Here is a 144,179-nt window from a genome sequence, read left to right on the forward strand (position 1 = left end):
GGGGACACACGGGGAACAATCCACAAACATAACACGAACACAGAGGGGAAACACGGGGAACAACTCACAAACATAACACGAACACAGAGGGGAAACACGGGGAACAACTCACAAACACAACACCAACACAGAGGGGGAAACACAGGGAACAACCCACAAACACAACACGAACACAGAGGGGAAACACGGGGAACAACCCACACACATAACACGAACACAGAGGGGAAACACGGGGAACAACCCACCAACATAACACGAACACAGAGGAGAAACACGGGGAACAACCCACACACATAACACGAACAGAGGAGAAACACGGGGAACAACCCACAAACATAACACGAACACAGAGGAGAAACACGGGGAACAACTCACAAACATAACACGAACACAGAGGGGAAACACGGGGAACAACCAACACACATAACACGAACACAGAGGAGAAACACGGGGAACAACCCACAAACATAACACGAACACAGAGGGGAAACACGGGGAACAACTCACAAACATAACACGAACACAGAGGGGAAACACGGGGAACAACTCACAAACACAACACCAACACAGAGGGGGAAACACAGGGAACAACCCACAAACACAACACGAACACAGAGGGGAAACACGGGGAACAACCCACACACATAACACGAACACAGAGGGGAAACACGGGGAACAACCCACAAACATAACACGAACACAGAGGAGAAACACGGGGAACAACCCACACACATAACACGAACACAGAGGAGAAACACGGGGAACAACCCACAAACATAACACGAACACAGAGGAGAAACACGGGGAACAACTCACAAACATAACACGAACACAGAGGGGAAACACGGGGAACAACCCACAAACATAACACGAACACAGAGGGGAAACACGAGAAACAACTCACAAACATAACACGAACACAGAGGGGAAACACGGGGAACAACCCACAAACACAACACGAACATAGAGGGGAAACACGGGGAACAACCCACAAACAGAACACGAACACAGAGGGGAAACACGGGGAACAACCCACAAACATAACACGAACACAGAGCGGAAACACGGGGAACAACCCACAAACATAACACGAACACAGAGGGGAAACACGAGAAACAACTCACAAACATAACACGAACACAGAGGGGAAACACGGGGAACAACCCACAAACATAACACGAACACAGAGCGGAAACACGGGGAACAACCCACAAACAGAACACGAACACAGAGGGGAAACACGGGGAACAACCCACAAACATAACACGAACACAGAGGGGAAACACGGGGAACAACTCACAAACATAACACGAACACAGAGGGGAAACACGGGGAACAACTCACAAACATAAGACGAACACAGAGGGGAAACACGGGGAACAACCCACAAACATAACACGAACACAGAGGGGAAACACGGGGAACAACCCACAAACATAACACGAACACAGAGGGGAAACACGGGGAACAACTCACAAACAGAACACGAACACAGAGGGGAAACACGGGGAACAACTCACAAACATAACACGAACACAGAGGAGAAACACGGGGAACAACCCACAAACATAACACGAACACAGAGGAGAAACACGGGGAACAACTCACAAACATAACACGAACACAGAGGGGAAACACGGGGAACGACCCACACACATAACACGAACACAGAGGGGAAACACGGGGAACAACCCACAAACATAACACGAACACAGAGGAGAAACACGGGGAACAACCCACAAACATAACACGAACACAGAGGAGAAACACGGGGAACTACTCACAAACATAACACGAACACAGAGGGGAAACACGGGGAACAACCCACAAACATAACAAGAACACAGAGGGGAAACAAGGGGAACAACCCACAAACATAACACGAACACAAGAGGGGAAACACGGGGAACAACCCACAAACACAACACGAACACAGAGGGGAAACACGGGGAACAACCCACAAACACAACACGAACACAGAGGGGAAACACGGGGAACAACCCACAAACAGAACACGAACACAGAGGGGAAACAAAGGGGACAACCCACAAACACAACACGAACACAGAAGGGAAACACGGGGAACAACCCACAAACATAACACGAACACAGAGGGGAAACACGGGGAACAACTCACAAACATAACACGAACACAGAGGGGAAACACGGGGAACAACCCACAAACATAACACGAACACAGAGCGGAAACACGGGGAACAACCCACAAACATAACACGAACACAGAGGGGAAACACGGGGAACAACCTACAAACACAACACGAACACAGAGGAATTAAATGGGAAATGTGGGAACGCAAAAAACAGCACAACAGAGGACAGGTCCTCACGACACGAAGAAAGCAGCCACCATGACAGTACAAGCAACGTACCAACGGCTAACAGGGGGTGAGGTAGAGAGAGAACGAGAGAGAGAGAGGGAACGAGAGAATGAGAGAGAGAGATTGCGAGAGAGAGAGAGAGAGAGGGAGAGAGGGGAGAGGGACAGACAGACACAGAGACACAGAGAGAGATAGATAGACAGAGAGAGACAGATAGAGACAGAGTGACAGAGAGAGACAGGTAGAGACAGAGAGAGATAGAGATAGAGAGAGAGATACAGAGAGAGAGAGAGAGAGAGAGAGAGAGAGAGAGGGAGAGAGAGAGAGAGAGAGAGAGAGAGAGAGAGAGACAGATACACACAGAGAGAGAGAGAGAGAGAGAGACAGATAGAGACAGATAGAGACAGAGAGACAGAGACAGAGAGAGACAGACAGATAGAGACAGACAGAGACAGACACACACAGACAGAAAGAGAAAGACAGAGAGAAGAAATTAACGATAAAGGAATGTAAGGAATCGAATCTAAAGACAAGAAAACTTGTCCAATGAGAGGGAGAGGAGCAAAGAGGGCAGAGGGGAGAGGCAGGGAAGGAGAGAACACAGAGCATGAAATGTCGGGGTAAGAAAAAAAAAAGAGAAAGGTGAGGGGAGGTGGGGGGGGGAGGGTTAGATTTTGCCAGAGAACAGATAGAAGCGTATGGAGTGACATGATCCATGTTCAGGTGGAAATCTCAATCTAATAAACAGGGACATGTTAGCTTAAGGATTGTCTTATTTGAATGTGCACCACACGGGGATTGTGTGTGATAATATTGTTGTGGGCCGGAGTCGGTGGCGAGGACGACCGCAAGACGGAGCAGTAGGGCCATCTCCCACCGAACACCCGGAATCGAAGGTCATCACCTCGGATAACTCCGGAGTCAACGGGTCGCTTGAAGGACCGTGGTCGCCAATATTTAGACGGCGTGAGGTAGGGTCCCCTTGTCTAATTCCAATTTACCGAAGAACCCACACCGTCTAACTACCGGGGAAGCCACACCCTCGGCCGACTTTGTCCGAACCGAGTAGCTGTCACCGACTCGGATCCGGCGTAACCGAGCGGAAGTTAGCAAAGCCGCGCCGGACCAAATGAACAATTTCCGGCCCAATCGGCCTCCCGAATTCTCAAGCCTGAACCATGCTTGGCCAATGATAGAAACGACAGGCAACGAGCTGGAACATTTAACAGGGGTATATTTAGAATAGGGAGGGAAACACAGAGCAGACTTATCATGAATATACAGACAATGTACAATGAGCAATAAACACTTATACAACCCCCCCCCCCCGCGGATCGAGGGAATCGCTTTGAGCTAACTCGCCTCAGGATTGGATGAGGGGTTGTCAGGCGATCAGTGGCCTCACCTTATTGGTCGGGCTGAACACTCCATCTGGCTAAGGCGGAGTCGGTCCTGAGGTGATGAGCCTCCTGATTGGTTAGGTGGGGGAAAATGGTGGCCATCCGTGATTGGAGATCCGGTGGAAGGGGGAAAGGACCACTCTCCCCCATGCGTGTTTGAGAACCCAGACGGAACAACCAAGGGAGCACCCTATTCTCCATCCACCCTTGTAATGGGGAGGGGCATTCTCGGGTCAGCTGTCGGGCCGGCCGCTGTCGATTGGACGAGCTCACGGTGGGCAGAGGGAACCTCACCCCTGTATGTGACATGTTGCACGTGGGCGAAGGATGGTGATGGTGCGAAAAATGAAGGATTGATTGAAGATGTTAAAAACCTGACGATAAAAGAAACCCGCAGCGCACACATGAAATTAACCCATGAGACAGAAGGACGGGACGCTAACTATAAACACATACTTATCGAAATAACTGAACTGCGGGGACTCTGGCTGTTGTGTGCAAGAGGCTTCCAAATCCGTAACAATATTTTATTATGGGAAGGATTAATGGAAGAAACTGTTTGTGTAACCCCTTGTAATGTCCCCACAGTAGGTATTGGGGCTCTGCCAGACAGCGGAGACACAGAGGGGCGGAGCTTGTATCACCTCTGATGGATTACCTTTCATTTCCCCAGGAGAGGAGGAATTAAAATGGTACGAGTTCGATACGTCAGAAAGGATCGTGAGTTCTGAGGAGAGCTCTGAGGGATCGTCCTGCTTCCCTGTGCCTGTTCGTCTGACTGTTCCCTCTCTGGTCCTGACAATCTCCTCATCGCCTGCTTGTCTACCAGCAGCTGAAGCCACCCAGTTTTTGTTCTCTTTCCCCATCTGTGATTAAATCTGTTGTGCGGCGCCATCGGTTTTATTTACATTGAATGTAATTTTTGATTCATTAATTCCATGTTGCATTCCCTTTCTTCCCCATCACAACCCACCATCGTATGCCTTTCATCAGATTAACCTTCCCCTGGTTATATTTCTCAGGAATGAACCCGTTTGTTTTCACAAAAGCTTTAAGTTTCTCGGGTTTCTCCTCAGCTATCGCGTGCGCAAACATTCCATGAATTGAACGCCGTCTGAGGAAGTAAAAAGCCAGTTCAACACATCCGTTCAGCGTTGATGTAAATCGACTTGGACACGACAATGTTATACTTAATGACAGGGTTTATTTAAAGGATATTTTAGAACTGCACAAATCTTTGAGGCAGGTGCCATGGCCCAGTGTTTGAGATTCTCTGAGTCTGATAAGCATTTGTAATGGCTATTTTTTAAGATTTTCTAGATTTTCAGTTCCTTTGTATCCTTTGACAAGGTACACAACACAGGATGCCTCACTGGAGTCTATAAAATTAGTATCATTCGCTAAAAGTATAACTGTAAATATCCAAGTGCATTCAAAACGCGCAGAAATCATCATCATCATCATCTTTTTGTTACAAACAGACGCAATTTATCGGCAATCAAGGTTGAGGTCACAGAAGCACTAAAATAATTTTTAACTCAACGGTTTGGCACTGACAATGAGTGTTTGGGAACTTTGGCTCCTTTTCTCAAATTTCAAAAGGATTCAAACCTCGAGACAGTCCACAAACTTATGTGTCCAGATTTAGATCTTATGGCTTTGGGCATGGAGCACAACGATTTCACAGAGTCAGGGCAATTCTCTAACCAAACCCTGTCAAAAATAATCAGCCACCTTTTAGCTGCAGGTGGACACGACGATACTTTGGCCAGAGTTTATGCCAGAATTTTAGCAGCAAAGCCACATTCAGCAGATGTGGAGAGACTTATCAGCTCCAGCAATGCACTGAAAAGCAGACACCGCTCAAGAATGTCATTAGAGACAGAGAATTATTGGTTCACGAAAAAATATTTTCACGAAAAAAATAATTGACCACTATATTCGTTGTTGTTGTGTGTCTGTCTGTCTGTTTGTCTGTCCTGTCCTCCATGGGTTTTGATCGGATCCTGACAAAATTTTGGTGAGAGGTTTATATCATGATCCAGTTGTGTTTTCCTGAAAATGGGCATGGTGTGCCCATTATGGGCGGCGCCACGCCCAAAAAACATGTGTTTTTAGGGGGTAGCCGATTTCAATTTGCATCTTCTCCGAGGGGCTTTGTCGAATCTGAGAGGGGTTTCGGTATTTTGTTAGCCCAATGGCACCTGCATAGCCCCACGGAGCTTGATTTTTCATTTTCTTCCCAAGGTCAGGGTCACAAGGTCACGAACTTAAAAAATTTTCTTCTCCGAGGGCTTTGTCGAATCTGGCAGAGGTTTCGGTATTTGGTTAGCCCAATGGCACCTGCATAGTCCCACAGAGTTCGATTTTTCATTTTAGTCCCAAGGTCAAGGTCACAAGATCACGAACTTAGAAAATTTCGAATTTTGACATAAAAATCATACGACCACCCAAACTTTGAGAGCCAGCATGACAATATTTTTTATGCATAATCTTGAGGTCATTCCCCACCTAAAGTCTTGAAACCATTTTGCTCTATCTTGAAAACCTTGCCCGTGGTGCCCCCTTCAAGTTTGTTTTTACGCTGATTTCAAAGTCAGGATAATCCGAGGAGTGTGAAATGCCATATTGCCTATATGACGTTATATTGTTCCTGGAATGTTCCAGAGGAAGTTTTGCACCAAAGGTCATAATCCTTGACCTTTGACCTTTAAAGGTCACAGAGATCAAATTTTCAAAGTTGCGGGAATTGAACCGGGTTTTCGACCTGCTTCGACGAACTAACTCAAATAAATATAGCACTTATCCTGTTTCCTTATTTTAATGTCCACAACATTGTTTTATGACCTTTAAAGGTCATGCAAAGGTCAAATTTTGAAAGTTGTTGAACGAAACCGGGTTTTCGACATTTTGCAGCTAATAACCTGTCACTCGTACCACATCATGTTGATCATTTTCATAACTTGGTCAAACATGATCACATTGTCTCATCCTTGACTTCTGAAACAATCTACATCGTCAAATACCGCTCGTGAACCATCGTCGTCTTCAGACTTGTTATTTATACGTCCATTACAATATGCCTGCAATTGACTTGTGGGATCCACGGCCTGCTGTTCTCACATGGCTTTCCACAAAGGCATGTCGAACAAGAGAAGTAACCAAAGCAAAGGAACAAAATTACTTTCAAGGTGTATTCTCTGAAGCGCAGAAAATAAATGCTGATGACAGTCTTGATGCAGAATCAGATACAGCTGAACCGTCATTGAAAAAAAGATGTTTTTAGATTACATGCAAGATAAAACTTTGCAAATCTTGCATTTATGAAAGTTTGACTGTTTTAGCCACCTTTTACCATGTACTGTTTGACACAAAATGTAAATCAAAGTACAATTCAGCATGTGTAAGACTAAAAATATATATCTAGTCATACAAACACAGTGTTTTCAGTTGTAACCTTCTAAGAATTTGACAAATTTTAAAACAAAGTACTAATCAGCATATATTTGTGGATGTAAAATTAAAAATGTACTTCTTGCCATATAAACAGTAAATAAAGGTACTTTTGCTTTTCAGTATCATGGTCATGCATTGACTTCTTGTTTCTTTATATGACATTGGAGTTTTTAGATCCTAAGTCTCTAAGTCTTACTCACGTTGTTGTTCTTGTGGACTTTTTTGTTTCACAGCCTACAGTTTTCATCGAAACTTCCTTAAACTTGGGAAATACATGTAAAAATGTCGTTGGCGCAGTCAGTAACCATCTCCGATTTTGAAAATTCCTCTGAGAAAAAAGTTATGACATCAAAATATCTCTGCAAATGGAAATCGCCGAAAAAATTATCTCAAACTAAGCAAGCTTTTTGAATTATGTTTGTAGTAATCGAACAAGGCATGAGCAGAGATGAATTACCACACATATGATACATCACTATGATGTCATATCAATTTTTATGACGTCATTCCCATTTTTTGACATTTTTTGTTTCACAACCCAGAGTTTTCATCGGATCTTGGTGAAACTTGCCATGTATATGCAGAAAGCCCACGTACAGGCAGTAACCATCTCCGATTTTGGAAATTCTTCCTTGAAAAAAAGTTAACGTCATAATATCGCCGCTAATGGAAATTGCCGACACCATTATCTCCGAAACTAGTTTGTTTCACAGCATTCAGTTTTCATCGGAACTTCCTGAAACATGGCACATATAGTGTTGCGGAAATGGCCCTGAGTGAATTATTAAATATAGGATTAGCTCACACCCCCCATTAAATGCATGTTTTGCCAGGTTGTTCGGTAAATGAACGCCACATGTGTGTCGAAAGGTGCAATAGGCTGTTTATTGTTCGTACATTGGTGGTGGGCCGAGAGGTTCTTCTTCTTCCTTCCTCTCTCTGGACAATAGTCCCCACCCAGCGCTCTGAGAGGGGGAGTGGCCGAGAGAAGGAAGTGAAACTGAAGGGAGGAGTCATTTGGCTTCGAGGCGAGTGTGCGCCGGGAAAAGGTGGTGAAACTGGGAGCGCCGAGGTGGCGCCGATCGCCTGTACAGGGGACGGCTGTGTCTGTTTTCTTGAGGAGCGAGCCGAAAGAAAGGCAGGGATGGGACTGCATGAGGTCTGTCTGCCATTACATCGGCTGGATGAGAAACGACGAGTGGGAGTCGGCGATCGACTTTTATGAGGAGGACATCGACAGGTTCATCTGAAGTCCAGTGACGGAGCCTCTGCTTGTCCATACTCACGGCACGGCCCGACACGTCTTGGAACCCCATGGACCCAGCCTGCGGAGCCCAACACCTCGATTTGGCCTGATCTGGTGAACAGGCCAGGACTTGTATGCTGGACCTTGTGAAAAGCCAGCTGGAGCATACCACCGGGGATCTTTCGCTCTGGTGCAGTCTACCTCGCGGGGTCTGAACGTGCCGAGGCTGCGTGCGTGAGGGCTGCGACACATGGACGAGCGCCATTTTGCCACGTGACGTGTTTGAGCTTGGGTGCTCGAATCCGTGGACATTGGCTTATCATGAGCCACATTCGGGCCTTTGACACTTTCCTCTCGTCCATGAAACATCACCAAGTACTCTGTGTCTTGTCTGCATGCTGTTTTAGGTTTATCTTGTAAGTGTCCCCTTTGAAACCCGTAATCCGTAGCTCCCAAGTTAAGAGCGGATAATAGATTAATTACAACATTGTTGTAATGCTTTGCTTGTGTTGTGTTTCCCCGATGTGTCCCCAATAAATCTAGCTGATTCGTATGAAGTTGCCGCTTTGAATGAATTCGTGCCCCGCCGAGGAACGATCCGCTCGATTTGGATATAAAAACCAAAATGGTTACAGACTGGCAGAATTCGCTCGGTATCTGACAAAACCAGTCTGTAACCAGGGGCTATTTCCCCAACTGGTAAGGTCCAGGGGTACGTTGGGATCGCGATTAGAGACGCGTGACCCGAGGCCTGTGCCGAACCAGCCAGCGTGAAAACCCTGGAGACGGCGGTGGTTTGGGCGGCGCCGAATCTGTAACATTTGGCTGTCGAGAGTCGGGTGCGAAAACCCAAACTGGTTACGGACAGTGATTGACGCACTCGTCCGAATCCCGCCTCCGCCGAATCCTCAAAAATATATAAAAATACCCTGCGCAGACAGTAACCATCTCCGATTTTGGAAATTCTTCCTTGGAAAAAAAGTTGACGTCATAATATCGCCGCTAATGGAAATCGCCGAAACCATTATCTCCAAAACTGGGCAAGCCGTTTGAATTTTGTTTGCGGGAATCAAGCCGGGCATGAGCACAGATAATTCATCACAAACCTGATACATCACAATGACGTCATATTCGTTTTTATGACGTCATCATTAAGAGGACGAGGATCTTAGCTCATTCGAGCTTGTTATGATAAATTTTACTCCTGCACAAAATTGGATTTAGAACTGCACAAATTTATTTAGAACTGCACAAGTAGGGGTCTATGCACATTAAAATAAACCTTGCTTAATGATGACACATATATATATATATATATATATATATATATATATATATATATATATATATATATATATATATATATATATATATATATATATATATATATACATATATATATATATATACACACACACACACACACACACACCAGAGGATACACACTTGTATCTCCCATATGAGAGCTTACGTGTAGACCATTGTGATCGCCGAACCCTGGCCTGATGCAAGTTATGTTGTGGTAACATGTACATACATACACAAACAATACATAAAAGCAACAAACACGAAGATTTACCTTCAAACAGAGTTCTTTGAAAGATGAATTTCAGTGGGAAATTGGTGAAATTCAATCCATCTATCTATAATTCCAGCAATCTCTGTGTGTCTGTCTGTCTGTGAGCGCTGTTTCTCGACAACCACTGTTCTGATCTAATTGAAACTTGCCAGGTATATTGCTGGGTACCTGAGTATGTGCCTTTTCAAGGTTTGAGATTAATCGGACAAGTGGTTCCCAAGTTATGGCCATTTATTCACCAAACCAATGACAGGACACATTGCTGCGTCGGCATGGCCGATGGGGAAAGGGCGCCATTTCGTTACCAATGACAGGACACGTTGCTGCGTAGGCGTGGCTGTTGGGGAAGAGATCCTCAGTCACCAATGACAGGACACGGTGCTTGGCGTTTTGCACCCACAGTATCTACCTTCTTTCTATAATTCCAGCAATCTCTATTTGTATGCCTTTTCAAGGTTTGAAATTAATCGGACAAGTGGTTCCCAAGTTATGGCCATTTATTCACCAAACCAATGACAGGACACATTGCTGCGTCGGCGTGGCCGATGGGGAAAGGGCGCCATTTCTTTACCAATGACAGGACACGTTGCTGCGTAGGCGTGGCTGTTGGGGAAGAGATCCTCAGTCACCAATGACAGGACACGGTGCTTGGCGTTTTGCACCCACAGTATCTACCTTCTTTCTATAATTCCAGCAATCTCTATTTGTATGCCTTTTCAAGGTTTGAAATTAATCGGACAAGTGGTTCCCAAGTTATAGCCAAGTTCGATTGCATTCCCCATTACGGGTTACAACGTACGGACTTCCGGATAGTGATGACTCACTGTATTCTAATAATTTCTCGATTTCTTATGCGCATTTATAGATAAACACAATGCCCCCAATCCAGTTGTCGTTTTGAGAGAGTGAATGAACGGCCTGTGTAGTTGTTTGAAAGTTTTTTTTTCCACGTGTGGGCACGCGAGAGCGAAATAACGGCCTGTGTCCTTGTTATTTCTCGCACGCGGTTTGAAAGTATATTTTATTTTATATTTTTTGCAAGTACGGCCACGCACCGACGGGCACGCACGTGTAATAATGCCAGTGTGTGTGTGTGTGTGTGTGTGTGTGTGTGTGTGTGTGTGTGTGTGTGTGTGTGTGTGTGTGTGTGTGTGTGTGTGTGTGTGTGTGTGTGTGTGTGTGTGTGTGTCTCCTCCATAACTCCAAAACCATGAAACCAAGCAGCCTGAAACTTTGCATGCACACTGACGGAACTCCCAGGAAGTGCATGAGTGAAGGTTGGATCGCACATGTGCAGAGAGGAGTGAGATAATTTATTTTACTCTGCCTGCCTGGGAGTCAAACAAAATTGAAAATCAATCCAAATAGGAAACTTCCTTTTTAAGGACTTCATAAAGGACATAAACAAATTACTCATGCAACGTGTTCGATCGGGTGGTGGAAAAGACACCACGTCACGGCGGAAAGCTTCCGGAATCAATTTATTTATCCTACTTTTACAATCTTTATGAGGCATGAAACTTCTCGATGGTTTTTGTAAACAATCTTTAAAAACTGCACAGGGCACAGTCTTCGACGAACTCTCTCATTTGTTTTTATGCCTCTGCTGACGGTCACCAGTGACATTATTTTTGGGTTGTCCGTCCGTCTGTCCGTATATTCCTCCATGCGAATTTTGTTTTCTCTGCAACCACTTATCCGATTGACACAAAATTTTCACCAAAGGTGTGACAACTTCTGTAGAATGTTGTGATAATTATGATGTCATAGGTCACTTGGTGGGGCAGCCATCTTGGAAAAAAGGAAAACTTTGGACCTCTATCTCTGAAACCGCTCCTTGGAAAAAACTGAAACATGGCACACGTGATGTAATTCCCACGTGAAACAAGTGAGTTTTACCCTCGCCAGAGGAGGGTATTGCATTTGGGTCTGTTTGTCCGCACAGAACTTTCGTGTTCTCTACAACCACTTGATGGATTAAGACAAAATTTTCACCAAAGTGGTGACGATCATGGAGAATGTTTTACTGATAATTATGATGTCATAAGTCATGGGGTGTGGCAGCAATGTTTGGAAAATGAAAAATTTTGGACCTCTGCATCTCTGAAACCACACCAAGGAAAAAATTGAAATTTGGCAGATGATGTCATCTCATGTTAAAAATGATGATTTGATTTCATTTCCCATGACATAATTGTGCATAATAAATGCTTAATTTGTGTCTCTATTCCATTTGGGTCAAAAGTTGTGAAAATTTTTCTTTTTCGATAATTCATTAGGCATGTCAAAATCCAAGATGGCAGCCAAACAGACCCCAAGACCAAACCAATTTTCTTGTTAACATCTAAAAATGAAAACGAGACACCTTAAGGATTCTAAAAAATTATGTTTGCATAAGTACTCACGGGGTGCGTGTGGGGCCGATTTCGCTGCCCTACTTCTGGAGTTTGGTTCAACTTGAACATAAAACGTCCATAATTAATGCTTGGGTAATACATTAGCTCGGTGTGATCGGGTGACACACAAACTTGGTGTGGCGAGGATGGAGGAACAGACATTCAGGTACAGTAGGTTTTAACTTTTAACCTCAGCGGCGTACAAGTGATCACGTTTTATTTTGTCCTGGTGGCTGTTTCTGTGGCGGTTGATTCTCTTCATATGAACGAGGTTTGCTTCAGAATCGTGAGAAGTTCCTCTTTGTGAGTTTCAAAGCTGATAACACATGATGGCCGAGCCGTTTGCCACATAAACATGTTTTCTAAATGGCAGAGCCAATTTTTTTTACCCATGACATGAAGATTGGCAGCTTTCTAAAAATAATAATGTTTATGTACATCTTGAAACGTCTATCATGCAATGTTGCTTTTTAAAAATTACTTGTTGAAATTGCCCCAAAACAAGGGTCAAAGTGACTCAACGTTTTTGGGTTGTATGCAGTACAGACTGGAGTCGATAACCACACGGACTCCAATCTGCCAATTCCCGAAAAATTGCCAATATCGGCCAAGTGTGTGTGTGTGTGTGTGTGTGTGTGTGTGTGTGTGTGTGTGTGTGTGTGTGTGTGTGTGTGTGTGTGTGTGTGTGTGTGTGTGTGTGTGTGTGTGTGTGTGTGTGTGTGTGTGTGTGTGTGTGTGTGTGGCTTGATGAACAAAACACACACACACACAAACATTTTATCTCTGCTCACTCCCCTCTCCCTCTGTCCGATCCTCACTCCACCCCCTCCAAATACAGCACAGCACTCTCCTCCCACATCTCCCTATCCCTCTCCTTCCCTCTCCACATCACTCTCTCCACACATACACCAGCAAATATCATCCATCGCTTCACGTTTTTTTTGTGTGTGCACTGTCGAGGATCATATGAGAGCGAACACAGAACGTACAACAATGGGAGCAGGAGACAAGCGCGGCAGGAGAGGGAAGGAAAAACAGTGTGGAACAGAGACATGAGGACATCTGTGGAAGGGAGTGGGATGGGGCAAGGTACACAGGGTAAACAAGATTGACACCACAGGGACTTTCAGGAAGCAAAGCAGGGGATTTGAAAGAGGTGCGTTTGGTGTGGATGAGTGGGGGTAGAAAAGATCGTGGTTTTGGATGGGGTAAGATAAGAGATGGTGGTGAACAACTGTTTTGAAGACCTGGAGGGAAGGGTGGAATTGAAGAGAGTGTGGGCGTTTGCTCCAGAGGTGGGATATAAAGAGGAATGAAAGAGTGAAGGTGAGCAATGATTCTTGATGTTGGTAGTTTTACCAGAAGGGGGTTGCTGGAGGACCTTGAGCGCCCTGCAGAAATACGCAGAGAGGGGGGGGGGGAATCTCAAATTGAGCAGGGAGTGTGGGGCTGGAGAGGAGACGATAGAAGATAGAAAGACCATGGACCTGCTTGCGGTGAGAGAGTGAGAGGCCCAAAGATTCAGTCTCATCTGGGGAAAAATGAATGATCCGAAATGCCTTGGTTTTCACAGCGTGAATCCGAGAAACGTGAGAGGCGGGAGCACCAACCCAGCGGGGAGCGCAGTCCTCCATCAAGCTGCAGATGAAAGCTTTGTATGTGGTCAGGACCTCAGGGAAACCAAGGAATAACTTTGCTCAAAGGAGGATGCCCAGTTGGTGAGTGGCTTTGGAGGCCAGCTTGGAAATGTGGCTTTCCCAGGAAAGATCATGACAGACAGTGAGACCCAGAAGCTTGAATTAAAGGACTTCTTCAAGAGGATTGTTGAGAAAGGAGATGGGAGGGAGAGGGGGAGGGGGGATTCCAGACAAGCCTTTCGGAGAGACACAGTGAGAGTGTGAGATCTGTTAGGATTGAAAGATTTGTTCCACGTGTTGAGGAACGCTGCCTTGAGGAACTCCGCCTGGACAGGAATATGGGAAGAGAGAACTCCATTCAGGGCCACACGTTGGCTGTGACAGGAGAGGAAGTCTGCGAGTGAGGCGGGGGGGTGGGTGGGTTCTGGACAAGCCTTTCGGAGAGACAGAGTGAGAGTGTGAGATTTGTTCCATGTGTTGGACCAGCTTGTGATTTTATCCAGATCTGCAAAGTGTGAAGAGGCGGCTGCTTGCTGATATGAGGGGTGACAGATGGCACGGCAGAGGGTGGAGTCATCAGCAAAGAAATAAAGAGGATTTTTGCAGAGTCAGAGAGATCATTGATGAAAACCAGAAAAAGAACAGAGCCCAGAACACTGCCTTGAGGAACTCCAGCCTAGACAGGAATAGGGTAAGAGAGAACTCCATTCAGGGCCACACGTTGGCTGTGACAGGAGAGGAAGTCTGCGAGCCATGAGTGGAGATGTCCTTGGATACCACAGGAAAATACTAAGACAGGGAATATGAAGAAAGGGGGCAGAGAGATGGGGGGAGAGGGTGGGAGTGAGGGGGAGAGAGAAGAGGAAGGTGGGGGGAGAGGGTGGGAGTGAGGGGAGAGAGAAGAGGAAGGTGGGGGGAAGGGTGGGAGTGAGGGGGAGAGAGACGAGGAAGGTGGGGGGAAGAGGGAGGGGAGGTGGGGGAGGAGGGGAGAGGAGGGAGGTGGGGGGAAGGAGGGAGGTGGGGGGAGGAGGGAAGTGGTGGGGAGGAGGGAAGTGGGGGGGGAGGGGGGAGGAGGGAGGTGTGGGGAGGAGGGAGGTTGGGGGGAGGAAGGAGGAGCGGGCAGGAGGAAACATGAAGAGAGAGAGAGACAGGTGAGAGACAGCAAATAAGACCAAGGCTTACCTTGCCGTGTTTAACCCCCCGGGGATCTTTGACTGGTCGAGGGTTAAACATGACCATCACCGCCGCGCCTCCACACAAAGCGCCATTTCCTGTGTGTTTTGTATTTTACGGCGATGGCCCCGCTTCACACAGGAGCAGCTAAGGTTTCATTGGCTTGTACTGTGACCTCCTGAATCAAATAATATGGACAACCGACTGAAGAACAACACAATGATTGTGGAATCATGGGAACAGGAGGGCAGAATGCAGTCATTGTTGCTGTGTTTGCTTCTGGGTCTGGAATAACTGAAGAGTTGAGGGTTGGATGCTGGAGTGAAATGAAAAACCAAGGAAAGAGAAACATGGAAAGGGACCTTCCTTCAGGAATAGCAATGAGAAGAGAAATTTCAAATAATGACAGTAAACGTTTGAAGGACAGGATTTGAATGAGATCTTTATTGAAGTTTTTCTCATTCAATCTGCATGTGGGTTTAGTAAGATGGTCGGAGTGAAGGATGAATGGAAAAAATGAACCAGATTTCTGATTGACCAAGTCTTTGAGTCGATGAGGTGGAAGAGTCTCTGCTGACAGTTAAGGCTGGAGATGATTCAGAAGAATGTTAGAACTCGATGCAGATGATGGCAGCACCTAAATTGAGGGAGAAAAAAAAGTGAGACAATGTTGGAGTGTTCAGTGATGCACACGGATGATGTACAGTGATGATGTTATGCATGATGTGGAGTGTTGAAGTCACGAATGATGTACAGTAATGAAGTCACTGATTATGTACATTGTACAGTGATGAAGTCACGCACGATGTACAATGATGAAGTCACTGATGATGTACAGCAATGAAGACAAGCAGTGAACAGCAAGGGTTCATATCTGCAGTTCCCTTCATGATTGGCATTGATTGTTCAAATAAGGGTTTGTTTCACGTGTTCCACGGGTTCGGACCTCACCTGCTTGATATATTCATTCAAATTATTAAATTCTGCACACTCGGAATTATTAAGTTCTCATCATGATATTTTGAACAAGGACAAACATGGACACAAAAAGGATCCAGGTGATGAAATAAGTCTATCGAGTGTTTATCGTACCTTAATTCTGGAGACTTTTCATTTGAAAAATCTTGAATCGGCCAACTGTCAGAGCCTGGTGTTTCTTTCTACATTTCTGGAGAGCTCATGTGGTGGAGTCATGAGAGAGTTACTCCCAAACATGGCATCCTCCTCTCCAGCGGGCATGACTGTGACTTCTTCCTCTGCGCACACACAACAAGAGGAAGTCAAAACCACTCAAGAGCATTATCATCATAATCTCCATCATTATCCTGCCTTCCAACACAGTCCTGGAATGAATATCTCTGAATCTATCTCGATCTCTCTGTGCTTCTCCTTCTCCCTCGTTTTGTATATTTCAGTTCACGTTTTATTTCACTTTTCCCTCCATGCTGGAGTGGCTCATGGTGGTTTTGTATGCACTTCTATGTCCAGAGCTCAACTCTTCAAAAATCATCTGATTGAAGGTCATTGAACAATTTTTGGTTGTTAACACATTTGCCACTGACGGCGAAATCGGTGAAATGGCCACGCCCCTTTTTAAGCGAAGTACTACCACCCGCCATTACTGTATCTCCATAAACATTGGACCTAGAAGGTTGTGTGACCACTCAAAGAGTTTGGAATGACCACATTATGGGGGGTCATAGTAATACATTTCCATGTCCATAAGTCAATGGTTTTCAAGATATTTGCCAAAAACTGATTTCAGCATGGTATGCACTACAGTTCTGACCATTTGTTATATTACCTGTTGTAATTTTGCACATTGTCCATATTTTAGAGTTTAATTATGTGGAATTCTACACTTTTTGCCTTTACTACAGCCACAAAACACCACACATTTTATGTTCATTCCTCTGCAAGTGCACGTCTTGGTACTCATACATGATGTTGGACATTTGCATGGAGGGGGCAAGTCATCGGGCCTGCACGGTACTGGCAGTATCACAGGTGTATTTCCAACATCTGTTGCTTTATAACCATGCTGGCATGGATCTGGTTTGGTGACCGCAGGATTTGGAGCTTGTAACCACATCTTACACTGCAGATATGCTCGCTTTATGTGTTCTCGTCGTGTTGAAGAACAGCACACAAGCTGGTTGAAGTCGAGCTCTTTCTTGGAGTTGTGGTACTGCTACCAACGATACTCATCGAATGTGGAACAGTCGGTCTTCTTTAATCCAGACACAAGGAATTTTTCAGCATTACTTATCATCTGTGGTGACAGTTCCTCTACACCAAATCCTTCCAGTCGGGAGAGATCCATGGATGCTTTCATGCCAGACAGTTTTGGACCCACCTTGCTGGTACTGTCACACCCGCGAAGTGCATGAATGGCTGGGAGACGCGACACCAAATTGTTGTCCAGTTGATCAACTAACAGGTGGACTGGTACAGTTTTCTTGTTTTTCCGGTTACCAAGCTTTACAAACAGCTTTTGTAGTTGCCAGGTTTTCTTGAAGTGGAAGATGAGGTTGACAAAGACATCTGTGTCAGGTGAGTCAACCAAGACTAATTGAACCCCGTGTTTCACAACACCATCATTAATATGGAACATGATTCTGTCATCGGCTTCTTCTTGGTTGCTTGAGAGCTCTGCGATCTGTGTTTCAGTGCCAGCTAACAGTTTGAAAATGACTCTGGTATCTCACCAGTGCCTTTGACCATGTGTGACTTCTCAATGACTTGGCAGGGCAGCACATCAGCCAACTTTCTCTTTCCAAGTGGTTCTGAGCAGCTTTTCATCTGAATGTCCTCAGAATCACGATCTCTCGGTTGGTTCTGAAATATGACGAGAACAGTGTCATGACGAATCTTTTCCTGAAACAGTGTTCTCTTTATGTTCAAAACTGTCCATTGCGCCTTGGACAACATGCCATTCAGAGATTTTTTATGACACGGGACATCTGTTGGGTTGGGTATCCTCCACCATCTTTTGGGCCACTGAAGTGTTAATACTCTGCATTGAATCATAGCTGATGGCGAAGTTCATCCTATTCATGATGTCAACAAGCTGTCTTGATGTTGACAGGTTATGGACAGTTTGTGTCAAACTACAGTGAAATGGAATATTACTTCTTCCAGAACTCAACCAATAATGAATAAACTAAAAGAGTGTGTCAAACGTCAGGAGCCATTCATCTGTGTTGGTGTTGCTGGTGTTTGGGAACATGAACTTCATGAATTGCATCCACTGTTGGGGGCGATGTGATCTGTAGTGGTTCATTGAAAGTTGAGCATCCTCACTCGTGCAGTTTGTTGCCTCCAGACCAAAGTCATAATTTTTGCATTCATGCAGTTGCTCCAGTGCACACTTCTGTGGGCCATACTTCACAGAAGATCTCAAAGTCTCGATGATGTTACCCTGCAGGAGGGAGCCAGAATAAACCATCTGTGATTTTCGTCAGTCATCAGGATAAGTGAAGCAGATCATGTCCCTGAAGCACTTGATTAGAAGAACCTTTGTCCGTCTGTTATCGGTTTGCTGATCTGTCTCCAAGTTAGCATTGACGAGGTCACAAATGTGGCTCACACTGTTGCTGCTAGTTTTGAAAGAGACTATCAAACAGAAGTTTGCAGTTTAAGTCAATTGTAGCTGCCTCATTTGATCACTGGATATTTTCAAACAATGCATCAATTTGTCTGTTGTACTTTAGCAAGTATTGTCAAAAACAATTCCCATGATAGAAGACATCTGCAGCAAACACATCACCAGCTGTATCCAGAAAAGCACATCTTGTCTTAACTTCATCCTTATAAAAGTTCAAAGCATCTGGAAACAATGCTGCTCTGTCAGACTCTGAGATGCGATACAACACCCGATTCCTATCACCACAACTCTCTCTTGCTCTGTCACATATAACGCACTTCCTTTCAACGTCTTTGCAACTGGAACGAGTACTCTTCTTTCGTCTTTTGAGGGCCTTATAACTGTCACTGCTTTCTCCCTCTTCAACCTCTTCAACAAGTTCTGGCTCACTTTTCGTTTTGGCTGATCTTTTCGACTTCAGAATGTAAGTGGAATAACAGGCTTTCGGCTTCATATGGTACTTGAATGTGTTGCTGTCTGCGTTTATTCTTGAGATGACTAAAGAATCATCCAATTGTTCTGCTGCCATCCGGATTTTGGCACGCCCATCATCAGTTCCTGAAAAATAATATGAATGAAATATCACCAAAATAATAGGCTCCATCTACCTGTGTTCCAAAGGTACCAAACATTTGATTTTTACAAGCATGGTGTTGTATACACACACATAAGTACACACTTTTTCATCCATAGACATTGTGAGGTGAGGGAAGTATTGTTCATCAGTTGGCCAAATAGGGTTCTGATGCTATTACATCTGAAATTTACCTGTTAACGTTTTTTTCCTGAAGCAGTGTTGCCAATAACGCATGAAGTCCCATCAAAAACCCTTCGGCTGCTGACCTTGAAACCACTAAAGTTTCCTGTAAAAAATATTTTTTTGCGTAATTAATTGTCGATGACGCAGTTTTTCTTCAAAAACTTTGTTCAGATGATTTTAATGTGCATAATTCAACTATAATGAAATCATACCATGTTATAGTAACAGCAAGCAGGGATCCAAGGTAGAATTACTTGCCATCAGAGAACTTTTTAACACTTGAACACCGAGCGCCTCCAACAACAAAGGAATAATTTGGTGAATTGTAATCTTTTTAATGCCGATTATTGCCCACATAGAATCTTCAGGAGACAAGTTATTGAACAAAAGAAGAAGGAACAATTATGAATAATTGAAGTCCGTACCATGCTGAAATCAGTTTTTGGCAAATATCTAAAAAACCATTGACTTTTGGACATGGAAATGTATTACTGACCCCCCATAATGTGGCCATTCCGAACATTTTGAGTGGTCGCACAACCTTCTAGGTCCAACGGTTCTGGAGCGACAGTGATGGTGGGTGGTGGTACTTCTCTTAAAAAGGGGCATGGCCATTTCACGTATTTCGCCGTCAGTGGCAAATGTGTTACCAACGAAAAATTGTTCAATGACCTTCAATTAGATGATTTTTGAAGAGTTTACCTCTGGACATACAAGTGCATACAAAACCACCAGAAGCTACGAGAGTACCACTTTCACATCTTCATTTTCTTCATCACCAACTCCCACTGTGTCACCTTTCAAGAGAATTGAGGAAATTTGGTCCATCGTTCCTGTGCTTCATTTGGAGCCCACAAATCTCAACTTCCTGTTCAAATTAAAGGAACAAAACCTCATCTGATGATATAGAAGAGAACAAATATGGACTGCTTCATGGAAGGAAGCTCGAGTCAACCGTCGCTGATTGGAAGTGGGAATGTAAACATTTGATTTTTCAAACAATTATTTTTATTGAACATTGAGGTGTTCACAATGATTTCTTTATGGACACATTAACATTCACACGAGACTTCCACCAGTTGGAAGATTTGTTTGGAGCTTGTCTGCTTCGAGTGAAGGAAAATATTCATTTGTTCTCGACACTTCAGAAGCAAAGATCAAATGGGACACGATGGACGTGAAGAACATGTAATTTAGACAAACTTTGGAATAATTTGTAATGGAAGGTAAAAAATTCTTGTTAACTCACGTTCCAACCGGTAAGATGGTTTCTTGTACGAGGGAGGTGGAGGAGGGAACGGGCGTCTCTTCTGAGGGGTCTTTGGAAAAACAGAAAAAAATAAGAAAGATTAAACACATTGATATGTTCATCAGTTTGATAACTTGTTCAGGATATGGCACAGAAGGAAATGCACTGATTGAATCGGTAACCAGTGAAAAGGTGAATTGGTGATCTCATCCAATCAAGGGGAGTTAAAATTCTTGTGTACGATCCTGCATGAGGATGACTGTGTCAATGAGTTAACTTTCCCACCAAAAATCTAATTACAAACATATCCACAATCAAGGATATTCTTCTTCATCAAAGGAAGTATTTACAGCAACGTCGATAAAAACGATGATGTACAGTAATGAAATATAACATGATGTACAGTCATGAAATCTTACATGATGTACAGTAAGAAAGTCACACATGATGTCATGAATTCACACATGTCAAGTAGTGACCAACAAGGGTTAATATCTGCGTTCCCTTCATGATTGGCGTTGATTACATGAATCAGGGAGGGACCTCACCTGCTTAATGTATTCATTCAAATTATTAAATTCTCCACACTCGGAATTGGTAAGTTCTCATCATGATGTTTCAACAAAGAAGTGACAGATTGACAACCATGGACACAAAAAGGATCCAGTTGATGAAAAAAGTCAATCGAGTGTTTGTCGTACCTTAGTTCTGGAGACTGCTCATTTGAAATAGCTTGAATCAGCCATCTGCATGAGCCTGGCGAATCTTTTTGCATTCCTGGACACCTTATATGGCCGAGTGATGAGTGAGTCACTCCCAAACATGGCATCCTCCTCTCCAGCAGGCATAACTATGACTTCTTCCTCTGCACACACATCAACAAAAGGAAGTCAAAACCACTCAAGAGCATTGTCATCAGAATCTCCATCATTATCCTGCCTTCCAACACGGTCGTGGAATGAATATCTATTAATCTCTCTCTATCTCTCTGTGCTTCTCCCTCTCCCTCGTTTTGTATATTTCAGTTCACGTTTTATTTCACTTTTCCCTCCACTTTCACATCTTCATTTTCTTCATCACCAACTCCCACTGTGTCACCTTACAAGAGAATTGAGACAATTTGTTCCATCGTTCCTGTGCTTTATATAAAGCCCACAAATCCCCACTTACTGTTCAAATTAAATGAACAAAACCTCATCTGATGACATAGAAGAGAACAAAGATGGATTGCTTCATGGAAGGGAGCTCGAGTCACCCGTCGCTCATTGAAAGTGGGATTGTAAAAATTTGATTTTGGAAACAATTTTATTGAACATCCAGGTGTTCACAATGACTTATTTATGGATACATTGACGTTAACATCAGACTTCCACCAATTGGAAGATTTGTTTGGTGTTTGTCTGGCTTTGGGTGAAGCTAAATATTCAATTGTTCTCAACACTTCTGAAGCACAGATCAAATGAGACACGATGGACGTGAAGCACATGAAATGTTGATAAAGTTTGGAATAATTTGTAATGGAAGGAAAGATTCTTGGTAACTTACGTTCCAACCGGTAAGATGGTTTCTTGTACGAGGGTGGTGGAGGAGGGAACGGGCGTCTCTTCTGAGGGGTCTTTGGAAAAACAATAAAAATGTGAAAGATTAAACACAATGAAATGTTCATCAGTTTGATAACTTGTTCAGGATATGGCACAGAAGGAAATGCACTGATTGAATAGGTAACCAGTGAAAAGGTGAATTAGTTTATCTCATCTAATCAAGGGGAGTTAAAATTATTGTGATCGATCCTGCGTGGGGAAGACTGGAGCAATAAGTTAACTTTTCCACCAAAAATATAATCACAATTATCTCCACAATTTATGATGTTCTTCTTCATCAAAAGAAGAATTTATAGCAACTTCAATAAAACATGAAATGCCAAAATTTATTTCAACTTAAGGTTTTCATCTTGGGGTTTGCTGTATTTCTCCCCACAATGTTTCCCCAACATCTCCAAAGTGCTGATGGATGCTTACCTGTTGAAGGTCCTGAATGTGGTGTGGCCCTTCAACACCATGCTGCTTCTGCTGCTGTTTCAGCTTTCGATCAGAGTGAGGCCTCTGTTTCCGCTGGAACCCTTGAACAACTTGCTGTGTCAGCTGTTGCTTGTCATTCCACGTCTCAGTCCACTCATCGGAAGTCTCATCCCATTTTTCCTGTTGATGCAATTTACACTCAGCAATTTTTTGCACATGTTCTGCCTCCTCTTTAGTCTCATCGGATTTCTGAAAGGGTTTCTCGAGTTCTTGATTCCTTACCGTCTCGTTTTCCTGTTCATCTTGTCTATTCTTTTCTTGTTCGAGTAGTTTCTGTTTTTCCTGTTCCACTCTTTGCTGTTCTTCCTCTCTTCGTCTCTGCTTTTCCTCTTCTTCTCTTCGTCTCTCCTTTTCCTCTTCTTGTCGATTTGCTTTCCTGAACTCACTTTTCCACACCTTGTGTTCGCGTGTGCGCACCATATTTTCTCTCTTATTAATCTCCTGCTCCAGCTGATGTGCCTCTTTTTCTCGACGGAACAAGTCTTCCTCTTTTATTTTTTTTCCCTCTAATAATCGCAGTTGCTTCCTCTGCTCCTCCTCTTCTCGCAGGTACATCACTCTCTCCAATTCCTCAACCTCCTTTTCTCGTTCTCTCATCTCTTCCTCTTGATGACATGTCTCAACCTCTCGATGTTTTATTTCCCGTTCTTTTGATCTGTTCCTTTTTTCAAACTGTGCCCATTTTCCACGCTCCGTTCCCTCATGTTGAGCAATCCTGTTCTCCAAGTCATTGACCACGTGCTCACTCTTTCGCACCTCTTTCTCTTTTTGTTCGATCTCAAGACATCTCCGTGTATGTTCTTGATACACGGATTCCCTCCGTCGTACAAATTCCGTGAGTTCTCTCTGATCTTCTTCCTCTATTCTCCTCCACTCTGAAGCGTTTTTTTTATTTTGCTCTTCATGTTGTTTTGTAATTTGCTCCTCCTCATCTTTTTTCCTCAATTCCTCTTCCTTGTTTTTCCTCTGCTGTTCTTCCACGATTTCTTTCTCTTTTTTCCATTCCTTTTCCTCACATGTTTGTTGCATAACTTTTTCCTGAATCTCTTGCTCTCTGAGCTGAACTATCAGCTCTCTTTCTTTTAGTTCTTCTTCTTTTCGGTGCAATTTTTCACCCCTTTCCTGAAGTTTCTCTTTCTCTCTCTGCCACAACTTCATTCTTTCATCCTCCTGTTCCTTCACATTCTGCATGTCCACTGCTTCATTTTTTGGAACCTCCTCAAGCAACGGCTGCTCTTTCTTTCCCATGTTCTTTAGTTGTTTGCGGCCACATCGAAAACTGCAAGAAACAAAGATAATACTTGTCACTTCGATCTAAAATAAAGTGCATTATCTATTATATAATGTTAAGTGTGGTGTGGTGTCTGTCCATATGTTTGAATGGTCACACGTTCGGCTGTCTCCCGTATCTGGCAGCCGCTTCCCACGCTGCGTATTAAAAGCTCCGCATGCAGGCAAAGCTCAACATTGAACCAGAAGAAATGCATGATACCAAACGAGATACCTTTTAAATGTATAAATACAACATGGAATCGCAGTTTGTTTTACAGTGCATGAAGATATGACCTGGGCTGAGAGCATGGCTTTGAGGTTCGCACACTCGCCTCTAAACTTCCTGGCCTGGGTTAAAATCCCGACCCAGCTATAAACTGTCATCCCGGTGTTTCACAGACTGGGTGAATCATCAATGTAAGTGCCGTTCCTCTGATGGACGTGAAACTGGTTGTCCCGTCAACCGACATCACTCGGTGGAGGTTGAAGAACCTCCATGTGTTCTTCGCTAATGAAGTGTGGGCGAGCATTTCGTAGCAGTATGGCCAAATTTCAAATTCCTGCCCAAACTACTGATGGGAAGGCAAATCTGCTTTGGTGGTTGCACCAATGCTCTGGGTGACAGAGCAGGAAGATTATCACAAAGTTGAATAAACCATGTTCACGTTGTTAATAACAGTAGCCTTTCCTGAAAGTCTTTGAACAAGGCTGTAATGTTCATCATTTCATTAAATATCGAGAACGGCACCTTGTGGAGTGCATACCTTCACCAGGCTGAACAGTTTACGTTTTGTATCCCACTGAAAGGTCGGATCTGAATCTGGATCTTTACCAAAATCTAATCGTCTTGTTCTTGTCACCTATAACCAACTCATCCACGTAGGTTTGTCATAATCCATCCATAACTTTTTGAGATATCGTGCTATATTTCATTTTTCCCCATCACTCAATGGTGAAGAATCACTCAAAAAATTCACGGATCCAGATCTTCACTAAAATCTAATAACTTCATCCTCGTCAGACACCCATCCCGTCCACGAAAGTTTGTCCGAATCCATCCATAACTTTGTGAGATATCCTGTTCACAGAAAAACAGATAAACAAACAGACAGGGGTGAAAGCACAACAACTGCCCACCTTTCGTGGCGGAGGTAAAAATGTGCACATTTAACATTGTGACCTAAAAATAATGCTTCAAAATAAACTTCAAAGAGAACCAGAATGAGCTTCTGAAAACAAAAACTGCCAGGTTGGCAACCATTGTGCAGGTTTGATTGGCTGAATGGTGTCTTCCTGTGTTGAAGTTCCTTGGAAATGAAGTCATTAATTATCCATTGTGAACCAGGTTGGTGTCTGTCTGTGCGTTTGTCTGTCTCCCATTGAAGGCGGTCGCTTCCTGTTCTGTTTTTAAAAAGCTCAACATTCACTTTTGAAATGATGGAAAAACAGAAATGAATAATCTTTAATTCAAATTTTATTTCGCAACCAGGATATTTTGCCCTCTTTTGAGATAAACTGCACCTCCGTCGCCTGATGTTGCATCCCCATTCCGTGGAGGGCCGTTTCAGTAACTGAGAGCTTTGGCTTTGAGACACAGCGGGGGGGGGGGGGAGGGGGCGATACCGGAGAGGAGACGGTAGTAGACAGAAAGACCTCCGACCTGCCTCTGGTGAGAGATCCAAAGACTCAGCCTCATCACGGGAGACATCAATGATCTTGAAAGCCTTCATTTCCACAGCGTGAAGTTAAGCGAGGTGTGAGGCAGGAGCACGACCCCAAAGAGGGGAGCAGTACTCCAGAAGACTGCGGATGAAAGCTTTGTATGTAGTGAGGAGCTCAGGTGTGCCAAAGAAGAACTTTGCACAATGAAGGATGCCCAGTTGGTGAGTGGCTTTGGAAGCCAGCTTGGAGATATGGCTTTCCCAGGAAAGATCATGGCAGATAGTGAGACTCAAAACTTTGAAGGAAAGGACTTCTTCAAGAGGATTGTTCAGATAATTGTTCAAGAGGATGGGGGGGGGGTTCCAGATGCTTCTTTCGGAGAGGCAAAGAGATTTGTCAGGATTGAAAGACATGTTCCACGTCTTGGACGAGCTTCTGATTTTATCCAGATCAGCAGAGAGTGAAGAGGCTGCTGCTTGCCAATATGAGGGATAGAGAAGAGGAAGTATTTAATGTCTGAAGCGATGATGGATTCTATAACGTTGCTGATGATAGAGAGAAGGCTGATTTGTCTATCATTGCAGGAATCTGTTTTTCCACCTTTTCTGCACAGCGGTGATGTTTGCTGATTTACAAGCAGATGGCAGATGACCTTGAGCAAAAGAGAGGGTGAATAGAACAGAGAGAGGGTGAGCAAGAGGAGCAGAGCAGGTGTTTAGGATACGTGGGCTGATGCCGTCTGGACCAGTTGCAGAATCAGAGTCGAGGTTTCACCGCAAAATCTCCACCTTGTCATGAGAAAAGGACACAAAGCCCAAGAACAGGTGGGTGCGACTGGGTAAGGTGGGTACAGAAAGTGATGGGTTTGCAACACAAGATTTAGAAGCAAACACCGAGTTTCAGCATTCAGCCTTTCAACGCTGAGTGTGAGCTGTGCAGGCATTTGAAGTGAGAAAGGGGATGGAGGGGGAACATCCATCAGAAACAGACTTGACAAGACGCAACCAGGATTTGGAGGAGGGAGACAGGTTTGAGAGTTCTCAAGGTGAGAAAGATTAACCCACGTGACTGATGGATTTGGACGAAATTTGCTGGAGAGCTTGGGTATGTTACATGGACAAAATGGTTAGAATTTGGTGAAGATCTGAATCCGGATCCGGCCTATCAGTGGGATACAAGACGTAAACGAATCAGCCTTGCGGAGGTATGCGCTCCACCAAGTGCCTGCATAGTTTTCTCTGTTAATCTCACTTATTCACATTTCATCTGCATTTTTTTATCTTTATCACTTTGGAATAGTTCGGGAAGACTATACATTAAGTTTGATTCCAAAGCATCAAGATATAAGCTCAGGTGGCATCAAAATGTGGAAACTTGGGAGGGAGAATACTTTTGCAGGCTACTGCATAATCGGAGCCATGCAAGCATAGTCCAGACCCCTCGATACCTTAAAACCCCTTGACCCCTTTATACTCTCAAAGACCCCAAAGATCCCCAAGAACCTTTAGAACTCGAAGACCCGTTAAAATCATTAAGATCCTTCAGACCCCTCATGACCATCAAGTCCCCCCCCCAAAAAAACAACTTTCAGACCCTGAAGACCCCCAAAACCCTTAAGATCCCCGCCCCCACCCAAGTACGGCCCTTTAAACCCCTTCACCCTTTTGTGCCCTTGAGACCCCACAGACCATTTGGACCTTCACACCCATTATGGATGAGGGAATTATCAAATTGATGAAAACATCACTTGTGTTCCTTACCAGTGAATGTGGGCCTTTTTTTTGTGCCTCTTCTGTCGATTGAACCAGGACGATGGGTCAAATGATGAGACCATGACAAATGCCAAGATGCCAATTGCGACGACGACCACGTCACGAACTTTGGAGAACATTGTTTCCTCCACTGCGTTTTTCTGGAAAATCTACGGACATGGAAAACAGGGCAGGGAGAGGAGGTTTATTAGCCCGTCCGTCACGCAGCGGAAGACGGAGTTTTGCAATCGTGTGTCTCTGTGTGTGTGTGTGTGTGTGTGTGTGTGTGTGTGTGTGTGTGTGTGTGTGTGTGTGTGTGTGTGTGTGTGTGTGTGTGTGTGTGTGTGTGTGTGTGTGTGTGTCTCCATAACTCCAAAACCATGAAACTGAGTAGTCTGAAACTTTGCATGCACACTTACGGAACTCCCAGGAAGTGCATGAGTGAAAGTTGGATCGCACATGCGCAGAGAGGAGTGAGATAATTGATTTTACTCTGCCTGCCTGGGAGTCAAACAACATTGAAAATCAATCCAAACAGGAAACTGTCCGGTGTGTGTGTGTCCGGTCCGTAACTTTTTCACCATTTGAAATTTTATCAAGTTTTCAACAAAGCTTTACTGGTAGAATATGGATTAAACTTTGATAATCATGTTAAAAGTTCGAATTCACCAAAAATCATCAATTTCCATGCAATTCACCTGAAGTTTTAATTTACCGTTTGAGCTTTGTCATGAAATTTTCAGTAGAGTTTTCTTATGAGAATATGGAGAACAGATATTAATAATTTGGTTAATAGGTCAAAGTTCAGCATCACGTAAAATCGTCAAGTTTCACACAATTGACCTGAAATTTAAAGAATTACCATATTTGGTCATGAAGTGCTTCACCAATCAAAGGCTTGAAGCAGAATGAAATGTTTTTTTTTCAGATCAAAAGGTCAAAATCGTCCAAATTGGGGAATCTTTTTTACGTCCACCACTGAAGGTGAAACGAAGTGATATTTTCGAGATGTTTTCACCATCACCATCACCATCACCATCACCATCATCACCATCCTGTTTTTAACCCAATGCAGGATGAAGGTGACATTGAACTCACACTTGGTGTTTTGGTTTGATGACCACGTTTGCCAAGCACAGTTTAACAAGAGGGTTTGGGAAGCAATTTGTGATTTGTTCAGAATGCTCGCGATAACTCGTCTCGTCTTTGCTGGAAACACCGTGGGATCTTTCACGTCCACGAACGTGTAAAATATACCGTGAAGATTCCTCCATCGACACGACCAGGAAGGAGCTTTTGCCTTGAAGGGACAAATTCCAACTTTGCCGAATGGGGAAAGTTATCCCTAAACCTGCAGTTTCCAACCAAAGATAAACTCTCTTTATATTCCTCATCACATCCTCATGGCAATGAGGTATCACAACCATTAAAAGGACAGACAAGGAAGATTAAATATGGGATTTAAACAGTGCACCAACACACACTGACCTACTGTTTTTTTAAAGGCTGCTCCAGGAATGTTAGATTTCCACAAAAAAGTGCCACTGGACAAGACAGCCAACTTGATTAGGTCTCGGAAGGGATGGGACGTGAAGCTGGCTGTCCCGTTATGAGAGAATATCCTGACTGTGATGTACAAGGATGACAGTTTTTAATTGTCAGATCCGATGACAGTGGAATCAAACTCACAGAAGACAACAAAAAATGTCCTTAACAGTTTCCCTGGAAAACCATAAATTTTTCCCATTTATCAAACTTGAATAAGTCCCAACTTGTGTCATTTTCTTTGTACCTTTCCTGTGGGGATGTTCCAATCTCCACGTACGTGCTGAGGTGATCTGGAGGTTTCACTACTGAGGACCAGCAAGACCATGATGATAACCCACGTCATCTCTGGTGGCTGGTGCACGTCAAGCCTCGAACTGGGGAACTGGCAATTTAACGATTTATTCCACATTGTTCAACTGTGACGTCATCATGCACTGTGACGTCATCATGCACTGTGACCACACTCTCCACATTGGGGGAACTGACAATTTAACGATTTATTCCACATTATTCGACTGTGATGTCATCATGCACTGTGACGTCATCATGCACTGTGACCACACTCTCCACATTGGGGGAACTGGAGATTTAAAGATTTATTTTTAATTGTTCAACTGTGACATCACCACATTCTCCACATGACATTATTTTCTGGTTCTTAAATTAACTTCCACACAAACCATCACAACTACCATCATCACCCTCAACACCACTTCCATGATATCACCATCCCTCCTCCCACCAGAGATTAGTCCCTGTCCTTCACTTTTCCCAATCCCACGGTTAATTCCCAACGGATCACCACCTTTCACTCCAATACAAGTTCACATGACGGATCCTCGGAATGAAAAAGGTTCAAATATCGAACAAACCGTTTCAAATGGATCACCTCGTCATCATCGGACCATTTAACTTGGACCACACGTGGTAATCAATGTCAATTGTTCCTCCCAACTTGCCGACTCGACGATACAAGACTCCATTTGTATTTTCCCTCCTTTATCCGGACTCCGTGTGGAATCCCGAGCGGGCACGAACAACTTACTCGTGTTACAAACTCTCAATACAACACCCGTTCCCTTTCACATCAAACCACAAAAACTACCGATAAACGAACTCCTTTGGTGTTGTGAACCTTCCCGACTCCGTCATCCCTCACAATCCCCATTACCTGCTGCGGAGGTGGCGATGTCTCACCAACGACGATCAACACCAAGATCGCCATGACAACCCACATCTCTGCTGTGTCCTCTTGGTCGATGCTCGATGCGCCGAATGACGTTTCCACAACACGTCTCGACCTGATGTGTTCCCGGATGTTGGAATTATCATTGTGACGTCACACATGACGACGGTTGGGTGTTTGACGAGGGCGAATTGATCGGATCTCGACACAGAAAGGAGAATTTATTTTAATTTTTAACTGATTCTTCACCATTGAGAGATGTGGTAAAAACGATATATGGCATGGTATCCCAAAAAGCTATATGGGCGGAATATGACCAGTGACGTCACGACTAATATTGAGATAAAGGAAGGTTAAAAATATCGGAAGTGACGTAACATGTGGGAGGAGTCTGGGGGTCTTGGTTGGGAGGGTGAAGGTGGTTGAGTGATGAGTTGTCGGCCCAGATTTGTTCCCTCGTTCTCTCCTGGTTGTTTTATCCTTCGTTGTTGTTTAATCCTTGAAAATCTCCATGACGACATTGACGTCGGAAATTGACGTTTCTCTCCGTTTTATTATTCTGGTGGTTTGAGGCGATTATGGGGAAACGAACAGAGACGATTCCTCTCAGATCAATGGTGAACAAACATCACCCGAGCAGGTGAGAGTCATCACTGAGGGTTACATGGGGTGAATGTTTGAAGGTGGCGGGATGAGGGATCTCCTTTAGAGGGGGGAGGGGAGGGGAGGGTTACATTTTGCCAGAGAACAGATAGAATCGTATGGAGTGACATGATCCATGTTCGGGTGCCAATCTCAATATAATAATCAGGGACATGTTAGCTTAAGGATTGTCTTGTTTGAATGTGCACCACACAGGGATTGTGTGTGGTAATATTGTTGTGGGCCTGAGTCGATGGCGAGGACGACCGCGAGACGGAGCAGGAGGACCGTTTCCCACTGAACACCTGGAATTTTTTTAAATTTATCCGGGGTCGTCACCCCGGATAACTCCAGAGTCAACTGGTCCCTTGAAGGACCGTGGTCGCCAATATTTTGACGGCGCGAGGTGGGGTCCACTTGTCTAATTCCAATTTTCCTCAGTATCCACACCATCTAACTCCCGGGTAAGCCACACCCTCAGCCGACTTTGTCCGAACCGAGTCGCTGTCACCGACTCGGATCTGGCAGAACCGAGCGGAAGTTACCAAAGCCGCGCCGGACCAAATGAACAATTTCCGGCCCAATCGGCCTCCCTAATTCTCAAGCCCCAACCATGCTTGGCCAATGATAGAAACGACAGGCAACGAGCTGGAACATTTAACAGGGGTTTATTTGGAATAGGGAGGGAAACACCGAGCAGACTTATCACGAATAGACAGGCAATGTACAATGAGCAATCAACACCAATACAATTCGACTTATAGGACGGCGCCACCACAGATACACACACACCAAAATAAAATGGACCCCTCCGGGTCTTTATTCGGTCGAGGTCGAGGGAACCGCTCTGAGGTAACTCGCCTCAGGATTGGACGAGGGGTTGTCGGGCGATCAGTGGCATCACCTTATTGGTCGGGCCGAACACTCCATCTGGCTCAGGCAGAGTCGACCTTGAGGTGATGAGCCTCCTGATTGGTTCGGTGGGGGGAAATGGTGGCCATCCGTGATTGGAGGTCTGGTGGAAGGGGGAAACGACCACCCTCCCCCATGCGTGTCTGAGAACCCAGACGGAACAACCAGGGGAGCACCCTATTCTCCATCCACCCTTGTAATGGGGAGGGGCGTTCTCGGGTTGGCTGTCGGGCCGGCCGCTGTCGATTGGACGAGCTCACGGTCGGCGGAGGGAACCTCACCCCTGTATGTGACACTTGCACTGGGTGATGGTGCGAAAAACGAAGGATTGATTGAAGATGTAAACAACCTGACTATAAAAGAAACTCGCAGTGCACACATGAAATTAACCCATAAGACAGAAGGATGGGACCCCAACTATAAACACATACTTATCGAAATAACTGCAATGCGGGGACTCTGGCTGTTGTGTGCAAGAGGCTTCCAAATCCGTAACAATATGTTATTAAGGGAAGAAACTGTTTGTGTAACCCCTTGTAATGTCCCCCCAGATGGTATTGGGGCTCTGCCAGGCAACGGAGACACAGAGGGGCGGAGCTTGTATCACCTCTGATGGATCACCTTTCGTTGCCCCAGGAGAGGAGGAATCAAAATGGTACGAGTTCGATAAGTCAGAAAGGATCGTGAGTTCTGAGGAGAGCTCTGAGGGGTCGTCCTGCTTCTCTGTTCTTGTTCGTCTGTCTGTTGCCTCTATGGTCCTGACAATCTCCTCATCGCCTGCTTGTCTCCCAGCAGCTAAAGCCACCCAGTTTTTGTTCTCTTTCCCCATCTGTGATTAAATCTGTTGTGTGGCGCCATCGGTTTTATTTACATTGAATGTAATTATTTATTCATTAATTCCATGTTGCATTCCCTTTCTTCCCCATCACAACCCACCATCGTATGCCTTTCATCAGATTAACATTCCCCTGGTTATTTTTCTCAGGAATGAACCGTTTGTTTTCATAAAAGATTTAAGGTTCTCGGGTTTCTCCTCAGCTCTCGCGTGCGCAACCCCTCCATGAATTGAACGCCGTCCGAGGAAGTAAAAAGCCAGTTCAACACATCCGTTCAGCGTTGATGTGAATCGACTTGGACACGACAATGTTATACTTAATGACGGTTTATTTTAAGGATATTTTAGAACTGCACAAATCTTTGAGGCGGGTGCCATGGCCCAGTGTTTGAGATTCTCTGAGTCTGAGAAGCATTTGTAATGGCGATTTTTTTCACATTTTATAGATTTTAAGTTCCTTTGTTTCCTTTGACAAGGTACACAACACAGGATGCCTCACTGGAGTCAATAAAATTAGTATCATTAGCCAAAAGTATAACTGTAAATATCCAAGTGCATTCAAAACGCGCAGAAATCATCATCATCATCTTTTTGTTACAGACAGAAGCAATTTATCGGCAATCAAGGTTGAGGTCACAGAAGCACTAAAATAATTTTTAACTCAACGGTTTGGCACTGACAATGAGTGTTTGGGAACTTTGGCTCCTTTTCTCAAATTTCAAAAGGATTCAAACCTCGAGGCAGTCCACAAACTTATGTGTCCAGATTTAGATCTTTTGGCTTTGGGCATGGAGCACAACGATTTCACAGAGTCGGGGCCATTCTCTAACCGAACCCTGTCCAAAATAATCAGCCACCTTTTAGCTGCAGGTGGGCACGACGATACTGTTGTGGATCTCACTACTCCGGCGTGCGGGCGACCGCTTTTAGCTAATTGCGGCCGCACGCCCACCGACTATGGCAATCCAGTCGCAGCATTCGGATCAACGCCGAAATCCAGCTACGGGTGTGTTTTTACCCACACCACAACCTTGTCAATGCTCTGCCCGAGCTGCAGAGTCGATCGCCGAATTGTCGATTTACCTAATTATTCGCGCGGACAGACTACCGAGAGGTTGTACCTCAACGGAACTTGCTCGGAAACGATCCGCTTAAGCAGCTCGCTCCGTTTGCGATTGCCGAGCGGTGTATTATCGCCAAGCCCAGTTGGATTTGATTATCTTATCGGCAATTAAAAACCAGCTATTGTTCCGAACACAATTACGGCAGCTCAATGGAGGAAGGGACGCAACGAGCAGGTGAATATTCAAAGAATGACATTTATTTATACGTGCAGGCACGTGTGCAGTCAATGAAGCAATGGGGGTAAGGGACAGGACACGAGCAAAACGACCTGCAGCCGATCTATTTACTACGTACATGCACTTAACAACAATTCCACTTCGTGGACAAGGCGCCACAGACTTCCATGCAAAACCCAGAAAGAAAAGAACAGGGAGAACAGGGCCCGTCGGCCTTTAATGTTCCGCGGAGCTGTGAAGACCGAAGGAGCTCCGCGAGACCGTGCAGGCTTGGCTGGACTCCAGGCTCCAAACTCCGTACTGAACTCAACTCCAAACTCCAGACTGCCGACTCCACTCAACCCCGACCTCAACTCCACTGCTCGGCATCTCGGTTCGGCCTTTTATCGGGTTCGGTGGGGTGGGGGGGGGGGGTGGTGTTTGGTCTTTCACCTCCGACATTTCACCCCCCCCTGGCTCCGCCCCTTTTGTCATTTTGATCCGATCTTGCCGTGGAACGCGGATGTGGGAGAAATCACCGGCTTTCGCTCCATCGAGGAAGCCGTCGTGTTTGTTGGAGGAGGTGCCGCTCGTTCGTGGATGCCGTTTCTGGCGGAAAGATGGCGGCGTTTGTGGAGACGAAGGTTAGGAGATGTTGTTCGTTTGTTGGGGAAAAGATGGCGGCGTTTGTGGAGATGCTGGTGAGATGTTGGCGGTTGTGGGGAAGGTGGTGAGATGTTGGCAGTTGTGGGGAAGGTGGTGAGATGTTGGCAGTTGTGGCAAAGTGGTGAGATGTTGGCAGTTATGGCGAAGGTGCTGAGGAGATGTTGTGTAAAACGATAGGAAAGAATAACACTACCTGAAAGGTGCACAGCCCGGCACACGAATACTTCCCGTTAGACATCGGTGGGGAATTCTAACCTGGACACACACTTATCGACATAACTGATCTTTGGGGAACCTGAATAGTGTTCTGTGAATTTCCACAACCGTAACAATACTTTGGCCAGAGTTTATGTCAGAATTTTAGCAGCAAAGCCACATTCAGCAGATGTGGAGAGACTTATCAGCTCCAGCAATGCACTGAAAAGCATAGACCGCTCAAGAATGTCATGAGACACAGAGAATTATTATTGACACGTCCATTACAATATGCCTGCAATTGACTTGTGGGATCCATGGCCTGCTGTTCTCACCTGGCTTTCCACAAAGGCATGTCGAACAAGAGAAGTAACCAAAGCAAAGGAACAAAATTACTTTCAAGGTGTATTCTCTGAAGCGCAGAAAATAAATGCTGATGACAGTCTTGATGCAGAATCAGATACAGCTGAACCGCCATTGAAAAAAAGATGTTTTTAGATTATCTGTAAGATACAACTTTGCAAATCTTCCATTTATGAAAGTTTTACTGTTTTAGCCATCTTTGACCATGTACTGTTTGATACAAAATGTAGATCAAAGTACAATTCAGCATGTGTAAGACTAAAAATATATATCGAGTCATACAAACAGTGTTTTCAGTTTTAACCTTCTTAGTATTTGACAAGAAATTTAAAACAAAGTACAAATCCGCATACATTGTACATGTAAAACTAAAAATATACTTCTTGTCATATAAACAGTAAATAAAGGTACTTTTGCTTTTCCGCATCATGGTCATGCATTGACTTCTTGTTTGTTTATATGACATTGGAGTTTTTATTATTAATTTAAGCACTGCACAAATTGATTTAGAACTGCACAAGTTGGGGTCGACTGCACGTTAAAATAAACCCTGCTTAATGACGACACACATATATATACACACACACACACACACACACACACACACACACACACACACACACACACACACACACACACACACACACACACACACACACACACACACACACACACACACACACACTTGTATCTCCCATATGAGAGCTTACGTGTAGACCATTGTGATCGCCGAACCCTGGCCTGATGCAAGTTATGTTTTGGTAACATAGACATACATACACATACAATACATAAAAGCAACAAACACAAAGATTTACCTTCAAACAGAGTTCTTTGAAAGAGGAATTCCAATGGGAAATTGGTGAAATTCAATCCATCCATCAAAAATTGCAGCAATCTCTGTGTGTCTATCTGTCTTTGATTGCTGTTTCTCGCCAACCACTGGTCTGATGTAATTGAAACTTGCCAGGTATATTGCTGGGGACCTGAGTATGTGCCGTTTCAAGGTTTGATATGAATCGGACAAGTGGTTCCCAAGTTATGGCCATTTATTTACCAAACCAATGACAGGACACGTTGGCAGACTACGACCGCAGACCAAAGGGCCAAGAGCAAAGACGACGACGACGACTCTACTCTCCTTCTTTTACGATAGCTCGCCACCTTTTTCTTCTCCTTTCTCTGCCCCCTCGCCGCCCCCCCCCCACCCGTGGGTCGAGGGAACCGCTCTGAAGTAACTCGCCTCCGGATTGGACGAGGGGTTGTCGTCCAGATCCAGATACCAGAGGAAGAGGGGTTTTTGCACGTACGGCCACGCACTTGTAATAATGTCAGTGTGTGTGTGTGTGTGTGTGTGTGTGTCTCCATAACTCCAAAACCATGAAACTGAGTAGTCTGAAACTTTGCATGCACACTTACGGAACTCCCAGGAAGTGCATGAGTGAAAGTTGGATCGCACATGCGTAGAGAGGAGTGAGATAATTTATTTTACTCTGCCTGCCTGGGAGTCAAACAACATTGAAAATCAATCCAAACAGGAAACTTCATTTTTAAAGACTTCATAAAGGACATAAACAACAGACACAAATTACTCATGCAACGTGTTCGATCGGGTGGTGGAAAAGACACCACGTAACGGCGGGAAGCTTCCGGAATCAATTTATTTATCGTACTTTTACAATCTTTATGAGGCATGAAACTTCGAGATGTTTTTTGGAAACGATCTTTAAAAACTGCACAGGGCACAGTCTTCGATGAACTCTCTCATTTGTTTTTATGCCTCTGCTAACGAAGTCACCGGTGGCATTATTTTGGGTTGTCCGTCCGTATATTCCTCCATGCAAGTTTTGTTTTCTCTGCAACCACTTATCCGATTGACACAAATTTTTCACCATTGGTGTGACTACTCCTGTAGAATGTTTTGATAATTATGATGTCATCGGTCACTTGGTGGGGCAACCATCTTGGAACAAAGGAAAAGCTTTGGAGCTCTATCTCTGAAACCGCTCCTTGGAAAAAACTGAAGCGTGGCACACGTGAAGTAATTCCCACGTGAAACAAGTGAGTTTTACCCTCGCCAGAGGAGGGTATTGCATTTGGGTCTGTTTGTCCGCACAGAACTTTCGTGTTCTCCACAACCACTTGTTGGATGAAGACAAAATTTTCCCCAGAGTGGTGACGATTCATGTAGAATGTTTTCATGATAATTATGATGTCATAAGTCATGGGGTGTGGCAGCTATGTTTGGAAAATGAAAAAGTTTGGACCTCTGCATCTCTGAAACCACACCAAGGAAAAAAAATGAAATTTGGCCACAATGAAACCACACCAAGGAAATCAAATGATGATTTGATTTCATTTCCCATGACATAATTGTACAGAATAAATGCTTAATTTGTGTTTCTATTCCATTCGGGTGAAAAGTTCTGAAAATTTCTGCTTTTCGATGATTGGGCATGTCATAATCCAAGATGGCAGCCAAACAGACCCAAAGACCAAACAAATTTTTTTGTTAACATCTAAAAATGTTAACGAGACACCTTAAAGATTCTAAAAAAGTATGTTTGCATAAGCACTCAGGGGGTGCGTGTGGGGCCGATTTAGCTGCCCCACTTATGGAGTTTGGTTCAACTTGAACATATGACGTCAACAATTATTAATGCTTGGGTAATACATTACCAAGGTATGATCAGGTGACACACAAACTTGGTGTGGCGAGGATGGAGGAACGTACAGGTACAGTGGGTTTTAACTTTTAACCTCAGCAGCGTAAAAGTGATCGCGTTCTCTTTTGTCCTGGTGGCTGTTTCTGTGGCAGTTGGTTATCTTCATATGAACGAGGTTTGCTTCAGAATCGTTAGAAGTTCCTCTTTGTGAGTTTCAAAGCTGATAACACATGATGGCCGAGCCGTTTGCCACATTAATATGTTTTCTAAATGGCAGAGCCAATTTTTTTTACCCATCACATGAAGATTGGCAGCTTTCTAAAAATAATAATGTTTATGAACATCTTGAAACGTCTATCATGCAACGTTGCTTTTAAAAATTACTTGTTGAAATTCCCCCAAAACAAGGGTCAAAGCTACTCAACGTTTTTGCGTTATAAGCAGTACAGACTGGAGTCCATAACCACACCGACTCCAATCTGCCAATTCCCGAAAAACATTTTATCTCTGCAAACTCCCCTCTCCCTCTGTCCGATCCTCACTCCACCCCTCCAAATACAGCACAGCACTCTCCTCCCACATTTCTCTATCCCTCTCCTTCTCTCTCCACATCACTCTCTCCACACATACACCAGCAAATATCATCCATCGCTTCACGTTTTTTTGTGTGTGCATTGTCGAGGATCATATGAGAGCTAAAACAGAATGTACAACAATGGGAGCAGGAGACAAGCGGGGCAAGAGGGGGAAGGAAAAACAGTGTGGAACAGAGACATGAGGAAATCTGTGGAAGGGAGTGGGATGGGGCAAGGTACACAGAGAAAACAAGATGGACACCACAGGGACTTTCAGGTCCTTACACGACAGGGACGTTCAGGAAGCAAAGCAGGGAATTTGAAGGAGGTGGGGTAGGTGTGGATGAATGGGGGTAGAAACGATCATGGTTTTGGATGGGGTAAGATAAGAGATGGTGGTGAACAGCTGTTTTGAAGACCTGGAGGGTGGAGTGGAATTGAAGAGAGTGTGGGTGTTTGCTCCAAAGGTGGGATAAAAAGGTGGGAAGGAAAGCAGGGAATTTGAAGGTGGGCTTGGGTGGATGAATGGGAGTAGAAACGATCATGGTTTTGGATGGGGTAAGATAAGAGATGGTGGTGACCAGCTGTTTTGAAGACCTGGAGGGTGGAGTGGAATTGAAGAGAGTGTGGGTGTTTGCTCCAAAGGTGGGATAAAAAGAGGAATGAAAGAGTGAAGGTGAGCAGTGATTCTTGATGTTGGTAGTTTTACCAGAAGGGGGTTGCTGGCGGACCTTGAGTGCCCTGCAGAAATATGGACGGGGGGACGGGGGGATATCTCAAAATGAGCAGGGAGTGTGGGGCTGGAGAAAAGACGGTGGAAGACAGAAAGACCATGGACCTGCCTGCGGTGAGAGAGTGAGAGACCCAAAGATTCAGCCTCATCGCGGGAGATACGAATCAACCGAAATGCCTTGGTTTTCACGGCGTGAATCCGAGAAACGTGAGAGGCGGGAGCACCAGCCCACTGGGGAGAGCAGTCCTCCATCAAGCAGCAGATGAAAGCTTAGTATGTGGTCAGGACCTCAGGGATGCCAAGGAATAACTTTGCTCAAAGGAGAATGCCCAGTTGGTGAGTGGCTTTGGAGGCCAGCTTGAAAATGTGGCTTTCCCAGGAAAGATCAATGACAGACAGCGAGACCCAGAAGCTTGAAATAAAGGACTTTTTCAAGAGGATTGTTGGGAAAGTAGATTGGAGGGAGAGGGGGAGGGCGGGGTTCCAGACAGGCCTTTCAGAGAGATACAGTGAGAGTGTGAGATCTGTTAGGATTGAAAGATTTGTTCCACGTGTTGAGGAACACTGCCTTGAGGAACTCCGCCTGGACAGGAATATGGAAATAGAGAACTCCATTAAGGGCCACACGTTGGCTGTGACAGGAGAGGAAGTCTGTGAGTGGGGGGGGGGGATGGTTCCAGACAGGCCTTTCGGAGAGACAGAGTGAGAGTGTGAGATTTGTTCCATGTGTTGGACCAGCTTGTGATTTTATCCAGATCTGCAAAGTGTGAAGAGGCAGCTGCTTGCTGATATGAGGGGTGACAGATGGCATGGCAGAGGGTGGAGTCATCAGCAAAGAAATAAAGAGGATTTTCCAGAGTAAGGGAGATCATTGATGAAAACCAGAAAAAGAACAGGGCCCAATACACTGCCTTGAGGAACTCCAGGAATAGGGGAAGAGAGAACACCATAAAGGACCACTCGTTGGCTGAGACAGGAGAGGAAGTCCACGAGCCATAAGTTGAGATATCCTTGGATGCCAGAGGAAAATACTAAGAGAGGGAATACTAAGAGAAGGGGCAGAGAGATTTGGGGGGGGAGGGAGATAGACAGAGGGGGAGGGTGCAAGTCAGGGGGAAAGAGAGGAGGAAGGTGGGGGGTGGGGGAGGAGGGAGGAGCGGGCAGGAGGAAACCTGAAGAGAGAGACAGGTGAGAGACAGCAAATAAGACCAAGGCTTACCTTGCCGTGTTTAAGCCCCCGGGGATCTTTGACTGGTCGAGGGTTAAATATGACCATCACCGCCGTGCCTCCACACAAAGCGCCATTTCCTGTGTGTTTTGTATTTTACGGCAATGGCCCCGCTTCACACAGGAGCAGCTAAGGTTTCATCGGTTTGTACTGTGACCTCCTGAATCAAATAATATGGACAACCGACTGAAGAACAACACAACGATTGTGAAATCATGGGAACGGGAGGGCAGAATGCAGTCATTGTTGCTGTGTTTGCTTCTGGGTCTGGAATAACTGAAGAGTGGAGGGTTGGATGCTGGAGTGAAATGAAAAACCAAGGTAAGAGAAACATGGAAAGGGACCTTCCTTCAGGAAAAGCAATGAGAAGAGAAATTTAAAATAATGACAGTAAATGTTTGAAGGACAGGATTTGAATGAGATCTTTATTGAAGTTCTTCTCATTCAATCTGCATGTGGGTTGAGTAAGATGGTCGGAGTGAAGGATGAATGGAAAAAATGAACCAGACTTCTGATTGCCCAAGTCCTTGAGTCGATGAGGAGGAAGGGTCTATGCTCACAGTTAAGGCTGGAGATGATTCAGAAGAATGTTTGAACTCAATGCAGATGATGGCAGCACCTAAATTGAGGGAGAAAAAGAAAGTGAAACAATGTTGGAGTGTACAGTGATGCACATGGATGATGTACAGTGATGAAGTCACACATAATGTACAGTAATGAAGTCACACATGATGTACAGTTATGAATTCACGCATGATGTACAGTTATGATGTCAGGCAGTGACCAACAAGGGTTAATATCTGCGTTCCCTTCATGATTGGCATTGATTACATGAATCAGGGAAGGACCTCACCTGCTTAATGTGTTCATTTGAATTATTAAATGAACCACACTCGGAATTAGTAGGTTCTCGTCAGGATGTTTTGAACAAGGAAGTGACAGATTGACAAATGTGGACACAGAAAGGATCCAGATGATGAAATCAGTGTATCGAGTGTTTGTCGTACCTTACTTATCAAGACTGCTCATTTGAAATAGCTTGAATCAGCCATCTGCATGAGCCTGGCGAATCTTTTTGCATTCCTGGACACCTTATATGGCCGAGTGATGAGTGAGTCACTCCCAAACATGGCATCCTCCTCTCCAGCAGGCATTACTATGACTTCTTCCTCTGCAAACACATCAACAAAAGGAAGTCAAAACCACTCAAGAGCATTGTCCTCATAATCTCCATCATTATCCTGCCTTCCAACACGGTCCTGGAATGAATATCTAAGAATCTCTCTCTATCTCTCTGTGCTTCTCCCTCTCCCTCGTTTTGTATATTTCAGTTCACGTTTTATTTCACTTTTCCCTCCACTTTCACATCTTCATTTTCTTCATCACCAACTCCCACTGTGTCACCTTACAAGAGAATTGAGACAATTTGTTCCATCGTTCCTGTGCTTTATATAAAACCCACAAAACCCACTTACTGTTCAAATTAAATGAACAAAACCTCATCTGATGAGAAAGAAGAGAACAAAGATGGACTGCTTCATGGAAGGGAGCTGGAGTCACCCGTTGCTCATTGAAAGTGGGATTGTAAAAATTTGATTTTTGAAACAATTTTATTGTACATCCAGTTGTTCACAATGACTTATTTATGGATACATTAACGTTCACATCAGACTTCCACCAATTGGAAGATTTGTTTGGTGTTTGTCTGGCTTTGGGTGAAGCAAAATATTCATTTGTTCTCAACACTTCTGAAGCACAGATCAAATGGGACACGATGGACGTGAAGAACATGAAATGTTGATAAAGTTTGGAATAACTTCTAATGGAAGGAAAGATTCTTGGTAACTTACGTTCCAACCGGTAAGATGGTTTCTTGTACGAGGGAGGTGGAGGAGGGAACGGGCGTCTCTTCTGAGGGGTCTTTGGAAAAACAATAAAAATGTGAAAGATTAAACACAATGAAATGTTCATCAGTTTAATAACTTGTTCAGGATATGGTACAGAATGAAATGCACTGATTGAATAGGTAACCAGTGAAAAGGTGAATTAGTTTATCTCATCTCATCAAGGGGAGTTAAAATTATTGTGATTGATCCTGCATGGGGAAGACAAGAGCAACAAGTAAACTTTCCCAACAAAAATATAATCACAATTATCTCCACAATTTATGATGTTCTTCTTCGTCAAAAGAAGAATTTATAGCAACTTCAATAAAAGATGAAATGCCAAAATTTATTTCAACTTCAGGTTTTCATCTTGGGGTTTGCTGTATTTCTCCCCACAATGTTTCCCCAACATCTCCAAAGTACTGATGGATGCTTACCTGTTGAAGGTCCTGAATGTGGTGTGGCCCTTCAACACCATGCTGCTTCTGCTGCTGTTTGAGCCTTCGATCAGAGTGAGGCCTCTGTTTCCGCTGGAACCCTTGAACAACTTGCTGTGTCAGCTGTTGCTTGTCATTCCACGTCTCAGTCCACTCATCGGAAGTCTCATCCCATTTTTCCTGTCGATGCAATTTACAGTCAGCAATTTTTTGCACATGTTCTGCCTCCTCTTTAGTCTCGTCGGATTTCTGAAAGGGTTTCTCGAGTTCTTGATTCCTTACCGTCTCGTTTTCCTGTTCATCTTGTCTATTCTTTTCTTGTTCGAGTAGTTTCTGTTTTTCCTGTTCCACTCTTTGCTGTTCTTCCTCTCTTCGTCTCTGCTTTTCCTCTTCTTCTCTTCGTCTCTCCTTTTCCTCTTCTTGTCGATTTGCCTTCCTGAACTCACTTTTCCACACCTTGTGTTCGCGTGTGCGCACCATATTTTCTCTCTTATTAATCTCCTGCTCCAGCTGATGTACCTCTTTTTCTCGACGGAACAAGTCTTCCTCTTTTATTTTTTTTCCCTCTAATAATCGCAGTTGCTGGCTCCGCTCCTCCTCTTCTCGCAGGTACATCACTCTCTCCAATTCCTCAACCTCCTTTTCTCGTTCTCTCATCTCTTCCTCTTGACGACACGTCTCAACCTCTCGATGTTTTATTTCCCGTTCTTTTGACCTGTTCCTTTTTTCAAACTGTGCCCGTTTTCCACGTTCCGTTCCCTCATGTTGAGCAATCCTGTTCTCCAATTCATTGACCACGTGCTCACTCTTTAGCACCTCTTTCTCTTTTTGTTCGATCTCAAGACATCTCCGTGTATGTTCTTGATACACGGATTCCCTCCGTCGTACAAATTCCGTGAGTTCTCTCTGATCTTCTTCCTCTATTCTCCTCCACTCTGAAGCGTTTTTTTTATTTTGCTCTTCATGTTGTTTTTTAATTTGCTCCTCCTCATTTTTTTTCCTCAATTCCTCTTCCTTGTTTTTCCTCTGCTGTTCTTCCACGATTTCTTTCTCTTTTTTCCATTCCTTTTCCTCATATGTTTGTTGCATAACTTTTTCCTGAATCTCTTGCTCTCTGAGCTGAACTATCAGCTCTCTTTCTTTTAGTTCTTCTTCTTTTCGGTGCAATTTTTCACCCCTTTCCTGAAGTTTCTCTTTCTCTCTTTGCCACAACTTCATTCTTTCATTCTCCTGTTCCTTCACATTCTGCATGTCCACTGCTTCATTTTTTGGAACCTCCTCAAGCAACGGCTGCTCGTTCTTTCGCATGTTCTTTAATTGTTTGCGGCCACATCGAAAACTGCAAGAAACAAAGATAATACTTGTCAGTTCGATCTAAAATAAAGTACATTATCTATTATATAATGTGAAGTGTGGTGTGGTGTCTGTCCATATGTTTGTATGGTCACACATTCCGCTGTCTCCCGTATCCGGCGGCCGCTTCCCACGCTGCGTATTAAAAGCTCCGCATGCAGGCAAAGCTCAACATTGAACCAGAAGAAATGCATGATACCAAACGAGATACCTTTTAAATGTATAAATACAACATGGAATCGCAGTTTGTTTTACAGTGCATGAAGATATGACCTGGGCTGAGAGCATGGTTTGAGGTTCGCACACTCGCCTCTAAACTTCCTGGCCTGGGTTAGAATCCCGACCCAGCAATAAACTGTCATCCCGGTGTTTTACAGACTGGGTGAATCATCAATGTAAGTGCCGTTCCTCTGATGGACGTTAAACTGGTTGTGCCGTCAACCGACATCACTCGATGGAGGTTAAAGATCCTCCCTGTGTTCTTCGCTAATGAAGTGTGGGCGAGCATTTCGTAGCAGTATGGCCAAATTTCAAATTCCTGCCCAAACTACTGATGGGAAGGCAAATCTGCTTTGGTGGTTGCACCAATGCTCTGGGTGACAGAGGAGGAAGATTATCACAAAGTTGAATAAACCATGTTCACGTTGTTAATAACAGTAGTCTTTCCTGAAAGTCTTTGAACAAGGCTGCAATGTTCATCATTTCATTAAATATCGAGAACGGCACCTTGTGGAGTGCATACCTTCACCAGGCTGAACAGTTTACGTTTTGTATCCCACTGAAAGGTCGGATCCGAATCTGGATCTTTACCAAAATCTAATCGTCTTGTTCTTGTTACCTATAACCAACTCATCCACGTAGTTTTGTCATAATCCATCCATAACTTTTGAGATATCGTGCGAAATATCGTTTTTTCCCCCATCACTCAATGGTGAAGAATCACTCAAAAAATTCACGGATCCAGATCTTCACTAAAATCTAATAACTTCATCCTCGTCAGACACCCATCCCGTCCACGAAAGTTTGTCCGAATCCATCCATAACTTTGTGAGATATCCTGTTCACAGAAAAACAGATAAACAAACAGACAGGGGTGAAAGCACAACAACTGCCCACCTTTCGTGGTGGAGGTAAAAACGTGTACATTTAACATTGTGACCTAAAAATAACGCTTCAAAATAAACTTCAAAGAGAACCAGAATGAGCTTCTGAAAACAAAAACTGCCAGGTTGGCAACCATTGTGCAGGTTTGATTGGCTGAATGGTGTCTTCCTGTGTTGAAGTTCCTTGGAAATGAAGTCATTAATTATCCATTGTGAACCGGGCTGGTGTCTGTCCGTGCGTTTGTCTGTCTCCCATTGAAGGCGGTCGCTTCCTGTTCTGTTTTTAAAAAGCTCAACATTCACTTTCGAAATGATGGAAAAACAGACATGAATAATCTTAAATTCAAATTTTATTTCGCAACCAGGATATTTTGCCCTCTTTTGAGATAAACTGCACCTCCGTCGCCTGATGTTGCATCACCATTCCGTGGAGGGCCGTTTCAGTAACTGAGAGCTTTGGCTTTGAGACACAGCAGGGGGGGGGGGGCGATACCGGAGAGGAGACGGTAGTAGACAGAAAGAGCACCGACCTGCCTCTGGTGAGAGATCCAAAGACTCAGCCTCAACACGGGAGACATCAATGATCTTGAAAGCCTTCATTTCCACAGCGTGAAGTAAAGCTGGGTGTGAGGCAGGAGCATGACCCCAAAGAGGGGAGCAGTACTCCAGAAGACTGTGGATGAAAGCTTTGTATGTGGTGAGGAGCTCAGGTGTGCCAAAGAAGAACTTTGCACAATGGAGGATGCCCAGTTGGTGAGTGGCTTTGGAAGCCAGCTTGGAGATATGGCTTTCCCAGGAAAGATCATGGCAGATAGTGAGACTCAAAACTTTGAAGGAAAGGACTTCTTCAAGAGGATTGTTAAGAAAATTGTTCAAGAGGATGGGGGGGGGGGGTTCCAGATGCTTCGTTCGGAGAGGCAAAGAGATTTGTCAGGATTGAAAGACATGTTCCACGTGTTGGACGAGCTTCTGATTTTATCCAGATCAGCAGAGAGTGAAGAGGCTGCTGCTTGCCAATATGAGGGATAAAGAAGAGGAGGAATTTAATGTCTGAAGCGATGATGGATTCTCTAACGTTGCTGATGATAGAGAGAAGGCTGATTTGTCTATCATTGCAGGAATCTGTTTTTCCACCTTTTTCTGCACAGCGGTGATGTTTGCTGATTTCCAAGCAGATGGCAGATGACCTTGAACAAAAGAGAGGGTGAATAGAACAGACAGAGGGTGAGCAAGAGGAGCAGAGCAGGTTTTTAGGATACGTGGGCTGATGCCGTCTGGACCAGTTGCAGAATCAGAGTCGAGGTTTGACCGCAAAATCTCCACCTTGTCATGAGAAAAGGACACAAAGTCCAAGAACAGGTGGGTGCGACTGGGTAAGGTGGGTACAGAAAGTGATGGGTTTGCGACACAAGATTTAGAAGCAAACACCGAGTTTTGGCATTCAGCCTTTCAACGCTGAGTGTGAGCTGTGCAGGCATTTGAAGTGAGAAAGGGGATGGAGGGGGAACATCCATCAGAAACAGACTTGACAAGATGCAACCAGGATTTGGAGGAGGGAGACAGGTTTGAGAGTTCTCAAGGTGAGAAAGATTAACCCACGTGACTGATGGATTTGGACGAAATTTGCTGGAGAGCTTGGGTATGTTACATGGACAAAATGGTCAGAATTTGGTGAAGATCTGAATCCGGATCCGGCCTATCAGTGGGATACAAGACGTAAACGAATCAGCCTTGCGGAGGAATGCGCTCCACCAAGTGCCTGCATAGTTTTCTCTGTTAATCTCACTTATTCACATTTCATCTGCATTTTTTAATTTTTATCACTTTGGAATAGTTCGGGAAGACTATACATTAAGTTTGATTCCAAAGCATCAAGAAATAAGCTCAGGTGGCATCAAAATGTGGAAACTTGGGAGGGAGAATACTTTTGCAGGCGACTGCATAATCGGAGCCATGCATGCATGGTCCAGACCCCTCGATACCTAAAAACCCCTTGACCCCTTTAGACTCCTTTATACTCTCAAAGACCCCAAAGATCCCCAAGAACCTTTAGAACTCGAAGACCCATTAAAATCATGAAGATCCTTAAGACCCCTCATGACCATCAAGTCCCCCCCCCAAAAAAAAAACTACTTTCAGACCCCAAAGACCCCCAAAACCCTTAAGATCCCCGCCCCCACCCAACTACGGCCCTTTCAATCCCTTCACCCTTTTGTGCCCTTGAGACCCCACAGACCATTTGGACCTTCACACCCATTATGGATGAGGGAATTATCAAATCGATGAAAACATCACTTGAGTTCCTTACCAGTGAATGTGGGCCTTTTTTTTGTGCCTCTTCTGTCGATTGAACCAGGACGATGGGTCAAATGATGAGACCATGACAAATGCCAAGATGCCAATTGCGACGACGACCACGTCACGAACTTTGGAGACCATTGTTTCCTCCACTGCGTTTTTCTGGAAAATCTATGGACATGAAAAACAGGGCAGGGAGAGGAGGTTTATTAGCCCGTCCCTCACGCAGCGGAAGACGGGGTTTTGCAATCGTGTGTGTCTCTGTGTGTGTGTGTCTGTCTGTCTGTCTGTGTGTCTGTGTGTCTGTGTGTCTGTGTGTCTGTGTGTGTGTGTGTGTCTGTGTGTCTGTGTGTGTGTGTGTGTGTGTGTGTGTCTGTGTGTGTGTGTGTCTGTGTGTGTGTGTGTGTGTGTCTGTGTCTGTGTGTCTGTGTGTGTGTGTCTGTGTGTCTGTGTGTCTGTGTGTGTGTGTGTGTCTGTGTGTGTGTGTCTGTGTGTGTGTGTGTCTGTGTGTCTGTGTGTCTGTGTGTCTGTGTGTCTGTGTGTCTGTGTGTGTGTGTGTGTGTCTGTGTGTGTGTGTGTGTGTCTGTGTGTGTGTGTGTCTGTGTGTGTGTGTGTCTGTGTGTGTGTGTGTGTCTGTGTCTGTGTGTCTGTGTGTCTGTGTGTGTGTGTGTCTGTGTCTGTGTGTGTGTGTGTGTCCGGTCCGTAACTTTTTCACCATTTGAAATTTTATCAAGTTTTCAACAAAGCTTTATTGTTAGAATATGGATTAAAATTAATAATTATGTTAAAAGTTCAAATTCACCAAAAATCATCAATTTTCATGCAATTCACCTGAAGTTTTAATTTACCGTTTGAGCTTTGTCATGAAATGTTCAGCAGAGTTTTCTTATGAGAATATGGAGAACAGAAATTAATAATTTGGTTAATAGGTCAAAGTTCAGCATCACGTAAAATCGTCAAGTTTCACACAATTGACCTGAAATTTAAAGAATTACCATATTTGGTCATGAAGTGCTTCACCAATTAACGGCTTGAAGCAGAATGAAATGTTTTTTTTTCAGATCAAAAGGTCAAAATCGTCTAAATTGGGGAATCTTTTTTACGTCCACCACTGAAGGTGAAACGAGGTGATATTTTCGAGCTGTTTTCACCATCACCATCACCATCACCATCACCATCACCATCACCATCACCATCATCATCCTGTTTTTAACCCAATGCAGGATGAAGGTGACATTGAACTCACACTTGGTGTTTTGGTTTGATGACCACGTTTGCCAAGCACAGTTTTACAAGAGGGTTTGGGAAGCAATTTGTGATTTGTTGAGAATGCTCGTGATAACTCGTCTCGTCTTTGCTGGAAACACCGTGGGATCTTTCACGTCCACGAACGTGTAAAATATACCGTGAAGATTCCTCCCTCGACACGACCAGGAAGGAGCTTTTGCCTTGAAGGGACAAATTCCAACTTTGCCGAATGGGGAAAGTTATCCCAAAACCTGCAGTTTCCAACCAAAGATAAACTCTCTTTGTCTTCTTCATCACATCCTCATGGCAATGAGGTATCACAACCATTAAAAGGACAGACAAGGAAGATTAAATATGGGATTTAAACAGTGCACCAACACACACTGACCTACTGTTTTTTAAAGGCTACTCCAGGAATGTTAGATTTCAACAAAAAAGTGCCACTGGACAAGACAGCCAACTTGATGAGGTCTCGGAAGGGATGGGACGTGAAGCTGGCTGTCCCGTTATGAGAGAATATCCTGACTGTGATGTACAAGGATGACAGTTTTTAATTGTCAGATCCGATGACAGTGGAATCAAACTCACAGAAGACAACAAAAAATGTCCTCAACAGTTTCCCTGGAAAACCATAAATTTATCCCATTTATCAAACTTGAATAAGTCCCAACTTGTGTCATTTTCTCTGTACCTTTCCTGTGGGGATGTTCCAATCTCCACGTACGTGCTGAGGTGATCTGGAGGTTTCACTACTGAGGACCAGCAAGACCATGATGATAACCCACGTCATCTCTGGTGGCTGGTGCACGTCAAGCCTCGAACTGGGGCACTGGCAATTTAACGATTTATTCCACATTGTTCAACTGTGACGTCATCATGCACTGTGACGTCATCATGCACTGTAACCACACTCTCCACATTGGGGGAACTGAAAATTTAACGATTTATTCCACATAATTCGACTGTGATGTCATCATGCACTGTGACGTCATCATGCACTGTAACCACACTCTCCACATTGGGGGAACTGAAAATTTAACGATTTATTCCACATAATTCGACTGTGACGTCATCATGCACTGTAACCACACTCTCCACATTGGGGGAACTGAAAATTTAACGATTTATTCCACATAATTCGACTGTGATGTCATCATGCACTATGACGTCATCATGCACTGTGACCACACTCTCCACATTGGGGGAACTGGAGATTTAAAGATTTATTTTTAATTGTTCAACTGTGACGTCACCACATTCTCCACATAACCATTCTTTTCTGGTCCTTAAATTAACTTACACACAAACCATCACAACTACCATCATCACCCTCAACACCACTTCCATGACATCACCATCCCTCCTCCCACCAGAGATTAGTCCCTGTCCTTCACTTTTCCCAATCCCACGGTTAATTCCCAACGGATCACCACCTTTCACTCCAATACAAGTTCACATGACGGATCCTCGGAATGAAAAAGGTTCAAATATCGAACAAACCGTTTCAAATGGATCACCTCGTCATCATCGGACCATTTAACTTGGACCACACGTGGTAATCAATGTCAATTGTTCCTCCCAACTTGCCGACTCGACGATACAAGACTCCATTTGTATTTTCCCTCCTTTATCCGGACTCCGTGTGGAATCCCGAGCGGGCACGAACAACTTCCTCGTGTTACAAACTCTCAATACAACACCCGTTCCCTTTCACATCAAACCACAAAAACTACCGATAAACGAACTCCTTTGGTGTTGTGAACCTTCCCGACTCCGTCATCCCTCACAATCCCCATTACCTGCTGCGGAGGTGGCGATGTCTCACCAACGAGGATCAACACCAAGATCGCCATGACAACCCACATCTCTGCTGTGTCCTCTTGGTCGATGCTCGATGCGCCGAATGACGTTTCCACAACACGTCTCGACCTGATGTATTCCCGGATGTTGGAATTATCATTGTGACGTCACACTTGACGACGGTTGGGTGTTTGACGAGGGCGAATTGATCGGATCTCGACACAGAAAGGAGAATTTATTTTAATTTTTAACTGATTCTTCACCATTGAGAGATGGGGTAAAAACGATATATGGCATGGTATCCCAAACAGTTATATGGACGGAATATGACAAGTGACGTCACGACAAACATTGAGATACCGGAAGGTGAAAAATGTCGGTCATGACGTCATCGACAGATTTCCCGCCACATGAGGTTTAAACATGACACCTTCCATTTGAGGGACACAAACCAAACAAAACCATCAATAACACTCACACGTCACAATCACTTAATCACAATGAAGAATCAACTTTCAGGATCAGTTCGTCTCAAACCACCGAATTTACACAAGACTGTGCATTTTAATAAATAATGTGGATTGGTGAAGGACAAACATTCACTTCCTGTGTTGTTGTGGGATATTTTCACTGTGTTATAATGGTAATATAATATACAATGTACAATGTAAATATACAACTGACAGACACGTCACAGGATGTGACGTAAGATGTGGGAGGAGTCTGGCGGTCTGGGTCAGAACGACGGAAGTGGGTTGGGTGGTGAGTTGTGATGCACAGGTTTCTGTCCTCGTTGTGACCTGGTTGGTTTATCCTGTAATTAACAGTTAATCCTTCACTGTTGTTAAATCCTTAAAAACGCCCATAGGGACATTGACATCCGAAATGAACGAGATGACCTTTGACCCAGATATTATTGTGTGCAATGACAAATCACGTGTTGTGGAAGAAGGATTAATTTTGTTGAATTTCGATTTTTTCAATTATCCGCGTTGATTTCAAAGCTTGGAGAATGTCCGCGTCATTGGGCGGGGCCTGTGCGCGTCATTGGGCGGGGCCTGTGGCGTCATTGGGCGGGGCCTGGGGCGTCATTGGGCGGGGCCTGTGCGCGTTATTGGGCGGGGCCTGTGCGCGTTATTGGGCGGGGCCTGTGCGCGTTATTGGGCGGGGCCTGTGCGCGTCATTGGGCTGGGCTTGTGCGCGTCATTGGGCGGGGCCTGTGCGCGTCATTGGGCGGGGCCTGTGCGCGTTATTGGGCGGGGCCTGTGCGCGTTATTGGGCGGGGCCTGTGCGCGTCATTGGGCTGGGCTTGTGCGCGTTATTGGGCGGGTCTGTGCGCGTCATTGGGCGGGGATTGTGCGCGTCATTGGGAGGTGCCTGTTCGCGTCATTGGGCGTGGCCTGTGCGCAGATTGACGGTTTACCTCCCTTGCCCCGCCCATTCGAGGTTTTGCAGCGATTCTTCTCAGTCAGGGCTTCCGGCTGTCGTGAGAAACGTTCCTCGTTTGTCACTGCTTTAGACGAGCGAGCATTCGGCGGGTTTGAGGCGGACAACGATGATGGAGAAACGAACAGATCTGATTCCTCTGAGGTAAATGTTGACCAATCATCGCTCGAGTATTTGATGGCCATCACGAAGGGTTACAATGGTATGAATGTTTGAGGGTGGCGGGACGAGGGATCTCCTTCAGAGAGGGGAGTTTGAGGTTTTGTAACTGTACTTCATGCCTTGATTGCCTTCCGTGTGTGGTAAGAGACGCGTCAAACTACAATCTGTTGGGTGGTCGCGAGACTACCGTTAGTCTCAGGTTTTCCGTCTGTCTGTTTGTTTGTCTCTCTTTGTTTGTCTGTAATGGACAGCTCTGGAGGCCAGAGGGGTCAACCGATTTTGATGAAACTTGACTGGTAGGTTCATACCAGGATCTAGTTGTATGCTTTTGAGCACCGTTGCTGTCGACGCCACCGTTGCCTAGGAACGGGACTTTGAATTTTTTGAAAAAATCCGAATTTTTTTTTTTTCCGAAAATCAAAAATCGGCTTCCTCGCTTTTCATGCGCTCTATAATGAACGTCTTTGAAAATTTTTTCGACCCGATCCGTCAAAAACTATGACTGGCATGCAATTATATTACTGTATGCTTTCACCCCAACGGTCACGTTGGGATTCTCTAAAGGCCCGGTCACACCTTGACGATTTAGCCAGCGTATGCCTGACGTATGCAAAATTTGGCTAAAACGCTGGCACACGTCGAATACGTTATGGGTAAGTTTGTATACGTTAAGAGCACGCTGGCATACATCGTAGTACACTGGCTTTTTTCGTAGTATGCTGGCATACGTCTTTGTACGCTGGCATACGTCGTAGTTCGCCGAGGTTTCAGACAAATTTTCCATGCTTGAAACTTTTCGACGTATGCCAGCGTATGACTCGCACGTTCCGCATACACTTCGCCATAAGTTGTAGACACGTTACGCGATCGTTGACACACGTCAACATACGTTGCTTGTAAGTTACTCATAAGTTGAAACACGTCGAGGTAATAGTTAGCGTACCCGAAACTTATTTCTAACCTATGAGTAACATGTTGTCGGCCCGTTACGCTATCGTTGACACATGTTACTTGTACATTACTCATAAGTCGAAACACGTCAAGGTAATGGTTAGTGTCAGTGTTCCAGACTCCCTGGTTTTTTTTTTTTTCTTCAGTATGACGGTGATGTTGACACTTCGATTTCAAGTGCGGTTATAATATAATATAATTAATAGGCTGCCGCTCAACGATTTAAATCATAACCGCACAAGAAATCGAAGTGTCAACATCACCGTCATACCGAAGAAAAAAAACAAAAACAAAAACAAAACCAGGGAGTCTGGAACACTGACACTAACCATTACGTCGACGTGTTTCGACTTATGAATAACGTACAAGTAACGTGTGTTGACTTGTGTCAACGATCGCGAAACGTGCCTACAACTTATGCCAGCATATGCGGAACGTGTGTCATACGCCAAGTACGTCGATAAATTTTCAACATGCTGAAAATTTCTCGACGTACTACAATGTCTGCCAGCGTACTATGACGTATGCCAGCGTGCTCTTAATGTATACAAAACTTACCCATAACGTATTCGACGTGTGCCAGCTTGGTTCGGCAAATTTTTCATACGTCGGCATACGCTGGCTAAAACGTCAAGGTGTGACAGCGGCTTGACACTTCGATGTCTAGTGCGGTTATGATTTGAATCGTCAAGCCACAGCCTATTAATAGCCTACGCCACGTGATCGTCGGCGATACGCTACCACACGCTATGCATAAGTTACACTATCGTTGGGCAGAGGTTGTGAAGGCCGACAACACGCTCAGCATTCGTTGGTATATGTTATCTTTATGTGATTGAAACGTTCTGTGTACGTGTCTAATACGTTAGCATATATCCAACACGTTGTTATACACCCAAAACTTAAAAAAAAAACATCAATAGTTCAGCATACGCCAGCGTTTTACATACATTTTGATACCTTGCCATACGCTGGCTAAAACGTCAAGGTGTGACAGGGCCCTAACCTAGGGATTAGGGAATCGAACACAAATGATGAATGGACAGTTGCTCGTCATGTTCCTATCTTGAGCAACGAATGGCAAAAATGGCATCTGATATGTTCTCTTATCTCTATCTATCTATAATTCCAGCAATCTCTGTGTCTGTCTGTCTGTCTGTGTGTCTGTGTGTCAAAATATGTGTCTATCTGCGACCGACGTTTCTCGACAACCACCGGTCCGATGTAATTGAAACTTGCCAGGAATATCGCTGCGGACCCGAGGATGTGCCTTTTCAAGGTTTGATATTAATCGGAAGAGCGGTTCCCAAGTTACGGCCATTTATGTGTCAACCAATGACAGGACACAGTGCTATGACGTCACGAATGACGTCCCAATTAATGTTCTTTTATTTTTTTTTTTGCGCAATTGACGTCACAATTCTTCTTCTTCGTTTGATATGACGTCACAATTGACGCTGGGGACCAGAGTATGTGCCTTTTCAAGGTTTGATATCGTTCTTCTTCATCCGTTTTAGCCTACGGGCCCGCACCTACGGGCATGCACCTACGGGCATGCACTCGTCTATCTATAATTCCAGCAATCTGTGTGTGTGTGTCTGTCTGTCTGTATGCGTCCGCCGTTTCTCGACGACCGCCGGTCCGATCTGATTGAAACTTGCCAGGAATATTGCTGGGGACCCGCGGATGTGCCTTTTCGAGGTTTGATATTAATCGGACGAGCGGTTCCCAAGTTACGACCATTTATCTGTCGTCCAATGACAAGACACGGTGCTATGACGTCACGAATGACGTCACAATTAAGGTTTGTTTATTTATTTTTCACGATTGACGGTCCGATCTGATTGAAACTTGCCAGGAATATTTCTGGGGACCCGTGGATGTGCCTTTTCAAGGTTTGATATTAATCAGACAAGCGGTTCCCAAGTTACGGCCATTTATCTGTCAACCAATGACAAGACACGGTGCTACGACATCACGAATGACGTCACAATTAATGTTTATTTATTATTATTATTATTATTATTATTATTATTTTTTGCACGATTGACGTCACAATTCTTCTTATTCATTTGGTATGACATCACAATCGACGCTGGGGACCTGAGTATGTGCTTTTTCAAGGTTTGATATCGTTCTTCATCCATTTCAGCTGTTTCCCAAGTGTTTCCCAAGGTTTGAAAGCTGTTTTTTCCCAAGGTTTAAATTAATTGTTCAAATTATTAATTAATCCCAAGGTTTGAATTTTCCCAAGGGAAACAGTTGTTTCCCAAGGGTTTGAAAGCTGTTTTTTTCCCAAGGTTTGAATTAATTGTTGTGCTTGGTAGACATTTGTGAATACATTTACGGAGAGAGGGGGTGTCACAATTTAAGAAAGGGGGAGAGAGAGGAGGGGGCGAGAGAGAGGGGGTGAGAGTGGGGGCGAGAGAGAGAGAGGGGCAAGAGAGGAGGGGGAGAGAGGAGGGGTGAGACTTGGGGGAGAGGGAGGGCGAGAGAGAGGGGGCGTCACAATTCAAGAGAGGGGGAGAGAGGAGGGGCGAGAGAGGAGGAGTTGGAGGGGGGCGAGAGAGAGGGGGCATTATAATTCTTCTTCTTCGTTTGATTGACGCTGGGGACCTGAGTGTGTTTCCCAAGTTCTGGCCATTTATGATACGGTTGGTCCGATCTAATTTAAACAATGCCCCAATCCAGTCGTCATTTACGAGAACGAAGGAACGAAGCTGCACATACTGGCACGCACCTACGGGCACGCACATACGGGCCCGCACCTACGGGCACGCACATACGGGCCCGCACCTACGGGCCCGCACCTACGGGCCCGCACCTACGGGCCCGCACCTACGGGCCCGCACATACGGGCCCGCACTAGTATTTCAAATTCGCCTTCATCTAGCGACCACCCATGTTGCCTACCGGCTTGTATTAAATAAAAGTTTGTGTACTTACATGTGGTGTGATGTGACAGAGGAAATTAACGATATAGAGAGGGAGGGGGGGGGAATTACTGATAAAGGGAATGTAAGGAATCCAATCTGAAGACAAGAAATCTTGTCCAATGAGAGAGAGATCGAGAGAAAAAGAGAGGAAAATTCGAAAACCCACTCCGTACGAGTACCTCCTGTGGAGCTTCCCTCCGCAGGTCAGCTCACCGGATGATGGGATTGGGGCAAAGCCTTCTGGACCGCCAATCTTTGATGATCGGAGGAAAACCACAAGGTAACATTCCTGGGTCATATTGCGGTCGTGTGTGTCGGGGTGGTGCTGAGGTGTCGTCCACCAGATGGCGGTCTCCTTGGGTTCACCTGAGGTCCCTTCAGGTGGGTACCTGGAATGTCCCATCTCAAAGAGAGGATGATCACCTGTCTCTGCTATCATCTGAGCTCAAGCGTTTGGACATCGGTATTGCAGCACTCTGAGGTTCGGAGACCAGATTGTGGTGAGATTATGGTGGGTGGTTACACCTCCTATTGGTCTGGTCGCTCTGATGGTTACCATGCCCAAAGAGTTGCTGAATCTGTGTCCAATCAGTTGACTCCTATGATAACACTGGACGACAAAGATTTTGCTCCTGGGGTGGAAACGTGTGTTCTCGACTAAATCGAGTACGCCGATTCTGAATCTGAAGTCAGAATTTTCTCAGCACGTCAGGATTTTGAGTGAAACATTTGGTCCAATTGCAGTAACTTACCCTGGTGGGTGATTTTGAGTGTTTATAAATTATTATTTTTTGTATTTTTGGTTTCAATCATTGCAACACAACTGTTGTAGATTATTATTTCTCATACAAAGATCTTTGGAATGCAATTTAAATTATTAAAAATGGATGAAAACTGACCAAGCTATGAATTTTTAAGTAAAATTTTCCACGCAGCATGGCAATTTTGCGTGCCACAAGGAGTTAACTTGAAACTAAAATGTTTCAATGCAATGTATACATTTTAAGAATGTATCAAGTTTATAATTCATATCATGCTAACAGTACTGTATCTCCAGTACCAGTCAAAAGTTTGGACACACCGAATAATTCAACGGTTTTCCTTTATTTTCACTTTTTTGCATTGTAGAATAATTGTGAAGACATCAAAACTATGAAATAACACATGTGGAATTATGAAGTAACCAAAAAAGGATAAAACAAATCAAAATATATTTTATATTCTCGATTCTTTAAAGTAGCCACCCTTTGCCTTGATGACAGCTTTGCACACTCTTGGCATTCTCTCAAACAGCTTCATGAGGTTGTCAACGAGAATGATCTTCCATTAACAGGTGTGCCTTGTTAAAGGTTAATTTGTGGAATTTCTTTCTTTCATTATGCGTTTGAGCCAATCAGTTGTGTTGTGACAAGGAAAGGTTGGGATCCAGTAAATCGCCCTATTTGGTGAGAGATCATTATTTTGTCTGTCCTGCAGTTGTCCATATTATGGCAAGAACAACTCAACCAAGCAAAGAGAAACGACACTCCATCATTACTTTAAGACATGAATGTCAGTCAATCCGGAAAATTTCAAGAACTTTGAAAGTTTCTTCAAGTGCAGTCACAAAAACCATCAAGCACTATAATGAAACTGGCTCTCATGAGAACCGCCACAGGAAAGGAAGACCAGAGTTGCATCTACTGCAGAGGATAAGTTCATTGGAGTGACCAGCCTCAGAAATCGCCAATTAACTGCAGCTCAGATTGCAGCCCAAGTGAATGCTTCACAGAGTTCAAGAAACAGACATATCTCAACATCAACTGTTCAGAGGAGGACTTCGTGATTCAGGCCTTCATGGTCGAATTGCTGCAAAGAAACCATGACTGAAGCAGAGCAATAAGAAGAAGAGACGTGCTTAGGCCAAGAAACACGAACAATGGACATTAGTCCGACGAAAATCTGTCCTTTGATCTGATGAGTCCAAATTAGTTTTTGGTTCCAACCGCCATGTCTTTGTGAGAAGCAGAGAAGGTGAACAGATGATCACTGCATGTGTGGTTCCCACTGTGAAGCATGGAGGAGGAGGTGTGATGGTGTGGGCGTGCTTTTCTGGTGACACTGTCGGCAATTTATTTAAAATTAAAGGCACACTTAACCAGCATGGCCACCACAGCATTCTGCTGCAATACGCCATCCCATCTGGTTTGCGCTTCGTGGGACTGTCACTTGTTTTTCAACAGGACAATGATCCAAAACACACCTCCAGGCTATGTAAGGACTATTTGACCAAGAAGGAGAGTTATGGATGCTGCATCAGATGACCTGGCCTCCACAATCACCCGACCTCAACCCAATTGAGACCGTTTGGGACGAGTTGGACCGCAGAGTGAAGGAAAGGCAGCCAACAAGTGCTCAGCATATGTGGAAACTCTTCAAAGACTGTTGGAAAAGCATTCGAGGTGACTACCTCATGAAGCTGGTAGAGAGAATGCCAAGAGTGTCAAAAGCTGTTTTCAAGGCAAAGGGTGGCAAATTTGAAGAATCTAAAATATAAAATATATTTTGATTTGTTTAACCCTTTTTAGGTTACGACATAATTACATATGTGTTACTTCAGAGTTTTGATGTCTTCACAATTATTCTACAATGTAGAAAATACTAAAAATAAAGGAAAACCCTTGAATAAGTAGGTGTGTCTAAACTTTTGATTAGCACTGTCGATGAGCACAGTACTATTAGCATGATATGAGTTCCAAACTTGATACATTCTTGAAATGTATACATTGCATTTAAACATTTTAGTATCAAGTTAACTCGTGGCAATTTTTCCGTATCACACACCAAACGTGTCCACAAAGTTTCGTCCAAATTCATCCACAACTTTTTGAGACATCGTGCTTCCAATCATTTTTTGGCCCCATCGCCGATTGGTGAAGAATCACTTAAAAAGAGAGTTATCATGAGATTTGGCTGTCTTGGAGAGAGCTATCGTGACATTTGGCAGTTTTGGATAGAGTTATCGCGAGATTTGGCCGTTTTGGATCGAGTTATCACAAGATTTGGCCGTCTTGGATTGAGTGATCGCAAGATTTGATCATCTTGGAGAGGGTTATTGCAAGATTTGGCCGTCTTGGATCGAGTGATCGCAAGATTTGTCCGTCTTGGAGAGAGTTATTGCAAGATTTGGCCGTCTTGGAGAGAGTTATGGCAAGATTTGGCCGTCTTGGAGATATTATTGCAAGATTAGGCCATCTTGGATGGAGTTATTGCAAGACTCGGCCATCTTGGATGGCAGCAGGATTGAGCAAACTAGGACATCATGGCCAGTCATAACTAAACAAATACAAATCATCGACGAATTCATGACTAGATTGAGACTACAAGCTACAAAATGCAGAATCGACACCACTAAAGAGCTGGAAGACCGTCTCATTGAACAAAAGGTGTGTCTCACGTTGTTGTTTTCGAAAACTAAGAAGACGTATGTGTATCGCATTAGATATTAAACAACAAACGTTGGATTTTAATTCCCAGCATTGGTTAAAAGCTTTACATAACATGCAGAACATTGATGAGGCGGCTTTTTCAACAGAGAAACTTAACCCAGATTAGGCCGTCTTGGATGGAGTTATCATGAGATTTGGCCACCTCGGGTTGAATTATCGGGAGAGAAAATTCCACCCAAAGACATGAAACATAGTTGCCTTCGCATTCTGCGAAAGGTTATGTTTTGGTCGGCGTGTATTTATTTATTCATTTATTTATTTATTTGTAATCTTGTGATTCGTATTAAACCGAATTGCATGAAATTTGGTGGGATGATTGGTTATTAGCCAGGAAGCATTCGATTAGATTTTGGGATCGTTCGGGTCAAAGGTCAAGGTCAAGGTCACGAAAAGGTCAAAATCGTCTTTTTACGATAACACGGTCAATTTTTATTCAATTTGCATGCAACTAACGCCAAAATGTTCAGAATGCAACGCCTCATCTTGTGATATGCAATATGACACAATGACGCCCATACTTTTGTTACCGGTTAGGTCAAAGGTCAGGGGGGTCACGACCTTGAAAAATATGCAGTTTTTGTTATAACGCGGTCAATTCTTGTCCGCTTTACATGAACCCAGCACCAAAATGTTCAGAATTTAATGCCCAATCTTGTGACACAATGACGTCATAACATGTCACCGGTTGGGGTAAAATGTCGGGGGGGGGGGTCACGCCCTTGAAAAACATGCGGTTTTTGGCATAACTCAGTCAATTATTATTCGATTTGCATGAAACCAGCATCAAACGAGATTACCTTCTCTTGTTGAAACGTTGTATTCACCGAGCTTGCGAGTGAAGACTCGCCAAAACGACGTGAGTTGATTGTTGTTTAGTCCGTAGCCCCTGAAAGTCGGGGGGGGGTCATGACATTATAGATATGTGGTTTGTGTCATAAGACCATTCATATGAAACCAGTTCCCCACACTCATACCAAGAACAAAAAAAAGTAGTGGCGGCGAAGGTATGCGTTCTATGAGTGCCCGTTCTAGTTCAGAAATTTAATTCCCTAATTTATCAAAATATGTTTCCGTATTAATAAATTGTGTTACTAAGTAAGTTTATGCGTGTTCCACGTTGACGAAAGCTTTTTCCTCACGTTGTTGTTTTCGAAAACAAAGAAGATGTATGTGTATCGCATTCGATATTAAACAACAAAAGAGTACGTTTGCATAAACTGTAGCGGAGACAACACAACCAAAATATTTCAAGATATTGTTAATGCAGCAGGATTGAGCAAACTAGTACATCATGGCCAGTCGTAACTAAACAAATACAAAATGCCAGGACTAAATTGGTGCAAATTTGTTCGTTTGTCAAATCATGCATGGAAGACGAAGAGAAGTAAAAAGTGGAAGGAAGGCATTTCCACAAAATGAAGACCAAATTAATTATAATGTGTTCTTCATTAATATGACCATGTAATTTATGTTCTTTGAAACATAACAAGCAATTGATTGAAACACGAGATCGAGGTCCTCTACCTTTTGGGTGGTATGAGGAACAGATCTGTGTAATCCAAAAGCTAAATCTTGAACGGCTTTTGCATATCACAACACAATTGCCAAGTTACCAAGATGGTTTCCGTGGCAATATAATTCAGCCAGTCACCGCTGTGATCTCATCAGGTTGAGATAATGTCTTGAGGAATCGATATCTGCAATATGAATGGTGAAATATCCTGAACACAAAAGTATGTGGACAGATGATTGATTGGTCGGTTGGACGGAGCTCATTTTAATGTTCCCTACTCCAACCTTGTCGGAGCGGCAGGAACAATAAAAATAGGGGCAATACTCCTGGGTGCTCACCTGGTAGCAGCTGGATAAGAAAACCAGGGAATCACTGGAAGACGTGGTGGACCCACAAAATATTTAATGGAGGAGACCAATGGATTTTTTTTGATGCAGTGAACAAACTTTGGTACATCACAGGTGATGAAGGTTGTGGTCAAGTGTCATCAAAAGGTGTGTGTAGTTTCTGAGAAGACAGAAAATTCCCATTTTGGGGTTTAACTCCCCTGAGAAACCCTTCGACCCCACTTTTTATAATGCCGTCATCAAACTTTGAAACATCACGGGTGATGAAGGTTGTTGGCAAGTTTTTCGTCAAAATGTGTATGTGGTTTCGGAGAAGAGAGAAAATACATATTTTCATATGTACATATTTTCGGGGGCAACCACTCTCCACCGCGGAACCCCCAATCGGCCCCAATTTTTTATATAGTGCATGTCAACCATTGATTTGTTAATGGATCTTTGCAATTATCAATAATTAAGTGTGACACTAACTCGCATATGATTCATTCCTATAATTCTGTGCTTTTGATCAGTTTGTTGTGCCCATGACTAATGGTACTTCCTCTTCCGGTGCACTGTTTACCTCACTCAGTCCCGATCTATCACATGGTGGCAGCGGTGTTGACTTTTAAACCACCTTGATGGGGTAAGACAATAAGAGCATATTTACGTCGTCGTCTCCCATCCCCTGCATGCTTTGGGCCTGTTGTGGGAGAAGGTGATATATGGACTTTCCCGCACGGTCAGAATGGCTGACAGGTCCGACATTGGACTCCCTCGAATGGACTGGCAGGCCTCAGACCTGCCCTCTGTATTTGGCGCTTTCAAGCAGTATGCTGAGCTCGTACTTGGGGGACCCCTCGTTGGGATGAGTCCAGAGGAGCATTCTCCTGTGAGTTGGACAGCACGGTCTCCACATGTACAATTCATGGGACCAATCTGAAGACGATCTCAAAAAGATAATATGGAAGAAGTTCACAACACATCTTAAGCTGAGGACCAATTTCCGACTCGACCATTTCCACCTCCAGAAGTAGAAACAGGAGCCTGCTGAATCCATCGATGAATTCATGACTCGATTGAGATGACAGGCTAAAAATATGCAGAATCGACACCACTAAAGAGCTGGTAGACCGTCTCATTGAACAGCTGCTAAACGGCACCAGCTACAAAAAGGGCCAAGAAATATTGCTCGGCAAGGATAAGACCCTCACATTGGACACTGAGGTGGACCTGGCTCTTTCTGAAGAAGCCACTCAGACACAGCAGGATCAATTTCCTAATGACATTGCAGTTTTCGCTGTCCAGCGGTCCAACAATCAAAATGATCATTGCTGATGGTGTCATGGGGATCACTCCCAGGGCCCCAGAACCAAGTGCCCAGTTTTGGGATGCACATGTGATGCATGCGCCAAGCGAGGACACTGGGAAGCCATTTGCAAATCCATCCAGCTACAACGCACACCCAGCAGAACTTGACAGCTATGCAAAGCTGGAGATCCATGGAGATTTTTTTCGAACCATGGAGATCCAGCATACCAGTCCGGCAGATTCATTCTGTCACTGGACTACTTGCACACGCACCAGCCTCCCTAACTCTGGAAGAAGCGTTTGAGAATGACATTCAATATCGTGCTGGCTGCTTTCGTTGGCCACGTCCCAATCAAAGAGCCTAATGAATCTTTGTATTCATAGCCATTCAACTGGACAACTGTCCCAACACTCCAGGTGCCCAGAGAAATGTTTGACCACTTAGAATATTCAAAAAAATGTTCCCAGGCAAGCTCGACTGTCACAGTTTTCCCCAGAATGGTGCAACTATTCCCAACAAGACTAGCCTCCATGCATATGGGGGATCTAACATACCTCAATTTGGAGCTGTATCCTGCTCATACCAGGGAATAAGAACAGCTGATGCTGAGTTCAATGTCAGAGTCTGACGGCTCAGCCATATGAGGCCTACCAATATTGTCTGCCAAACGGCCGTACAATATGTCACGATCGTGACATGGATAACATAATTTCAAGTCAAACGTAACGATTGTTTACACATCCGCCATTGAGAATGTCGAAGTATCATTCAATGATTCGCTAAGAGTCCAAAATATAGCTCTACCACGGGGTTGTAATCGATGCCGTTTCACACCGAATACACATACAAACACACTCACACAAGACTTACAGTATTATCGTCATTCAATGACTTCTTGCAAAGTTTGTAACTCACATTATAAATGGTTGAAAATTGGCCGAAAACTTGCGACCGTCTCTCATCAGGCAGAAATCTAGAACTGGCGGTAAAAAGGCACTTGCATAAAAGATGACATCATCAGTTTTCGCGTATAGCGTAGGCTCTCGTAGTGATCATTATTAAACGACCTCTGACTGGCTCAAAGCCTTCTGTAACAAACGTGACTTTGGACCGCAATCGGAAAGCCAGATTTTTGTACAGCTTTTACGGCGATATGGACTTACCACTAATGTTATCCTTTGTTACACATTTGTCATTTAGGTTAAGTTATGTTATCACAAAAGTAACAAGACTGTATTTTTAAAGGTTGTACAGCTTGAGCATTTTGTTTCTTTCATGACTAATTGACCGATAGCATAACGATGGTTACTCTGTTTTCAACCCCCAAGCATTCACATTAAAGTATATTTTTTTGGCAAATTCAGGGTGTGGGATATCAGAAGTAGTCTTTTTACACATATAATCCAAACCAGTCTGAATCAAAAATGTATGTGTTCAAATAAAACTCTTGGAAAATCTATTTAGTTTTTAATACAACACTTAAGACAAAGATTTATTCCCATCACAATGAATAAAATTTTATCTGGATGCTTTAATTTTAGGACAATAGCAGTTTTGCTATAAAGAGTATATATCTACATTTATATACACCTCAAAACATGTTAGTGGTATTCCATGGATACTTTAGGAATTCTGTGATAGCTCCTGAAGATAAGACCCATAACGGCTTCAATGGACCATATTACTGTGGAACAGCCCATATAACGACACAAACACCACACAAAACTACACAAACACCGCACAAAATACACCACACACCACACATAACGACACAAAATACACCACACATAACTGCACAAATGCCACACATAATTCCACAAACACCACACAAAATACACCACACATAACCACAAAAACACCACACATAATTCCACAAACACCACACAAAATACACCACACATAATGACAAAAACACCACACATAATTATATAAACACCATACAAAATACATCACTAAACAAACACCACACAAAATACACCACACATAATTACACAAACACCACACAAAATACACCACACATAACTTCACAAACACCACACAAAATATATCACACATCACTAAACAAACACCACACAACACACAAAACAAGTCCTGGCGAGGGTCAAAAATCTCTGATTGCTATTTTTCTTGTTAATTGATTTTTTCTTGAACTGAATTAAGTTCTTTTCATTGCACACACACAGAGACAGAGAGAGACAGAGAGAGACAGAGAGAGACAGAGAGAGACAGAGACAGAGACAGAGACAGAGACAGAGACAGAGACAGAGACAGAGACAGAGACAGAGACAGAGACAGAGACAGAGACAGAGACAGAGACAGAGACAGAGACAGAGACAGAGACAGAGACAGAGACAGAGACAGAGACAGAGACAGACACAGAGACACAGAGAGAGAGAGAGAGAGAGAGAGAGAGAGAGAGAGAGAGAGAGAGAGAGAGAGAGAGAGAGAGAGAGACAGAGACACACAGACACACAGCCCAAGACTTACCTTGCCGTGTTTAACCCCCTGTGGATCTTTGACTGGTCGAGGGTTAAACATGACCATCACCGCGGCGCCTCAGCACAAAGCGCCATTTCCTGTGTGTTTTGTATTTTACGGCGATGGCCCCGCTTCACACAGGAGCAGCTAAGATTTCGCCGGCTTGCACTGTGTCCTCCTGAATCAAATCGTCCAGACAACCGACTGAAGTACAACACAATGACTGTGAGACGGCAGATACGGGAAGGCAGAATGCAGTCATTGTTGCTGTTTGCTTCCAGTACTGGAATAACTGAAGAGTGGAGGGATGGATGCTGGAATGAAATGAAAAACCAAGGTTTGAGAAACATGGAAAGGAACTTTCCTTCAGGTATCGCAATGAGAAGAGAAATTTCAAATAATGATGAGAGTAAATGTTTTGAGGACAGCATTTGATTCGACATTGATTGAAGTTCTTCTCATTGGATCTGTAAGTGGGTTTCGTGAGCTGGTAGAGTGAAGTATGTTCGAAAAAATAAACCAGATTTCTGATTGACCAAGTCCTTGAGTTGATGAGGTGGAAGAGACTATGGTCACAGTTAAAGCTGGAGGTGATTCAAAAGAATATTTGAACTGAATCCAGATGATTGCACCACCGAAATTGAGGGAAAAAAAAAGTGGCACCACCATGAAGACATGCATGATGAACAGTAATGAAGTCGCACATGATGTACAGTAATGAATTAACGCATGATGTACAGTAACAAAGTCATACATGATGTACAGTCATGAATTCACACATGATGACAGGAAGAAAGTCACACATGATGTACAGTGATGAAGTCACGCATGTCAAGCAGTGAACAACAAGGGTTACTATCTGCATTCCCTTCATGAGTGGCGTTGATCACATGAATGAGGGAGGGACCTCACCTGCTTAATGTATTCATTCAAATTATTAAATTCTCCACACTTGGAATGAGTGAGTTCTTGTCAGGATGTTTTCAACAAGGAAGTGACAGATTGACAAGCATGGACACAAAAAGGATCCAGGTGATGAAATCAGTCAATCGAGTATTTATGGTACCTCAGTTATGAAGACTGCTCATTTGAAATAGCTTGAATCAGCCATCTGCATGAGCCTGGCGAATCTTTTTGCATTCCTGGACACCTTTATATGGCCGAGTGATGAGTGAGTCACTCCCAAACATGGCATCCTCCTCTCCAGCAGGCATTACTATGACTTCTTCCTCTGCACACACATCAACAAAAGGAAGTCAAAACCACTCAAGAGCATTGTCATCATAATCTCCATCATTATCCTGCCTTCCAACATGGTCCTGGAATGAATATCTAGGAATCTCTCTCTATCTCTCTGTGCTTCTCCCTCTCCCTCGTTTTGTATATTTCAGTCCACGTTTTATTTCACTTTTCCCTCCACTTTCACATCTTGATTTTTTATATCACCAACTCCCACTGTGTCACCTTTCAAGAGAATTGAGACAATTTGGTCCATCGTTCCTGTGCTTTATACAAAGCCCACAAATTCCCACTTACTGTTCAAATTAAATGAACAAACCCTCATCCGATGACATAGAAGAGAACAAAGATGGACTGCTTCATGGAAGGTAGCTCGAGTCACCCATCGCTGATTGAAAGTGAGATTGTAAAAATTTGATTTTTCAAACCATTAATTTTATTGAACATCCAGGTGTTCACAATGACTTCTTTATGGATACATTAACATTCTCACGAGACTTCCACCAATTGGAAGATTTGTTTGGTGCTTGTCTGGCTTCGAGTGAAGGAAAATATTCATTTGTTCTCAAGTCTTCTGAAGCACAGATCAAATGGGACACGATGGACGTGAAGAACATGTAATTTAGACAAAGTTTGGAATAATTTGTAATGTAAGGTAAGATTCGAGGTAACTGACGTTCCAACCGGTAAGATGGTTTGTTGTATGAGGGAGGTGGAGGAGGGAACGGGCGTCTCTTCTGAGGGATCTTAGGAAATACAATAAAAATCTGAATGATTAAACACATTTATATGTTCATCAGTTTGATAACTTGTTCAAGATATGGCACAGAAGGAAATGCATTGAGGAAAATAGGTAACCAGTGAAAAGGTGAATTTGTTGATCTCATCCAATCAAAGTGAGTTAAAATTATCGTGATCGATCCTGTGTGTGGATGACCGGAGCAATAAGTTAACTTTCCCACCAAAAATATAATCACAATTATCTCCACAATTTTATGATGTTCTTCTTCATCAAAGGAAGTGTTTATAGCAATTTCAATAAAAGAGGAAATGCCAAAATTTATTTCAACTTAAGGTCTTCATTTTGGGGTTTGCTGTATTTCTCCCCACAATGTTTCCCCAACATTTCCAAAGTACTGATGGATGCTTCCCTGTTGAAGGTCCTGAATGTGGTGTGGCCCTTCCACACCATGCTGCTTCTGCTGCTGTTTCAGCTTTCGATCAGAGTGCGGCCTCTGTTTCTGCTGGAACCCTTGAACAACTTGCTGTGTCAGCTGTTGCTTGTCATTCCACGTCTCAGTCCACTCATAGGAAGTATCATCCCATTTTTCCTGTCGATGCAATTTACAATCAGCATTTTTTTGCTCATGTTCTGCCTCCTCTTTGGTCTCATCGGATTTCTGAAAGTGTTTCTCGAGTTCTTGATTCGTTCCCGTCTCGTTTTCCTGTTCAACTTGTCTATTCTTTATTGTTCGAGTAGTTTCTGCTTTTCTTGTTCTGCTCTTTGCTGTTCTTCCTCTCTTCGTCTCTGCTTTTCCTGTTCTACTCTTCGTCTATGCTTTTCCTGTTCTTGTGGTTTTTCCTTCCTGTCCTCACTTTTCCACACCTTGTATTCGTCTGTGCGCACATCGTTTTCCCTCTTATTTATCTCCTGATCCAGCTGCTGTACCTCTTTTTCTCGATGGAACAAGTCTTCCTCTTTTATTTTTTTTTCCCCTCTAATAATCGCAGTTGCTGCCTCCGCTCCTCCTCTTCTCGTCCGTACATCACTCTCAAATTTCTCAACCTCCTTTTCTCGTTCTCTAATCTCTTCCTCTTGACGGCACGTCTCAAGGTCTCGATGTTTTATTTCCCGTTCTTTTGACCTGTTCCTTTTTTCAAACTGTGTCCGTTTTCCACGCTCCGTTCCCTCATGTTGAGTAATCCTGTTCTCCAATTCATTGACCACGTGCTCACTCTTTATATTCGCACCTCTTTCTCTTTTTGTTCAATCTCAAGACATCGACGTGAATGTTCTTGATGCACGGATTCCCTCCATCGTACAAATTCCGCGAGTTCTCTCTGATCTTCTTCCTCTATTCGCCTCCAGTCCAAAGCGTTTTTTTCTTTTGCTCTTCATGTTGTTTTTTTAATTTGCTCCTCATTTTTTTTCCTCAATTCCTCTTCCTTGTTTTACCTCTGCTGTTCTTCCACGATTTCTTTCTCTTTTCTCCATTCCTTTTCCTCATATGTTTGTTGCATAACTTTTTCATGAATCGCTTGCTCTCCGAGCTGAACTATCAGCTCTCTTTCTTTTAGTTCTTCTTCTTTTCGGTGCAATTTTTCACCCCTTTCCTGTAGTTTCTCTTTCTCTCTCTGCCACAACGTCATTCTTTCATCCTCCTGTTCCTTTACATTCTGCATGTCCACTGCTTCATTTTTTGGAACCTCCTCAAGCAACGGCTGCTCTTTCTTCACCATATTCTTTAATTGTGTCCGGCCACATCGAAAACTGCAAGAAACAAAGATAATACTTGTCAGTTCGAGCGAAAATAAAGTACAGTATCTATTATATAATGTGAAGTGTGGTGTGGTGTCTGTCCATATGTTTGTATGGTCACACGTTCGGCTGTCTCCCGTATCCGGCGGCCACTCCCCACGCTGCGTTTTAAAAGGTCCGCATGCAGGCAAAGCTCAACATTTAACCAGAAGAAATGCATGATACCAAACGAGATACCTTTGAAATGTATAAATACAACATGGAATCGCAGTTTGTTTTACAGTGCATGAAGATATGACCTGGGCTGACAGCATGCTTTGAGGTTCGCACACTCGCCTCGAAGTTTCCTGGCCTGGGTTAGAATCCTGACCCAGCGATAAACTCTCATCCCGGTGTCTCACAGATTGGGTGAATCATCAATGTATGTGCCGTTCCTCTGATGGACGTTAAACTGGTTGTCCCGTCGACCGACATCACTCGATGGAGGTTAAATATTCTCCCTGTGTTCTTCGTGAATGAAGTGTGGGTGAGCATTTGGTAGCAGTGTGGCCAAATTTCAAATTCCTGCCCAAACTACTGAGGGGAACTCAAATCTGCTTCGGCGGTGAGAACAATGCTCTGGGTGACAGAGTAGGAAGATGATCACAAAGTTGAATAAACCATGTTCGCATTGTTAATAACATTAGCCTATCCCGAAAGTCTTTAAACAAAGGCCGCAATATTTATTATTTTATTAAATATCGAGAACGGCACTTTGTGGAGCATACCTTCACCAGACTGAACAGTTTACATTCTGTATCCCACTGAAAGGTCGGATCTGGATCTGGACCTTTACGAAAATCTAATCGTCTTGTTCTTGTCACCGATAACCAACTCATCCACATAGTTTTGTCATTATCCATCCACAACTTTTTGAGACAACGTGCGACCTATCGTTTTTTGGCCCCATCGCTGATTGGTGAAGAATCACTTTAAAAGAGAGTTATCACGAGATTTCGCCGTCTTGGATGGAGTTATTGCAAGATTTGGCCGTCTTGGATGGAGTTATTGCAAGATTTGGCCGTCTTGGATGGAGTTATTGCAAGATTTGGCAGTCTTGGATCGAGTTATTGCAAGATTTGGCCGTCTTGGATCGAGGTATCACAATATATGGCCAGCTTGGATGGATTTATTGCAAGATTTGGCTGTCTGGGATCGAGGTATCATAATATTTGGCTGGCTTGGATGGAGTGATTGCAAGATTTGGCTGGCTTGGATAGAGTTATTGCAAGATGTGGCTGTATTGCCGATAGTTGTTGCAAGATTTGACTGTCTTGGACAGAGTTATTGCAAGATTTGGCTGTCTTGGATCGAGTTCTTGTAAGACTTGGCTCTTTTGGATAGAGTTATCGCAAGATTTACTGTCTTGGAGAGAGTTATAAATCGCAAGATTTGGCTGTTTTGGAGAGAGTTATCGCAAGATTTGGCTGTATTGGAGAGAGTTATTGCAAGATTTGGCTGTCTTGGTGAGAGTTACAATGAGATTAGGCTGTCTTGTATGGAGTTATTGCACGATTTGGCCATCTTCGATCGAGTTGTTGCAAGACTTGGCCATCTTGGAGAGAGCTTTTGCCAGATTTGGCTGTCTTGGATTGAGTTATCGCAATATTTGGCCCTCTTGGAGAGAGTTATCGCAAGATTTGGCTGTCTTGGAGATGGTTATCGCAAGATTTGGCTGTCTTGGAGATGGTTATCGCAAGATTTGGCTGTCTTGGAGATGGTTATCGCAAGATTTAGCTGTCTTGGAGATGGTTATCGCAAGATTTGGCTGTCTTGGAGATGGTTATCGCAAGATTTGGCTGTCTTGGAGATGGTTATCGCAAGATTTGGCCGTCTTGGATCGAGTTAGTGCAAGATTTCGCTGTCTTGGAGAGAGTTATTGCAAGATTAGGTCGTCTTGGATGGAGTTATCATGAGATTTGGACGCCTCGGTGTGAATTATCGGGAGAGAAAATTCCACCCAAAGATGTGAAACATAGTTAAGAAATTTAAATCACTAATTTATCAAAATATGTTTCTGCATTAATAAATTGTGTTACTAAGTAAGTTAATGCGCGTTCCACATTGATGAAAGCTTTTTCCTCACGTTGTTGTTTTCGAAAACAAAGAAGATGTATGTGTATCGCATTAGATATTAAACAACAAAAGAGTACGGTTGCAGAAACTAGTGGAAACGACAGAACCAAAATATTTCAAGATATTGTTAATGCAGCAGGATTGAGCAAACTCGTACATCATGGCCAGTCGTAACTAAAGAAATACAAAATACAGTGGAAACCCTCATTTGGACCAAACTAAGGGACTTAGCCAAAAGTGGTCTGCTTGAGAGGTGGTCCTCTTAGCCGGTTTCACCATTTGGGTAGGTCTTCAGGTAAAGATGTACAACTTCCTTCATACATTTAATTCCTAAATTGAATAACTTAAGTGGAACAACTGTTTGTACAGGTTTTCACATCATATTTCACATTCATGTACTGTACTTTATTCACAGAAACAGACAGAAACAGTAATTTTGATTATTCACAGAAAGTCTTTTAGATTATTCACGGAAACAGTAATTTTGATTATTATTGTGCAACGTTGAAAAAAAAAAAAAAAGAGTCCAGGGTGCGCTACCTCATGGATGACGCGGCAGATTCAGCGATACCATTCTGTAGTTTGTCGATGGTGTCCAGTAAATTTCCGAGATTCTTGGACAGAAGATACTGCCTTGTTTTCGCCATACAGTCCATTACTTCTCCCATGGTAATCGTTGGCTCCTGCACGTCGTCGTCGTCGTTGTCAATGTCGTCATTATCAGCGTCACCGTTGTCAGTGATAAACTCAGCCACCACGTCGTCATGGATTTGATTAATTTCATTGTTCTCGCATTTTGTGGGAACATCTGCGTCGCAGTTAATGTAGTCATCAAACCGTAATTTTCTTGCATTCTTTTGAGCAGATCGGCGAATGGGATATCGTCTTCGTCGTTGCCCTCAACCGCGCCGTCGCCGAAACCACACCGAATGAAACAAGACTTCACGGTGGATTCTCTGACTTGTGCTGTGGCCTGTGCGATCCACGTGCAGGCATCGTAGACAGTGACGCACTTTTTTAAATCGTTCACGGCGTCAGTGTCGCCTCGCTGACAACGGTCGTTTTTAACGAGGACACTCCGTACGAGTTGTTTTCTATACGTTGCTTTAATCGCGCGAATGATCCCTTGGTCGAGAGGTTGCGACGCGAAGTCGTTTTCGGGGGAAATAACAAACTCCACATTCGAGAGCTTGAGGTCGGGGTGGCACGTTACATTTCTTTGCTGCTGTTGCATTTTCTTTTTGAACAGTTGCATCCACTCGTTGAAGAGATCTGACGTCATCCAGGCCTTCTTGTTCAATCTCCAGATGACCGGGAGACTATGCTTGTCGAGATTGCGGAAACAACGAGGCGTGGCAGATTTCCCGATGATAAGCGTTTTCTGGAATTCACCGACCATGTTGACGAGGAAAGCAGTAGTCAAACGTTCCTTCGATTGCTTCCCGCCTTTACACTCCGTCCCTTTAACACAGAGCGTTCTGTCTGGCATCGAGTGGAAAAACATCCCACTCTCGTCGATATTGAAGATGTCTTTGGGGTCATATCGTGCGATTATCGTCGTTACGCGCTTGGTCCAGTTGTCGACTGCTTCTTGAGGAACAGAGGCCGATTCCCCAGGAATTTTGGCAGAGTTAATGTTGTGGCATGCTTTGAATCGGGAAAGCCAACTGTTGGATGCTGTGAAATCTACCTCGGGAACTTCAAGCAACCGTGCGAACTCCATGGCGTGCTCTTTTATCATCGGACCGCTGACAGCACAATTCAATGCTTGAACGCGACTGAACCACGACCACGTCATTTCGTCGATCTTCTGATTTTCTTGAACTTTGAAGCATTTCTTTCTGATTGGAGCATTTTCTTCGTATGCTGTCATGATTTCGACTTTTCTCTTCAAGATGCGTTGAACCTGTGACTTGCTGACACCGTACTCAACTGCAAGGTTACTCTGAGACTTGATTTTGTCACTCTGTATGATCTTGACCTTCTCATCCAGCGTCAACTCTTTGTTGGGAGTTTTTTTAGCCATAGCAGTCATGGAAAGAAGCGAATGGAAATCTGTGACAATCTGAGCATGGAGCACGGAACTTAAGGAGCCGAGGCAGCAGAGGCGGGTTTCCTATTTGTGACTGAAATTCTGATCCAAAATCCCACGATTTCATTGGGCAAAGAGTAATTGTTTCCGATTTCATTTCACGATCTTGTGATCATCTGGAGAATGTCTTTTTGGAACGGTTTGTTTGCAATTAGTTGTGCTTGCCCAGCCAAAGAGCTTTGTGTATGCTCGGATTACTCAAGGGAACAACGTCCGCACCTAATTGGCACTGGTCCGCTTGAGAGTTCAAATCTGCTTCAAGGGACTGGTAATATGGTGGTCCGTGGCCCGAACCAGGGGTGGTCCCCTTAGCCGATCAGTCAATGTACTAAATAGATAGGAATTTCTGAAGGGACTAAGGAGAAAAAGTGGCCCAGATGAGAGGCGGTCCTCTTACCCGGTTGGTCCACATGAGGGTTTCCACTGTACCAGGACTAAATTGGTGCAAATTTGTTCGTTTGTCAAATCATGCATGGAAGACAAAGAGAAGTAAAAAGTGTAAGGAAGGCATTTACACAAAATGAAGACCAAATTAATTATAATGTGTTCTTCATTAATATGACCATGTAATTTATGTTCTTTGAAACATAACAAGCAATTGATTGAAACACGAGATCGAAGTCCTCTACCTTTTGGGTTGGATGAGGAACAGATCTGTGTAATCCAAAAGCTAAATCTTGAACGGCTTTTGCATATCACAACACAATTGCCAAGTTACCGAGATGGTTGCCGTGGCAATATAATTCCGCCAATCAACGCTGTGATCTCATCAGGTTGAGATAATGTGTTGAGGAATCGATATCTGCAATATGAACACTAAATGTTCAACCGTTTTTGAAATATCCGAAACACAAAAGAATGTGGACAGATGATTGATTGGTTGGTTGGACGTCAAGTACAGACAGTAAGAACATTCATGTCAAAGCCAAGCATGCCGGCGTGGACGCAATCTAGCTCCTCTGATCCTGCGCCCCACACCAATCGACCACTCCCTTCCGTTACTTTCTGAACTACAAAAACAACGCACTCGCAAGACAAACATCCCGATGCGCATCCCAAACTCTGTTGCAGGGAAGGAATACATCATGTTTCGACTTCAGCAATGCCAAGATCAGCAAAAGACGTACTTTGACCAACATGCCGGACCGCAGTTATGCAACCTCAACCTGGGTCAGCCTGTTCGTGTCCAGGACAGTGACACTGGACAATGGTTACCAACAACCGTGACTGGTGTGTGCCCGGAACCCCGCTCATGCAATATAACCACTGAGTCGGGAACCACGCCACACCGGAACCGCCGTCATCTGAATCCATTGCCCCAGGACAACCATCGAAGTGCCCAAACAGCTCCACCAGCGTCACCAAAATGTGCACGATTCACCAATCCAGAAACGTCATGCAGCCATGGTCTTCCACAACCGGACCTTATGGCTGACTCTCCAAGCAATAATATTCCCACTGGTCAGTGCACAAGTTCTGGCCATCTGGTCAAGCCACCACCTCACGATGACGTAGTATACATTGTGTATTGGCAGATTGCTGTCCTTTTTTCATGATTGTTATCATGCTACTTTTTAGAAGAAGGGGGACGTCAACCACTGAATTGTGAATGGATCTTTGTGATTTCCAATAATTAAGTGCGACAGTAACTCAGGTATGATTCACTCATATAATTCTGTGCTTTTGATCAGTTTATTGGCCCCATGACTTATGACTTCTGGTCCTTCCTCTTCTGGGGCACTGTTCAATACACCTCCTCTGGCAACCAGCTGTATCTGGCTCGTGGTCATTTGTGTGTGGCTCTACCCATAGTTTTTTATTCACCTCGCTTGGTCCGTCGATGAGACAGAGACAGAGACAGAGACAGAGACACACAGGTGAGAGACAGCAAATAAGCCCAAGATTTACCTTGCCGTGTTTAACCTCCCGGGGATCTATGACTGGTCGAGGGTAAAACATGACCATCACCGCCGTGCCTCAACACAAAGCGCCATTTCCTGTGTGTTTTGTATTTTACGGCGATGGCCCCGCTTCACACAGGAGTAGCTGAGGTTTCATCGGCTTGTACTGTATCCTCCTGAATCAAATAGTATGGACAACCGACTGAAGTACAACACAATGACTGAGACTGCAGGTACGGGAGGGGAGAATGCAGTCATTATTGCTGTTTGCTTCTGGTACTGGAATAACTGAAGAGTGGAGGGATGGATGCTGGAATGAAATGAAAAACCAAGGTTCGAGAAACATGGAAAGGAACCTTCCTTCAGGTTTCGCAATGAGAAGAGAAATTTCAAATAATGATGACAGTAAATGTTTTGAGGACAGGATTGGATTCAATATTGATTGAAGTTCTTCTCATTGGATCTGCAAGTGGGTTTCGTGAGCTGGTAGAGTGAAGTATGTCCGAAATGAACCAGATTTCTGATTGACCAAGTCCTTGAGTTGATGAGGTGGAAGAGACCATAGTCACAGTTTGAGCTGAAGGTGATTCAGAAGAATATTTGAACTCAATCCAGATGGCACCACTGAAATTGAGGGAGCAAAAAAAGTGGCACCACCATGAAGATGTGCATGAGGTGCAGTAATGAAGTCACACATGACGTACAGTCATGAATTAATGCATGATGTTCAGTAACAAAGTCATACATGATGTACAGTAATTAATTCACACATGATGTACAGTAAGAAAGTCACAGATGATGTGCAGTGATGAAGTCACGCATGTCAAGCAGTGAACAACAAGGGTTAATATCTGCCTTCCTTTCATGATTGGCATTGATTACATGAATCAGGGAGGGACCTCACCTGCTTAATGTATTCATTCGAATTATTAAATTCTCCACACTTGGAATGAGTGAGTTCTTATCAGGATGTTTTCAACAAGGAAGTGACAGATTGACAAGCATGGACACAAAAAGGATCCAGGTGATGAAATAAGTAAATTGAGTGTTTATCGTACCTTATTTCTAGAGACTGCTCATTTGAAATAGGTAGAATCAGCCATCTGCATGTGCCTGGCGTATCTTTTTGCATTCCTGGAGAGCTTATATGGCCGAGTGATGAGTGACTCACTCTCAAACATAGCATCCTCCTCTCTATCAGGCATTACTATGACTTATTCCTCTGCACACACATCAACAAAAGGAAGTCAAAACCACTCAAGAGCATTGTCATCATAATCTCCATCATTATCATGCCTTCCAACACGGTCCTTGAATGAATATCCAAGAATCTCTCTCTATCTCTCTGTGCTTCTCCTTCTCCCTCGTTTTGTATATTTCAGTCCACGTTTTATTTCACTTTTCCCTCCACTTTCACATCTTGATTTTCTTCATCACCAACTCCCACTGTGTCACCTTTCAAGAGAATTGAGACAATTTGTTCCATGTTCCTGTGCTTTTTCAAAGCCCACAAATCCCCACTTACTGTTCAAATTAAATGAACAAAACCTCATCTGATGACATAGAAGAGAACAAAGATGGACTGCTTCATGGAAGGTGGCTCGAGTCACCGTCGCTGATTGAAAGTGGGATTTTAAAAATTTGATTTTTCAAACATTTTTATTGAACATCCAGGTGTTCACAATTAGTCCATGGGCCAGACCCCTGATTTTCATGAATTGGTATCATCTGAGGGCATCTGAGTGTTATTGCTATAGAAATGATATTTCGAAGTTGGGCACTTAAGTCATCAAAATTATCACTATGAAATACACAAAAAGGGTAATGATTTTGAACCCTATGGCAATATGCAGATCGAAAGAACGGTCTTAAGTGTTATAATTCAGTAAGAACACCTCATAACCTTGACATATTAATATACGAGACAAAAGTAAGTTTTAATTGTGTTTCGAGTGCTGAAAACGACCCTCGACAAGAATGCGCTGGGTCACATTCTAAAATTCGTCACAACTGCCTTAAGCTACCCTGTTGGAAAGTCTATCATGCAGTTTTGTGTTGTGCTATGATATACTCAAGCAATAAAATAACTTTCGTGACCTGCCCTCAGATGATACCACTTTTATCCCTGGCCCATGGACTAAATGACTTTTTTTATGGATTCATTATCGTTCAGAAAAAGACAAAATGCAAAAATTTATTTCAACTTAAGGTTTTCATTTTGGGGTTTGCTGTATTTCTCCCCACAATGTTTCCCCAACATCTCCAAAGTGCTGATGGATGCTTACCTGTTGAAGGTCCTGAATGTGGTGTGGCCCTTCAACACCATGCTGCTTCTGCTGCTGTTTCAGCTTTCGATCAGAGTGCGGCCTCTGTTTCTGCTGGAACCCTTGAACAACATGCTGTGTCAGCTGTTGCTTGTCATTCCACGTCTCAGTCCACTCATAGGAAGTCTCATCCCATTTTTCCTGTCGATGCAATTTACTATCAGCAATTTTTTGCACATGTTCTGCCTCCTGTTTAGTTTCGTCAGATTTCTGAAAGGGTTTCTCGAGTTCTTGATTCATTACCGTCTCGTTTTCCTGTTCAACTTGTCTATTCTTTTCTTGTTCGAGTAGTTTCTGCTTTTCCTGTTCTACTCTTTGCTGTTCTTCCTCTCTTTGTCTCTGCTTTTCCTGCTCTTGTGTTTTTTCCTTCCTGACCTCACTTTTCTACACCTTGTGTTCGTGTGTACGCACCCTGTTTTCTCTCTTATTAATCTCCTGCTCCAGCTGATGTACCTCTTTTTCTCGATGGAACAAGTCTTACTCTTTTATTTTTTTTTCCCCCTCTAATAATCGCAGTTGCTGCCTACGCTCCTCCTCTTCTCGTCGGTTCATCACTCTCTGCAATTTCTCAACCTCCTTTTCTCGTTCTGTAATCTCTTCCTCTTGATGGCACGTCTCAAGCTCTCGATGTTTTATTTCCCGTTCTTTTGACCTGTTCCTTTTTTCAAACTGTGCCCGTTTTCCACGCTCCGTTCCCTCATGTTGAGTAATCCTCTTCTCCAAGTCATTGACCACGTGCTCACTCTTTAGCACCTCTTTCTCTTTTTGTTCGGTCTCAAGACATCGACGTGTATGTTCTTGATACACGGATTTCCTCCATCGTACAAATTCCGTGAGTTCTCTCTGATCTTCTTCCTCTATTCGCCTCCACTCTGAAGCGCTTTTTTCTTTTGCTCTTCATGTTGTTTTTTAAATTTACTCCTCCTCATCTTTTTTTCTCAATTCCTGTTCCTTGTTTTTCCTCTGCTGTTCTTCCACAATTTCTTTCTCTTTTCTCCATTCCATTTCCTCATATTTGTTGTTTTGCAACAACATTTTTTGAAAAAGTTGCATAACTTTTTCCTGAATCGCTTGCTCTCTGAGCTGAACTATCAGCTCTCTTTCTTTTACTTCTTCTTTTCGGTGCAATTTTTCACCCCTTTCCAATAGTTTCTCTTTCTCTCTCTGTCACAACTTCATTCTTTCATTCTCCTGTTCCTTCACATTCTGCATGTCCACTGCTTCATTTTTTGGAACCTCCTCAAGCAACGACTGCTCTTTCTTTCCCATGTTCTTTAATTGTGTCCGGCCACATCGAAAACTGCAAGAAACAAAGATAATACTTGTCAGTTCGAGGTAAAATAAAGTACAGTATCTATTATATAATGTGAAGTGTGGTGTGGTGTCTTTCCATATGTTTGTATGGTCATATGTTCGGCTGTCTCCCGTATCCGGCGTCCGCTTCCCACGCTGCGTATTAAAAGCTCCGCATGCAGGCACAGCTCAACATTTAACCAGAAGAAATGCATGATACCAAACGAGATACCTTTGAAATGTATAAATACAACATGGAATCGCAGTTTGTTTTACAGTGCATGAAGACATGACCTGGGCTGACAGCATGGTTTGAGGTTCGCACACTCGCTTCGAAGCTTCCTGGCCTGGGTAAGAATCCCGACCCAGCTATAAACTGTCATCCCAGTGTTTCACAGATTGGGTGAATCATCAATGTATGTGCCGTTCCCCTGATAGACGTTAAACTGGTTGTCCCGTCGACCGACATCACTCGATGGAGGTTAAATATCTTCCCTGTGTTCTTCGTGAATGAAGTGTGGGCGAGCATTTGGTGGCAGTGTGGCCAAATTTCAAATTCCTGCCCAAACTACTGATGGGAACTCAAATCTGCTTCGGCGGTGGCACCAATGCTCTGGGTGACAGAGTAGGAGGATTATCACAAAGTTGAATAAACCATGTTTGCATTGTTAATTACAGTAGCCTATCCTGAAAGTCTTTGAACAAAGGCTGCAATGTTCATCATTTAATTCAATATCTAGAACAGCACTTTGTGGACCGCATACCTTCACCAGACTGAACAGGTTTCGTTTTGTATCCCACTGAAAGGTCGGATCTGGATCTGGACCTTAAGGAAAATCTAATCGTCTTGTTCTTGTCACCTACAACCAACTCATCCACATAGTTTTGTCATAATCCATCCACAACTTTTTGAGACATCGTGCTGCCTATCGTTTTTTGGCCCCATCGCTGATTGGTGAAGAATCACTCAAAAAGAGAGTTATCCCGAGATTTGGCCATCTTGGAGAGAGTTATCGCGAGATTTGGCTCTCTTGGAGAGAGTCGTCGTGACATTTGGCGGTTTTGGATAGAGTTGTATGAGATTTGGCCATCTTGGATGGAGTTATCGTGCAACTTGGCTGTCTTGGAGAGAGTTATTGCAAGACTTGGCTGTCTTCGAGAAAGTTATTGCCATATTTGGATGTCTCAGATCGCGTTATCGCAATATCTGGCTGTCTTGGAGAGAGTTCTTGTAAGACTTGGCTGTTTTGGATGGAGTTATCGCAAGTTTTGGCAGTCTTGGATGGAGTTATTGCATGAGTTGACCTTCTTGGAGAGAGTTATCGCAAGATTTGGCTGTCTTGGAGAGAGTTATAAATCGCAAGATTTGGCTGTATTGGAGAGTTATTGCAAGATTTGGCTGTCTTGGAGAGAGTTATCGCAATATTTCGCCATCTTTGATCGAGTTATTGCAAGACTTGGCCATCTTGGATGGAGTTATCACAAGATTTGGCTGTCTTGGATCGAGCTATCACAATATATGGCCGGCTTGGATGGAGTTATTGCAAGATTTGGCTGTCTGGGGTGGAGGTATTGCATGAGTTGACCTTCTTGGAGAGAGTTATCGCAAGATTTGGCTGTCTTGGAGAGAGTTATAAATCGCAAGATTTGGCTGTCTTGGAGAGAGTTATTGCAAGATTTGGCTGTCTTGGATCGAGTTCTTGTAAGACTTGGCTGTTTTGGATAGAGTTATTGCATGAGTTGATCGTCTTGGAGAAAGTTATCGCAAGATTTGGCTGTCTTGGAGAGAGTTATCGCAAGATTTGGCTGTATTGGAGAGTTACCTTGAGATTAAGCTGTCTTGTACGGAGTTATTGCAAGATTTGGCCATCTTGCTTAGAGTTGTTGCAAGACTTGGCCATCGTGGAGAGAGCTTTTGCAACATTTGGCTGTCTTGGATTGAGTTATTGCAAGATTTGGCCGTCTTGGAGAGAGTTATCGCAAGATTTGGCCGTCTTGGAGAGAGTTATCGCAAGATTTGGCCTTCTTGGAGAGAGTTATTGCAAGACTTGGCTGTCTTGGAGAGAGAGTTATCGCAAGATTTGGGAGTCTTGGATCGAGTTAGCGCAAGATTTCGCTGTCTTGGAGAGAGTTATTGCGAGATTAGGTCGTCTTCGATGGAGTTATGAGATTTGGATGCCTCGGTGTGAATTATCGGGAGAGAAAATTCCACCCAAAGACGTGAAACATAGTTAAGAAATTAAAATCCCTAATTTATCAAAATATGTTTCCGCATTAATAAATTGTGTTACTAAGTAAGTTAATGCGCGTTCCACATTGACGAAAGCTTTTTCCTCACGTTGTTGTTTTCGAAAACGAAGATGTATGTGTATCGCATTAGATATTAAACAACAAAAGAGTACGTTTGCAGAAACTGTAGTAGAAACGACAGAACCAAAATATTTCAAGATATTGAAATTTTAATTTCAAGATATTAAAAGATAATATGGGAGAAGCAGCAGGATTGAGCAAACTAGTACATCATGGCCAGTTGTAACTAAACAAATACAAAATGCCAGGACTAAATTGGTGCAAATTTGTTCGTTTCTCAAATCTTGCATGGAAGACGAAGAGAAGTAAAAAGTGGAAGGAAGGCATTACACAAAATGAAGACCAAATTAATTATAGTGTGTTCTTCATTAATATGACCATGTAATTTATGTTCTTTTAAACATAACAAGCAACTGATTGAAACACAAGATCGAGGTCCTCTTCCTTTTGGGTGATACTCGGAACAGATCTGTGTAATCCGAAAGCTAAATCTTGAATGGCTTTTGCATATCACAACACAATTGCCAAGTTACCGAGATGGTTGCCGTGGCAATATAATTCAGCCAATCACTGCTGTGATCTAATCAGGTTGAGATAATGTCTTGAGGAATCGATATCTGCAATATGAACACTAAATGTTCAACCGTTTTTGAAATATACTGAACACAAAAGAATGTGGACAGATGATTGATCGGTCGGTTGGATGGAGCTCATTTAATGTTCCCGACTCCAAGCTTGTCGGAGCGGCAGGGACTATAAAAATAGGGGCAATACTCCTGGGTGCTCACCTGGTAGCGGCTGGATAAGAAAACCAGGGCACCACTGGTAGACCTGGTGGACCCACAAAATATTTAATGGAGGAGACCTATGGATTTTTTTGATGCAGTGAACAAACGTTGGTACATCACAGGTGATGAAGGTTGTGGTCAAGTGTCATCAAGAGGTGTGTGTCGTTTCTGAGAAGACAGCAAATACCTATTTTGGGGTTCACCTCCCCTTGGAAACCATTCGACCCCGCACTTTATAATGCCATCATCAAACTTTGAAACATCACGGGTGATGAAGGTTTTTGCAAGTTTCATCAAAATGTGTGTGTGGTTTCAGAGAAGAGAACAAATACATATTTTCATATGTACATATTTTCGGGGGCAACCCCCCCTCCAGCCCGGAACCCCCAATCGGCCCCGATATTTTTTAAATAGTGCATGTCAACCACTGATTTGTCAATGGATCTTTGCAATTATCAAAAATTAAGTCTGACACTAACTCACATATGATTCATTCCTATAATTCTGTGCTTTTGATCAGTTTGTTGTGCCCATGACGAATGGTTCTTCCTCTTCCGGTGCACTGTTCACCTCACTCACCTCACTATCTATCACATGGTGGCAGCGGTGTTGACTTTTAAACCCCCTCGATGGGGTAAGACAATAACAGCATATTTACGTCGACGTTCTCCCACCCCCTGCATGCTTTGGGCCTGTTGTGGGAGAAGGCAGACATATGGACTTTCCCCCACGGTCAGCATGGCTGACAGGTCCGGCATTGGACCACCTCGAATGGACTGGCAGGCCTCAGACCTGCCCTCTGTATTTGGTGCTTTCAAGCAGTATGCTGAGCTCGTACTTGGGGGACCCCTCGTTGGGATGAGCCCAGAGGAGCATTCTCCTGTGAGTAGGACAGCACGGCCTCCACATGTACAATTCATGGGACCAATCTGAAGATGATCTCAAAAAGATAATATGGGAGAAGTTCACATCACATCTTCAGCTGAGGATCAATTTCCGACTTGACCATTTCCACCGACAGAAGTCGAAACAAGAGCCTGCTGAATCCATCAATGAATTCATGACTAGATTGAGACGACAGGCTCAAAAATGCAGAATCGACACCACTAAAGAGCTGGAAGACCGTCTCATTGAACATCTGTTAAACCGCACCAGCTACAAAAAAAGGCCAAGAAATACTGTTCGGCAAGGATGAGACCCTCACATTGGACGCTGAGGAGGACCTGGCTTTTACTGAAGAAGCCACTCAGACACAGTAGGATCAATTTGCTAATGACATTGCAGTTTTCACTGTCCAGCGGTCCAACAGTCAAAAGGATCATTGCTGATGATGTTGTGGGGATCACTCCCAAGGCCCCAGAACCAAGTGCCCAGTTTTGGGAACCACATGTGATGCATGTGCCAAGCGGGGACACTCGGAAGCCAATTGCAAATCCTTCCAGCGACAACGCACACCCAGCAGAACTTGACAGCGATGCAAAGCCCACCATGGTGATCCAGCATACCAGACCGGCAGATGCATTCTGTCACTGGGCAACTTGCACATGCACCAGCCTCCCTACCTATGGAAGAAGTGTTTGAGAATGACATTCAATATTGTGCTGGCTGCTTTCGTTGGCCACACCCCAAGCAAAGAGCGAAATGAAGTCTTTGCATTTATAGCCATTCAACTGGGCAACTGTCCCAACACTCCAGGTGCCCAGGGAAATGTTTTACCACTTAGAATATTCAAAAGATTGTTCCCATGCAAGCTCGACTCTCAGTTTTCCCCAGAATGGTGCAACAATTCCCAACAAGACGAGCCTCCATGCATATGGGGGATCTAACATACCTCACTTTGGAGCTGTACCCTGCTCATAGCAGGGAATAAGAACAGCTGATGCTGAGTTCAATGTCAGAGTCTGATGGCTCAGCCATATGAGGCCTACCAATATTGTCTGCCAAACGGCTTGGAGTGTTCAACTGCACTGTGAAGAATGATGAGAAATCACAGTACCTCCCAGTCACATCCAAAGGTGATCGTTGTCAGCTATACCCTGACCGATCCAAAGGAATTGGTCATATCAAAAGGAAGATACATGCCAGTACAGACAATTCGATACCTCCAACTCCACATACACCTCGCCGCTGTCCCGTACACATCTGGGACAAAGTGAAGTTCACGTCAACGAGATGGAAAACCTTCGTGTCATCACAAAAGTGACGGAACCTTCTGACTGGGTTTCTCGCCTCGTCTGCACAAGAAAGCCCAATGGTCAGCTCCTGATCTCTTGACCCGAAGGGCTTCAACAAGGCCATTAAAAGGTCCCACTATCATACACTAACGCTGGAGGAAATCACACCAAATTTACACAATTTTTCAGTGTTTCCAAGTTGGATGCACTGCATGGATACTGGTTGATTGAGCTGGATAATGAGTCAAGTATGCTCACGTTCTTCAACAGTCCATTCGGCCGTTATTGCTTCCTCAGGCTCCCATTCAGTCTCAACATGAGTCAGGACGAATTCCAACATAAAGTGGATGAGATAATGGAGCACTGCCAAGGTGCAAAAGACATTGCTGAGGACATTATCGTCCATGGCCAAACCAACGAGGGACACGACAACCTCCACCACCTCATGACCACTGCCTCCACCACCTCATGAACATGTTCTCGTCGTCAACATGAACAAATGTGAAATTAAGAGGCCAAGTGTGAAATTTTTTGGCCTGATCCTGGTTTCAAATGGACCTCCCCCAGATCCTGGGAGAGTCGAGGCAATCAGCATATTGAAGGCACCCATCAATGGCACAGAACTACAACAGTTCCCCGGCATCACGACTTACATGGCAAAAAACGACTCACTCACATCAAGACTCAAAAAACTGCTGTCACCAAGTGACGCTCAGCGACTTTGATCCACACAGCTGGACTGTCGTACAGGTGGACGCATCGATGCACGGACTTGGTGCCGCTCTATGCCAGAATGGCAGACCCATAGAATTCCCTTCGAGAACTCTCAGTGACGCACCAGATATGCCAACATCGGATGCGAGCTACTTGCAATAGTCTATGGGGGTGAGAAGTTCCACACGTACGTCTGTGGGTGTCACTTCACTGTGGAACCCGACCATAAACTAATGGAGATGATTCACCTCAAGAACCTCCCAGCAGCACCTCAGCGACTTCAACGCCGACTTCTCCGCATTTTACCTTGTGACTCGACCATTGTGTACGTTTCTGGGAAGGACATGCTGCTGGCCGATGCGCTGTCTCGCCAACCATATTAACACCACGGACGTTGATCTATCCATCAGTCTTGTCCAGTTTTCTGCCAATAAGCTTGCGGAACAACGCCAGTTTACACACAAGGATGAGGAATTGCAGCGACTGAAATGCATCATCAACGGATGGCCAGATCAACGCACGTCCGTACCTCACTAGCAACGCCAATACTCTGCCAATAGAGACGAACTAGCCATCAAAGATGGTTTCATTATGAAAGGTGAACGCATCGTCATACCGCAAATGATGCAGCGTGAAATCTTCTCTTGCTTCCATGAAGGTCACCAGGGAGCTGATAGAACGAAGGTCAGTGCTAAGATCCAAGTCTTCTGGAATGACGTCAATAAATATATAGAATCCATGACACAGTGCTGCAGTATCTGCCAGCAATACCAGAAATCCCAACAACCTGAACCAGTTACAACACGAGATACCAACCAGATCATGGCAAAATGTCGCAGTTGATCTGTTCTTCTTCGACCATGCAGAATACCTGCTGATATGTGACTACTACACAAAATTCCCTGGAATCAAGAGGATCAGCGTAGTCCTAATAGCCATGCAGTCTGCTGGCATACCTGATCGTATTGTAACAAATAAAGGGCCGCAGTTTGCATCCAAAACGTTTGCAGGCATTACCGCGAAATGGGGATTTGACAACATTACCTCTCGTCCCCACTTCGCATCCTCAAAAGGTTTCATCGAACGTCAAGTACAGACAGTAAGAACATTCATGTCAAAGCCAAGCATGCCGGCGTGGACGCAATCTCGCTCCTCTGATCCTGCGCCCCATACCAATCGACCACTCCCTTCCGTCACTTTCTGAACTACAAAAACAACGCACTCACAAGACAAACATCCTGATGTGCATCCCAAACTCTGCTGCAGGGAAGGTAAACATCGTGTTTCGACTTCAGCAACACCAATATCAGCAAAAGACGTACTTTGACCAACATGCCGGACCGCAATTTTGCAACCTCAACCTGGGTCAGCCTGTCCTTCTCCAGGACAGTGACACTGGACAATGGTTACCAACAACCGTGACTGGTGTGTGCCCGGAACCCCGCTCATGCAACATAACCACTGAGTCGGGAACCACGCCACACCGGAACCGCCGTCATCTGAAGCCATCGCCCGAGGACATCCATCGAAGTGCCCAGACAGCTCCACCAGCGTCACCAAAATGTGCACGATTCACCAATCCAGAAACGTCCTGCAGCCATGGTCTTCCACAACCAGACCTCATGGCTGACTCTCCAAACAATAATATTCCCACTGGTCAGTGCACAAGTTCTGGCCATCTGGTCAAGCCACCACCTCACGATGACGTAGTATACATTGTGCATTGGCAGATTGCTGTCCTTTTTTTTCGTTATTGTCATCATGCTACTTTTTGGAAGAAGGGGGATATCAACCACTGAATTGTTAATGGATCTTTGTGATTACCAATAATTAAGTGTGACAATAACTCACGTATGATTCACTCATATAATTCTGTGCTTTTGATCAGTTTATTGTCCCCATGACTTAAGACTTCTGGTCCTTCCTCTTCTGGTGCACTGTTCTATACACCTCGTCTGGCAACCAGCTGTATCTGGCTCGTGGTTATTTGTGTGCGTGCTCTGCCCATGGTGATTAATTCACCTCGCTCGGTCCCGATCTCTCGCAGTATGAATAAACTTTTGTACATCACAGGTGATGAAGGTTGTGATTAGATTTCATCGGAATTGTGTGTGTAGTTTCTGAGAAGAAAGTATGAGGAGGGCAACCCCCTCCCCATAAACTCCATATTTCAATCAAACTTCGAAATCACATTGACTTTTCGATCATATTCAAGGGGTAATGCATTGTTCACAGAAAAGAAAATTTAATGGAAATTTTTCAAAGTTGCTTTGCTCACCCGAATACTCCTGTTTTGGTCATTATTTGTTCTTTTAATTCGACCTTAAATTTAATTTGCCTTCCTACCTCCGGAGATTCCCCACGGAGAACCAACAGCAGCCACATTCTCGGCGATCCTGCTGGTTACCCTCGCCGAAGGAGAGGGGATTCCAATTGGGTTTGTTTGTTTGTTTATCTGCACACAACTTTCGAGTGTTTCTCAGCAACCGCTTGTCGGATTGAGACAAAATTTTCACTTCTCATTCTTCTCATTGGAAGTTCTTCTCGCAAGAACAAGAACTATGAAGTTCTTCTCATTGGATCTGAAAGTGGGTTTCGTGAGCTGGTAGAGTGAAGTATGTTCGAAAAAATGAAACGGATTTCTGATTGACCAAGTCCTTGAGTTGATGAGGTGGAAGAGACTATGGTCACAGTTAAAGCTGGAGGTGATTCAGAAGAATATTTGAACTCAATCCAGATGGCACCACCGAAATTGAGGGAGAAAAAAAAAGTGGCACCACCATGAAGACGTGCATGATGTACAGTAAAGAAGTCGCACATGTTGTACTGTAATGAAGTCGCACATGTTGTACTGTAATGAAGTCGCACATGATGTACAGTAATGAATGAACTCGTGATGTACAGTCATGAATTCACACATGATGGACAGTAACAGTCATACATGATGTACAGTCATGAATTCACACATTATGTACAGGACGAAAGTCACACATGATGTACAGTGATGAAGTCACGCATGTCAAGCAGCGAACAACAAGGGTTACTATCTGCATTCCCTTCATGATTGGCGTTGATTACATGAATCAGGGAGGGACCTCACCTGCTTAATGTATTCATTTGAATCATTAAATTCTCCACACTTGGAATGAGTGAGTTCTTGTTAAGATGTTTTCAACAAGGAAGTGACAGATTAACAACATGGACACAAAAAGGATCCAGGTGATGAAATAAGTCAATCGAGTGTTTATGGTACCTTATTTCTGGAAACTTCTCATTTGAAATAGCTTGAATCAGCCATCTGCATGAGCCTGGCATATCATTTTGCATTCCTGGAGAGCTTATATGGCCGAGTGATGAGTGAGTCACTCCCAAACATAGCATCCTCCTCTCCAGCAGGCATTACTATGACTTCTTCCTCTGCACACACATCAACAAAACGAAGTCAAAACCATTCAAGAGTGTTGTCATCATAATCTCCATCATTATCCTTCCTTCCAACATGGTCCTGGAATGAATATCCAGGAATCTCTCTATCTCTCTGTGCTTCTCCTTCTCCCTCGTTTTGTATATTTCAGTCCACGTTTTATTTCACTTTTCCCTCCACTTTCACATCTTGATTTTCTTCATCACCAACTCCCACTGTCACCTTTCAAGAGAATTGTGACAATTTGGTCCATTATTCCTGTGCTTGATAAAAAGCCCACAAATCCACACTTACTGTTCAAATTAAATGAACAAAACCTCTTCTTTTGACAGAGAAGAGAACAAAGATGGACTGCTTCATGGAAGAGAGCTCGAGTCACCCATCGCTGATTGAAAGTGGGATTGTAAAAATTTGATTTTTCAAACAATTAATTTTATTGAACATCCAGGTGTCCACAATGACTTCTTTATGGATACATTAACGTTCACACCAGACTTCCACCAATTGGAAAAATTGTTTAGTGCTTGTCTGACTTCGAGTGAAGGAAAATACTAATATGTTTTCAACACTTCTGAAGCACAGATGAAATGGGACACGTTGGACGTGAAGAGCATGTAATTTACACAGTTTGGAATAATTTTTAATGGAAGGAAAGATTATTGGTAACTTACGTTCCAACCGGAAAGATGGTTTCTTGTAGGGATCTGGGAGGTGGAGGAGGGAACGGGCGTCTCTTCTGAGGGGTCTTTGGAAAAACAGTAAAAATAAGAAAGATTAAACACATTGATATGTTCATCAGTTTGATAACTTGTTCAGGATATGGCACAGAAGGAAATGTACTGAGAGAATAGGTAACCAGTGAAAAGGTGAATTAGTTGATCTCATCCAATCAAAGGGAGTTAAAATTCTTGTAATCTGTCCTGCGTGGGGATGACTGTAGCAATAAGTTAATTTTTCCACCAAAAATATAATCACAATTATCTCCATAATTTATGATGTTCTTCTTTATCAAAGGAAGTATTTATAGCAATTTCAATGAAAGACGAAATGCCGAAATTTATTTCAACTTAAGGTCTTCATTTTGGAGTTTGCTGTATTTCTCCCCACAATGTTTCCCCAACATCTCCAAAGTACTGATGGATGCTTACCTGTTGAAGGTCCTGAATGTGGTGTGGCCCTTCAACACCATGCTGCTTCTGCTGCTGTTTCAGCTTTCGATCAGAGTGAGGCCTCTGTTTCTGCTGGAACCCTTGAACAACATGCTGTGTCAGCTATTGCTTGTCATTCCACGTCTCAGTCCACTCATTGGAAGTCTCATCCCATTTTTCCTGTCGATGCAATTTACAATCAGCAATTTTTTGCTCATGTTCTGCCTCTTCTCGGATTTCTGATTTCTGTCTCGTCGGATTTCTGAAAGTGTTTCTTGAGTTCTTGATTCGTTACCGTCTCGTTTTCCTGTTCAACTTGTCGATTCTTTTCTTGTTCGAGTAGTTTCTGCTTTTGCTGTTCTCCTCTTCGTCTCTGCTTTCCTGCTCTTGTGGTTTTTCCTTCCTGACCTCACTTTCCCACACCTTGAGTTCGCGTGTGCGCACATCGTTTTCCCTCTTATTAATCTCCTGCTCCAGCTGATGTCCCTCTTTTTCTCGACGAAACAAGTCTTCCTCTTTTATTTTTTTCCCCTCTAATAATCGCAGTTGCTGCCTCTGCTCCTCCTCTTCTCGCAGGTACATCACTCTGCAATTTCTCAACCTCCTTTTCTCGTTCTCTAATATCTTCCTCTTGACGGCACGTCTCAAGCTCTCGATGTGTTATTTACCGTTCTTTTGACCTGTTCCTTTTTTCAAACTGTGCCCGTTTTCCACGCTCCGTTCCTTCATGTTGAGTAATCCTGTTCTCCAATTCATTGACCACGTGTTCACTCTTTAGCACCTCTTTCTCTTTTTGTTCGATCTCAAGACATCGACGTGTATGTTCTTGATACACGGATTCCCTCCATCATACAAATTCCGTGAGTTCTCTCTGATCTTCCTCCTCTATTCGCCTCCACTCTGAAGCTTTTTTTTTTTTTTATCCCCCACCGCATGGCGGAAGGGGGATATTGTTGTCACCTGGGTCGTCCGTCCAGCTGTCCATCCGTCCGTCGGCTGGCTGGGCGTCAACATTTATAGCTGTGAGTGCGATAACTCATAAACTGTTCGGCATATCGATTTGAAATTTGGGTCACACTTGTACCACCTGAAAAGGAAGAACCCTATTGATCTTGCACGTGGCTGGATCCACGATGGCCGACTGGGTCGGCCATCTTGAAAACAAGATGGCCGACGGGCCAATATATTGAAAAAAAAGTTTTTTGTAATAAATGGAAAACCGCTTATCTGATATCATTTATTTTTCACTGGCGGGCGATTCCCCATCTCTGATGGTATATTTTCTTTTGCTCTTAATGTTTTTTTAATTTGCTCCTCATTTATTTTCCTCAATTCCTCTTCCTTGTTTTTCCTCTGCTGTTCTACGATTTATTTCTCTTTTGTCCATTCCTTTTCCTCATATGTTTGTTGCGTAACTTTTTCCTGAATCGCTTGCTCTCCGAGCTGAACTCTCAGCTCTCTTTCTTTTAGTTCTTCTTTTCGGTGCAATTTTTCACCCCTTTCCTGTAGTTTCTCTTTCTCTCTCTGTCACAACTTCATTCTTTCATCCTCCTGTTCGTTCACATTCTGCATGTCCACTGCCTCATTTTTTGGTCCCTCAAGCAACGGCTGCTCTTTCTTTCCCATGTTCTTTAATTGCGTCCGGCCACATCGAAAACTGCAAGAAACAAAGTAATACTTGTCAGTTTGAGATAAAGTAAAGATAAAGTACAGTATCTGTTATATAATGTGAAGTGTGGTGTGGTGTGTGTCCATATGTTTGTATGGCCACACATTCCGCTGTCTCCCGTATCCGGCGGCCGCTTCCCACGCTGCGTATTAAAAGCTCCGCATGCAGGCAAAGCTCAACATTTAACCAGAAGAAATGCATGATACCAAACGAGATACCTTTTAAATGTATAAATACAACATGGAATCACAGTTTGTTTTACAGTGTATGAAGATATGACCTAGGCTGACAGCATGGCTTTTAGGTTCGCACACTCGCCTCGAAGCTTCCTGGCCTGGGTTAGAATCCCAACCCAGCGATAAACTGTCATCCCGGTGTTCACAGACTGGGTGAATCATCAATGCAAGTGCCGTTCCTCTGATGGACGTTAAACTGGTTGTCCCGTCGACCGACATCACTCGATGGAGGTTAAAGATCCTCCCTGTGTTCTTCGCTAATGGAGTGTTGGCGAGCATTTGGTGGCAGTGAGACTAGATTTCAAATTCCTGCCCAAACTACTGATGGGAACTCAAATCTGCTTCGGCGGTGGCACCAATGCTCTGGGTGACAGAGTAGGAGGATTATCACAAAGTCGAATAAACCATGTTTGCATTGTTAATAACAGTAGCCTATCCTGAAAGTCTGAACAAAGGCTGCAATGTTCATCATTTCATTAAATATCTAGAACGGAACTTTGTGGAGCGCATACCTTCACCAGGCTGAACAGTTTACGTTTTGTATCCCACTGAAAGGTCGGATCTGGACCTTTATGAAAATCTAATAGTCTTAGATAATAGATAACCAACTCATCCACATAGTTTTGTCATAATCCATTCATAACTTTTTGAGATATCGTGCTATATTTCGTTTCTTTCCCCCATCACTCAATGGTGAAGAATCACTTAAAAAAATTCTCGGATCCAAATCTTCACTAAAATCTCATAACTTCATCCTTGTCAGACACCCATCCCGTCCACTTAAGTTTGTCCAAATCAATCAATAACTTTTTGAGATATCCTGTTCACAGAAAAACAGATAAACAAATAGACAGGAGTGAAAGCACAACCACTGCCCACCTTTCGTGGCGGAGATACAAACGTGTACATTTAACATTGTGACCTAAAAATAACGCTTAAAAATAAACTTCAAAGAGAACCATAATGAGCTTCTGAAAACAAGAACTGCCAGCTTGCAACCATTGTGCAGGTTTGATTCGCTGAATCTCAGTTCTTGTCCTACTCAAGCACACTGCTGTTTTGGCCACCTCCTGAATTTAGCCACACTGCTACCCCATCGACCAGCGTTTCTCAACCTTTTTACCCTTGTGGAACCCTTGAAATAATTTTCATGTTTCAGGGAACCCCTGCATAAAAATTATTGTATACCTTTATAAATATCTAGCTCTTTTATATTTTCATCGTAGTTCATGTGGTAAATATAATATTTTTTTTCGGATACCTGGTTTAAGGAAAAAATGACCCCCTTTTGTCAAATCTATTGGCAATGAAAAAAAAAACATACTGCTCGTTTGTGAGACCTCACACCGAGGTTTTAAATATTCGATAACATATATATATATATATATATATATATATATATATATATATATATATATATATATTAGACTTATGCGCTATCGCAGCTGCGTCGTACCTCCTATTACTCTTGTTTTGTTTGCATCACGAGGTCGTTTCTCACAAGTTTCCGCGATTCACTGTTCAAACACGTGTTTCAAACCACTAAAAAATCTCATTGAGTTTGACCAATCTGCTTGCTTTGTAATTGGTTGTGCTGCTTGGTCAATTTAAAAACGTCATTTTTGAAAGTGTTTGTCAACCCCGAGTCTGTTTGACAATTTAAAAAAAGACACCTCATGTAACTTGATAAACAAAACTTAAACAAATAAAGCTGAAGCAATAAAGGTTAACAGAAGAACTAACAGAGAGAGATAGAGATAGAGATAGAGATAGAGATAGAGATAGAGAGAGAGAGAGAGACTTCGCACTAGAAAGCACAGAGAAGATAGATGGACACCTTGATACGTCCCGTACTTGAGTCAGTCACTCAATGATACACGAATCCGCCACGTACAGGACGTCCACTAACCAGTGAGGGCGGTTTCACACTGGCGCCATATAGACATCGTTAAATACATTCCCTATGGTTGTTATAATTGTAAATGATATAAGAGGTTGAAGCCTCTATTATAATAACCAAGGAGTTTCCAACAATATGCCGTACGTGCATAGTAAAATTACGAATATTAAATCAAACAAAAACTACTCAAAAATACATTAGCCTATTTATTACTGTTTCTCTCGGAACCCCTAGCGACCTCTTGCGGAACCCGAGGGTTCCAGGGAACCCCGGTTGAGAAACACTGCCATAGACAGACACCAGGTGTCTTCCTGTGTTGAAGTTCCTTGGAAGGGAAGTCATAAATTATACATTGTGAACCGTGGTTTCTGTCCGTGCGTTCCTCTGTCTCCCATTGAAGGCGGTCGCTTCCTGTTATGTTTTTGAAAAGCTCAACATTCACTTTTGAAATGATGGAAGAACAGACATGAATAATATTAAATTCAAATTTTATTTTGCCCTCTTATGAGACAAACTGAACCTCCGTCGCCTGATGTTGCATCACCATTCCGTGGAGGGCCGTTTCAGTAACTGAGAGCTTTGGCTTTGAGTGAAACCAAGAGTGCAACACAAATAAGCCTTTTAAAACCCGTAAAATAATTTAAATTTGTCAATCAACTTAAACTTTTCCCGTCATTGGGAACAGATACTTTTCCTGGTCAGGTACAAAGCAAAAAAATACGTGATTTTGGAAAAGACGAAAATCATGTTTCCTGAGGAACAAAAACGTTGAATACTTTGTGAAGATGAAGATATATGGAAGAAGAAATACACCAAATCTGATCTCCTTTGAAAGGCTCAAACATGTTGATGAGATGTTCACTGTTTCACCAAAATAACAAAATAAAGACCATCTAAATATAATGGAACAAGTGTATGTCCAGCCATTAACCCACGTGACTATCTACGATAAACACGATACAGGGTGGGCAGGAAATAACTCACAGATTTTAAAACTTGCACCCGATTCTAAAAAATGTTCTTCTTGATATAGTTTTCATTTCAGATGATGAAGGAGTTCATTTCAGAGTTCAAAATAATTTACAATGTCAACAAACATCCTTTCAGGAATACAATACTCATTTGCCAAAAAAAAAAATTGTGAAACCACCACTGCATAAGTCACATCTCCATCTCCGCAAGATCATACATCTGACAATATTACATTTGTGTTTGAAGCTGGTTATTTATTTATTTATTTTATATATATATATATATATATATATATATATATATATATATATATATATATATATATATATATATATATATACAGTCAAGCGCCGCATAACGACGTTTCGGGCAACGACGGATCACATATACGACGGTGGTCCCATAATCGCATATACGATGGATCTGCCAGCTCCATTATAATGGAGCTGAAAAATTCCTATCGCCGAGTGATGTTGCCGACGTAGCGCTGCCAGTCGTATAAAATAGCACATAAAATTATGTTCAGTACATAATACTTGATAATGATAATAAACAACGATGTTACTGGTTTATCTATTAACTATACTGTACTTTTTATCGTTATTTTAGTGTGTACTCTTTCTCCTTATAAAAAAAAAGTTTACTGTGAAACAGCATGCCGTGTCACGCAGCATTCTTCTACTGTACATCTCGTGTTTACCGCGTCTCTTGATTGCATCATTTTTTCCGTGTGCTTGATTTAATCTCGTGTTGTTTTGTTCATCATGGCCCCGAAGCATTCATCAAAAAGTTTATAAAGTAAAAAAGTTAGTCAGCAAAGGTTAATTTATTATTGAAGAAAGAAAATTTTTTTAAAATTAATTTAGTGCAGCCGAAGTGTACAGTGTTTATAAAATCTACATATAATCTACCCTATACAGGTGTACCATTTTTTTTTTTTTTACTTTTATACCTTTTCTATGTTTACATACACAAATAATTATCATTGTGTTACAATTGCCTGCAGTATTCAGCACAGTAACATGCTGTAAGGTTTGTAGCCGAGGAGCAATAGGCTATACCATATAGCCTCGGTGTCTAGGTTTGTGTAAGTACGATGTTCGAAAACAAAAACGAAAAAAAAAAAGATATTCCAACAACGACGACGACGTCGCTTAACGACGCATTTCTCAGAACGTAACCCCGTCGTAAAGTGGCGCATGACTGTATATATATATATATATATATATATATATATATATATATATATATATATATATATATATATATATATATATATATATATATATATATATATATATATATATATATATATATATATATAATGTCAAGGCTTGTACAAGAGCGAACATACAGAACATACAACAAGGGGAGCAGGAGACAAGAGGGATGGGAGAGGGAAGCACAAAACAGTGGGGAACAGAGACATGAGGAGTGATGTGGCGGGATACACGGGGTAAACAAGATGGACACTACAGGGACTTTCAGGAAGGAAAGCAGGGAATTTGAAGGAGGTGGGCTTGGGGTGGATTAACAGGGGAAGAAAAGATCGAGGTTTTGGATGGGGGGAGATAAGAGATGGTGGTGAACAGCTGTTTTGAAGACCTTAAGTGAAGAGTGGGATTGAAGAGTGTGTGGGAGTTTGATCCAAAGGCAGGAAAAAAAAAAGAGGAATGAAGGTGAGCAGTGATTCTTGAATTTGGTAGTTTAACCAGGAGGTTGCTGGCGAACCAGAAAAGTCCTGCGGAAATATGGGCGGCACAGATAGCAGACAGAGAAGGGGGGGGGGGAGGGTGGCAAGGCTGGAGAGGAGACAGTAGAAGACAGAAAGACCACAGTCATGCCTCTGGTGAGAGATTGAGAGACCAAAAGACTCAGCCTCATCACGGGAGACATCAATGATCTTAAAAGCCTTCATTTCCACTGCGTGAGGTAAAGCTCGGTGTGAGGCTGCACGACCCCAGAGAGGGGAGCAGTACTCCACCAGACTGTGCATTTAAGCTTTGTACATGGTCAGGAGCTCAGGTGTGCCAAAGAAGGACTTTGCACGATGGAGGATGCCCAATCGGCGACTGGCTTTGGAAGCCAGCTTGGAAATGTGGCTTTCCCAGTGATGGGGAATATTCCTTTTAAAACAAGTTGCCTTTGACTTGGTACTGTACTCAGTGGTTTCACCCATGATATCACTGCCTTTTACTTCATTTCTATTTCTACATATATATATATAAATCACATTCTGTCTTAAACCTATAACCCACTTGTTATCCTGTACTCCTTTTCGGTTGCCTGCTCTTTGTTATTTTGTTTGATTCTCACCTAGGCCAGCCGAAAGTCACCATGTTCTCTCATTTGCTTGTTCTCCCAGCCCCCTCCACTACCAACGAAAGCATATAAATGTCAGAAAAATGTAAACTTAGTTTAGTGCAAATCATTGCGGATGTTTACCATCTCAGTGGTTTGGACTCCGTGGTACTACGTTAAAATAAAGATTTTCTGTTCAACAGTACTTTGGTTGTGGACAATAAAATTAATTATGGCTTTCATTTGAGTAACAGGATTTAAAACCGAGTCGGTTAAAACGTTAAAAAAAAAAAAATTCCATGACAATTGGTGCCGTGACTCAGATGTACTAAATCCCTGGAGGCAGTCCGTCCCGGAGGGACGGCGAATGCTGAGCATCACAGACTAGAAGGTAAGAGAGCGTTCGCCCCATCCCTGGCGGGGGGGGGGCTGTTCTTAGCGGGTAACGTACTTCGAACAAAGGAAAGTACATGAACAGAGAATTTTTATTGATAAGGGAGAGGATCCTGTGGTCAAAGACCGTTAAGCCTTCAAGGCTGAACAGAGATCAGGGATCTCTTGACGGGAAGCTCGAGTATTCGCCGTACCTTCAGCGAGTTCGGTTCTCGGCTCACTGTGCTTTACTGGGTACAGCAGAGCAGAGGGGAAAAGGCCAATCCCCTCTGGCCAAAAGGGAGGGGGGTTGGAATCAAGACCCAGCTCGCTGTGTGATGTGATTGTTATGTGTTATGTGGATTTAGGTTATGAAGTGCATTTTAACAGTACGTTAAGGTCACTTAATTAGTGCTGGCCAGCAATTATTGTATTTTGAGCATTTATTGTATTTTCGTTATATTGAAGTGCATATTTCATGGCATTTGTGACCTGGTAACGGTTTGCAGGATGGGAAATGTTGTTGGAAAGAGTGATGAGGCTGGGGATATCGAAGCGACCTGCCCCAGGCCATGCAGAGGGACATGCACGAGATATATGTTCGATAAATATGGACCAGATTCTGTGAAAGACATTGCAAATTTGTGCGTTTGGACTTTGAACAGTAAATTGCCTTTAGCTGAGAATAGTACGTTTGATCAGGATTATTTGAATCATCTGAGGAAAGTTCTGGTGGAGAAAGAAAAGGACAGAAAGGCCTCGAGGCATGTACATTGGGGAGCGTACATGAACTGGATGGAGGAGTGTCATGACAGGGTCGAAAAGACGCGGCTGTTAAACCTGAAGGGTCAGCTGGACCAGTTGACCATGCAGATGTCAGTAAGACTTGAAAATAAGGCAAAGAGAAAACAGCGAGCTGTGCCTGTCAGATTTGAGGATGATGGAGAGGAGTCAGATAGGTGGCCCAACCCCATAGTTCCAATGGCGCCACCGCTCGAGGAAGAAGAACCGGGCACGGCTGGTGCAGTTGAAGATGATGGTACATGGCAGGAAGAGGATCGACGAGGAGCCAGAGGAGTACTTAAAGAGGAGATTAAGGAAGCTGAGACAACGCAAAGAGAGGGCTCCTCTTGGTGACAGGGTCGGAGTGCAGACCCGATCCAGAAAGGTCACGCTGGAGGCTGCGAAGGAAGAAAATGAAGAGGCACTGTTAGGCATGTTCCCATTGCGAGATTACCCAGGGGTTAGAGGCGTGCAAGCAATATATCGGCCATGGCGTTCCGAGCTAAGGGCCATTGCCAACGACATGCCGAAGGTGCGAGAGGATCCGCAAAAATTCCAACGAGAGTTGCGTGTGATTGTGGAATGCCATCAGCCGACTTATGTGGACATGAATATTTTGTTGAAATTGATTGTGCCCGAGGGGTTACTCCGACAATTGAAACAAATCACGGGATGGCCAAGTGAAGCACCCGCTGAGAGAGATGAACTCATAGGACATATCGACAAGCTCATTATGATGGTGACAGAGGTAGCACCACTCAAAACAGATTGGGGGAAAATACAGGCGTGTAAACAACGCTCATCCGAAGACACGTTGGATTACTTATAACGGTTACAGAATATGTATCAGCGTTACTCTGGGTTCAAAGATGAAGAAGGAGTCCCGTTCGCTCATGCGTTCATAAGCGGATTGGCAGCCAAATTGCAGAATGAGGTTAAGCGAGTGCGTATCGGCTGGGAAACAAAAGATGTGATGGATTTGATGCCATGTGTGACCCATTGTAGTTCATTGATCGAACAGCGTCATGCTGAGACGGAGGCTAAGCTCATGCCCGCCCAGGTAAATGCGAGGTATAATGTGCACTACCGCTGGCCGAGCCATAACCGTGGCTGACCACGACACCGAGACCTGCGTAAAGAGGTCTGTTATGCGTGTGGGCAAACAAGTCACTGGGCAAAGGAGTGCCCGAACGGCGGGAATGGTCCGACTTATGGTACGAACAGACCAGGAGGAGACAGGCTGATGCAACCAAACAGAGACCGAGGTGCAAATTCCGATCAACAGGACGGATGGGGAACACAGGCTGAGCAAACTGCTTCATTTCCACCCCCACCCCCACCTCAGAGCTCATTTCCACCTCCGCCCCATAATCAGGAGTTTCCTTAGAAGCCGGTTACTGACGACCCGCAGCCATCTACTCAGAGAAAAAATGTCAACGGTCGCCGTCGACTTCAGCATCGATTTTTCGATGTTTTTTTTTTTGTCACCACGAAATCTCTACACCCCCTGTTTTGAAATCCGAGACGAAAACACATTCGTATTTCGATAAAAGCGGGCTTACTTTTACTGTTAGTACTCTCGCCAGGTCGAGCACAACACTGACCTAGAAATAACACAAGCAGCTATAACATGCCTCCTGCAATAGAGAGTTCTCTGCTTTAGCCTCGTTTTGGACTGTTGGCCTGATACCCTGATACCATACAGCAATGACCTCAAGAAAATAAACTTTGTATGCCTTGCAGTTTCGGTGCCGAAACGATGGCATCCAAACAAAAATCCCTTTTGACTTTGGATTTTCGAAGAAGTCCAAAGACATGGGAGGTAAGCTTCTGGCCATCAGTAATTGGTCTAAACTTGCACTCTCGCGAGTGCGACGTTGTTGTTGTTTCACGAAACACGTGTTTCACCTCGTCCATTTTGAGCTTTTGTCAAGTGATGCGACTCCAAAATACACGGTCACCCGTTGTGCCTTTTAAATTTATAAAGTAATTAGCCTATAAGCTTAAAGCAGCTTTTGTACATGTTATTATTCGTGGTTATTTGCACTGAAAATTGTCGTTTATTCACTGAAGTGAAGGCCGAGTATGAGCAGCTGTGAACTGGCCAACTGAATACTGGTACCGCAGGTACATGCATGGACCATAGACTTGCGAGCTTTTCTTGACGGTATAACAACATGATATTGGCGGATAATGTAAGGTGGAAGTTTAACAAAATTGGGATTGTGACTGTGATGCAGTAGTCACACTTAGACTGTTTGATTGGTTAACTGATTGAAGCCAGCTGACATCAAATAAAGAAATTATCAGAAAACGAGTGAAGTTAAATACATGTTTGTCATTCATTTTCAAACAATAAACTAGTCTAAAGTTATTAGTTTGAGCTGTTTATTAAATCAAAACAAAACACCATAAAATAATAATAAACAACATTTAACAAAGTAAAATGGAATTGAAGAGGGAAAATATGCATAAAATGAATGAAACAAAATTTACAAATATAATACTTAGCTTCCCTATGCTTAAATAGTTCATCAGATATTTAGGGAGTTGTGAAGTTTAGGTGTTGTCATTGTTTGAGGTGAACTTCAACTTCTGGCTAATGGTAGGCCCTTTTGAAAAGCAGTTTCTCACAGTGATGAATGCATTTGGACTATTTTCAGTTACTCCACTGCTTAACATCCAAGCAATTTGCATTGCACTTAGTGAGTACATTACATTACATTACATTACATTACATGATAATATGAGAACTATTTCATGTCAGAAATCATGCTAGAATGCATCTCCAGCCATCTCGGATCCTCCAACCTCCAGGGCCCGAGGCGGGCCCTGGCCTTACAGCTGCGCTCGCTTCGCTCGCGGTGATGGTAACCTGCTATTTTTTAATGGTAGCCTCCTACTACAAAAAAATGAAGGAAACCCCTGCATAACCCGTTCGTTTTATGACAGACAACTACGGGAAAGACCTCATCTGAATTACCGTTGCTGACTTCAAAACCACGTGAAGAGCCGAGACTGACTTTGACAATTGAAGGCTGAGAGATTCATTTCCTGGTGGACACAGGGGCAACAAAATCTGCAATCAAGAAAAGTGACTTTCCAAATGCACCTTCATCGCGACAACAAGTAAAGGTTTTAGGAGTCTCAGGCATTGCTATGGCGATCCCACTATCTGAACAACTACGGGTGGAGATTGGACCTTTGTCGGCGCAACATACATTTTTGATGGCTATTGACACGCCAATTAATCTGTTGGGAAGGTATCTATTATGTAAGCTGAATTGTATAATAACATGTGCCCTCGGGGGAGTGTATTTGGATATACCTCATGAATCACATATAACAATGCTGAATTTATTGCAGGAAAATACAAAGAATCGTGTATCCCGGTGGACTGTGACGGATTGTGAAGCATCTAACCATTTGCAGGTGTGCGTGTCCAATCTGAAGAGGAGTGTCCCACAGGTGTGCGACTGGGTAAGTGAGCATCACATTGACATAGACAGGGTACAGACTCGATTACATTGCATTGCAGATTGCGACGTTAAGGGAGAGGATAACGTCCATGCGAGGGAAACAATTTTGAAATCGCACCCGAGTTTTGACATAACATTGGGGACAATGTGGATTGGGAAGCAAGGTATTGGCCTGGAGGTGCATCTGACACAGGAGCAATTAAAGCTGTGGAATCACCCGTCCAGTGTTACACCACATGTTTCCTTAGCGATTGCGAGAGGTTACCAAACAACGGACATACGGTACATGGTAACCGATTTAAAGAAAGCATCGGAAGCGACCTTGGTTGGGTACAGCCAAGTAAAAGGGCTATGGAAGATAGGGACGGATGGATATTGTTGGTCAGAGTGTGGGGGGACAACAAAGGCTGTGTTCGAGATGGTTGATCTCTCAGAAACAAGTGGGTCAGGAAAATTACCTGAACTGCTGGAGCAGGTGCCAACTTGTCTGTGGGCAAACATGTGAATGATGGGTGAATTAGAGGCATGCACCCAGTTAAGATCAATATAGATACATCAAAGAAGCTGCCTTGCAAACCCCAATACCCATTGCGTCCAGAAGCGGAAGAAGGGATAGCTCCCGTAGTGGAAGCGCTATTCAAGCAAGGAACAATTGTCCCCACACTCAGGCAATGTAATACGCCGATGTTACCCGTGCGAAAACCCGGAAAGTCGACGTGGAGGTTTGTACAGGACCTGAGGGCAGTGAATGAGATCGTGATCCCGGTCTACACACTCGTCGCAAATCCAACTACCATTCTAGCAAGTAATACTACCCACAATACTGCTGTGGATCTTTGTTCAGCTTTTTTTTAGTATTCCAATAGCCCCTGAGGCACAATTCCTTTTTGCGTTCACGTATAAAGGAAGACAATATACTTGGACTGTACTTCCACAAGGATAGAACGAGAGTCCTACTTTGTTTTCCTGAGCATTGAAAGACGACCGAGATGACGTAGTTTTTTCCAGCGGATCCACCTTGATCCAATATGTTGACGACCGACTCATCTGTTCAGCGTCAAAGAAAGTGCATGAACAAGATACTTTGACGCAGTTGGGAGCTTCAGCAAGGAAGGGGCACAAAGCATTGAGAGCCAAATTGCAGTTTTGCAAGGAGGAGGTAAAATATTTGGGACATATTTTGAAGGGAGATACCAGGCGTATCTCCCCGGGGCGTATATCTGCAATATTGAAACTGCCCAAGCCAACTACCGCAAAACAGATGAGGTATTTTCTCGGGACGACAGGCTATTGTAGGCAATGGATACCTGACTATGTGGCCTTAGTGCGTCCCATGCTGGAAATTGGTTTGGCAAGCGCGCCCAATCCGCTGACATGGACGCAAGAAGCAGACGAGGCTTTTGTAACGTTGAGGCAAATTCTATCCTCTGCTCCTGCTTTGGGTATACCGAACTATGAAAAACCTTTCCATTTGTACGCAAATGAGAGTCGGGGCTTTGCACAATCGGTGCTGACTCAGAAGCACGGAAATAAGTTACGGACCGTCGCCTATTACAGCCCTAAATTGGATCCAGTGGCGCAAGGATTCCCATCCTGTTTAAGGGCAGTGGCAGCCGCTTCGCTCGCGGTGCAGGCGACAGAACCACTCGTCACGGGACACACTTTGATTCTCATGGTGCCGCACGCAGTCACCGCTGTGCTGTTAAAAACAAAAACACAACACTTGTCGGCTTCACGGGCAACAACATACGAACTCTCACTCACAGCTCCACCAAACATTACGATTAAAAGGTGCCCGACATTGAATCCTGCTAGTTTGCTGCCGGTAGAACTGGATGGAGATCCTCACGATTGTGAGGAGGTGATCGTACATACGTGTCGACCGCGTCCTGGTTTGAGAGACATTCCAATCCAAAATTCTGAGTTAATTTTGTATGTCGACAGTTCGTCGTCACGCACACCAGATGGACTGCTATTAACAGGTTATGCCGTTTGCTCTGATCACGAGGTAATCGAAAAGGGAAGATTGGCTGCAAACTGCTCCGTGCAGCAAGCAGAGCTGTTCGCCCTCACTCGTACATGCTGCCTTGCCGAAGGCCAAATAGTGACAATTTACACCGATTCCGTCTATGCCTTTGGCGCTGTACACGAATTTGGAGCCCTCTGGTGCAAAAGTGGGTTTATAACATCATCAGGTGTGCGGGTGAAGAATGGAACATGGATTGCGAACCTGCTGGAGGCGATACTTCTGCCTCACCAAATTGCAGTGGTTAAATGTGATGCCCACACGGGAGGATCTGACGATGTCTCACGGGAGAATGTGAGGGCAGATGTAGCTGCCAAAGCCACTGCCGCCACTGATGCTCTGTTGGTATTACAATGTCTATTAACACCAGCCGAAACGCCAACCCTTGACGACGAGAACACCTTACAAGCAGCTATTAGTACAAGGGAAAGGGATTTGTGGATAATGACTGGATGTGAATTCGATAATGAATCCAAACTATGGAGATCACCTGGTGGGCGAGTGGTGGCACCAAAGGCTCTGCTACCCTGGCTCGCATGGTTGGCACATGGGGCGGGAATACCAGCAAAGGGGGGATGTGTGCTTCTATTGGGAAGCAATGGTTGGCCCTGGGTTTTAGTCCAATTGAAGGACCTGTCATGTTTGCCAAGAGCACGATCCACCAAGGGGGTACAGATGGCCCCAGGCGGCCATCCAGTTCCATTTTGGCCATTCGTTCATATCCAGATTTGATTTTATTCAGTGACCAAAGTGCTGTGGCCTTGAGTTTATTTTGGTCATCGTAGATTGTTCACCAAGTAGGTTGAGGCTTACCCTTGTGGGAGAGCAGATGCCATTACTGTGGTTAAACTGTTGATGAAGGATTTTGTCTGTAGGTTTGGGATACCCTGTAGGATCTCCAGCGATCAGGGAACTCATTTTACAGCCGAGGTGGTGAAAGAGATGTGTCGGGTTTTGCAAATCAAGCAACACCTCAACTGTCCTGCTAATCCCAAATCAGCGGGGGCATTTTAAAGACAGAATGGATTTCTGAAGAATAAACTGGCCAGGATTTGTGAACAGACTGGATTGAAATGGCCAGATGCTCTGCCCATTGCCCTCACGACTATGAGATCGACCACAAATCGGAAAACTGGCTTATCTCCGCATGAGATTCTCATGGGAAGACCGATGAGATTACCGCACTCACCTCCATTAACTGTAAAAGACATGAACGTGCAGCAAATGGACGACACGCCACTAGCGTTCCGTGTCTCTCTGAATCATGTGAGGACTTTTTATGCGCAGGTGAAGCAAGCCTTGCCTGAGCCTGCCACGTCTGCTCACCACAACTTCAAACCAGGAGACCTGGTTTATGTGAAGATTTACAAAAGAAAGAACTCTCTTCAACCACTGTGGGGTGGGCCATTTCTGATATTACTTACTAGTCATACAGCTGTGAAGTGCAAAGGGAGAGCAACATGGATTCACGCCACACACTGCAAGCTGGCACGCGGCCAGAAGGAGCCCGAGGAGAATGCTGCCTCCTGATCACTTTGATGATTCTTTTTATTGCAGGGTTACTTGTGCTACTGGCTGCAGGTTGAACAATGTGGACATGGTCTGTGAGGCCGATAAGTACTATTTGTGATAAACGTTATTTGCATGTTCCCCAACCAAGTGCCTGTCACACTGCCCACCAAACTAACCACATAGCACCCAGAGACCGGAGAAGCTTAACGGGCAGAGTGGGAGTAGATAAGGGTTCATTACATGGGATAAATACTTATCTGGCTCTTTCTCGTAATCACGCTAAGGCTTTTAATAAAACTAATTGCTGGGTCTGCACTAAAATACCTCACTCAGCAGTTACTGGAATACCTCTGAAGGCAATACCCTTTGATCTGAGTGAGTGGTGTGGGTACTGGAAGGAATGGGATGAAAAGGATAATAACACAGATGACCACATCGTTCCTGATAGAAATGGAAATTGCTTGCGACAACAGAACTTCAATAACTGGTTTTGGCCAAGTTTTAATTCGAGAAAGATGCCTCCACATTTTATGGTCGAACAGGCGACGGGAAAGCCGGATCAATGCTTGGTGCAAGAAGCATGGGGAGAAAGAATATTAGGAAATTCTGAATGTAGTAATTATGTCTATAAAAATCACACGAGGGGGCCACAAGTGGCTTTAAATAATACCTATTTTGTGTGTGGGAACCGTGCCTGTCCATGGCTTTCAGCTAACTGGACCGGATCATGTTACTTGTCATTCATTGTGCCACGCATGTGTCTGCTAAATATGTCACCTTTTGAGCATTTGAAACGGGGTAAACGGAGTTTCACATCAACTGAATTATTCTTCATGATTCTCATTCCTCACTACGGGGTCGGACAAACGTCTTTGGGACTCGCAGAGTTAGCCGCTTCGCTCGAGTCACTGGCAAAGAAAATGGCCCTGGGCATGGTTGGTATCAACTCGGAGGTGGCCGCCCTACGTGCGGTCGCATTGCAAAACCGGGTTGCCCTTGATCTCATCCTCGCGGCTCAGGGCGGGATGTGTGCCGTAATCAACTCTGAGTGTTGTACCTATATCCCTGATAACTCAGAGCAAATCACAAACATAGCTGACAAGATTAAGCAAGAAGGAGCAAAGTTTCACAATTATTTTATGAAAGATGGGCTTTATTCCTGGTTTGAAGGGATTTTCGTGGGATGGGGAACTACCTTGTTACACTGGATCTCTGTGGGATTATTATCGATTATCATTATTGTTGTGCTTGTTAAATGCGCCACAACCACATTGCCGACATTGATTGTTTCTTGTTTTAAAAGGAATGCTGCGACAAAAGTAATGGTGGTCCAACTGCCACCTTCCTATTCTGATTTTGATGTCGAGTCCTACGACTCTAATGAGGAGGGACTTGAAGTTGAAGATCCATGAGTCAATGCAATAAGCGTGATCAATGTTTACGGGATTGTCCTTCCACTGTACTCATCTTCTCTGTTCCCGAAAAACCGCACAGGTGCGTTAAAATCAGCCGTGCAGCCCATAGTGGTAGCCCTCTGCTGTATCGGTCTACGGGCCAACTGGAGCCTCATGCTGGCCCAAAAGCTGTAAACCACCTGAAGCCACCTGGCCTGAGGGACAGGAAAGGCTGCAAGGGACTGAGCTCTGCGATGTGTGCTGGGGGGTGACTGCCCGGGAAAATGGACACACTCGTGCGCAGAGAATGGATCTTCAAAGTGACAAAACCTTTAGCTGTGTTGCCTTAGAGGCAACACAGGGGGGAGTTGATGGGGAATATTCCTTTTAAAACAAGTTGCCTTTTACTTGGTACTGTACTCAGTGGTTTCACCCATGCACTCACTGCCTTTTACTTCATTTCTATTTCTCTCAAAATAAATAATCACATTCTGTCTTAAACCTATAACCCACTTGTTATCCTGTACTGCTTTTTCAGTTGTCTGCTCTTAGTTATTTTGTTTGATTCTCACCAAGGCCAGCCAAAAGTCACCATGTTCTCTCATTTGCTTGTTCTCCCAGCCCCCTCCATTCCCAACGAAAGTATATAAATGTCATAAAAATGTAAACCATTGCGGATGTTTATTATATCAGTGGTTTGGACTCCGTGGTACGACGTTAAAATAAAGATTTTATGTTCAACAGCACTTTGATTGTGGACAGTGAAATTAATTGTGGCTTTCATTTAAGTAACAGGATTTAAAACCGAGTTGGTGAAAACGTTTTAAAAATAACGAAATTCCACGACAGGGAGAGGGAGAGGATCCTCTTTTGAAAGATCCTGGCAGAAAGTAAGACCCAAAACTTTGAATGAAAGGACTTCTTCAAGAGGATTGGTGAGAAAATACATGGGGGAGAGGGGGTGGTGGGAGGGGGGATCCGGACGGTCTTTTCAGAGAGACATAGAGATTTATCAGGATTGAAAGACATGTTCCATGTGTTGGATTTTATCCAATCATCACACAGTTCAATCGTTTATCTCATCATCACCCAGTTCAATAGTTTATCTCATCATCGCCCAATTCAATAGTTTATCTCATCATCACCCAGTTCAATAGTTTATCTCATCATCACCCAGTTCAATAGTTTATCTCATCATCGCCCAATTCAATAGTTTATCTCATCATCACCCAGTTCAATAGTTTATCTCATCATCACCCAGTTCAATAGTTTATCTCATCATCACCCAGTTTAATAGTTTATCTCATCATCACCCAGTTCAAGAGTTTGTCTCATCATCACCCAGTTCAATAGTTTATCTCATCATCACCCAGTTCATCGTTTATCTCATCATCAACCAGTTCAATCGTTTATCTCATCATCACCCAGTTCAATAGTTTATCTCATCATCGCCCAGTTTAATAGTTTATCTCATCATCGCCCAGTTCAATAGTTTATCGCATCATCACTCAGTTCAAGAGTTTATCTCATCATCGCCCAGTTTAATAGTTTATCTCATCATCGCCCAGTTCAATAATTTATCTCATCATCGCCCAGTTCAATAGTTTATCTCATCATCACCGAGTTCATCGTTTATCTCATCATCGCCCAGTTCAATCGTTTATCTCATCATCACATAGTTCAATAGTTTATCTCTTCATCGCCCAGTTCAATAGTTTATCTCATCATCACCCAGTTCAATAGTTTATCTCATCATCACCCAGTTCAATAGTTTATCTCATCATCGCCCTGTTCAATAGTTTATCTCATCATCACCCAGTTCATTAGTTTATCTCATCATCGCCCAGTTCAATCGTTTATCTCATCATCACATAGTTCAATCGTTTATCTCATCATCGCCCAGTTCAATAGTTTATCTCATCATCACCCAGTTCACTCGTTTATCTCATCATCACCTCGTTCAATCGTTTATCTCATCATCACATAGTTCAAGAGTTTATCTCATCATCGCCCAGTTCAATAGTTTATCTCATCATCACACAGTTCAATAGTTTATCTCATCATCGCCCAGTTCAATAGTTTATCTCATCATCACACAGTTCAATAGTTTATCTCATCATCGCCCAGTTCAATATTTATCTCATCATCACCCAGTTCAATAGTTTATCTCATCATCACCTAGTTCAATAGTTTATCTCATCATCGCCCAGTTCAATCGTTTATCTCATCATCACATAGTTCAATAGTTTATCTCTTCATCGCCCAGTTCAATAGTTTATCTCTTCATCGCCCAATTCAATAGTTTTTCTCATCATCACCCATTTCAAGAGTTTATCTCATCATCACACAGTTCAAGAGTTTATCTCATCATCACACAGTTCAATAGTTTATCTCATCATCACCCAGTTCAATAGTTTATCTCATCATCGCCCAGTTCAATAGTTTATCTCATCATCACCCAGTTCAATAGTTTATCTCATCATCACCCAGTTCAATAGTTTATCTCATCATCACCCAGTTCAATAGTTTATCTCATCATCGCCCAGTTCAATAGTTTATCTCATCATCACCCAGTTCAATGGTTTATCTCGTCATCACCCAGTTCAATCGTTTATCTCATCATCACCCAGTTCAATCGTTTATCTCAGCATCGCCCAGTTCACTCGTTTATCTCATCATCACCTCGTTCAATCGTTTATCTCATCATCGCCCAGTTTAATAGTTTATCTCATCATCACCCAGTTCAATAGTTTATCTCATCATCACCCAGTTCAATAGTTTATCTCATCATCACCCACTTCAATAGTTTATCTCATCATCGCCCACTTCAATAGTTTATCTCATCATCGCCCAGTTCAATAGTTTGTCTCATCATCGCCCAGTTCACTAGTTTATCTCATCATCACCTCGTTCAATCGTTTATCTCATCATCGCCCAGTTCAATAGTTTATCTCATCATCGCCCACTTCAATAGTTTATCTCATCATCGCCCAGTTCAATAGTTTGTCTCATCATCGCCCAGTTTAATAGTTTATCTCATCATCACCCAGTTCAATAGTTTATCTCATCATCGCCCAGTTCAAGAGTTTATCTCATCATCGCCCAGTTCAATAGTTTATCTCATCATCGCCCAGTTCAATAGTTTATCTCATCACCCAGTTCAATAGTTTATCTCATCATCGCCCAGTTGAATAGTTTATCTCATCATCGCCCCGTTGAATAGTTTATCTCATCATCGCCCAGTTCAATAGTTTATCTCATCATCACCCAGTTCAATCGTTTATCTCATCATCACCCAGTTCAATAGTTTGACTCATCATCGCCCAGTTCACTAGTTTATCTCATCATCACCCAGTTCACTCGTTTATCTCATCATCACCCAGTTCAATATTTTATCTCATCATCGCCCAGTTCAATAGTTTATCTCATCATCACCCAGTTCACTAGTTTATCTCATCATCACCCAGTTCACTCGTTTATCTCATCATCGCCCAGTTCAATAGTTTATCTCATCATCGCCCAGTTTAATAGTTTATCTCATCATCGCCCAGTTCAATAGTTTATCTCATCATCACCCAGTTCAAATTTATCTCATCATCACCCAGTTCAAGAGTTTATCTCATCATCGCCCAGTTCAATAGTTTATCTCATCATCGCCCAGTTCAATAGTTTATCTCATCATCGCGCAGTTCAATACTTCATCTCATCATCGCCCAGTTCAATAGTTTATCTCATCATCACCCAGTTCAATCGTTTATCTCATCATCGCCCAGTTCAATAGTTTATCTCATCATCGCCCAGTTCAATAGTTTATCTCATCATCACCCAGTTTAATAGTTTATCTCATCATCGCCCAGTTCAATAGTTTATCTCATCATCACCCAGTTTAATAGTTTATCTCATCATCGCCCAGTTCAATAGTTTATCTCATCACCACACAGTTCAATAGTTTATCTCATCATCGCCCAGTTCAATATTTTATCTCATCATCGCCCAGTTCAATAGTTTATCTCATCATCGCCCAGTTCAATAGTTTATCTCATCATCGCCCAGTTCAATAGTTTATCTCATCATCGCCCAGTTTAATAGTTTATCTCATCATCGCCCAGTTCAATAGTTTATCTCATCATCACCCAGTTCAAGTTTATCTCATCATCACCCAGTTCAAGTTTATCTCATCATCGCCCAGTTCAATAGTTTATCTCATCATCACCCAGTTCAAGTTTATCTCATCATCACCCAGTTCAAGAGTTTATCTCATCATCGCCCAGTTCAATAGTTTATCTCATCATCACCCATTTCAAGTTTATCTCATCATCACCCAGTTCAAGAGTTTATCTCATCATCACCCAGTTCAATCGTTTATCTCATCATCACCCAGTTTAATAGTTTATCTCATCATCACCCAGTTCATCGTTTATCTCATCATCACCCAGTTCAATAGTTTATCTCATCATCACCCAGTTTAATAGTTTATCTCATCATCACCCAGTTCATCGTTTATCTCATCATCGCCCAGTTCAATAGTTTATCTCATCACCACACAGTTCAATAGTTTATCTCATCATCACCCAGTTCAATAGTTGATCTCGTCATCGCCCAGTTCAATAGTTTATCTCATCATCGCCCAGTTCAATAGTTTATCTCATCATCACCCAGTTCAATAGTTTATCTCATCATCGCCCAGTTCAATAGTTTATCTCATCATCGCCCAGTTCAATAGTTTATCTCATCATCACATAGTTCAATAGTTTATCTCATCACCACACAGTTCAAGAGTTTATCTCATCATCACACAGTTCAATAGTTTATCTCATCATCACCCAGTTCAATGGTTTATCTCATCTTCGCCCAGTTCAATAGTTTATCTCATCATCACCCAGTTCAATAGTTTATCTCATCATCGCCCAGTTCAATAGTTTATCTCATCATCGCCCAGTTTAATAGTTTATCTCATCATCGCCCAGTTCAATAGTTTATCTCATCATCGCCCACTTCAATAGTTTATCTCATCATCGCCCAGTTCAATATTTTATCTCATCATCGCCCAGTTTAATAGTTTATCTCATCATTGCGCAGTTCAATAGTTTATCTCATCATCGCCCAGTTCAATAGTTTATCTCATCATCGCCCAGTTCAAGATTTATCTCATCATCGCCCAGTTGAATAGTTTATCTCATCATCGCCCCGTTGAATAGTTTATCTCATCATCGCCCAGTTCAATACTTTATCTCATCATCACCCAGTTCAATCGTTTATCTCATCATCACCCAGTTCAATAGTTTGACTCATCATCGCCCAGTTCACTAGTTTATCTCATCATCACCCAGTTCACTCGTTTATCTCATCATCACCCAGTTCAATATTTTATCTCATCATCGCCCAGTTCAATAGTTTATCTCATCATCACCCAGTTCACTAGTTTATCTCATCATCACCCAGTTCACTCGTTTATCTCATCATCACCCAGTTCAATATTTTATCTCATCATCGCCCAGTTCAATAGTTTATCTCATCATCGCCCAGTTCAATAGTTTATCTCATCATCGCGCAGTTCAATACTTCATCTCATCATCACCCAGTTCAATAGTTTATCTCATCATCGCGCAGTTCAATACTTCATCTCATCATCACCCAGTTCAATAGTTTATCTCATCATCACCCAGTTCAATCGTTTATCTCATCATCACCCAGTTCAATAGTTTATCTCATCATCACCCAGTTCAATAGTTTATCTCATCATCGCCCAGTTCAATAGTTTATCTCATCATCGCCCAGTTCAATAGTTTATCTCATCACCCAGTTCAATAGTTTATCTCATCATCGCCCCGTTGAATAGTTTATCTCATCATCGCCCAGTTCAATCGTTTATCTCATCATCACCCAGTTCAATAGTTTGACTCATCATCGCCCAGTTCACTAGTTTATCTCATCATCACCCAGTTCACTCGTTTATCTCATCATCACCCAGTTCAATAGTTTATCTCATCATCGCCCCGTTGAATAGTTTATCTCATCATCGCCCAGTTCAATAGTTTATCTCATCATCACCCAGTTCAATCGTTTATCTCATCATCACCCAGTTCAATAGTTTGACTCATCATCACCCAGTTCACTAGTTTATCTCATCATCACCCAGTTCACTCGTTTATCTCATCATCGCGCAGTTCAATCGTTTATCTCATCATCACCCAGTTCAATAGTTTGACTCATCATCGCCCAGTTCACTAGTTTATCTCATCATCACCCAGTTCACTCGTTTATCTCATCATCGCCCAGTTCAATAGTTTATCTCATCATCGCCCAGTTCAATAGTTTATCTCATCATCGCCCAGTTCAATAGTTTATCTCATCATCACCCAGTTCAATCCTTTATCTCATCATCGCGCAGTTCAATCGTTTATCTCATCATCACCCAGTTCAATAGTTTATCTCATCATCGCCCAGTTCAATAGTTTATCTCATCATCGCCCAGTTCAATAGTTTATCTCATCATCGCCCAGTTCAATAGTTTATCTCATCATCACCCAGTTCACTAGTTTATCTCATCATCACCCAGTTCACTCGTTTATCTCATCATCACCCAGTTCAATATTTTATCTCATCATCGCCCAGTTCAATAGTTTATCTCATCATCGCCCAGTTCAATAGTTTATCTCATCATCGCCCAGTTCAATAGTTTATCTCATCATCGCCCAGTTCAATAGTTTATCTCATCATCGCGCAGTTCAATCGTTTATCTCATCATCACCCAGTTCAAGTTTATCTCATCATCACCCAGTTCAAGTTTATCTCATCATCACCCAGTTCAATAGTTTATCTCATCATCGCCCAGTTCAATAGTTTATCTCATCATCGCGCAGTTCAATACTTCATCTCATCATCGCCCAGTTCAATAGTTTATCTCATCATCACCCAGTTCAAGTTTATCTCATCATCACCCAGTTCAAGAGTTTATCTCATCATCGCCCAGTTCAATAGTTTATCTCATCATCGCCCAGTTCAATAGTTTATCTCATCATCACCCAGTTCAATACTTCATCTCATCATCGCCCAGTTCATCGTTTATCTCATCATCGCCCAGTTCAATAGTTTATCTCATCATCACCCAGTTCAATAGTTTATCTCATCATCGCCCAGTTCAATAGTTGATCTCGTCATCGCCCAGTTCAATAGTTTATCTCATCACCCAGTTCAATAGTTTATCTCATCATCGCCCAGTTCAATAGTTTATCTCATCATCACACAGTTCAATAGTTTATTTCATCATCGCCCAGTTCAATAGTTTATCTCATCATCGCCCAGTTCAAGAGTTTATCTCATCATCACATAGTTCAATAGTTTATCTCATCATCACATAGTTCAATAGTTTATCTCATCATCGCCCAGTTCAATAGTTTATCTCATCACCACACAGTTCAATAGTTTATCTCATCACCCAGTTCAATAGTTTATCTCATCATCGCCCAGTTCAATAGTTTATCTCATCATCGCCCAGTTCAATAGTTTATCTCATCATCACATAGTTCAATAGTTTATCTCATCACCCAGTTCAATAGTTTATCTCATCATCGCCCAGTTGAATAGTTTATCTCATCATCGCCCCGTTGAATAGTTTATCTCATCATCGCCCAGTTCAATAGTTTATCTCATCATCACCCAGTTCAATAGTTGATCTCGTCATCGCCCAGTTCAATAGTTTATCTCATCATCGCCCAGTTCAATAGTTTATCTCATCATCGCCCAGTTCAAGAGTTTATCTCATCATCACATAGTTCAATAGTTTATCTCATCACCCAGTTCAATCGTTTATCTCATCATCACCCAGTTCAATAGTTTGACTCATCATCGCCCAGTTCACTAGTTTATCTCATCATCACCCAGTTCACTCGTTTATCTCATCATCACCCAGTTCAATATTTTATCTCATCATCGCCCAGTTCAATAGTTTATCTCATCATCACCCAGTTCACTAGTTTATCTCATCATCACCCAGTTCACTCGTTTATCTCATCATCACCCAGTTCAATATTTTATCTCATCATCGCCCAGTTCAATAGTTTATCTCATCATCGCCCAGTTTAATAGTTTATCTCATCATCGCCCAGTTCAATAGTTTATCTCATCATCACCCAGTTCAAGTTTATCTCATCATCACCCAGTTCAAGTTTATCTCATCATCACCCAGTTCAAGAGTTTATCTCATCATCGCCCAGTTCAATAGTTTATCTCATCATCGCCCAGTTTAATAGTTTATCTCATCATCGCCCAGTTCAATAGTTTATCTCATCATCACCCAGTTCAATAGTTTATCTCATCATCACCCAGTTCAAGTTTATCTCATCATCACCCAGTTCAAGAGTTTATCTCATCATCGCCCAGTTCAATAGTTTATCTCATCATCGCCCAGTTCAATAGTTTATCTCATCATCGCGCAGTTCAATACTTCATCTCATCATCGCCCAGTTCAATCGTTTATCTCATCATCACCCAGTTTAATAGTTTATCTCATCATCACCCAGTTCATCGTTTATCTCATCATCACCCAGTTCAATAGTTTATCTCATCATCACCCAGTTTAATAGTTTATCTCATCATCGCCCAGTTCAATAGTTTATCTCATCATCACCCAGTTCAATAGTTTATCTCATCATCACCCAGTTTAATAGTTTATCTCATCATCACCCAGTTTAATAGTTTATCTCATCATCGCCCAGTTCAATAGTTTATCTCATCATCGCGCAGTTCAATTGTTTATCTCATCATCACCCAGTTCAAGAGTTTATCTCATCATCGCCCAGTTCAATAGTTTATCTCATCATCGCCCAGTTCAATCGTTTATCTCATCATCACCCAGTTTAATAGTTTATCTCATCATCACCCATTTCAATAGTTTATCTCATCATCACCCATTTCAATAGTTTATCTCATCACCACCCAGTTCAATAGTTTATCTCATCATCGCCCAGTTCAATAGTTTATCTCATCATCGCCCAGTTCAATAGTTGATCTCGTCATCGCCCAGTTCAATAGTTTATCTCATCATCACCCAGTTCAATAGTTTATCTCATCATCGCCCAGTTCAAGAGTTTATCTCATCATCGCCCAGTTCAAGAGTTTATCTCATCATCGCCCAGTTCAATAGTTTATCTCATCATCGCCTAGTTCAATAGTTTATCTCATCATCGCCCAGTTCAATAGTTTATCTCATCTTCGCCCAGTTCAATAGTTTATCTCATCATCGCCCAGTTCAATAGTTTATCTCATCATCGCGCAGTTCAATCGTTTATCTCATCATCGCCCAGTTCAAGAGTTTGTCTCATCATCTCCCAGTTCAATAGTTTATCTCATCATCGCCCAGTTCAATAGTTTATCTCATCATCACCCAGTTCAATCGTTTATCTCATCATCGCCCAGTTCAAGAGTTTGTCTCATCATCTCCCAGTTCAATAGTTTATCTCATCATCGCCCAGTTCAATAGTTTATCTCATCTTCGCCCAGTTCAATAGTTTATCTCATCATCGCCCAGTTCAATAGTTTATCTCATCTTCGCCCAGTTCAATAGTTTATCTCATCATCGCCCAGTTCAATAGTTTATCTCATCATCGCGCAGTTCAATCGTTTATCTCATCATCGCCCAGTTCAAGAGTTTGTCTCATCATCTCCCAGTTCAATAGTTTATCTCATCATCGCCCAGTTCAATAGTTTATCTCATCATCACCCAGTTCAATCGTTTATCTCATCATCGCCCAGTTCAAGAGTTTGTCTCATCATCTCCCAGTTCAATAGTTTATCTCATCATCGCCCAGTTCAATAGTTTATCTCATCATCGCCCAGTTCAATAGTTTATCTCATCATCGCGCAGTTCAATCGTTTATCTCATCATCGCCCAGTTCAATAGTTTATCTCATCATCGCGCAGTTCAATCGTTTATCTCATCATCGCCCAGTTCAAGAGTTTGTCTCATCATCTCCCAGTTCAATAGTTTATCTCATCATCGCCCAGTTCAATAGTTTATCTCATCATCGCCCAGTTCAATAGTTTATCTCATCATCACCCAGTTCATCGTTTATCTCATCATCACCCAGTTCAATAGTTTATCTCATCATCACCCATTTCAATAGTTTATCTCATCATCGCCCAGTTCAATAGTTGATCTCGTCATCGCCCAGTTCAATAGTTTATCTCATCATCACCCAGTTCAATAGTTTATCTCATCATCGCCCAGTTCAATAGTTTATCTCATCATCACATAGTTCAATAGTTTATCTCATCATGGCCTAGTTCAATAGTTTATCTCATCATCGCCCAGTTCAATAGTTTATCTCATCTTCGCCCAGTTCAATAGTTTATCTCATCATCGCCCAGTTCAATAGTTTATCTCATCATCGCGCAGTTCAATCGTTTATCTCATCATCGCCCAGTTCAAGAGTTTGTCTCATCATCTCCCAGTTCAATAGTTTATCTCATCATCGCCCAGTTCAATAGTTTATCTCATCATCGCCCAGTTCAATAGTTTATCTCATCATCACCCAGTTCAATAGTTTATCTCATCATCACCCAGTTCAATCGTTTATCTCATCATCGCCCAGTTCAAGAGTTTGTCTCATCATCTCCCAGTTCAATAGTTTATCTCATCATCGCCCAGTTCAATAGTTTATCTCATCATCGCCCAGTTCAATAGTTTATCTCATCATCGCGCAGTTCAATCGTTTATCTCATCATCGCCCAGTTCAATAGTTTATCTCATCATCGCCCAGTTCAAGAGTTTGTCTCATCATCTCCCAGTTCAATAGTTTATCTCATCATCGCGCAGTTCAATCGTTTATCTCATCATCGCCCAGTTCAATAGTTTATCTCATCATCGCCCAGTTCAATAGTTTATCTCATCATCACCCAGTTCAATCGTTTATCTCATCATCACCCAGTTCAAGAGTTTGTCTCATCATCTCCCAGTTCAATAGTTTATCTCATCATCGCCCAGTTCAATAGTTTATCTCATCATCGCGCAGTTCAATCGTTTATCTCATCATCGCCCAGTTCAATAGTTTATCTCATCATCGCCCAGTTCAATAGTTTATCTCATCATCACCCAGTTCAATAGTTTATCTCATCATCACCCAGTTCAATCGTTTATCTCATCATCGCCCAGTTCAAGAGTTTGTCTCATCATCTCCCAGTTCAATAGTTTATCTCATCATCGCCCAGTTCAATAGTTTATCTCATCATCGCCCAGTTCAATAGTTTATCTCATCATCGCGCAGTTCAATAGTTTATCTCATCATCGCCCAGTTCAAGAGTTTGTCTCATCATCTCCCAGTTCAATAGTTTATCTCATCATCGCGCAGTTCAATCGTTTATCTCATCATCGCCCAGTTCAATAGTTTATCTCATCATCGCGCAGTTCAATCGTTTATCTCATCATCGCCCAGTTCAATCGTTTATCTCATCATCGCCCAGTTCAATCGTTTATCTCATCATCGCCCAGTTCAATAGTTTATCTCATCATCGCCCAGTTCAATAGTTTATCTCATCATCGCCCAGTTCAATAGTTTATCTCATCATCACCCAGTTCAATCGTTTATCTCATCATCGCCCAGTTCAAGAGTTTGTCTCATCATCTCCCAGTTCAATAGTTTATCTCATCATCACCCAGTTCAATAGTTTATCTCATCATCGCCCAGTTCAATAGTTTATCTCATCATCACCCAGTTCAATAGTTTATCTCATCATCGCCCAGTTCAATAGTTTATCTCATCATCGCGCAGTTCAATACTTCATCTCATCATCGCCCAGTTCAATAGTTTATCTCATCATCACCCATTTCAATAGTTTATCTCATCACCACCCAGTTCAATCGTTTATCTCATCATCACCCAGTTTAATAGTTTATCTCATCATCACCCAGTTCATCGTTTATCTCATCATCACCCAGTTCAATAGTTTATCTCATCATCACCCAGTTTAATAGTTTATCTCATCACCACACAGTTCATTGTTTATCTCATCATCACCCAGTTCAATAGTTGATCTCGTCATCGCCCAGTTCAATAGTTTATCTCATCATCACCCAGTTCAATACTTCATCTCATCATCGCCCAGTTCAATAGTTTATCTCATCATCACCCAGTTCAAGTTTATCTCATCATCACCCAGTTCAATAGTTTATCTCATCACCACACAGTTCAATAGTTTATCTCATCTTCGCCCAGTTCAATAGTTTATCTCATCATCGCCCAGTTCAATAGTTTATCTCATCATCGCCCAGTTCAATAGTTTATCTCATCATCGCCCAGTTCAAGAGTTTGTCTCATCATCTCCCAGTTCAATAGTTTATCTCATCATCGCGCAGTTCAATCGTTTATCTCATCATCGCCCAGTTCAATAGTTTATCTCATCATCGCGCAGTTCAATCGTTTATCTCATCATCGCCCAGTTCAATAGTTTATCTCATCATCGCGCAGTTCAATCGTTTATCTCATCATCGCCCAGTTCAATCGTTTATCTCATCATCGCCCAGTTCAATCGTTTATCTCATCATCGCCCAGTTCAATAGTTTATCTCATCATCGCCCAGTTCAATAGTTTATCTCATCATCGCCCAGTTCAATAGTTTATCTCATCATCACCCAGTTCAATCGTTTATCTCATCATCGCCCAGTTCAAGAGTTTGTCTCATCATCTCCCAGTTCAATAGTTTATCTCATCATCGCCCAGTTCAATAGTTTATCTCATCATCGCCCAGTTCAATAGTTTATCTCATCATCGCCCAGTTCAATAGTTTATCTCATCATCGCCTAGTTCAATAGTTTATCTCATCATCGCCCAGTTCAATAGTTTATCTCATCTTCGCCCAGTTCAATAGTTTATCTCATCATCGCCCAGTTCAATAGTTTATCTCATCATCGCGCAGTTCAATCGTTTATCTCATCATCGCCCAGTTCAAGAGTTTGTCTCATCATCTCCCAGTTCAATAGTTTATCTCATCATCGCCCAGTTCAATAGTTTATCTCATCATCACCCAGTTCAATCGTTTATCTCATCATCGCCCAGTTCAAGAGTTTGTCTCATCATCTCCCAGTTCAATAGTTTATCTCATCATCGCCCAGTTCAATAGTTTATCTCATCTTCGCCCAGTTCAATAGTTTATCTCATCATCACCCAGTTCAATCGTTTATCTCATCATCGCCCAGTTCAAGAGTTTGTCTCATCATCTCCCAGTTCAATAGTTTATCTCATCATCGCCCAGTTCAATAGTTTATCTCATCTTCGCCCAGTTCAATAGTTTATCTCATCATCGCCCAGTTCAATAGTTTATCTCATCATCGCCCAGTTCAATAGTTTATCTCATCATCGCGCAGTTCAATCGTTTATCTCATCATCGCCCAGTTCAAGAGTTTGTCTCATCATCTCCCAGTTCAATAGTTTATCTCATCATCGCCCAGTTCAATAGTTTATCTCATCATCACCCAGTTCAATCGTTTATCTCATCATCGCCCAGTTCAAGAGTTTGTCTCATCATCTCCCAGTTCAATAGTTTATCTCATCATCGCCCAGTTCAATAGTTTATCTCATCATCGCCCAGTTCAATAGTTTATCTCATCATCGCGCAGTTCAATCGTTTATCTCATCATCGCCCAGTTCAATAGTTTATCTCATCATCACCCAGTTCAAGAGTTTGTCTCATCATCTCCCAGTTCAATAGTTTATCTCATCATCGCCCAGTTCAATCGTTTATCTCATCATCGCCCAGTTCAAGAGTTTGTCTCATCATCTCCCAGTTCAATAGTTTATCTCATCATCGCCCAGTTCAATAGTTTATCTCATCATCGCCCAGTTCAATCGTTTATCTCATCATCGCCCAGTTCAAGAGTTTGTCTCATCATCTCCCAGTTCAATAGTTTATCTCATCATCGCCCAGTTCAATAGTTTATCTCATCATCGCCCAGTTCAATAGTTTATCTCATCATCGCCCAGTTCAATAGTTTATCTCATCATCACCCAGTTCATCGTTTATCTCATCATCACCCAGTTCAATAGTTTATCTCATCATCACCCATTTCAATAGTTTATCTCATCATCGCCCAGTTCAATAGTTGATCTCGTCATCGCCCAGTTCAATAGTTTATCTCATCATCACCCAGTTCAATAGTTTATCTCATCATCGCCCAGTTCAATAGTTTATCTCATCATCACATAGTTCAATAGTTTATCTCATCATGGCCTAGTTCAATAGTTTATCTCATCATCGCCCAGTTCAATAGTTTATCTCATCTTCGCCCAGTTCAATAGTTTATCTCATCATCGCCCAGTTCAATAGTTTATCTCATCATCGCGCAGTTCAATCGTTTATCTCATCATCGCCCAGTTCAAGAGTTTGTCTCATCATCTCCCAGTTCAATAGTTTATCTCATCATCGCCCAGTTCAATAGTTTATCTCATCATCGCCCAGTTCAATAGTTTATCTCATCATCACCCAGTTCAATAGTTTATCTCATCATCACCCAGTTCAATCGTTTATCTCATCATCGCCCAGTTCAAGAGTTTGTCTCATCATCTCCCAGTTCAATAGTTTATCTCATCATCGCCCAGTTCAATAGTTTATCTCATCATCGCCCAGTTCAATAGTTTATCTCATCATCGCGCAGTTCAATCGTTTATCTCATCATCGCCCAGTTCAATAGTTTATCTCATCATCGCCCAGTTCAAGAGTTTGTCTCATCATCTCCCAGTTCAATAGTTTATCTCATCATCGCGCAGTTCAATCGTTTATCTCATCATCGCCCAGTTCAATAGTTTATCTCATCATCGCCCAGTTCAATAGTTTATCTCATCATCACCCAGTTCAATCGTTTATCTCATCATCGCCCAGTTCAAGAGTTTGTCTCATCATCTCCCAGTTCAATAGTTTATCTCATCATCGCCCAGTTCAATAGTTTATCTCATCATCGCGCAGTTCAATCGTTTATCTCATCATCGCCCAGTTCAATAGTTTATCTCATCATCGCCCAGTTCAATAGTTTATCTCATCATCACCCAGTTCAATAGTTTATCTCATCATCACCCAGTTCAATCGTTTATCTCATCATCGCCCAGTTCAAGAGTTTGTCTCATCATCTCCCAGTTCAATAGTTTATCTCATCATCGCCCAGTTCAATAGTTTATCTCATCATCGCCCAGTTCAATAGTTTATCTCATCATCGCGCAGTTCAATAGTTTATCTCATCATCGCCCAGTTCAAGAGTTTGTCTCATCATCTCCCAGTTCAATAGTTTATCTCATCATCGCGCAGTTCAATCGTTTATCTCATCATCGCCCAGTTCAATAGTTTATCTCATCATCGCGCAGTTCAATCGTTTATCTCATCATCGCCCAGTTCAATCGTTTATCTCATCATCGCCCAGTTCAATCGTTTATCTCATCATCGCCCAGTTCAATAGTTTATCTCATCATCGCCCAGTTCAATAGTTTATCTCATCATCGCCCAGTTCAATAGTTTATCTCATCATCACCCAGTTCAATCGTTTATCTCATCATCGCCCAGTTCAAGAGTTTGTCTCATCATCTCCCAGTTCAATAGTTTATCTCATCATCGCCCAGTTCAATAGTTTATCTCATCATCGCCCAGTTCAATAGTTTATCTCATCATCGCCCAGTTCAATAGTTTATCTCATCATCGCGCAGTTCAATACTTCATCTCATCATCGCCCAGTTCAATAGTTTATCTCATCATCACCCATTTCAATAGTTTATCTCATCACCACCCAGTTCAATCGTTTATCTCATCATCACCCAGTTTAATAGTTTATCTCATCATCACCCAGTTCATCGTTTATCTCATCATCACCCAGTTCAATAGTTTATCTCATCATCACCCAGTTTAATAGTTTATCTCATCACCACACAGTTCATTGTTTATCTCATCATCACCCAGTTCAATAGTTGATCTCGTCATCGCCCAGTTCAATAGTTTATCTCATCATCACCCAGTTCAAGTTTATCTCATCATCACCCAGTTCAATAGTTTATCTCATCACCACACAGTTCAATAGTTTATCTCATCTTCGCCCAGTTCAATAGTTTATCTCATCATCGCCCAGTTCAATAGTTTATCTCATCATCGCCCAGTTCAATAGTTTATCTCATCATCGCCCAGTTCAAGAGTTTGTCTCATCATCTCCCAGTTCAATAGTTTATCTCATCATCGCGCAGTTCAATCGTTTATCTCATCATCGCCCAGTTCAATAGTTTATCTCATCATCGCGCAGTTCAATCGTTTATCTCATCATCGCCCAGTTCAATAGTTTATCTCATCATCGCGCAGTTCAATCGTTTATCTCATCATCGCCCAGTTCAATCGTTTATCTCATCATCGCCCAGTTCAATCGTTTATCTCATCATCGCCCAGTTCAATAGTTTATCTCATCATCGCCCAGTTCAATAGTTTATCTCATCATCGCCCAGTTCAATAGTTTATCTCATCATCACCCAGTTCAATCGTTTATCTCATCATCGCCCAGTTCAAGAGTTTGTCTCATCATCTCCCAGTTCAATAGTTTATCTCATCATCGCCCAGTTCAATAGTTTATCTCATCATCGCCCAGTTCAATAGTTTATCTCATCATCGCCCAGTTCAATAGTTTATCTCATCATCGCGCAGTTCAATACTTCATCTCATCATCGCCCAGTTCAATAGTTTATCTCATCATCACCCATTTCAATAGTTTATCTCATCACCACCCAGTTCAATCGTTTATCTCATCATCACCCAGTTTAATAGTTTATCTCATCATCACCCAGTTCATCGTTTATCTCATCATCACCCAGTTCAATAGTTTATCTCATCATCACCCAGTTTAATAGTTTATCTCATCACCACACAGTTCATTGTTTATCTCATCATCACCCAGTTCAATAGTTGATCTCGTCATCGCCCAGTTCAATAGTTTATCTCATCATCACCCAGTTCAATACTTCATCTCATCATCGCCCAGTTCAATAGTTTATCTCATCATCACCCAGTTCAAGTTTATCTCATCATCACCCAGTTCAATAGTTTATCTCATCACCACACAGTTCAATAGTTTATCTCATCTTCGCCCAGTTCAATAGTTTATCTCATCATCGCCCAGTTCAATAGTTTATCTCATCATCGCGCAGTTCAATAGTTTGTCTCATCATCTCCCAGTTCAATAGTTTATCTCATCATCGCCCAGTTCAATAGTTTATCTCATCATCGCGCAGTTCAATAGTTTATCTCATCATCACCCAGTTCAATCGTTTATCTCATCATCGCGCAGTTCAATAGTTTATCTCATCATCACCCAGTTCAATCGTTTATCTCATCATCGCCCAGTTCAATAGTTTATCTCATCATCGCCCAGTTCAATAGTTTATCTCATCATCGCCCAGTTCAATAGTTTATCTCATCATCGCGCAGTTCAATAGTTTATCTCATCACCACCCAGTTCAATCGTTTATCTCATCATCACCCAGTTTAATAGTTTATCTCATCATCACCCAGTTCATCGTTTATCTCATCATCACCCAGTTCAATAGTTTATCTCATCATCACCCAGTTTAATAGTTTATCTCATCACCACACAGTTCATTGTTTATCTCATCATCACCCAGTTCAATAGTTGATCTCGTCATCGCCCAGTTCAATAGTTTATCTCATCATCACCCAGTTCAATACTTCATCTCATCATCGCCCAGTTCAATAGTTTATCTCATCATCACCCAGTTCAAGTTTATCTCATCATCACCCAGTTCAATAGTTTATCTCATCACCACACAGTTCAATAGTTTATCTCATCTTCGCCCAGTTCAATAGTTTATCTCATCATCGCCCAGTTCAATAGTTTATCTCATCATCGCGCAGTTCAATAGTTTGTCTCATCATCTCCCAGTTCAATAGTTTATCTCATCATCGCGCAGTTCAATAGTTTATCTCATCATCACCCAGTTCAATAGTTTATCTCATCATCGCGCAGTTCAATAGTTTATCTCATCATCACCCAGTTCAATCGTTTATCTCATCATCGCCCAGTTCAATAGTTTATCTCATCATCGCCCAGTTCAATAGTTTATCTCATCACCACCCAGTTCAATAGTTTATCTCATCACCACCCAGTTCAATAGTTTATCTCATCATCACTCAGTTCAATAATTTATCTCAAGCCCAAACCATGCTTGGCGAATGATAGAAACGACAGGCAACGAGCTGGAACATTTAACAGGGGTTTATGTGGAATAGGGAGGGAAACACCGAGCAGACTTATCATGAATTTACAGGAAATGTACAATGAGCAATCAACACTTATACAATTCTACTTCAAGGACGGCGCCACCACAGATACACACACACACCAAAATAAAATGGACCCCACCGGGTCTTTATTCGATCCTCCAGCCGAGGAAGATAGTTCAGTCTGGCCGGGTACCTGTCCGCCTCGTGCAGTAACACCGACTCCAACCCACCACGGTGGGAATCAAACCCACGACCCAGAGTCCAACGAGCCCACAATCCTGGCTGACTCGAACGACGATCGAGCACCACGGTCCTGGCTGCTCGACCACCACCACCACGAGGAACCCCAGAAAAAGACCGCAGACCAAAGGGCCAAGAGCAAAGACGACGACGACTCTACTCTCCTTCTTTTACGACAGCTCGCCACCTTTTTCTTTTCCTTCCCCCCGCGGGTCGAGGGAACCGCTCTGAGGTTGTTGCGGATTTGGAAAGCCATCACACTCAATATTCAGGTCCTTTTGCTCAGTTATATCGGTAATTACACGCAGCCAGGTCGGGTTCTGACCCTGGTCTAATGGGTAATTAAATGTTCCTGCGCTGTGAAGTTGTTTCAATCGTCAGGTCTTCTTTTCGGCTATTTTCACACCACCGACGACACCGCTGACCACACCGCATCACCTCGCCTTCACTTCGCTCCCTGCACCTCGCTCTGGCCAACGTCGGGCGTGGGCGGAGCCCTGCAGAAACCTGTTGCTCCACTTCCTGTGAAGGGCGGGTCCAAGTGATGTTACCACGCCACCTGGCCAATCGGGGGGTTTGCCGCCCTTTTTTGGCGAATGAGAGGAATGACGAGGGTGCATGCGCAGAAGATCCTCCGGTGTGGAGAAGGCGGAGTTTGGGGAGGAGCCACGCGGCGGCCCTCGACCAATCGGCGTGCAGTGGGTGGGGTGACCGCCACTCAGCCAATCGAGGCCCGCGACGGGAGGGTCGTGAGGAGATCTCCCCCTCCACACCTTTCAAGCGGGGGGATATAATTATAGGCTCCGTCTGCGCGCGGTTGGGCGTTCATCGTCGTCCCCCTGGCGTTCGTTCTGTTCTGGGTCAAGCGAGGTCTGCGCATTCGTCATTCTGGTCCTGGTAAGGAGGTCGCGCATGAGTTCTGAAGGGTGTCTGCGCACGGAGGGACTTCTCTCGCCCGCCTCCGCCCTGCCGACTTTGGCCGTTTGGATCGTCCGGATCACACCAGGGGGTCCAGTTTGGTCCCGAGGACCAGGTCCAACATAGACCCTTACCTCCAGCTCACCTTCCCTCCGAGCTGGGGGTATTAATAAAGGCGATATCCACCACTTCTTCGGGTGTGAGTGTGCGTATGTCTGTTCGTGGCACCAGTCGTTAAGTAGTGAATTGTTTCAGTGTCTGTGCTGTTTTTATACTTTAATTTATTGTATTTGGTATTGTTCTGCTCTTTGTGTTCCCTGATTCCCCATTATTATTATCAATAAACCCCAATTGTGAAATGTTCGCAGCTCGTCGTGTCCATTCTTCCATTGACTGAGCATGTCGCGTGTGAGGGATTAGTTGGCCATTGCCGTGGTTGCAGGATAATTCGGTCTGACGGTTCTCGGTGATTAAACCGCTCGGAATCGCACACAGAACGAGCTCGCCAAGCAGATCGGTTTCGTACGAGTTCCGTCGAGGGTGAAATTCCCCGGTAGTTGGACCACTTGGGTACATAAGTAAATTGAAGATGGCCATCAACCCTGCCGCACGTGGTCTATCCATTGGCGGATTTCGGCCAGAAGGGACCCGTCTTCTCCGGACTTTTCCAGAGAAATATGATCTGAATTCCGGGCGACCGGTCGAGTCGACTTGCGGCTCCATCCGGCAGTCGGGTCGCGGCCAACGCGCTGGCACTGTAACAAGGTAACTCACCTCCGGATTGGCAGAGGGGATGTCGGGTGATCAGTCGCCTCACCTTATTGGTCGGGCCGAGCACTCCATCTGGCTCAGGCGGAGTCGGCCCTGAGGTGAAGAGCCTCCTGGTTGGTTCGGTGGGGGAAAATGGTGGCCATCCGTGATTGGAGGTCCGGTGGAAGGGGGCAACGACGACCCTCCCCCCGTGCGTGTCTGAGAACCCAGACGGAACAACCAGACAGAACAACCCCATTCTCCATCCACCGTTGCAGCGGGGAGGGGCGTTCTCAGGTCGCCTGTCGATTGGACGATCTCACGGTGGGCGGAGGAAACCTCACCCCTGTATGTGACACATTGCACGTGGGCGATGGATGGCGATGGTGCGAAGAATGAAGGATTGATTGAAGATGTAGAAAAACCTGACCACAAAAGAAAGCCCCAGCACACACATGAAATTAACCCATAAGACAGAAGGATGGGACCCCAACTATAAACACATACTTATCGAAATAACTGAACTGCCGGGACTCTGCCTGTTGTGTGCAAGAAGCTTCCAAATCCGTAACAATATGTTATTAAGGGAAGGAACTGTTTGTGTAACCCCTTGTAATGTCCCCCCAGATGGTATTGGGGCTCTGCCAGGCAACGGAGACACAGAGGGGCAGAGCTTGTATCACCTCTGATGGATTACCTTTCGTTGCCCCAGGAGGAATCAAAATGGTACGAGTTCGATACGTCAGAAAGGACCGTGAGTTCTGAGGAGAGTTCTGAGGGGATCGTCCTGCTTCCCTGTTCTTGTTCGTCTGACTGTTGCCTCGATGGTCCTTCTCACCTGATTGTCTCCCAGCAGCTGAAGCCACCCAGTTTTTGTTCTCTTTCCCCATCTGTGATTAAATCTGTTGTGCGGCGCCATCGGTTTCATTTACATTGAATGTAATTATTTATTCATTAATTCCATGTTGCATTCCCTTTCTTCCCCATCACAACCCACCATCGTATGCCTTTCATCAGGTTAACCTTCTCCTGGTTATTTTTCTTAGAAATGAACCGTTTCTTTTCACAAAAGATTTAAGGTTCTCGGGTTTCTCCTCAGCTCTCGCGTGCGCAACCCCTCCATGAATTGAACGCCGTCCGAGGAAGTAAAAAGCCAGTTCAACACATCCGTTCAGCGTTGATGTCAATCGACTTGGACACGACAATGTTATACTTAATGACGGTTTATTTTAAGGATATTTTAGAACTGCACAAATCTTTGAGGCGGGTGCCATGGCCCAGTGTTTGAGATTCTCTGAGTCTGAGAAGCATTTGTAATGGCGATTTTTTAAAACATTTTATAGATTTTAAGTTCCTTTGTTTCCTTTGACAAGGTACACAACACAGGATGCCTCACTGGAGTCAATAAAATTAGTATCATGAGCTGAAAGTATAACTGTAAATATCCAAGTGCATTCAAAACGCGCAGAAATCATCATCATCATCTTTTTGTTACAGACAGAAGCAATTTATCGGCAATCAAGGTTGAGGTCACAGAAGCACTAGAATAATTTTTAACTCAACGGTTTGGCACTGACAATGAGTGTTTGGGAACTTTGGCTCCTTTTCTCAAATTTCAAAAGGATGCAAACCTCGAGGCAGTCCACAAACTTATGTGTCCAGATTTAGATCTTTTGGCTTTGGGCATGGAGGACAACGATTTCACAGAGTTGGGGCAATTCTCTAACTTAAACCTGTCAAAAAGAATCAGCCACCTTTTAGCTGCAGGTGGGCACGACGATACTGTTGTGGATCTCACCACTCCGGCGTGTGGGCGACCGCTTTTAGCTAATTGCGGCCGCGCGCCCACCGACCGTGGCAATCCAGTCGCAGCATTCGGATCAACGCCGAAATCCAGCTACGGGTGTGTTTTTACCCACACCACAACCTTGTCAATGCTCTGCCTGCGCTACAGGGTCGATCGCCGAATTGTCGATTTACCTAATTATTCGCGCGGACACTACCGAGAGGTTGTACCTCAACGGAACTTGCTCGGAAACGATCCGCTTAAGCAGCTCGCTCCGTTTGCGATTGCCGAGCGGTGTATTATCGCCAAGCCCAGTTGGATTTGATTATCTTATGGGCAATTAAAAACCAGCTATTGTTCCGAACGCAATTACGGCAGCTCAATGGAGGAAGGGACGCAACGAGCAGGTGAATATTCAAAGAATGACATTTATTTATACATGCAGGCACGTGTGCAGTCAATGAAGCAATGGGGGTAAGGGACAGGACAGGAGCAAAAAGACCTTCAGCCGATCTATTTACTACGTACATGCACTTAACAATTCCACTTCGCGGACAAGGCGCCACAGACTTCCATGCAAAACCCAGAAAGAAAAGAACAGGGAGAACAGGGCCCGTCGGCCTTTAATGTTCCGCGGAGCTGTGAAGACCGAAGGAGCTCCGCGAGACCGTGCAGGCTTGGCTGGACTCCAGGCTCCAAACTCCGTACTGAACTCAACTCCGAACTCCAGACTGCCGACTCCACTCAACCCCGACCTCAACTCCACTGCTCGGCGTCTCGGTTCGGCCTTTTATCAGGTTCGGTGGGGGGGGGGGGTGGTGTTTGGTCTTTCACCTCCGACATTTCACCCCCCCTGGCTCCGCCCCTTTTGTCATTTTGATCCGATCTTGCCGTGGAACGCGGATGTTGGAGAAATCACCGGCTTTCGCCCCATCGAGGAAGCCGTCGTGTTTGTTGGCGGAGGTTCCGCTCGTTCGTGGATGCCGTTTCTGGCGGAAAGATGGCGGCGTTTGTGGAGACGAAGGTGAGGAGATGTTGTTTGTTTGTTGGGGAAAAGATGGCGGCGTTTGTGGAGATGGTGGTGAGGAGATGTTGGCGGTTGTGGGGAAAGTGGTGAGATGTTGGCGGTTGTGGTGAAGTGGTGAGATGTTGGCAGTTGTGGCGAAGGTGGTGAGATGTTGGCAGTTGTGGGGAAGGTGGTGAGATGTTGGCAGTTGTGGGGAAGGTGGTGAGATGTTGGCAGTTGTGGGGAAGGTGGTGAGATGTTGGCGGTTGTGGGGAAGGTGGTGAGATGTTGGCAGTTGTGGCAAAGTGGTGAGATGTTGGCAGTTATGGCGAAGGTGCTGAGGAGATGTTGTGTAAAAACGATAGGAAAGAATAACACTACCTCAAAGGTGCACAGCCCGGCACACGAATACTTCCCGTTCGACATCGGTGGGGAATTCTAACCTGGACACACACTTATCGACATAACTGATCTTCGGGGAACCTGAATAGTATTCTGTGAATTTCCACAACCGTAACAATACTTTGGCCAGAGTTTATGTCAGAATTTTAGCAGCAAAGCCACATTCAGCAGATGTGGAGAGACTTATCAGCTCCAGCAATGCACTGAAAAGCATGGACCGCTCAAGAATGTCATTAGAGACAGATAATTATTATTTATACGTCCATTACAATATGCCTGCGATTGACTTGTGGGATCCATGGCCTGCTGTTCTCACCTGGCTTTCCACAAAGGCACGTCGAACAAGAGAAGTAACCAAGGCAAAGGAACAAAATTACTTTCAAGGTAAATTCTCTGAAGTGCCGAAAATAAAAGGTGGTGACAGTCTTGATGCAGAATCAGATACAGCTGAACCGCCATTGAAAAAAAAGATGTTTTTAGATTATCTGCAAGATACAACTTTGCAAATCTTGCATTTATGAAAGTTTCACTGTTTTAGCCATCTTTTACCATGTACTGTTTGATACAAAATGAAGATCAAAGTACAATTCAGCATGTGTAAGACTAAAAATATATATCTTGTCATACAAACAGTGTTTTCAGTTTTAACCTTCTTAGTATTTGACAAGAAATTTAAAACAAAGTACAAATCCGCATACATTGTACATGTAAAACTAAAAATATACTTCTTGTCATATAAACAGTAAATAAAGGTACTTTTGCTTTTCCGCATCATGGTCATGCATTGACTTCTTGTTTGTTTATATGACATTGGAGTTTTTATTATTAATTTAAGCACTGCACAAATTGATTTAGAACTGCACAAGTTGGGGTCGACTGCACGTTAAAATAAACCCTGCTTAATGACGACACACACACACACACACACACACACACACACACACACACACACACACACACACACACACACACACACACACACACACACACACACACACACGATACACACTTGTATCTCCCATATGAGAGCTTACGTGTAGACCATTGTGATCGCCGAACCCTGGCCTGATGCAAGTTATGTTGTGGTAACATAGACATACATACATACACATACAATACATAAAAGCAACAAACACAAAGATTTACCTTCAAACAGAGTTCTTTGAAAGAGGAATTCCAGTGGGAAATTGGTGACATTCAATCCATCCATCAAAAATTGCAGCAATCTCTGTGTGTCTATCTGTCTTTGAGTGCTGTTTCTCACCAACCACTGGTCTGATGTAATTGAAACTTGCCAGGTAAATTGCTGGGGACCTGAGTATGTGCCGTTTCAAGGTTTGATATTAATCGGACAGGTGGTTCCCAAGTTATGGCCATTTATTTACCAAACCAATGACAGGACACGTTGGCAGACTACGACCGCAGACCAAAGGGCCAAGAGCAAAGACGACGACGACGACTCTACTCTCCTTCTTTTACGATAGCTCGCCACCTTTTTCTTCTCCTTTCTCTGCCCCCTCGCCGCCCCCCCCCCCACACCCGTGGGTCGAGGGAACCGCTCTGAAGTAACTCGCCTCCGGATTGGACGAGGGGTTGTCGTCCAGATCCAGATACCAGAGGAAGAGGGGTTTTTGCACGTACGGCCACGCACTTGTAATAATGCCAGTGTGTGTGTGTGTGTGTGTGTGTGTGTGTGTGTGTGTGTGTGTGTGTGTGTGTGTGTGTGTGTGTGTCTCCATAACTCCAAAACCATGAAACTGAGTAGTCTGAAACTTTGCATGCACACTTACGGACTCCAAGGAAGTGCATGAGTGAAAGTTCGATCGCACATTCACAGAGAGAAGTGAGATAATTTATTTTACTCTGCCTGCCTGGGAGTCAAACAACATTGAAAATCAATCCAAACAGGAAACTTCATTTTTAAAGACTTCATAAAGGACATAAACAACAGACACAAATTACTCATGCAACGTGTTCGATCGGGTGGTGGAAAAGACACCACGTAACGGCGGGAAGCTTCCGGAATCAATTTGTTTCTCGTACTTTTACAATCTTTATGAGGCATGAAACTTCTAGATGTTTTTTGGAAACGATCTTTAAAAACTGCACAGGGCACAGTCTTCGATGAACTCTCTCATTTGTTTTTATGCCTCTGCTAACGAAGTCACCGGTGGCATTATTTTGGGTTGTCCGTCCGTATATTCCTCCATGCAAGTTTTGTTTTCTCTGCAACCACTTATCCGATTGACACAAATTTTTCACCATTGGTGTGACTACTCCTGTAGAATGTTTTGATAATTATGATGTCATCGGTCACTTGGTGGGGCAACCATCTTGGAACAAAGGAAAAGTTTTGGAGCTCTATCTCTGAAACCGCTCCTTGGAAAAAACTGAAGCGTGGCACACGTGAAGTAATTCCCACGTGAAACAAGTGAGTTTTACCCTCGCCAGAGGAGGGTATTGCATTTGGGTCTGTTTGTCCGCACAGAACTTTCGTGTTCTCCACAACCACTTGTTGGATGAAGACAAAATTTTCCCCAGAGTGGTGACGATTCATGTAGAATGTTTTCATGATAATTATGATGTCATAAGTCATGGGGTGTGGCAGCTATGTTTGGAAAATGAAAAAGTTTGGACCTCTGCACCTCTGAAACCACACCAAGGAAAAAAAATGAAATTTGGCCACAATGAAACCACACCAAGGAAATCAAATGATGATTTGATTTCATTTCCCATGACATAATTGTACAGAATAAATGCTTAATTTGTGTTTCTATTCCATTCGGGTGAAAAGTTCTGAAAATTTCTGCTTTTCGATGATTGGGCATGTCATAATCCAAGATGGCAGCCAAACAGACCCAAAGACCAAACAAATTTTTTGTTAACATCTAAAAATGTTAACGAGACACCTTAAAGATTCTAAAAAAGTATGTTTGCATAAGCACTCAGGGGGTGCGTGTGGGGCCGATTTAGCTGCCCCACTTGTGGAGTTTGGTTCAACTTGAACATATGACGTCAACAATTATTAATGCTTGGGTAATACATTACCAAGGTATGATCAGGTGACACACAAACTTGGTGTGGCGAGGATGGAGGAACGTACAGGTAGAGTGGGTTTTAACTTTTAACCTCAGCAGCGTAAAAGTGATCACGTTCTCTTTTGTCCTGGTGGCTGTTTCTGTGGCGGTTGGTTATCTTCATATGAACGAGGTTTGCTTCAGAATCGTTAGAAGTTCCTCTTTGTGAGTTTCAAAGCTGATAACACATGATGGCCGAGCTGTTTGCCACGTAAACATGTTTTCTAAATGGCAGAGCCAATTTTTTTACCCATCACATGAAGATTGGCAGCTTTCTAAAAATAATAATGTTTATGTTCATCTTGAAACGTCTATCATGCAACGTTGCTTTTAAAAATTACTTGTTGAAATTCCCCCAAAACAAGGGTCAAATTCACTCAACGTTTTTGCGTTATAAGCAGTACAGACTGGAGTCCATAACCACACCGACTCCAATCTGCCAATTCCCGAAAAACATTTTATCTCTGCAAACTCCCCTCTCCCTCTGTCCGATCCTCACTCCACCCCCTCCAAATACAGCACAGCACTCTCCTCCCACATTTCTCTATCCCTCTCCTTCTCTCTCCACATCACTCTCTCCACACATACACCAGCAAATATCATCCATCGCTTCACGTTTTTTGTATGTGCATTGTCGAGGATCATATGAGAGCTAAAACAGAATGTACAACAATGGGAGCAGGAGACAAGCGGGGCAAGAGGGGGAAGGAAAAACAGTGTGGAACAGAGACATGAGGAAATCTGTGGAAGGGAGTGGGATGGGGCAAGGTACACAGAGAAAACAAGATGGACACCACAGGGACTTTCAGGTCCTTACACGACAGGGACGTTCAGGAAGCAAAGCAGGAAATTTGAAGGAGGTGGGGTAGGTGTGGATGAATGGGGGTAGAAACGATCATGGTTTTGGATGGGGTAAGATAAGAGATGGTGGTGAACAGCTGTTTTGAAGACCTGGAGGGTGGAGTGGAATTGAAGAGAGTGTGGGTGTTTGCTCCAGAGGTGGGATAAAAAGAGGAATGAAAGGGTGAAGGTGAGCAGTGATTCTTGATGTTGGTAGTTTTACCAGAAGGGGGTTGCTGGCAGACCTTGAGTGCCCTGCAGAAATATGGACGGGGGGACGGGGGGATATCTCAAAATGAGCAGGGAGTGTGGGGCTGGAGAAGAGACGGTGGAAGACAGAAAGACCATGGACCTGCCTGCGGTGAGAGAGTGAGAGACCCAAAGATTCAGCCTCATCGCGGGAGATACGAATCAACCGAAATGCCTTGGTTTTCACGGCGTGAATCCGAGAAACGTGAGAGGCGGGAGCACCAGCCCACTGGGGAGAGCAGTCCTCCATCAAGCAGCAGATGAAAGCTTAGTATGTGGTCAGGACCTCAGGGATGCCAAGGAATAACTTTGCTCAAAGGAGGATGCCCAGTTGGTGAGTGGCTTTGGAGGCCAGCTTGAAAATGTGGCTTTCCCAGGAAAGATCAATGACAGACAGCGAGACCCAGAAGCTTGAAATAAAGGACTTTTTCAAGAGGATTGTTGGGAAAGTAGATTGGAGGGAGAGGGGGAGGGCGGGGTTCCAGACAGACCTTTCAGAGAGACACAGTGAGAGTGTGAGATCTGTTAGGATTGAAAGATTTGTTCCACGTGTTGAGGAACACTGCCTTGAGGAACTCCGCCTGGACAGGAATGTGGAAAGAGAGAACTCCATTAAGGGCCACACGTTGGCTGTGACAGGAGAGGAAGTCTGTGAGTGGGGGGGGATGGTTCCAGACAGGCCTTTCGGAGAGACAGAGTGAGAGTGTGAGATTTGTTCCATGTGTTGGACCAGCTTGTGATTTTATCCAGATCTGCAAAGTGTGAAGAGGCAGCTGCTTGCTGATATGAGGGGTGACAGATGGCATGGCAGAGGGTGGAGTCATCAGCAAAGAAATAAAGAGGATTTTCCAGAGTAAGGGAGATTATTGATGAAAACCAGAAAAAGAACAGGGCCCAATACACTGCCTTGAGGAACTCCAGCCTGGACAGGAATAGGGGAAGAGAGAACACCATAAAGGACCACTCGTTGGCTGAGACAGGAGAGGAAGTCCACGAGCCATAAGTTGAGATATCGTTGGATACCAGAGGAAAATACTAAGAGAGGGAATACTAAGAGAAGGGGCAGAGAGATTTGGGGGGGGGAGATAGACAGAGGGGGAGGGTGGAAGTCAGGGGGAAAGAGAGGAGGAAGGTGGGGGGTGGGGGAGGAGGGAGGAGCGGGCAGGAGGAAACCTGAAGAGAGAGACAGGTGAGAGACAGCAAATAAGACCAAGGCTTACCTTGCCGTGTTTAACCCCCCGGGGATCTTTGACTGGTCGAGGGTTAAATATGACCATCACCGCCGTGCCTCCACACAAAGCGCCATTTACTGTGCGTTTTGTATTTTACGGCGATGGCCCCGCTTCACACAGGAGCAGCTAAGGTTTCATCGGCTTGTACTGTGACCTCCTGAATCAAATAATATGGACAACCGACTGAAGAACAACACAACGATTGTGAAATCATGGGAACGGGAGGGCAGAATGTAGTCATTGTTGCTGTGTTTGCTTCTGGGTCTGGAATAACTGAAGAGTGGAGGGTTGGATGCTGGAGTGAAATGAAAAACCAAGGTAAGAGAAACATGGAAAGGGACCTTCCTTCAGGAAAAGCAATGAGAAGAGAAATTTAAAATAATGACAGTAAATGTTTGAAGGACAGGATTTGAATGAGATCTTTATTGAAGTTCTTCTCATTCAATCTGCATGTGGGTTTAGTAAGATGGTCGGAGTGAAGGATGAATGGAAAAAATGAACCAGACTTCTGATTGCCCAAGTCCTTGAGTCGATGAGGAGGAAGGGTCTATGCTCACAGTTAAGGCTGGAGATGATTCAGAAGAATGTTTGAACTCAATGCAGATGATGGCAGCACCTAAATTGAGGGAGAAAAAGAAAGTGAAACAATGTTGGAGTGTACAGTGATGCACATGGATGATGTACAGTGATGAAGTCACACATAATGTACAGTAATGAAGTCACACATGATGTACAGTGATGAATTCACACATGATGTACAGTTATGATGTTAGGCAGTGACCAACAAGGGTTAATATCTGCGTTCCCTTCATGATTGGCGTTGATTACATGAATCAGGGAAGGACCTCACCTGCTTAATGTATTCATTTGAATTATTAAATGAACCACACTCGGAATTAGTAGGTTCTCGTCAGGATGTTTTGAACAAGGAAGTGACAGATTGACAAATGTGGACACAGAAAGGATCCAGATGATGAAATCAGTGTATCGAGTGTTTGTCGTATCTTACTTATCAAGACTGCTCATTTGAAATAGCTTGAATCAGCCATCTGCATGAGCCTGGCGAATCTTTTTGCATTCCTGGACACCTTATATGGCCGAGTGATGAGTGAGTCACTCCCAAACATGGCATCCTCCTCTCCAGCAGGCATTACTAAGACTTCTTCCTCTGCAAACACATCAACAAAAGGAAGTCAAAACCACTCACGAGCATTGTCCTCATAATCTCCATCATTATCCTGCCTTCCAACACGGTCCTGGAATGAATATCTATTAATCTCTCTCTATCTCTCTCTGTGCTTCTCCCTCTCCCTCGTTTGTATATTTCAGTTCACGTTTTATTTCACTTTTCCCTCCACTTTCACATCTTCATTTTCTTCATCACCAACTCCCACTGTGTCACCTTACAAGAGAATTGAGACAATTTGTTCCATCATTCCTGTGCTTTATATAGAGCCCACAAAACCCACTTACTGTTCAAATTAAATGAACAAAGCCTCATCTGATGAGAAAGAAGAGAACAAAGATGGACTGCTTCATGGAAGGGAGCTCGAGTCACCTGTCGCTCATTGAAAGTGGGATTGTAAAAATTTGATTTTTGAAACAATTTTATTGTACATCCAGGTGTTCACAATGACTTATTTATGGATACATTAACGTTCACATCAGACTTCCACCAGTTGGAAGATTTGTTTGGTGTTTGTCTGGCTTTGGGTGAAGCAAAATATTCATTTGTTCTCAACACTTATGAAGCACAGATCAAATGGGACACGATGGACGTGAAGAACATGAAATGTTGATAAAGTTTGGAATAATTTGTAATGGAAGGAAAGATTCTTGGTAACTTACGTTCCAACCGGTAAGATGGTTTCTTGTACGAGGGAGGTGGAGGAGGGAACGGGTGTCTCTTCTGAGGGGTCTTTGGAAAAACAGTAAAAATGTGAAAGATTAAACACAATGAAATGTTCATCAGTTTAATAACTTGTTCAGGATATGGCACAGAAGGAAATGCACTGATTGAATAGGTAACCAGTGAAAAGGTGAATTAGTTTATCTCATCTAATCAAGGGGAGTTAAAATTATTGTGATCGATCCTGCGTGGGGAAGACCGGAGCAATAAGTTAAGTTTCCCACCAAAAATATAATCACAATTATCTCCACAATTTATGATGTTCTTCTTCATCAAAGGAAGAATTTATAGCAACTTCAATAAAACATGAAATGCCAAAATTTATTTCAACTTAAGGTTTTCATCTTGGGGTTTGCTGTATTTCTCCCCACAATGTTTCCCCAACATCTCCAAAGTACTGATGGATGCTTACCTGTTGAAGGTCCTGAATGTGGTGTGGCCCTTCAACACCATGCTGCTTCTGCTGCTGTTTCAGCTTTCGATCAGAATGAGGCCTCTGTTTCCGCTGGAACCCTTGAACAACTTGCTGTGTCAGCTGTTGCTTGTCATTCCACGTCTCAGTCCACTCATCGGAAGTCTCATCCCATTTTTCCTGTCGATGCAATTTACACTCAGCAATTTTTTGCACATGTTCTGCCTCCTCTTTGGTCTCGTCGGATTTCTGAAAGGGTTTCTCGAGTTCTTGATTCCTTACCGTCTCGTTTTCCTGTTCATCTTGTCTATTCTTTTCTTGTTCGAGTAGTTTCTGTTTTTCCTGTTCCACTCTTTGCTGTTCTTCCTCTCTTCGTCTCTGCTTTTCCTCTTCTCCTCTTCGTCTCTCCTTTTCCTCTTCTTGTCGATTTGCTTTCCTGAACTCACTTTTCCACACCTTGTGTTCGCGTGTGCGCACCATATTTTCTCTCTTATTAATCTCCTGCTCCAGCTGATGTACCTCTTTTTCTCGACGGAACAAGTCTTCCTCTTTTATTTTTTTTCCCTCTAATAATCGCAGTTGCTGGCTCCGCTCCTCCTCTTCTCGCAGGTACATCACTCTCTCCAATTCCTCAACCTCCTTTTCTCGTTCTCTCATCTCTTCCTCTTGACGACACGTCTCAACCTCTCGATGTTTTATTTCCCGTTCTTTTGACCTGTTCCTTTTTTCAAACTGTGCCCGTTTTCCACGCTCCGTTCCCTCATGTTGAGCAATCCTGTTCTCCAAGTCATTGACCACGTGCTCACTCTTTAGCACCTCTTTCTCTTTTTGTTCGATCTCAAGACATCTCCGTGTATGTTCTTGATACACGGATTCCCTCCGTCGTACAAATTCCGTGAGTTCTCTCTGATCTTCTTCCTCTATTCTCCTCCACTCTGAAGCGTTTTTTTTATTTTGCTCTTCATGTTGTTTTGTAATTTGCTCCTCCTCATCTTTTTTCCTCAATTCCTCTTCCTTGTTTTTCCTCTGCTGTTCTTCCACGATTTCTTTCTCTTTTTTCCATTCCTTTTCCTCACATGTTTGTTGCATAACTTTTTCCTGAATCTCTTGCTCTCCGAGCTGAACTATCAGCTCTCTTTCTTTTAGTTCTTCTTCTTTTCGGTGCAATTTTTCACCCCTTTCCTGAAGTTTCTCTTTCTCTCTCTGCCACAACTTCATTCTTTCATCCTCCTGTTCCTTCACATTCTGCATGTCCAAAGCTTCATTTTTTGGAACCTCCTCAAGCAACGGCTGCTCTTTCTTTCCCATGTTCTTTAATTGTTTGCGGCCACATCGAAAACTGCAAGAAACAAAGATAATACTTGTCAGTTCGATCTAAAATAAAGTACATTATCTATTATATAATATGAAGTGTGGTGTGGTGTCTGTCCATATGTTTGTATGGTCACACGTTCGGCTGTCTCCCGTATCCGGCGGCCGCTTCCCACGCTGCGTATTAAAAGCTCCACATGCAGGCAAAGCTCAACATTGGACCAGAAGAAATGCATGATACCAAACGAGATACCTTTTAAATGTATAAATACAACATGGAATCGCAGTTTGTTTTACAGTGCATGAAGATATGACCTGGGCTGAGAGCATGGTTTGAGGTTCGCACACTCGTCTCTAAACTTCCTGGCCTGGGTTAGAATCCCGACCCATCTATAAACTGTCATCCCGGTGTTTTACAGACTGGGTGAATCATCAATATAAGTGCCGTTCCTCTGATGGACGTTAAACTGGTTGTCCCGTCAATCGACATCACTCGGTGGAGGTTAAAAATCCTCCATGTTTTCTTCGCTAATGAAGTGTGGGCGAGCATTTCGTAGCAGTGTGGCCAAATTTCAAATTCCTGCCCAAACTACTGATGGGAAGGCAAATCTGCTTTGGTGGTTGCACCAATGCTCTGGGTGACAGAGGAGGAAGATTATCACAAAGTTGAATAAACCATGTTCACGTTGTTAATAACAGTAGCCTTTCCTGAAAGTCTTTGAACAAGGCTGCAATGTTCATCATTTCATTAAATATCGAGAACGGCACCTTGTGGAGTGCATACCTTCACCAGGCTGAACAACACCAGGCTGAATCTGGATCTTTAACAAAATCTAATCGTCTTGTTCTTGTCACCTATAACCAACTCATCCACGTAGGTTTGTCATAATCCATCCATAACTTTTTGAGATATCGTGCGAAATATCGTTTTTTCCCCATCACTCAATGGTGAAGAATCACTCAAAAAATTCACGGATCCAGATCTTCACTAAAATCTAACAACTTCATCCTCGTCAGACACCCATCCCGTCCACGAAAGTTTGTCCGAATCCATCCATAACTTTGTGAGATATCCTGTTCACAGAAAAAGAGATAAATAAACAGACAGGGGTGAAAGCACAACAACTGCCCACCTTTCGTGGCGGAGGTAAAAACGTGTACATTTAACATTGTGACCTAAAAATAACGCTTCAAAATAAACTTCAAAGAGAACCAGAATGAGCTTCTGAAAACAAAAACTGCCAGGTTGGCAACCATTGTGCAGGTTTGATTGGCTGAATGGTGTCTTCCTGTGTTGAAGTTCCTTGGAAACGAAGTCATTAATTATCCATTGTGAACCAGGCTGGTGTCTGTTCGTGCGTTCGTCTGTCTCCCATTGAAGGCGGTCGCTTCCTGTTCTGTTTTTAAAAAGCTCAACATTCACTTTTGAAATGATGGAAAAACAGACATGAATAATCTTAAATTCAAATTTTATTTCGCAACCAGGATATTTTGCCCTCTTTTGAGATAAACTGCACCTCCGTCGTCTGATGTTGCATCACCATTCCGTGGAGGGCCGTTTCAGTAACTGAGAGCTTTGGCTTTGAGACACAGCAGGGGGGGGGGCGATACCGGAGAGGAGACGGTAGTAGACAGAAAGACCACCGACCTGCCTCTGGTGAGAGATCCAAAGACTCAGCCTCATCACGGAGACATCAATGATCTTGAAAGCCTTCATTTCCACAGCGTGAAGTCAAGCGAGGTGTGAGGCAGGAGCACGACCCCAAAGAGGGGAGCAGTACTCCAGAAGACTGCGGATGAAAGCTTTGTATGTGGTGAGGAGCTCGGGTGTGCCAAAGAAGAACTTTGCACAATGGAGGATGCCAGTTGGTGAGTGGCTTTGGAAGCCAGCTTGGAGATATGGCTTTCCCAGGAAAGATCATGGCAGACAGTGAGACCCAAAACTTTGAATGAAAGGACTTCTTCAAGAGGATTGTTAAGAAAATTGTTCAAGAGGATGGGGGGGGGTTCCAGATGCTTCTTTCGGAGAGGCAAAGAGATTTGTCAGGATTGAAAGACATGTTCCACGTGTTGGACGAGCTTCTGATTTTATCCAGATCAGCAGAGAGTGAAGAGGCTGCTGCTTGCCAATATGAGGGATAAAGAAGAGGAAGTATTTAATGTCTGAAGCGATGATGGATTCTCGAACGTTGCTGATGATAGAGAGAAGGCTGATTTGTCTATCATTGCAGGAATCTGTTTTTCCACCTTTTCTGCACAGCGGTGATGTTTGCTGATTTCCAAGCAGATGGCAGATGACCTTGAACAAAAGAGAGGGTGAATAGAACAGAGAGAGGGTGAGCAAGAGGAGCAGAGCAGGTTTTTAGGATACGTGGGCTGATGCCGTCTGGACCAGTTGCAGAATCAGAGTCGAGGTTTCACCGCAAAATCTCCACCTTGTCATGAGAAAAGGACACAAAGTCCAAGAACAGGTGGGTGCGACTGGGTAAGGTGGGTACAGAAAGTGATGGGTTTGCGACACAAGATTTAGAAGCAAACACCGAGTTTCAGCATTCAGCCTTTCAACGCTGAGTGTGAGCTGTGCAGGCATTTGAAGTGAGAAAGGGGATGGAGGGGGAACATCCATCAGAAACAGACTTGACAAGACGCAACCAGGATTTGGAGGAGGGAGACAGGTTTGAGAGTTCTCAAGGTGAGAAAGATTAACCCACGTGACTGATGGATTTGGACGAAATTTGCTGGAGAGCTTGGGTATGTTACATGGACAAAATGGTTAGAATTTGGTGAAGATCTGAATCCGGATCCGGCCTATCAGTGGGATACAAGACGTAAACGAATCAGCCTTGCGGAGGTATGCGCTCCACCAAGTGCCTGCATAGTTTTCTCTGTTAATCTCACTTATTCACATTTCATCTGCATTTTTTTTATTTTTATCACTTTGGAATAGTTCGGGAAGACTATACATTAAGTTTGATTCCAAAGCATCAAGAAATAAGCTCAGGTGGCATCAAAATGTGGAAACTTGGGAGGGAGAATACTTTTGCAGGCTACTGCATAATCGGAGCCATGCATGCATGGTCCAGACCCCTCGATACCTAAAAACCCCTTGACCCCTTGAGACTCCTTTATACTCTCAAAGAACCCAACGATCCCCAAGAACCTTTAGAACTCGAAGACCCGTTAAAATCATTAAGATCCTTAAGACCCCTCATGACCATCAAGTCCCCCCCCCCAAAAAAACTACTTTCAGACACCAAAGACCCCCAAAACCCTTAAGATCCCCGCCCCCACCCAACTACGGCCCTTTCAATCCCTTCACCCTTTTGTGCCCTTGAGACCCCACAGATCATTTGGACCTTCACACCCATTATGGATGAGGGAATTATCAAATTGATGAAAACATCACTTGTGTTCCTTACCAGTGAATGTGGGCCTTTTTTTTGTGCCTCTTCTGTCGATTGAACCAGGACGATGGGTCAAATGATGAGACCATGACAAATGCCAAGATGCCAATTGCGACGACGACCACGTCACGAACTTTGGAGAACATTGTTTCCTCCACTGCGTTTTTCTGGAAAATCTATGGACATGAAAAACAGGGCAGGGAGAGGAGGTTTATTAGCCCGTCCCTCACGCAGTGGAAGACGGGGTTTTGCAATCGTGTGTCTGTGTGTGTGTGTGTCTGTCTGTCTGTCTGTGTGTCTGTGTGTCTGTGTGTCTGTGTGTCTGTGTGTCTGTGTGTGTGTGCGTCTGTGTGTGTGTGTGTGTGTGTCTGTGTGTCTGTGTGTGTGTGTGTGTGTGTGTGTGTGTGTGTGTGTGTGTCTGTGTGTGTGTGTGTCTGTGTGTGTGTGTGTGTCTGTGTCTGTGTGTCTGTGTGTGTGTGTGTCTGTCTGTCTGTCTGTCTCTGTGTCTGTGTCTGTGTCTGTGTGTGTGTGTGTGTGTGTGTGTGTGTGTGTGTGTGTGTGTGTGTGTGTGTGTGTGTGTGTGTGTGTGTGTGTGTGTGTGCGTGTGTGTGTGTGTGTATGTGAGTGTGTGTGTCCGGTCCGTAAGTTTTTCACCATTTGAAATTTTATTAAGTTTTCAACAAAGCTTTATTGTTAGAATATGGATTAAAATTAATAATCATGTTAAAAGTTCGAATTCACCAAAAATCATCAATTTTCATGCAATTCACCTGAAGTTTTAATTTACCGTTTGAGCTTTGTCATCAAATTTTCAGCAGAGTTTTCTTATGAGAATATGGAGAACAGATATTAATAATTTGGTTCATAGGTCAAAGTTCAGCATCACATAAAATCGTCAAGTTTCACACAATTGACCTGAAATTTAAAGAATTACCATATTTGGTCATGAAGTGCTTCACCAATCAAAGGCTTGAAGCAGAATGAAATGTTTTTTTTTCAGATCAAAAGGTCAAAATCGTCCAAATTGGGGAATTTTTTTTATCTCCACCACTGAAGGTGAAACGAAGTGATATTTTCGAGCTGTTTTCACCATCACCATCACCATCATCATCACCATCACCATCACCATCACCATCACCATCACCATCACCATCACCATCACCATCACCATCTTCACCATCATCCTGTTTTTAACCCAATGCAGGATGAAGGTGACATTGAACTCACACTTGGTGTTTTGGTTTGATGACCACGTTTGCCAAGCACAGTTTAACAAGAGGGTTTGGGAAGCAATTTGTGATTTGTTCAGAATGCTCGCGATAACTCGTCTCGTCTTTGCTGGAAACACCGTGGGATCTTTCACGTCCACGAACGTGTAAAATATACCGTGAAGATTCCTCCCTCGACACGACCAGGAAGGAGCTTTTGCCTTGAAGGGACAAATTCCAACTTTGCCGAATGGGGAAAGTTATCCCTAAACCTGCAGTTTCCAACCAAAGAAAAACTCTCTTTGTCTTCTTCATCACATCCTCATGGCAATGAGGTATCACAACCATTAAAAGGACAGACAAGGAAGATTAAATATGGCATTTAAACAGTGCACCAACACACACTGACCTACTGTTTTTTAAAGGCTACTCCAGGAATGTTAGATTTGTATAAAAAAGTGCCACTGGACAAGACAGCCAACTTGATGAGGTCTCGGAAGGGATGGGACGTGAAGCTGGCTGTCCCGTTATGAGAGAATATCCTGACTGTGATGTACAAGGATGACAGTTTTTAATTGTCAGATCCGATGACAGTGGAATCAAACTCACAGAAGACAACAAAAAATGTCCTCAACAGTTTCCCTGGAAAACCATAAACTTATCCCATTTATCAAACTTGAATAAGTCCCAACTTGTGTCATTTTCTCTGTACCTTTCCTGTGGGGATGTTCCAATCTCCACGTACGTGCTGAGGTGATCTGGAGGTTTCACTACTGAGGACCAGCAAGACCATGATGATAACCCACGTCATCTCTGGTGGCTGGTGCACGTCAAGCCTCGAACTGGAGAACTGGCAATTTAACGATTTATTCCACATTGTTTAACTGTGACGTCATCATGCACTGTGACGTCATCATGCACTGTAACCACACTCTCCACATTGGGGGAACTGACAATTTAACGATTTATTCCACATTATTCGACTGTGATGTCATCATGCACTGTGACGTCATCATGCACTGTGACCACACTCTCCCCATTGGGGGAACTGGAGATTTAAAGATTTATTTTTAATTGTTCAACTGTGACGTCACCACATTCTCCACATGACATTCTTTTCTGGTCCTTAAATTAACTTCCACACAAACCATCACAACTACCATCATCACCCTCAACACCACTTCCATGACATCACCATCCCTCGTCCCACCAGAGATTCGTCCCTGTCCTTCACTTTTCCCAATCCCACGGTTAATTCCCAACGGATCTCCACCTTTCACTCCAATACAAGTTCACATGACGGATCCTCGGAATGAAAAAGGTTCAAA

The 144,179-nt window shown here is 43.4% G+C and overlaps 4 protein-coding genes across 5 annotated transcripts in view; 2 read left to right on the forward strand and 2 right to left on the reverse strand.

Annotated features, from left to right (window-relative positions):
* Positions 1-7,329, forward strand: part of LOC147021318 (uncharacterized) — a 34,081-nt gene extending 26,752 nt beyond the window's left edge. Inside the window, exon 2 of the mRNA XM_085891154.1 lies at positions 4,418-7,329. The gene's annotated coding sequence lies outside the window, so the exon portion shown is untranslated. The remainder of the gene's footprint in view (positions 1-4,417) is intronic.
* Positions 7,330-20,881: 13,552 nt separating this feature from the next.
* LOC147021319 (uncharacterized) lies at positions 20,882-30,492 on the reverse strand. The gene is made up of 7 exons (XM_085891156.1): positions 30,364-30,492; positions 27,654-27,814; positions 23,182-24,238; positions 22,900-23,079; positions 22,427-22,496; positions 21,583-21,746; positions 20,882-20,951 (listed from the first exon to the last, which is right to left on the reverse strand). Exons 1-6 carry the CDS (start codon positions 30,427-30,429, stop codon positions 21,601-21,603), a joined length of 1,680 nt encoding a protein of 559 aa, XP_085747282.1. The 5' UTR covers positions 30,430-30,492; the 3' UTR covers positions 20,882-20,951; positions 21,583-21,600.
* A 10,025-nt stretch (positions 30,493-40,517) lies between these two features.
* LOC147021320 (uncharacterized) lies at positions 40,518-50,736 on the reverse strand. Its single transcript, XM_085893741.1, has 7 exons — positions 50,598-50,736; positions 47,561-47,721; positions 43,079-44,135; positions 42,797-42,976; positions 42,324-42,393; positions 41,481-41,644; positions 40,518-41,092 (listed from the first exon to the last, which is right to left on the reverse strand). The coding sequence occupies exons 1-6, from the start codon at positions 50,661-50,663 to the stop codon at positions 41,499-41,501; spliced, it is 1,680 nt and encodes a 559-aa protein (XP_085749867.1). The 5' UTR covers positions 50,664-50,736; the 3' UTR covers positions 40,518-41,092; positions 41,481-41,498.
* Positions 50,737-51,970: 1,234 nt separating this feature from the next.
* Positions 51,971-106,601, forward strand: LOC147021321 (uncharacterized). 2 transcript variants are annotated; one of them, XM_085891157.1, is made up of 2 exons: positions 51,971-52,188; positions 100,811-106,601. In XM_085891157.1, the coding sequence occupies exon 2, from the start codon at positions 102,185-102,187 to the stop codon at positions 103,679-103,681; it is 1,497 nt and encodes a 498-aa protein (XP_085747283.1). In that variant the 5' UTR covers positions 51,971-52,188; positions 100,811-102,184; the 3' UTR covers positions 103,682-106,601. The 2 variants fall into 2 exon arrangements, with proteins under 2 accessions (XP_085747283.1, XP_085747284.1); XM_085891158.1 differs by having other exon boundaries at positions 100,877-106,601.
* The last annotated feature ends 37,578 nt before the right edge of the window (positions 106,602-144,179 follow it).

This window comes from Eptatretus burgeri, chromosome 8, assembly GCF_056783735.1.
Source record: "Eptatretus burgeri isolate ZD-2024b chromosome 8, Ebu_testis_v1, whole genome shotgun sequence".
NCBI lineage: Eukaryota > Metazoa > Chordata > Myxini > Myxiniformes > Myxinidae > Eptatretus > Eptatretus burgeri.

Excerpts from the sequence above, each read along its gene's own strand:
- LOC147021320 (XM_085893741.1), bottom strand. The coding sequence starts at position 50,663 with ATGTGGGTTGTCATGGCGATCTTGGTGTTGATCCTCGTTGGTGAGACA. Across the intron at positions 44,136-47,560 it reads AAAAAGGCCCACATTCACTG|TTTTCGATGTGGCCGCAAAC; the intron begins GTAAGGAACTCA and ends TGTTTCTTGCAG. Across the intron at positions 42,977-43,078 it reads ATGAACAGGAAAACGAGACG|GAAAAATGGGATGAGACTTC; the intron begins GTAAGGAATCAA and ends TTGCATCGACAG.
- LOC147021319 (XM_085891156.1), bottom strand. The coding sequence starts at position 30,429 with ATGTGGGTTGTCATGGCGATCTTGGTGTTGATCGTCGTTGGTGAGACA. Across the intron at positions 22,497-22,899 it reads ACATTCAGGACCTTCAACAG|ACCCCTCAGAAGAGACGCCC; the intron begins GTAAGCATCCAT and ends GTTTTTCCAAAG. Across the intron at positions 21,747-22,426 it reads ACCATCTTACCGGTTGGAAC|AGGAAGAAGTCATAGTTATG; the intron begins GTAAGTTACCAA and ends ATGTGTGTGCAG.
- LOC147021321 (XM_085891157.1), top strand. The coding sequence starts at position 102,185 with ATGAGGTATTTTCTCGGGACGACAGGCTATTGTAGGCAATGGATACCT.